Source organism: Lagopus leucura, unplaced genomic scaffold (assembly GCF_019238085.1).
Source record: "Lagopus leucura isolate 7727_CA_CO unplaced genomic scaffold, USGS_WTPT01 Super-Scaffold_100002, whole genome shotgun sequence".
NCBI lineage: Eukaryota > Metazoa > Chordata > Aves > Galliformes > Phasianidae > Lagopus > Lagopus leucura.
The window spans coordinates 50,893,642-51,037,820 of NW_024962263.1; the positions used below are offsets into that span (position 1 = coordinate 50,893,642).

The window sequence follows — 144,179 nt, forward strand, 5'->3', positions numbered from 1 at the left end:
GACACAAAAAGAAAAAAAGAATAATTGACACAATGTGCAATTGATCTCTGGGCACCAGTGTTGCAGGATATTACAAGTACGAATAGCAGACAGTTGGCTGAAAGACTGAGAAGATTGCCAGACACCAATATTAAATGAAAATGTCATCTAGGTAAGATAAAAATAAATCCATCCAGCTTTATTCAGAAGGGCACATAAAGGTAAGAAGAAAGATAGAAAGATGAGTATATTACAGGGATGGTGGGAATACAAGGGCCCATGTGTTCCTGTGGCAGACAGTCTCAGTCACCTGTTGATGTTCGTGGGAAGCTATTGGTAGGACACCGATTTCTGCTTGAGTTCAGCTGTTGGGAGCATCCATTAATAAATACTTGGGTGAAGTTCACTTCCACTGTTACTCTCCTGCACTAACAGTTTTAAAGCAGGGAATTGTAGCTTTTCATACAGATGAGAGGAGACGTTTCTCAGCAAGACAGTGACATTAAAAAATTATGGGCAGCTTTGCGCTAGCACTGCTTGTATTAGTTGTGTGTGGCTGAGTAGCAAACTCAGTGGAAGAAGTAGGTGAGCTATGACATTCCTCCACTTCAAGGTGAAAAAAGCTGTGGTGCCGCAGACGAAGCATATGAGTTCACACCAAGCAATAAAGAAAACATCTAAGGTTTTGATTTCATTTTTTTTTTTTTTCTGAGATCCTTTTTCTGTTCTGTGAAAGCCAAATAAAAGCAACAAATAACAAAAAAATCCCTAAACAAACAGTTGAGACTTTGACTTGCGAAACTGTATTTGCATGTTTGTTCTGAAGAGGTTCCCATAGCCCGGCTCTGACTTTTATCTATCCCCACAGGATGTACTCCTACACTTTTTCTTCCAGGGTCCCATGCTTCCTGTGGGTGTTCCCACAGCTGCCAATTCAGACAGCTTGGGTCTGTAATAGCCTTTGCACAATTTTGAAGATGCTTTTCTCTCACTAAGTCAAGTGACTCCACACACGCACGCACACACACATACACACACACACACAAAGGCAGATGTTTAGCATCAGGAATCAAAACAGAATTTTCGCACCACACAGCACATTCTTCTCTTCCTGATACCTTTCATTTCCTCTTTACAGGATATGGAGCAATTTTCCTCTTTTGCTGCTGCTCATGTGAACTCAGGAATCTGTGAATTATTCTAGGACATCTGAATTCCCATGTAATCTTCTCTGAGAGGTACAGGGGTTTGGTTCACTGATGTCTCATGCTTCATTTTTTTCTGCTTAAAAGATAAATACAGAGTTTGAGGAGAGATAATAGCACCGGATTACTTCTTGTCCTTGCAGACTGAGATTTTCAACACTTGAAATACAAGAGCTTCTGAATGCAATCTTTCTGAAGAAAAAGTCAGCTTTCTTTCAGAATAAATGCTGTAACTATGGGCCAGAAATTTCAGAAATGCTACCTAACTTTTCTGCAGAGGGTTCTGCAGGTCCTGGAACTAAAGAAAGCCAGACTCACTGATGCTGCAGATGAATCCTCCCAGTGGTGTCAGTGGAGAGACTCACACTAAAATTCTGGCTGTTTGTGGCTTTAGATTGTCCTGGGACATTTTCTTGAGGTGATGTATCATTACTTTAGGCACTCTGATGGTGCTCTGCATGTAGTCCTTGTACACCAGGCTGTTGGATTGCCTAGAAAAGGTGTTCTGCTGAGCCCAGCTCAAACTCTTTCTCTGAGGTCCTTCAGCGCTGTCCAGGGAAAGTGCTGCTGCCACACCGTATTGTCCAACACAGAATGCCTACAGACAACCATGCAGTTTGGTACAAAGAAAAACTTGGAAAAAAATGAGGCTACCAGTCCCAGTACCCAACAGGAAAGGAGGACCTCATTTGTTTGCAACCAGATTCTCTGTCACAGAGATCCAGGGTCCTCAGTATATCTTGGGTTTAGCAATGTAACGCATTTTGTTAAACCGTTAGGGTAGATTTAGCCTAGATGAGGGTAGATTTAGACTAGATATGAGGAAGAAATTCTTTACTGTAAGGTTGGTGAGACACTGTAACATGTTGCCCAGAGAGGCTGTGGATGCTGCCTCCATGGAAGCAATCAAGGCCAGTCTGGATGGAGCTTTGAGCAACCAGATCTAGAGGGAGCTGTCCCTATCTATAGCAGGGGGTTGGAACTAGATGATCTTAAAGGTCCTTCCAACCTAAACCATTATATGATTGTATGATTAGAGACAAAAAAGGAACACATTATATAACAAAGGATAAAAGAACTGCATGGCAAACACATATATTCTTTAAGCCATTCATTCATTAAATCACTTCATCAAAGAATTGCAAGCTTTCTTTTCTCGTGGTGGGTTTGAGACCAAAATAAATATGTGGAACATTACAAAATTATCAACACGTGAAATATCTTTCCATCAAGGCACTATGCTGCCTGTGTTGGGCAGGTCTTTAAAGGAACCTATACTTGTTTGGAAGCTGCAAAATTCACACAGAACTGCCCTCTTTAGTTTTCAGTATATTTTAGTGATAAGGATCATCTGAATGCTTTTAAACTCATCATTTTTTAACAATATAACATTTTTTTTCCGCCAGGAAAATGTCTGCTTTCCCTGAAAATGTTCATTTTTAGTTCAGAACACTAAATGTCTTCTGTAGACTATAGGATCTTAAAAGCTTTACAGAACTATTTGGTCTTTTGCCCATTTTTAAAAAGGGGTGGGGGGGACATTTTCAGACAGCTATACAAAATAAGGTCTGCTTGCACCAAACCCTTAACATAAACATATCAAGCACAAGCTTAGCAGCTGCATAGAAGTCAGCATACGAAGAGTGGAAAGGCTTTTGAACTCATGTTTCCAAATTGGATGGGTCTGCAGCGCTTGTATTGGTGGCAGATGAGGGATAGACAGGATCAAGCATACTTCACAGATCTGTAACACTGTGCTCTACGGTTTCCCCTCCAGTTTTTGGAGCTGAGGGAGAGGTGCTATACAAACCTGTGTGGCAGATTTCCTACCCAAGGCTTCCCATACTTTATAGGCAGACTAAATGGCCTTCACATTGCTTTAACCCTCCTGAGAATAATGGCTATATCAATTAAACTAACAGAAAGGGCAGCAATGCTGCGAGAAGGAAAGATTCAGTGCTTGGCCTGAATCTTGCAGATATCTCTGCATATTTTGCCAGACATTTGCTGCATTCCTTCAAGCTTCTCAGGAACTTTTTAGCAACAGTGTTCATATGGTGTGAAGAACACACGTCCTGTTTCTTACAGCTTCCTCCCCACTGCTCTGTTTCCCTTTTGCAGCTTCCTAGGAGAGAAATTTGTGAAAGATGGGCTATGCTTTAAAAAGGTGAATCACCAAACTCAAATCCCAACAGCAGCACAATCACCTTGAATGAAAATTAAGTTTTTAACATCTGAGAACCCATACAGACTGGTAGGCATGTGTGTTGAATTCTTTATAATCTGTCTATGCTCTTCCTGGCATGTGTCCACTGCTGACATTCTCCTGTTGATACTGTTTCTACATGTACTCATAACCTTCAGACATAGCATGTAAAATTTGTTATTTTCTTATTCTTTCATTCACCTGAAGAGTATCAATTTGCATAGATTTTACTACTGCTAATGATCAGTGAGTATGCAGGGACTACTTTGCCACGATAGAACTGATCTCTGTTAGAGGAAGAATAGACTCTCGTCAAGACTAGGTTACTAAGTCCAGACTGTTTAGAAATATTTTAGAAGAAACATTTCTTTCTGTAAGCCTTCTCAAGCTGACTGTTCCTTTACTTTCTGTTCAAGGTTAAAAGCAGGACTATGTGTCAGTATGGTACTCCATTCTATAAATTATTTTAATCCGTAAGTTTTCTAAGAAAGTTTTCACACTCTGTTGACAATCCATTGTACAAGAGAGGTAAGTGGGAGTTTTCCTGTCTGATTTACTTTATTCATATGCTGTGCTTCTGTATTCCAGCTCTCATCATGGACTTTCCAAGAAGGGAAGAAATACAAACTATATTCTTAAACCATCACTCCTCTCCAAGTGGTGAGTTCTCAACAGTCAGTAGGCAACACAGATTTCTCATATTAGAAGTGTAGCCACGTCATCTGGTAAACTGATTCAACTCTTCTGAACACTCATCCATTTTAATACATATGTTGAAAGAAATTATTCTAATGCTGTTCAACACTTGAGATTAGGATAAAAGTACTTTCAGTATTGGTTTGTTCATTTATTTATTATTTGATTTTGAGTCTTCTTTCTCATGTAAAATATTCTAGTTGAATCTTTTCTGCTCTTCTCTATTAAAGTTGTCACCTTTTCAAATACTGGCTCTTTCACTAGTGTTCATGGCTAATGTGACATGAGAAAGAGAATAGAATTTTATCTGGCTTAGACAACATAGCAGTTACAGTAACTTTTAGTTTCAGTAGATGGTGATATTGTGAATACATCCTCAGCAATAAACTCAGCTGGTTATTTGGTCAACAGAAGTGCTATACTGGCTGCTAATTGCAACCCTATGTTGGATATGGTTCCAAGTACATGTTCTAAGTGTTAGCCCAGAAGGCAGTTTTCAAAGGAAAAAAGCTCTTCCAGAAAATTCGGTTGTGAGGCTGGTGACTGAGACGAAAGGCACCAGAAACAACTTTAAAAAGCTGCGGTACCTCCTCTTCCTTCCTAATCATCTGGATGTCTTTTTCCTCAGGGAGCATTAGTGGGTATTGACTAACATATTCAGACAAAAAGTATGAAACAGAGACTCTGTGAACTACTCTTTGCATTTAAGTTGATCTTTGTGTAAATCAACTAGGAAGGTAATGGGGTCACACATTTTACAAGATGGGAAAAAAATATTACTAAATAGCTATGATGCCACAGAAAGGGCAAAAGGTTAAGAAAATGATTAGCTTGAGGGAAGAGTCACATATACAAAGGGATGGAAACACTTGGCTAATAAGTGTGTGGCATTCCTCTGCTGTGATTTCAGAATTCACAATACCAACAAGCTTTTCTTTTCTTTTCTGAACTCATCAGAAAGTCTACATCCCCTATAATTAAAAAGGAAGAAAATCAGTAGGAAATGATAAGGGTATGGGAACTAGGAAGAAATTTTGTACTAGTGAGCATCACCACCATTTAGTTGCATGGACACAGCCCAGTGAGCAGAGTTTAATATTGTAAGTCAGAAAACAAATCCCTGCTTTTTCTTTGCATGTTTGAATAAAGTTTTCTCAGTTATTTGATGGGACCAGATAAGAGGGACTCTATGCTGATATCAAATAAAGGAATGTGTCCTCCATGACTTTGTTTCAATCCTGTTTACTGCCAGCTATGAGTTTTATTGTGTATTATGAACCACCAAATTCCTTAATATGCTCTATTTTAGGAAAAAGATCTCATGGCTTTATTTAGTAGATCTGCCCTGGCTGGCTATGTGTCTGGTTGGATTAGTTGTGAGGCATATTTTGTACAGTGTATACTATAAAATATTCTACTTTCTCTGTCTGGCTGCTCCATATTTTGAAATACAGTTCTATGAGGACCTTGGATATTGCGACTCCCCTTGGGTTTCTTGTCTCTTCTGAAATTCAGTCCTCTTGTAGAATGCTTGCAAAGAACTGCCCTACTAGGCAGAAATAAGGGTTCTTGCAAATTGTCTTTCTTTGGCAATAGTATGCCTGTTTGAGTGAATTCACCTTGACTAGCACTATCAGTTGGTGACAACAGTGTACCTTACTCCAAGTCTTCTACGTACTGGGAAAAGATTGTAGATAAAATAACTTCAAAGATGCAGCATTTGATGTTCCATCTGTCATTGCCTGTCCTCACTTAAGCAGCTACAGAGAGAAGAATCTGCAAACGTTCAAAATATTTTTTTAATTTATTGCAGGTATGTATGGATGGAAAGTGATGCTCCATCACATGGATGGGCATGCTAGTGCTGTTTACTGTGAAGATGCTTCACATGATGGGAATTTGTCCCGTTTAATTAATGTCAGTTCTCAATATCCTAGTCACTTATTTTGGAATTTCTCAGATGTCTACCATTTCACTGCAATGCTGGTGAGCTTTGGCAAAGAAAAAAAAAGAAAGAAAAATACTTCTAGTTTTACAAAGGTTTGTATTTGGAAGTTACTTACACTAGCGTTGCTGTTACCTGCTGCCTGATGAGAACTTCCTCAGCCCCAGACCTTATGCGTTGTTGGTTCAGACAGCTGCAGTGAGAATTCCTCCTCAGTCAGCCCAGTGGTGCAGCTTGCCAAGGTTAATCTCCTGTGTGCTAACCTACAGGGCCTCTGCGTGTGAGAAACATGAAAGTACGACCACTTTCCAATGAATGATCTAAGGAAAATTACATAAATGAAAATATAGCAAAGTCCGGTCATCTGTAGTTATAAATAGCTCTGTTGTTTGGTCAGCTGGACTCACACAAACACGCTATTGTTAGAACCTGCAAATGTACACACAGATTTTGAAATAAGAATAATGTATAAAATGAAAGGAGTAATTAATCAGATAAATGCTTGGCTTTTATTTTATGCTGGCAATCTAATAGATAGTCATGTAAGAGTCACAGTGTTGTCAATATCTTGACCAGAGACCTTCAGAAGGTTCACAGTTTTGCCAGGGGAAAGTGCTGTTCTCAGTGAGTGAAGCATCAAACCAGGACTTCTGCAAAAGATGGGCACAGTTCTTCCTCTTCCTGCAGGGGAAAGAGTTGGATTAGAGTAGGGTGAGAACAGCAGTAATCATCCTTACAGGAGAAAAGGGAAACCAAGAGATCATTGTAGCTCAGGTCATTTTTCCATGATTCCCCCACCCTTCTTGTGAACAACAGGTCCATTTGCTATCTCCTGTTCCTTCCTTCTCTTTCCTTCCCTGCCATACTTGGCTTGGGAACAGGGTGAAGGAGCTGTTTGCAGCAGTACCCGCTGCAGGCATGTGGGTGGAACCCTCTGTGGCCTAGGCCAGGGCAGGTCTTGGAGGAGACCACTGAAAGCCACCACATCTCCAGCATGGCAGGTGTGGAGTCAGATTGCAAGATGGAGAGTTGTTACACAAGCTTTGGAGAGCTAAGGGATGGACCTATGGCTGTACAGCTGGGCCGTGCTGATTACTGGGAACTGAGGGAATTGCTGGGCTGAGTGATGGATGGGCGTGAGCTGCAGACTCGCTGTGGAGAATGTACAGTAATTATCCTAGATAAGAGGGTCAGCATGAAATGTGAGGTCCTGAATAAATGAGAATCAACTTTTGATCTGAAAGGTGTCACCTAATGCAATGAGTTCACACACGGGAACAGTGTGTTCAAGACTTCTCAGTTGTGCTGCAGTATGTTATTGTCACATGCTGCCCATACCTCACCTCGATGCAGCCTTACGTACCTGGAGGCAAAGAAGGCACTTCTCTCTAAAACCAGACATAGACAGAGCTTGGTGCTGAATTAAAAGCAGCTGGGAAGCTTATAGCAAGAACTGAGGAGACATGAAGGCCTTCTCAGAGAAAAGGGCAAAAGAGAGAGTGCACTGACCTCAGGCAATTTCTATTTGTTCCCTTCTGCCCTGCCTGTATTTCACTCAGCTCTCCTAATTATTGGTCTTCCTGCCTTTGCCTTGCAGACCTGCAGAGTGGGAAGTACAGCAGGCAGCCCAGAGGCACCGCAGCCAGAAGAGAAACAGGAGGAGGATGTGGAAATAATTGGAAATCTCTGGGTTCCAGAAAGTCAGCAGAGAGCATGCCAGCACCCTTAAGCTAAGGAGGGCCCTGGGAGAGGGTGCAGTTTGCATATTTGGAAGGAGAGCAGGAAGCATGTGTTGATGAGACAGTGTGAAGGTCTGTGAACTGCAGGAGAGGCATTCTAGGTGGGAACCACACCCTGGCTCTAATTCCCTCATCTCATCTGGCTGCACCAGAAGCCCACACAGGAGCTTTTCCAGTCCCTCTTGCTGCCAGTCGGCTCCACACCACTTTTGGGCTCTACAAATGGCCAAAATGTGGAGGAACATGGGTAGTTTGTGAGTGCTGTGTTTCAAGTGTCAGATTATAAGGCTTTGAAGTTGAAAACCTGTTTTTAAAGTGAAATTTCCTCATATTGTGAAGAACAAAGCAGCAAATTTGCTACCTGAAACTGCTTCCTATCAGTGAAATTATCAAATGCAAATGGCTTGTTGGAGTTATTCAGAGAAAAACAAATGCTTCAGAAGCAGGTTACACATTGAAAAGATTTATATTTTGCTCCCCGAAGAACAGTGCAGAAAAAATACAGACATCCCCTACTCTGTGGGTTGTCATGCAGCCATGGAGCTTTTATCACCTTTGCAGTGGCAGGGACACACTCTAGGCTGAGCAGAAGGGCTTCAGCTTGCTCTTACAGGCACTTTGCTGGAGAAGCTCCTTCTGAGCTCTAACAGGTTATTTCATATGGCAGTTCAACCAGTGCAAAAGGAGTGGAAATCACCCCCAAACACCCCTTCCTGGAAAGTTGTCCAAAATGAGGGACTTCCCAACTTCAGAGTACTGCCAAGACATCCAACTTCTGCATGTCCTGCCAGAAGAAATATACTGTGGGACTGTGCATGGTTACTTGGGCTACTTGTCTGTTAAAAATTAAAATCATTTCTTTAACCAGGCATTGTGATTGGAGCAGGGAAAATCAGGGAACAACATGAACCCTCTTCCAAATTTTTGTCTCCTTCCTGGCTACGTAGGATGGAGGAATCCATCCTCTAGCAGTGTGTCACTGGAAAGCACTGGAAAGCATACACTAAAGTCACTCCTTGTTTCATCTCCCACCTGGAAGCTGCTCAGCAGGGAAGAGGGAAGAGGCAGCAGCTGCTGAGAGCTCTCTCAGTTTGCATCAGGGTCTGAGGTGCAGGGAGGGGGAAAGGGTGATGTGAGGCAGCTGGGGAATGTGATGCCCTCTACATCCTTCCTGTAGTGACAGGCCTTATTCAAACACTTCAGTTTAAAAAGCTCAGAGTGCAGCTCCAGGAGAATGCTTTCAATTCATAATTAAATATGGGGCAATAGCAGATGGATAAAACAAACAAATGTGGAGGAGGATGAGGTACATACTCAAACACTCCAGAGTGTATTCTGGGAAGAAGGCATCCACTTTCCACGTGTTGCTTCCCATTCAAGGAAATCTATGGGCAGATGAACTTTGGGACCTTCTTCACTGTGCTCAGAAAAAGCATTACGTGAAGAAGCACCACTCTTTTTTTTTTTTTTTTTTTTTTTTTTTTATGGAAGCAGTTCTTATGTCAGTGTGTGCTTGAAGCTCCTCCTCTCCTTCACATGAGGAAAATGAATGAGCAGCTTGGCTTTCTGGCCAGCCCTGACACTTCACTGTCACTTTGCCAGAAGATGCAGCTCACTGAGTGGAGCCCTGGCACAGCAACCTCAGCATGCATTAATGCTCTGTGGGGCTCCGTGAGTTACACTATTCAAAGCCACTTCTCTGCATGCTTTCTATGGGGCTCTTTTCTCTGCTTGGGCACTGTGCTACCACTCTGCCTGCAGCCAACCCCATTGTTTTAGTGGTATTGATAACACATAGGTTGTTCCAGCAATAGAAGCCTCCAGGCTAGCTGAGAGGCTTCTGTAAGCCAAATGGATGGGTTGCCAGGCAAAGAGCAGAAAGCTTGAGGAGTGCTTAGCATTTATTCCTGTGTCATGTTGCAAAGAACTTCATGCAGTGTTTATAACCTGTGACAGACAGATTGCATTGATAACGCAATCGCATTGTATTGGAGAAAAAAAAATTAAGGTGAACTTCCTCTTCAATCTCATTAATCAGTACATGTTACTGGACAGAGTAGAAAAACCTGTGCAACAACAGATATCAATGAAGCAGACCTTTGTATTGAAAACTGTGTTGTAACTTCACAGGGAAATTGCACCTTTAATTTAATAGGAGAATTTTTCTTCTACTGTTTGTGCAATTACAGTTCTCTAACCTTTAGCTTGCTGTCAAAAGTGATCAGTTTCTGCCATCTGCCAGCCAGTCAGAGATGCAATATCATACCAACAGGGAGGTAGAATGCAGAACAAAGTGAAGCCAGCTTGAGGAAATGATAATATGGGTTTCATATCAACAACAATAGTTTAATTCTAGAAACCCTGACAAACCACTTTTTTTTTTTTTCCCCCAAGTTCAGTCTTGGAGCCTTGTTTTGAAAGCAGAACATTTTTTGGCATGTCTCTGCTGATTTCTTAAATGTGCCAGTGGAGGAAACATCATGCTTCTGTGTCTTCAGCTTCTTTGTAATAAGATCCAGTTAGACAACTTAAAGCATTAAAAATTCATTAGAGCATTTCAATGTTGAACTCAATGAGACCTGCTGTTTATCAAAGCATTTCCAGCCAAACAAAATGTTGTTTAGTTGTTTTTTTTTTTTTTTAGAGCATACAGTAGAACACATTTGTTCAGAATGCTTTGTATAAAATTGATTTTAAATTTATATCTAAATCATTTTCACACTTATCTAACATAGCATTAGGCAACATTAGGTAACAGGGCAGATCTGTGAGAATGCATCTCATGACTTCATCTGCCAAAGTTTCCTTAAGGTCAAAAAGCACAAATGAATTACATCACAGTACTGGGATGGTACTCAGCAAAAGAATAAGTTAATTGCAAATGTTTAATTACTGTGTTCACCAGGAAGCATTTTTAGAATATCCAAAAGTTTACAATTAAAAATACAGTGGCACAAATTCTGCTTTGATTTGCTACTGGTGTCTCAGAAAGATGAACTTGGGTGATCCATATAAACTATTATAGCAAAATTTATTCTGATACTCACCTCTGACAAAACTAGAAACATAAGAATCTGTGGATAAATTGAGATTGGATTCTCAAAGGCAAATGTGCCACAAGAAAATAACATGTAAGCTGAGCCGTAGGGTCAAGCCTCATTTTGAGTTCACTGCATCATGTTTAATATAGATTTCTGAAGCAGCAGGAGGTTCACTGATATTTAATTCCTGTTCAGCTAGATGGGAATTGAGCAAACCAGCTGCTGAAATACCTGATACACTTTCTCATCACCCAGAAACTTGCACAAGTTTAACTTTCAAAGCTGCTAGCACTGAAATAGGTCTGGAACTGTTCAGTATTGTTTCAGTTCTACCTTTCTGTGTGGTTATTGAGAATGCTACCTGGGAATCTGATGTTAACTACAGTGTTCCAGTACACTACAAATTTAGTCACTGCATTAGATTTGTACCAGCTTTCACTGAAATCTAGATTGGAGGTAACAGATAAACTAATAAATTGAATTGAGACTTACGTTGATGAAGAGAAATTGTATGAGGCTTGCCACAGCTCCTATCAATCTAAACACAGTGAGGTCAGATAGTCTAGGTTGAAGGATTATGTTATTTTTCTTAATCTACTAGAAAAGGAAATGGGCATTTAAACTTTGAAGAGCAGGGACCCATTTGAATTTTTGAGATTTCAGTATTTTAAAATTTAAATGAGAACTTAAAATGTATGCTTATCTTGTGATGTAAACTTAGGACATAATGTTTCTCCAGATGTTTCTCATACATGACCCAAACAGAGAGGACTGTCAAATAACTTGATACCCAGCGTGGGAGAAAACCTTGGTTGAAATATTTTGTGAGCTGTGAATCCTTTAAGACAAGTGATCTAAAGTCATTATTTTTCAAGGAAAGTCTGAAAAGACCCTATAGACCTATGAGGACATGCATTATATATACATATTAAATATGTCTTCTTAACCCTCCTAAGAAAGATGCATGATGACAGATTGAGTACAAGTTTCAGTAGTATGATTTATCCCCAGCAGAACATGCTCAGCACTTTACATTATTTTTTTGCTTCCAGAAAGTTATTTTCATCAAAAGTACAAAAGCTTCCAAAGCTTCCTTTTCTTAAAGGAAGATGTGCCTGACCTTCTCTTCTGTAATTGGCTCTATTTTGGCTAACATTCTATTTACATAGGAATGCAAGCATAATTAAATGCTGACAGCAAGAGGTGTCTTTGTGTGGAATCTGAAGGAAAATCTTATAGCTATGTAGTTAAAAACGCTTATAAAAATAAAAAAGAGAAGTTGCTCCCTCACACACTGGGCAGTGCTGGTAAAGGAGGGTTATAATGTCCTGAAGTGGAGGTATGTAAACAAAGAGGTGGCAGTGTTAGGTCTGTGGTGAGCTAAACTTGACAGCAACATAAACAGCGTAAAGAAGCCTTCTAAACAAAATCTCCAGCTGATCAGTGGAGCCGACCCACCACAGGCCTGCAGAGCTGCAGGGACAGAGAGATGCATTTCTAGGGGATGTGTTCCCAGCAGTAGGGAGGATGGGGCACACCTTGAGGGGTGACGTTCAGTCACAGAGCTGTGAGCAGGTGTGACCCCAAAGGTCCAGGAGCTGTGAGGGTTGGCACATCAAAGGGTTGTTAGCGGCGCCAGGGCTTTCACTGTCCCAAATGCCAGAAAAGTGGGAAGCAGATCCATTAAGAAGTTAATTTAGCAAAAGATTAGGCTTTGTCTGTTAGGCAAAAAAAAAAAGAGCAAATAGAATCCTGAACCTACTAGAAGAGTGTTGCAGCTGACTTAATGAAAGCTAAAATATTAGATTATTGACTGTGATTATTGACTGTACCTTTGGCTAGGCCTTTCTAGGCAGCGCTGTTTGTGTGGCGTTTGGGAACACAGAGAGGGACACCTTAAGCTTTGCCTTTGCTCTCATTTGAGTTCTTAGTCACTGATGCCAATGCTTTTGAGTCTTTTCATGCTGGGCATTTCAATTCATATTCCACTTTACAAAGAAAAGATCTCATTTTCCGAAGCACTAAGAGACCTGCTGACAAACAGCTGTTCAAGGATCAAGTGGTTGTTGTGTTGACATGATTGCATGCTGATAGATGTGATCTCCTCTGCTGCAAAAGGAGTTGTCCATAAAGAGGCCAGTTTGTTCCAGACTCTATTCCAGAAAGTGCATAGGTGCACTGAAGCAGTGCTGAGCTGAAGTGATGAAGATGTTTTGCTACATGTCTTTAGAGAGGAGTTCTAATGTGACATTGAGACCTGTCTACACTGAGGCGTCTGCACTGGAGAATCTAGCTTGTTTCACACATTTAAAAACATAAATCTCACTCCTGAATTAACTGTGGTGTCCTGAGAAGTAGAATGCATGCAAGTCTTCCAAGCATCGCTAAAACCTAATTGCTGTTGCTCAGCAGCAGTAGCTTATTAGATTGACACTTGGATCAAAACAGAAGACATACAAACTGTTTTCTGCAAATTCTTAGCTTATGACATTTTATATTTTTTTTTCTAGTTGCATTTATACCTACTAAATAGCAAAGTATTTAACAGCATATTTTATGTCACTGCCTTTATTTGGACTGTAGTGCCATGGAGTAAATTCAAGAGACTACACAAGTTTATCCTGTCTTTGTAGTTGACTGATGGCAGTAATTTGTCACTGTTTCCATTGCTGACCACATGATTAAGATCAGAGTCAAGAACTCGGCTGTACAGATCTCAACCACTGGGACCACTGCTGTGCGCTGAGATAACCAAAAAAGGTAGAGACTGAAAGAAGACAGAATAATTTGAAATTAATCAAGATGTAACAAGTCCCTTTTGTAGATTGTGGTTGGGAATTCTCAGCTGAGCTGAGTGTGCCAATGGCTGAATCACGGTTGCTGGCCTGTTCCCTCCGTGACCTAATGCTGCTCTCTTCTCACAGCTGCTGAGTTGTAGATAAATTCTCTGCAGCCCGAAACCTTGGGTTGCCTGAGGTTAGCAGAGCACTGACGGTTTGCACCAGTTGACAAGCTGTCCCTGGGTGCCTGAGTCCTACAGATCGTGTTCCTTTCTAATGAGCAAGCCATTTGGGGGAGCGGTGAGGGCTGTGATCTGAGGATATCAGGCTGAGACCTTGCTGCAGCCTGGCGGCGGGGAGAGCCGAGGCCCAAACGCTGGTTCCTTTGGTAGCAGCAAGCACATTTCCTGATTGCAGCACTGTGGATGTAACTTGAAAAGAATTTTGAATGAGCCTGTGGCAGAATAAGCTAGTTAGTGAGATCATGGGAGAGGATTTTTTTTCCTTGATGATCAACTGTTGTCTTGTCTGGTGGTAATATATACACGACAGCCACAAGTAGTGAAACAGCTTATCATCACCAGCATTCACTGAATCCCAGGCTCTTCCATGGGCCAACGAAGTGCAAAGGCCGTACTGCAGTTCAGCAGAATAATAGGCAAGCTGAAAGGAAACCATTGTTTCTCTCTTCCCACTTGGGTTTTGCAGTGTTTCTGAAAACATTTTAAGCTCTCTGTAGAGTATTTCAGTAAATCCCTAGAGAGCAATAAAAAAAAATCAAGGAAAAGATAAGAGTTTTTCAGTCAGGATAGCTGCTCTTGGTAGGAAGATCTGCTTCTGATTAACATGCCAAGAAAGTACTTGGGTTGAAAGAGAATTTTACTAGACACGTTTAAAGGAAACTGTTTAGAAAAATGTCATGTATTGACCTCTACGATCTGCAGAATCAGTATTTCCTTCCAGTTCATTCAGAGGTTTTCTTCCTTACTTCTGTGTCATGCACTAAGCAGCAATAATAATAATAGCAATAATTCCAGTACTGTAACACTCTCTACTTCAAAGCACTTCACAAACACTGGACTAGATTCAGTCTGGTCTTCTACTGATATAAATGTTGTGCAAAATCCTGGCTCCCTTATAGTGAATGGCAAATTTCCCACTGACTTCAATGGGGCTGAGATTTCACTCACTCCCTGTCAAAGGATCTGGGCAAAGCAAACCTTCTGAAAGAGGTGAATGTGATAGCTGAAAGGAGACGAAACCTCTCTTCATTGCAAGGGAACACATAATTTCTCAAAATGGAGGATGGGAACATCCAAATGGTAAGGGGCTGACAGAAGAAAGAAAGCCTAACCTATTCACTCCCATGATGCTTCCCTTCCATGTTTCTGTTTGCCTAGGTTACGTGCTAGTGTCTGCTTTTGTTCTGCCCTTTATAAGTTCCTCACATTCCTAAAAATATGATATAGAAAAATAGTTGCCTGACCCACTAGCTTGGCTGATAAGTCATTTTGGCGTACATGGAAAAGATTTAGTTTTGCAGTATTTCCCTAAACATTGCCACTTGTTCACATCATGTGTTTATGCCCCTTGACACAGGAGCAAAGCATCTGGAAGTGAAACTGGTTCATTTGCATGCTAAAATGTGTTTTACTTTTTAACACTTAAAGCACTGTAATTTTCTTGAATATTTTTAGTCCTTCTTTTAAATATCTGTGAGTGAAGACGTTTTTATAGTATTTGGGGGCCAAAAAAGTTGTATATTTCATTGAAGTGTATTTAGAGATTGCAAAACGTTAAGTGCTTATTTTTTATGAGTAAGCACTGCTTTTAATGATCCATAATCACAAAGAAATTACTAACCTTGAGTAAGGCTGAAAAGATGCTATAGCGCTGAATACTAAAATTGAACAATGAGGAAGATACGAAGAATATGCTTTAAAAATGAGTTGAACTATTGAGTGATGTGGGCCAAGCAATTTTCACTCTTTATGATCATGGCACTGCATCTGAAATCCCTCTTCAAGTGAGAACCTGAATCATGTGGCCATCTGCCTTTGCTTCTGACTGCCCCACCTGAGCCTTTCTACCCTCCTGGGCATACCAACCCATCTGTCTAATAGAGTCCGTTACCTGAGCCTCTCTCTTTTTTTGCTTCCACTTAGTTCCTCATAATTGTGCCAAAAAGAAGTCCTGACATCTTGGACCTGTTTTGTTGGTTTTTTTTTCTTTTTCCCTGTTCTTCAGTGTGTGTATCTTTTTACATGGAAGAATGCTGAGAGGTAGTTTACTGTGTAAAAATGTGATGAAAACTGAAGGAGGACTTCAGGTTTTGGCCAGTTTGTCTATCTTTTTGCTACGTATAAGGCTTTATGGCACAGTCAGGAAGGAATGTGGAAACAGCTGAAAATAAGCTGCTCTTCTCCTCCTAAGGACTAAATACATCATTTCTTAGTGTACTTTGGAAAAGCTGCTTTCCAAATTGGAGCTTCACAGACATTACTGTGGCCTTGTATTTGCCTTCTGTGCCTCATCACTAGGAGCAGCTGAACTAGTTTAAATTCTCAACAGCAATGAGAAATTCACCAGAGACAATAAATCATAGACATCATGAACTTCTGACTGGTGTGAAGTCATTCAGAAATATATTTCCCAGCAGATCTCTGAAGTCTGCAGAATTCCCATCAGGTGATTAATCCTCTGTCAGGGTGCAAAATGTATTGTAATACAGAAAGAGGAGGAAATACAGCAGATAAGGAATGCAACATCGACTGTGCTTTCGAAGTCTTTGGGTGATGCAAATAGATTGCAATCAGTTGCAATATCTTGCATAGGATGCCTTTTAAAAATCGTAACTTGTGACTATCTTCTTCTGAAACACCACGAGAGAGGTGATAAAATAGTCTGAAGTATAGATATGTGAACACAAGTAGGTGTGTGTAGCTGTAAAGTGTGAAGTAAAAGCCCTGAGTAGCTCTCCTGCTTGGGCTTCCCCATTACCTAAGCCTGGGCTTCTCCATTACTTGTTGCTTAAAAGGGGGCTAGAATAGATTTGAAGCTATGTCTTACAATGACTGCTATCATTGCTGCTCTCTGAGCTGGCTTGGTGTCATAGGAAAAATTGACAGCACTGGATATTACCAGATGTCTGAAGACTGCAAGTCTATGGGTGAAAGTGGAGAGGTGCACATGTGTATAAGCCTGGGAGGAGAAGACGATTCAAAAGAAGAGGATATATACAAGATATATACAAGAGAGCGTTTTGGTGGCATTGTGGTTAATGCCGCACTTTTTCTGTTATGTAGCTTGAATACATTTTGACTGAAATCAGGAATCTAAAAGAAAAGCACTGCTGCTCTTAATCTTTTTTTCCATAAGAGCTCTGATGTTGCAGTGACTACACTGTGACCTGACTTGTGGTATTGGAATGGGTAGGTGGCGGTGGTGGTAACAGTGTTCACTGGGGAAGGATGATCAAAACACTGTGTGGCTCAAAGAAGCAAGGGCCAGCTTTTGGCTTCAATCCTTATCACCTCTTGAACTGCTAAAAGAAACAGCGTGCTATGCAGTGAGTGCTGACATACTGTTAAAGGCATTGCACAGACTGGATGGCTCTCATTCACACCTGTGCAATTTTGAATTTGGTCCCATAAGTCAGACCATACTCTAGTGGAACTGAGCTTGGTTTCTCATGAATGGTCACTGAGATTGGCGGTGGTGGCGGGTGAGCTGCTATCAGGAAATGGGGCATGTGTTCCTCTCCTCTGATCTGTGGCTAAGTGCTAGTCCTGGCCTGACAGATGTTACAGTGCCTCTGAGTAAGCAGGGAAATTATATACAAAAGTTTCCTATTACGGCTGGAATAAACAATTTCTTAACTTTTGTGTATGCCTGTCTCTCAAGGAGGCACAGTGCTCTCACTCTGTAGTAACGCTGATTAATTGCCACAGTATTATGGATCCCAGCTCGCCGGGAACCCATGAGAAACTCCTCTTCATACTGCTATGCTGACTTCTCAGAAAAGGTTTAAGTGCTTCATGAGCATAAATTAATTCAGCCAAACAGTGTTTCTGTGATGTGGGAAAATCGGTGATGCTGAGCTGACATCACTCACTTGACTTGCTTAATGTTATAAACTGAATCAGTGACGGAGATAAGAACCAAACTCAGGATCCCTTTTTCTGACCCTCTTGCTCTGTATGACAAAAGCAGACAAAGCAAAGTCCCAGTGCTTAATAGAATAAGTTGCTGTTTTGTGGCTGCTGCGTAATAGTACACAATCAATTCCTTTGAATTCCTCCCACCACTTTAAAAATAGCTTTGAGGAGAGGGAAATGCTCAAAAAAAACCCCACTTTTGTAAATGTAACCCAGGTATTTTTACGATTCTAATTTTTGTTTTCCAACAGTGGTTGGCTGCATTTGTCATCCAGAATGTATATTCTGACTGAGGTGGCTGAGCTACCTGACTCCTCTTTGGGTTTGCTTCCCTCTGTTGTCAGCAGACAGGTGTGTGCCTGGGTGCTTCCTGAGGCTGATTCAGAGCTAAGTTGAAATCAGGTGCTCAGATCTGAGCTGTCTTCCTGAAGCCCTGACAAACTCTTGCTCCCTGATTGCAGCAGGTGGAGCTGGGGTTCATCTGTCAGTACCACGTAAAAGAAGCACAAAACATATGACACAGAAAAGACTGAGAGGTGATGATGCCTGTGATATGCTTGTAGGTCTGTAGGGGCTTTAAGCAGTAGGATTCCAGTAATATATGTTTGTTTTTGAGGACTGATTAAAATAATCACTTTTGCATTAATAATGGAGCAACTGGTTATCTCCTCCCCTTCCCAAACCCCAACCATAAGAAACCTGCTGTCAGACAATAAATCTGACAGTAAATTTGCCAGTCAGGGAGACTAAATGCATGTGAACATTATCTGAGGTATCTTCAAAATCTTTTCTACGTACAAGACAATGACATTTCTCTGTGCAAGTTGAAACATGACTTTCTTGTGTTGCAAAGAACTGTCAAAATGAATAACAGGTGCAGTGAAAGCACTACTTTCCCAAACTATTCAAATGAGCATCACCTTAAATAAACAGAACCTGGCTGAGGGTTACATGAAAGATTTGTCATAGCACGAAGTAATATTTGAATGATAATATCTCTAAATTTATTCATTATTTAAAGTTGCTCTTTTAAATAGAGCTAGAGAAGTCTTTCCCAGGTAACCTCTGAGATAAAATTATCAGTCTCTGGCTCTCATCTTCATTGCATCCTGCTGTAAATGGTACCTTTGCACATGGTATCTCCTACCAGTGGTGATTGCAGTAACTCTTTGGCTCCCAGCAGAAGTAGCTGGGGGTGTGGTAAAGCCAGGATGCAGCAAACATGATTCATACCAAAAACCTCAGACCTTGGACTGGTTGTATGGGATTCCCACGTTTATTATGTGGGAAAGTGTTGAACATATTGTATAAATTATACAATGGAGCTGAAAGATTGGGATTTCCCTGTGTTAGTCAGTTGGTTACTACACGAGATTTAGACCATCATTAGAAGAAAATAAAAGTCTTTGCTATTATACAGAGCAAGGCATCATTCAGAACACCTTGTAATTAAGAGAGTCTCAGAGAAATTAGAAAGTCATGCTGAAATTGGTGCAATAACTGATACGCTTTTGCAGACAACCACAAACTCTGTAATGAATTTGCTTGAGATGTATATATACACATATATTGCTTGAAAGCAAGTTCTCTTCAGTACATCAGTTATACTGATAGAAGACATGAAGATGTGATGACCTTTTTTTTTTTTTTTTAGTAGCATCCAAAGCATTTGGGGCATCTTTGTGAGGATTTTTTAGTCATTTGCTAAAGGTGCAATTTGGAGGAACCCAGATTCCTCACACTGCCAGTACAGGGGAAGCACGTGCAATTCAGAGAAGCCAAGCTAAATGCCTAAAGGAGCTTGAATGCTATAGTGTGAATATCACCTGTCTTTCCACTTTGAACCTTATTTTTCAGTAATTCATAGTTTTACTGTAAAATTTTTCTTGGATCTTAGACTTTGCACACATGAAGTCAAAGAGGCTTGTAACAGCCACCAATTTGTAACAGCTGAGGATCTGGCCCAGGATCTGTAATTTTGTTTTTAATAGCTATTTGGAAGAGATTATTTTACAACTTGTTCTAATATGTACATTCCCAGTAGACTGCTCAGGTAATTACTTGGGCTGCAGTTCAAATATTCCACAGTTTAAATATACTTGCAGAAAAAGATATTTTCCTGTGTACAGGGGTTATAAAACAGTCATTTTTGGGGGGCATGTTTAGTTGTTCCTTTGCAAACAAATCCATGGTTTTAGGTGTGCAAATAAGTGAACACACAAATATTTTCCATGTGTACTGAGGGATGCATTTGGAAAATCACACCTTTACAAAGCAGAAGTTTGGTATATGGAAACACACTACGTCATACAGAGTACGAAGAAGTGATCATGAAAAAACTATGACACTGGAGAAGGATATTATGCCATCCTGAGTGCTGGTGACTTTCTCATTAGTGCATGTGAAAGGTATTACTTGTCTACTTGTGGCTTTCTCTTGTGTTCCCAATGCATTACTTTAAACACCTGCTCTATATTTTTATATTATATACCTGCATGCTTAAAACTAAAAAAAAAACCAACGGTGAATTAAAACAATGCTTTAAACAAGGGATTCAAGGCTGATAATTTGGTGCTTTAAAGCTCCCTCCTGCATAACCTATGTGAAATTACACTGCGCAGGGCATGGCAGATGAACAGGACAGCCTCACAAGTCGGTTTTCCCAGGTTAGAGTCCTGACACACTGCCTCCATTTCTGTTGTGAAATGTATTTGCTGGGTGTATTTCTCAGCCCTGCTTCTGATTTCCCATGGAACCCTGCCCTTTATATTAGAGGTGAATAATTAGATCACTGGGTTTAATGTTATTATGCAGCTTGCCAAGGTTCTGTATGCTATCACTTGCTAGAAGGTGTTCTCGGTCACCTGAAGGATTGAGGCAGGACTGAGTCTTTATTTTCCCTTGGGAATCAACCTCAGGGTGGCGTCACTCAGTCAATGCATGACTTTCCTTTCAGCGTTTAACAAGCCTCACCAAAGCCTAAATGGCGTACTGTAAAACCAGACCTGCAAAGTCTCACACACCTTACAAACGAGTCCCACTCCTTTTTGCTTAAGGAAAAATTAAAACAAAGGAAAAAAAAAAAAAGTTCTCGCCTAAAGGGATTTCTCAGTGCTATGAGGAAAAAAATCAACTCAAACAAATGATCTTTCTCATACCAAGAGATTCGGTGACATTAGCTTTTGCTTGAACCATAGCAGCTTCGGTGGCAGTGATTAACTGGGGCTCGGCAGGCTAAGCCCTGTCTGAGAAGTTGTGTGTTTAAGAGGAAGGACTTAGTGGATAACAGATTATTGGCCAGCGAGCAGATTCAGAGGGGAAAAAAAAAAAAAAAAAAAGAGATTTTTTTTTTCCTATTTGAGAAATGAAGTGAATTTCAAAGTACAGCTTTCCTTTAATCCAGGAAACAAAATGCTTTTCTGTAAAATGCCGCTGAGACACTTAAATGGTTAAAATGTATTCATAGTTAAAAATGCTTTAAGATACCTTTTTTTTTTTTTTTTTTTTTTTTTCTGTGCACAAAATAATTGGGTAAAACAGCTCCACATTTCAACTTGTGTTTCTGCAACCCTATTCTGAGAAAGGACAATAGCAGACAAATTTTTTCTAGCTCCATTTAGAATGACCTGAATTTAATGCTGTCTAGGAGGGCAAGTTGGAAATAGATTTCTTGTATGTTTTGTGCTTCTACATGCTATAGGGCACATATGAGCGCTCTGAAGAGAAGATTAAACTGGCACTGAAGAAATTCAATGTGATATCAGGAGCATCTTTGAAGTGAATGAATGTTCCAAGTTACAATACCAGAGCTTTGTCTTTATTCCACCTGCACATTCATTTAATCTAAATATACTATAATGAATATCCTCCTGACCTGAAATATTTCACCTCTAAGAACACTTTGCAAATACAGCATTACCTTTTCATTTCACACACTTAAAACTTTTCTCTTTAATTGGGTCATCTCCTCTCCTCCCTTACCCCTACAATCTGCATGGGGGTACCCACTTTTACAATAATAGGACACATAATTAGCCATTAACATGCTGAGGGGTAATGAGTAGGTATAACCTTATTACCCTAATGGAAGTTACAGGTGTAACCTGTAAGCAGCCGTAGGCTCCCAAAGAGTGCAAGGGAGTTACTGCTATCTTTAAATAAAAGTTAAATAATGAATAAATGATTCATATCTCATTTCACTTAACTTGGCATCCCAGAAAGCTTTATGACTTTGGCTGAGATGACTCTTTGCTGCAAGCAAAAGGCCAGGAGGTTTGTCCCACCTGAAATTTCTACCAGAGCAGCTGCTGCCGTTGGTAGATTTCCTATGAGAGCTATGGACAGTGTCTTCCCTCAGATGTTGTACCTTTTTCATCTTATTTCGCTGTAATTTTATTCAAAAATAAGATTTGGAAAAATTCCTATTCCAGAATTGTGTGGAAACTTCTTGCTGTGCTTTAATGCACTAGCAAATGTAGGCAGATGTGACTTTTTGTGAAATATTATGTCTATAGTGTGCAGTACCATGCTTAGTTGTTGTGATCCCAGGGACCTCTTCTCTGTACTCTGGTTTGATTCGGAGCCAGCGCTTTCTCTGGCATTACACTGTAATTATTTATATCCACAAATGTGAGTGTTAATGAAAAGCTGTTCATTTGCAATTGCAATTGGCTAGTGTGCTTCTAAATGAGAGTGACTTCAGACACAAACAGTACATATAGAAGGTACTTAGTCATATTTGAGGATATTTTTGACAGATAACCTTTCATTCTTGCTTTAAAAGAAATTATTTGCAGATCCTGAAATAATTTGATTGCATTCATTGACCAGAATGTTTCTGTGGGATAGCCAAAGGCACAATATTTTTAAATGTTCATTAAGTTCCATTAATAAATTAAATCCATTTATTAACACATTCTTGAGTAAGATGTTTCCCTTACATTACAAAGGGATTCTTAGTCCTGCATTTCTTTTCTTAGAATGCCTCAGAGCTTTATTTTTCCTTTTTATTAAATGCTACTTCATTGGCCATTAGAATTTTTATCATGAAAGTGCTCTGCAGTTACCAGGTTTATTCAATAGCGTCTCACTTTTTCTGAAGAAGCTGTGCATAATGCAGCATGCTAGACCTTTGATGTTCTCCAGAAAATGAATAGTGACTGGAGGGCAACTCATTTAGCTATGGGTGTCGTGGGAGAAAAGTCCTCTGCCGTCTGCTACCACCTGGGAACCTGCTTCTTCCCTCTGTCTGCCTTCTCAGCATGTTTCACCTGCCTCGTTGCCAATGCCTCTCGCTCCAGAGAGCCACGGAGCAGCAGATAGGAGGTGGAGCCGAGAGCAGAGCTGGAGGCTTGCTGGCAGGGTTCTCTCAATTGCTCCAAGCTGGCAAGGGGCAAGCGTGAAGCAGGTGAAAGGGTGTAGCCACTTAAAGGGAAACAGAAGGGACGGGTGGAGAATAAGAGTGGGAGAAGGGAAGAAGACAGTTGATTTATTAGGGATGGTTAGGAGATGGTATTCAAAAGAATATTCTTCTGCCTTTGAGCTTTATTGCTTCATGATAAAGATAGCCACCCTTGATTTCCTTAGAGCTGTCTGACATCCCAGCTAAAGATTGCCAGAGATTTCTGCCCAGGCAGGGACTGATAGACTGACTCTTTCCCAGACCTACTTTGCTGTATATTTTGTTCTGTCCTCAAATGTAATGTCTCTAGGCTCTGCAAAGTGACATTTCTTTCTGTCACTCATTTATTATTAAATTATTATTTACATATATATATATTTATGAATGTACATATAACTCTGTCTCTTACTCTAGTATGTAATTGGTGTCCCTATTTTATGACTAAAGAAGCAGAAAAATTAAAAGCTGTGTTTTCAGATGTGAGCTCTATTTTTGAACAGCTGGATTTCCATTCAGATTCAGGACACATGGAGAGGTGTGAGGTACCTTGATGTCAATGGAGGTTTTGCAATTAATACAGGAATATAAGATTGAAAGATACCTGTGTGTCATCTGCTGTCACAAGCAACCACGCAATGGAACATCTTTCATGAACTCATTTGACTCCGTCTAAGAGTTATGTTCATATTTCTGTGTTTCCTTTTGAAAGGTTGTACTAGAACATTCCCCCTTTACTAGAAGTAAAGTCTTGCCTTAGTTCTAGCATGGCATTAACTTCAGAGGGATTGTAACTTTTCTTCTATGTTATCATCTTCAGAGCGGATTAGCACTTGCAGCTTCCATGATCAACGTTTACAGTGGGCTTGTTTCCGGAGCTGACAAAATCAGAATCAAATCCCACCACATTCATAATCAATGATTTGAACTGGAAAGTGTTCCAATCAAGAGTGATCCCCTGTTATAATGTTTATTGCATTACTGATGTCTCTTATGCATTTAAACGGATTTAAACCGCTAAGATTATAGTTTCAAAATGGAGAGACATCATGCATATGTAATTTTGACCAGTGAGAACTCACGCTATTGACATTATCATTCAGTAAAATTTGCTGAGCTGTGGGAGATGAATGCGTTGTGCAATGCATGAGAATTATCTCTTACTAATTAATCCCTCACACACTAATGTAGCTCTTTGTTTGAAATCTCATGAGAAATATTATTTCAAGGATGACTGGAAGGAGTACACCTGTCCTTGGGACTGCCTCAGTGTTTCAACCAGTCTTTTTTTTTTTTTTTTTAATTTAAAACCTACACCAATTTTTTCTCCTCTCCTCTCCTCTCCTCTCCTCTCCTCTTCTCTCTTCTCTTCACTTCTCTCCCTTCCCCTCCCCTGTCCCTTCCTCCCTCTCCCCTCCCCCTTCCTCCCCCTTCCTCGCCCTCCCCCTCCCGCTTCCTTTTCTCCTTCTTTTCTTTTTTGCTGTAATCTGAAATTGTTGTGACACACACAAAAAAGTCCCCCCCCCAGCTAAAAATAGAGCTAATTAACTTTTCTAGAAGCCTGGTCCTGGTTTGCCTCCCTTGGCTTTCTTTCTCTGTAGATGGAGTAAAGTGCTGTTTTTGCAGTCTCAGCAGATTTAGGCACTCCCTCAGGTTCAGCTTATTCTTTTTTACAGTTCATTTTTAATTGTATTTGTTGTTTAATATTAACAACTCCAGAAATGAGCTATTATTGGGTCTGATCAAGAAAAAAGCTTGATGCAGCTAAGTCATTTATTTCTATGCATTAGTGTTTGCAGTCACAGAATCATGGAATTGCTCAGGTTGGAAAAGACCTTAAAGATCATCAAGTCCAATCGCAACCTAACCGTACTTCCCTCTCTGCAGCAAGAACCATCAGGACAGAGAATATCTATTAAAGGAAGTTTTTATTCTCTTTCATTTAGAGTTATTTGCATATTTTTAGACAAGGTATATAGAAAAGTCAAATCTTCAGTCTATTGCCCAATTACTTATTACTACTATGATAAGGAAGCTTGTCTCCAAGCTTCAGTCAAAAGAAACTTGATCTACACTCCTTTTTCCACCAACGTTTTTCCTTACTAATAACCCTGTTTTTGTTTTTGTTTTTTTTTTTAATCCAGCCATGTCTTTGATAAATGATATGGCCCAGAACAGACAGGACTGTCTCTAAAGCCATCTAACTGCATTTCCTGTTCAGAGATTTTTCCTCAAACTTAGGATTCAGCTTTGCAAGTTCCTTCTTATCTGATGGGAACTAGGTCCTTTCCTGGAGACAGACAGTCATTCAAGGAGCTGGTCCACAATCAGAATGGTTGTCTTAGGTCCTGGTGTGTGATCATCCAAATGAGCATCACTTAGTTTTATTTTCCTGTCAAATGATCCAGCTAGCTGTAGCTTTCCCTTAAGAAAATTACCACTTTTCTCTTCAGTCTTTATTATATTTCATTATAGATGCAAAAGAGTACAGTGTTAAACAGCTGACTAGTTTTTTAATTAGTAAAGCTGACAGTGGTATGTACAGTGCAACCTATTAATAAAAGGACTCTGGAGAAGTTAATTTAGTTAAGAGCAATACGCAAAACAAAAATTAAGAAAAAACAAAGCAAACAACATATTCAGTGGGTGTAGATCTGCTTATCTTTGAGAACCTTGGGATTGTTCACCCGAGTGTCTTTCAGCATATCTATGAGATATGATTTCGTTTTTATTATCATAATTACTGAAAAGGGAAGCCAAAGTATAGAGAAGCATGGCCTCAGATTTTCAAAATGGCCTCTAGCTTTTGATCACACAGTTCACTTGCTTTGGCCATATAAGCCTTGATTATCAGTATTTCTGCATAAAGCCAGTCTAAAATATGGGGAAGAGGAAGGGAAATAACAGAGCTTTGCAAAATATTTTTTTTATTTTTTTTCTAAAAAATTACTGAATCAGCATATGAAACTTCTATCTCTCAAAAATATCAAAGTAGGACTTTAATGTATTAAGATTAGTGCAGTATGTGCAGTATCCCTAATTTTTTATTTATTTCAGTTTGTTATTTCTTCCATTGATTTTGGGAAACTTGGCTGTGGATTTTTTTTCCATCCGAAATAACTGTTTGCATCAATCTTTCTTCTACAGTAATATGTATTGTATTTTCAAGAACGTTAGCAGTTTCTCTTTGAACAATAGGAAGACTGTGTCTTAGAAAGCTCTGGAAAGGATTTAAAGGTCAAAGAAGACAAGTCACTCAACATGAGTTCCCAGTGAGATGTTCTGGGAAAAGACTGATGTGGTCCTTTGATATATAAGAAGGGGAGCTGTGAGTAGCATAAGGAGGTGTTTTACCTCTATCTGACACTGGGGAGATTAACACTGAGAATACTACATACTGTTCTTGTCTCTTAGCAATGCTGTCATAACTACGGTGGTCTAAAGATACGAGGAATATTTACAGGAATGGCTGCATTTTTTTTTTTCTTTTCAATGGATCTGCTAACATTGTTGGAAAAACCTGGAAAAAACTGCTGGGCATATGGGCCCTTCTTCACATCTGCATTAGGAAAAATTGGCAGTGATACAGAAGGAGGTAATAACAAAGATTCCAAACTGGAAAAAAAAAAAAAAAATAGGCAATAGGATAAGAAAGAAACTCGGTGAATAAATGTCTTCAGTACAGAGCAAATTCTGAGTGGAATTTTCAGAGCAAATTCTGCCAATGGTTGCAAACTGGAAAATGAAAGACATACTGAGGAGGAGAGGAAAGTGAGGAAGAGAGCAAAACATGTAAACAAAGAAGAACTAAGGAACAATTGCTTAGAAAAAAAGATACACGTAACCATGCTGTATATGTGCCTGAATGTATGTGCACAGGTGCCTCCAGTAACTTTTGAACTTGTTTCTCTGCAGCCACTCTTGGCTGTGGAGGGAAAGATCTGAAAAGCAATTATATTGCTACAGGTTTCTTGAAAGCATGTGGTCAAGAGTAAGAGAAACCTTTCAGCAGAATCCTGACAGAGACCTATAATGAGCTAGCTACCATCAGGTCTATAATGTTAGTTGTCACATTAGTGAGACGCAGAAGAACCACAAGGAGTTGGGAAAAAGACCTTAAAAATGTTCTGTATATGGGAAGAAACTTTAATCAGAGCTCACAGCTTGTTAGACATGGAAATCAATCAACCATGAAACACAAATCCATAGGGGACTAAGCTTTATTAGTCCCAAGCCTACGTTAGTTGTGTAATACTTAGGGTGATTAGCTGTTGGGATAAACTTCCAAGAGAGAAGTGGGCTTGCCATCTTTTGAAGTCTTTGGATGTCTTTTTTGGAAGACAGCGAAACACAAGTAATTGGGTTAACAACAGGAGTAAATGAATGCAATTGTATGTCCTTTATAATAGAGAAGGGGAGGCCAGATGATCTAATGATTTCTTCTGGCCATAAAAATCTATGAAGCCCCAAATTATGGATGCAAACCACCTCAGACAAGCCTTGTGAGGAATTGGCACAATGTGATCCAGCTAATTAACTATAAAGCTGCTGCCAGACTTTTGTGTCCATCCAGGTGAAAGCATCCTAGCTCGGCTACTGCATTAACATGTTCTACTCTAACATCTTTCATTGTTGTCAGTGGAATGTTAATAGATGGCGGCAGCACAACAGGGGTGAGGACGGACAACAGGGAAAAGTTTAAGATAATGTCATCAGAACTGAGTGCTGTCACAGTATAATGGTCCCCTGCTGGTACCTAAATGCAGAGGAACTCACGGAAAATTAAACATCAAGGCATGTTCAATTGCAAAGCTGGAGATACAGATCCTATGGCAATCTCCTGTTACAATGGGCTTATTTCTACTTTACTGAATGGATGTGGAATTAGTGGACCAAAATTTGTAATATTTTTCTATGTGGCCAGAAACCAAGTATAATTTATTGTTTACTTGGGTTAGATTAAAGAGCATTTCTCTACTAAATTAAAGGTTAAATAGAGCAGATTCTAGTTCCACTATTAATTCTGATCTTTCTTACAATCCTGACTAATTCCTAGGTCTGGGGCACTCTTGTTGTTGGCTGCAGAATATGCATTTTACTCTGAAAGTACCTCACAGCTTAAATACACTGGAAGCACTCCCCCAGCTGGCTACTACCACGTCCTTGATAAATGGTAGCTTATTAAGATGTGGTATCTTAGTCAGTTTGGATAATGTATCCTTACAAAGACATACTGCAATGCGGGCCCAGGTATTGTGCCAGTTGTTTAATGAAAACAAACCTGGAGTTTCTCTGCAGACTTTAAAGGTAATAAGACAATTTTCCTTTCAACAAAGGATGGGCATACTTACTGTACATAACTGTGCAAACTTGTTAGGAGATGCTAAAAGAGAAGACTGAGAAAAGTGAGATTCATAGATTCCATATATTTCTGCAGTAAGAAGTTTAAGAAGAATGACTATTTTAAGAGCAAGAGCACAAGATCATCACAAGCATTGGTAAGGCTTCTTCCCAATTGGTAATATATGACACATAACAATAACTACTTGTTATTTTTTGTTAGCTATATTACCATGTTACATTTGGATTTGGTTTTCATAAATATCTAAGCTTACAGGTATTTGGGCCTGTATTGTGGCTTGGATTCAATTATAGTTGGGATGTTATCTGACTAGGTGAAGCCTTTTAAATAAGTATCGTTTAATACAGGGCAGCCACCTAGCATAAATAGTGCTGTGTGATTGCTGGCATTTCAGTGAAGCATTATTAATCCCAAAATATTGTTCAAGACTTGCCTATACTCATCCTTTAATAGATTCATCTTAAGCCAGCAATTTCATTGCACTTTTTAAAGAGGTTTCCTAAAGTTCTTTTAATAGGTTTTTGACTTCTCATTTTTAATCAGCAATGAATGATTTAACGAAGTTGTCACATGCAGGGTCACCTCTTAGGGGTAATGCAAGATTCCTTTATCTGATGTTTATTTACTCAGTTTTTCTATAAATTTTTGTGACTGGTGAGAATGCTGTGTTATTTAAAGTACAGCTTTATGCTTTCACATTTTCCAAATTTTTTTTTTCTTTCTTTCTTTCTTTCTTTTTTTTTCTGAAGGGCTTTCTGATATTGTTTGGTGTCAGAAGTGGAACAGCTTGACAGAACAGTAGTCTTTCAGCATGACACATCATATGTAACCTTTCACTATTGTCCTTTGTCCAGCAACAACTGACAGAGAGAGTACCTGTGCAGCAGATGATGTTTTCCAGACACCAGTGAAAGCCTGATGCTATTTCTTAAGAATGCAGCAGCTATAGTACAAACTGAACCACCACAATTTTAAATCTATTTCTTGCACTAGTTTCCCACCTGCCTTGCTGCAGAAACAGTTGCCTCTGATATCCTCTAAATTAGCTACTAATAGCTGTAGCTCTTTCACTTGTATGACTGCTGAGAATAGAAAATGCAGTTCCCAATACAGAGGCAACACTAAAGAAAATGTTAGACTGATAGTGCTAATTACATGTGCAGAAGGATCAAAATGCTGGAGTTGAGCCTGATTCTGCTGAGGTGTACTCATTCATAAACATAAGAGTTAGCATCATGCATAATAATATTTCATATTGGAGGTAATGAGAATTATTATTCTGTTTCGTTATTCTGACACATACAGAATGCTGAACAAAACAGGACTGGTTTGATATCAGAGGCTAAAGGTCCTTGCAAATCACTTAAAATACTGCAGTGATTTCAGTACAAAACTCTCTCAGATTTGAGAGGTGGATTTATTACATTTCCTATATGTCTTAATTTCCTCCTATCCTGTTAATATATAGTGCTATCACACTATGTCAAGATATAAATGTCAAACAAAGTCATCTTTGTTTGATGACATCAAATGTCATCAAAGTCACCAACTGAGTTGGTATTGCATGGAAGGCAAAGCTTAAAGTGGTAACATTAGAGCTTCAAGATTCTGGATTAGTACTGTACTGAGCTCTTGGTCGTATGTTTCTTTAAGTACAGTGACATTAATCCTTTTTTCTTGGCAAGTCTGCTCGTTGAATAATTCTACTTGCCCACCTAAAATTTACTGACTTTTCATCTATGGAAAAAAAAAATCATTTTGCTTTTTCCTCTCATTATGCTAAATACTTCTATGTTCCAATCTAGAAGAAAATTGTATTTTGGTGATGGCAGAATAGTTTTGATCCAGAGATATCCTATAAGTGGCTCCTCTCTCCTATTTTGATCATGTGGTAACATCCCTTTCACTTTAGCAGGATTGTGAGCACGCATCTAAACCTAAAATATGTGAACGGTTCTCCTGAGTTTTGTTGCGGGATCTCTGCTTAAAGATAGTGCTGGGATTCTTAGAGATGAAAGAAATTCATGCTTCATTGTATCCTCTCCTTTGGATGAAAGTCACGCTACAGAAACTTAGTAACAACCACATAGAAAACCATTATTTTGTGGGGTCAGGTTAGGTAGTATAAGCTCCAACAAAACTAGAAGGTCAATGAAAATTTGGAACAATGTGGAAAGTATATTAGAGATGGGTTTGTACAATGCATAGCTGGCTTGCCAGTTCGGGAAAGCTGCATACATTTAGGAAAAATAGCAAGTGTTATTACATGTATTTCAAAATGATCATTTAACCTCTGCCAAAACAAAGGAAAGAAGAAACCACCCCTGAATCCTTTTTGAAATCGGACAAGTTATTCTAGCCATTCCCATCAAGAAAGCCGTGTTCTGTCTCTGCTTCAGCAGACAAAGTGCAGGAAGTTTAGAGCAAAAGCTGAGAGCTGAGGCTCTGTGACATGGCTCAGTGTTGCAGCTATGGCATATCAGGCACCTCAGCAAAGTGAGGGCCTTCATGAGCTGCGCCAGTATTGCATTAGCTGATACAGTCGGGCCAGGTGCCAAGCTGTGAGCAGAGATTCATCCTCAGGCCTGGGCATTTGGGCCTTTGAGGCTCCTGCCTAACCAGCCAGAAGAAAGCACGGTGCCCCAGAGTGGAGCAGGCAGTGGTGGCAGAAACCTTGCTGTGATGTGCCACGGGGGCAGGCAAAGAAAGTCATCGAAAAAGAACCTGAATATTGAATAATCCTGCGTTAGAGAGGAACATCATTACAGCAAGACTGGAAAAATACATATGAGAATTTAACCCGAAGTAGAAGAAAACAAAGCCCTGTGCTTGCACCATTTGAATGACTGAAGGAAGCTCAGAGTTGGCTTTTACCTGTCATGCACAGGGACATGCTGGAGCTGGTGGCCTTAGGCCAATTTAGAAGAGATAAGAAAGCAAACAGAGACTTAAACATGAGCAGATACGACTGGGTTAAATTAATCTCGGGCTCAGCTGCAGGTTGGAAGTGGGATCAGGCTCTGGATCACACAGGCTGCTCAGGAGGGTTAATGCTGGCAAGTGCCCAGGTGCCCGGGCTGCCCAGGCTGCGATGTTTTGCACTGACCAGAGCTGGGCTGGCAAGGCCGCGCCGCCTCGGCGCAGTTGGGCTGGATCACGCCTGACACGGGGAGAGAGGGAGCAGCCGCGGCTCCAGCCTGTCGGGCCGCTCGGCAGGTTGATGAATGTGCTGGGCTGTGAGCGCTCGCCACCCCGGCCAGGCCAGCCCGTCCACAATGAGTTACAGTTTCCCGGTCTCCCTCCCGGCACCTCCTCCCCCTTCCTCCTCGCTGCTGCCCGCTGCCCTGCTGCAAAGCCTGGGTCTCTCAGGGCCATGCCCGCTCGCAGCGTACTGCCAGCATGCTGCTGCTGACCCTCTGCCTCTTGACAGCAAAACGCTTTCCTCCCTGCTTGACAGGAGCTCTAACTGGAGATGGGCAGAGCGTGCACGGAGCTGGAGGCCAGAGCGGGCAGCAGGCAACTTTCCCATTGTGCTCCTTGCCCATCTGGGCTTGCTGGCAGGGGCTGCCATCTCCTGCTGCAAGTTGCCTGCTGGGAGCCGCCTGCCTGCGGTGCGCAGTGAGGAAGCGAGGCCGTCTCCCAGGGAAAACGCACAGCAGTCCTGCCGTGTTCCCACCGGCTTCTCTTTTCCTCTCCATGCATCTGTTTTCGCTTTCTTCTCGTTTATACTTTAAAGATGATGTTCTCCCTTCCACATCCCTTCCCCCCGCAGGAAGATGAATTTCATCTGTGCCTTGAAACAGGGCAAGAACAATAAATATTTATGGGTACCAAGGGAAGGTTGAACTGTAAAGCACCACTTATCCCTGTGTCTCTCATGAAAGGAATTAGCATTGCAAAATTTACATTAGGAAAAAAAAATAAAAAGGGAAGTGTTTCTATGATATGAAAATGCTATGCCTCACGCCCACTTAAACTGGAGCAAACTACCCCTTCTCAGGACCAAATCTGGGACATGGTTTTAAAAATGTAATGACCAAATTAAAGCAAATGGCCAAAATTAAACACTCCGGTCCTCACTGAATGTGAAAGTTCAAGTATTGAAGAAATATGCGTGTAGCAAATTGCTCTGTCTACAGATTTATTTGAATGAATTCTTAGGGTGTTTTTTGAAGCAGTTTTTAGTATATTCAGAGATACTGTACAGATAGAGACACGTAAGAACATAAAAATACCGATGTACGCAGCCAAGCACAAGCAGCTTATATGCCTCTAAATCCAGAAGGGGCCATAATAACCAAGTATTCAGTATCGGCTGTTAGAAGTCCAGGCAAAGATAAAACTCCAATAAAAGTACATTCTTTTATGTTCCGTGTTAAAGGAAAAGCAACGTAAAACAAGGATTTATGTCAATGGGAGCAGGCAGAGGAATACAGGCCCTTTAATAACCTGGTGCTGTAGGAAAGGGAGCAAGCTCCAGTAAGGTTTCTCTGGCAGCAGAAAAGGCCTGAAGGAACCTGGCTCTTTCAGAGCGGGGCTGAAAGCTTGAAGCTGGGTAAGGAGCACAAGGATGCTTGGCAGATTGCCTCATTGCTGGTAAGTCTTGGTAGAGTACCTGGGCTTAAAGACCTCATTTTTAATTTATTCAGCATCTCTGTCAAAGTCAGTTTTGGAGTGTGCTTTGAGTGACCTTTAGCCTCCGGCTTTTCTTTGAAAGGGTGATTTGCTATGGCCTTCTCGCCAAAATCAGGTTATGGTTGTCTTCAGTACAAGCAAGATCACGTTCTAAAATTCTCCATTCTATAGAGCAGCAATGGCTGGTTTAAGTGGTCTGGAATAGTTAGTACATGCAAGGGAAGTAAAAAAGGCTTTCACTTTTCATGTTGATATCCCAGCATAGTAATACAGTGCTACTAGTAAGTAAGTATTTTGTATCTTAGTGAACTTGGGCTGGTGAATCCTGACAGAAGATTGAGAGTGAAACTTGAATTTTCTCTGACTGGGACTAAAAAGTTTCTTTTTTTGATGCTTCCTCAGAGGAGGTAGAATTGGAACAAATTTCAGTTATTCAGTAAATTGTACCCTCTTTTTATTAATCATTTTCATCCATATTAAGTATTCCCAAAAGCTTTTTACTATGCTCATGTATTTTAAATGCATCTAGATGCTGTTTTCTGGCTTCTTTATAAAGCCAACTGAGTAGAAACAGACATGGAATAAGTCAAATTTCATTGTCTTAATATGAGATCAATAGCACTATTTGCAAAGCTGGATGAGTCATGAGGATTTGCTGGCAAGAATGGGAGCTCAATAACACCATTCTAAAAAATGTGGAGTGACAAGGTTTCTTTGTTTCTTAACTATTCTCCCAGAGACAATCAGAGCTGTCATTGGTTTAATGGGAATACTAAATTTGCTTTCCTCCTGAATAAAGGGACTACTGGTAACATACGCTCTTACATAGTCTGTAAATCTTCTGGAGGATGGAAGAGGATGTATTTTTGTCTTTTTCATTATTTTTGTCTTGACTTCTTCATTTTTATCCAGGTGATTTCGTTGTGTACAAGAAGGCTGTGGGGTGACCTAATTGCAGCCTTTCAGTACCTAAAGGGAGCCTACAAACAGGAGAGGAGTCAACTCTTTTAAAGGGTAAACAACAGCAGGACAAGGGAAAATGATTCTAAGTTGAAGGAGGGAAGATTTAGGCTGGATGTCAGGGGGAAGTTCTTTACAGAGAGAGTGGTGAGGTGATGGAACAGGCTGCCCAGAGAGGCTGTGGATGCCTCATCCCTGGAGATATTCAAGGCCGGGTTGGATAGGGCCCTGAGTAGCCTGGTCTAGTATTAAATGGGGAGGTTGGTGCCCCTGCCTGTGGTGGGGGGGGTTGGAGATTCATGATCCTTGAGGTCCCTTCCAACCCAGGCCATTCTGTGATTCTGTAGTTAGCTTTAATGAGGCTTATGAAGAGGAGCTTCTGGAAGTTCACTTCATGATAGGGAGATTAAGTCAATATGGATGTAAATAAGAATCATAAATGTCTAAAAACCTTCAGACTGCCTATCCTGCAAAATATATTTTTAGAGTATTATGAAGGCTGTAATCAATCCTTTATTAGTAAAAGTTTGTTCTTAGAAATCTCCTGATTGTCTGTTGGTACATTTAATTGCAGTTTTCCTAAATCCAGAGCAGGAATTTCTTAAATTTCTCTTACAAGTTTTGCTTTACTTTGTTTACCTAAATAATGTCCATATGAATTTTCAACAGCTTCAGGGTAGCTTAGGAGACAATGTATGAGACTGTTGTATGAAGAGATCAATTTCAGAGGTGATATTTCCAAATCCAGCATCAGAGTTAGGAAAGGATCTGACCAAAGCTATGGAGGTATGGTCTACCAACCTCCACCTGCCTATTGATGCTATTTAAATGCATACGTGTCATGGCAGAAGTTTTGGGTTATTCGTGTGAGTGAGAACAAACCCATTACATGATGTATCTTGTCTAAATGATTTATCTGAGCTCAGTATTAGCTGTTAGCCTGTAAATGAAATGGGACAAGGCCTTCATTTTCCTGCCACGCTTTTGCACTGTGGCTGTGTTCACCCAAGTTGCTGTGACCTTGTTCTGCATAACTAAACAAGAGATACTGGTCAGATGTTCACAAAATGGAACAGTTTATATAGCACATAGAAGCTCTTCCCAAAAGTCTTTCCTCTGGTGTAAAATGACTTTGAGGAAGAATGTAAGGAAATGCCAAGCTCTTCCTACGATATAATACCAGTTCTTCAGATAGTCTCTGTGCTGTCATTACCAATCCCAGGCTCTCCCAGACTTTGGAGGTTAGCTGTGTGTAAAAATTTAACTTTAACTATCTCCAAATATTCCAATGCTATCTTAAACAGTGTAGAACAAAAGCAATAAATGTCAGTGAATAGACTGTCACTGGGTTCAAAGAACTTCAATTCAAGACTTGAGAGTCTTGTCTTGAAGTATCCACATAGCATTGCATTTGGGGGTATTTGAAAATATAGCTCCAGGGCATATTTCTGGAGATATATGCATGTGTTATATGTTTAGTAAAAGTGAAATGGCAATTTTCCATTCATTTCTGATAAACAAAATATTGTATCTTTAGCTGTTGTGTTTTGTAGAAAACAGTAGCTTCTGGTGCATAATTGTGTTCAATATAAAGTAGAAAGGGAAATAAATGTACGACATATTTTACAATTTGAGAAAAACAAAGCAGTCTTGTGCTAGTAATAAATAATAATAAATTATAAATATAATAAACATAATAAATAAATAAAATGAATTTACACTTTACAATACTTTTGTGCAGATTAGGGATAGGCATGGAGATTAAGAGAAAACAATTGTTGAAAATGAACATTGTTTATTTATTCAAGATACAGAAAAACTGAAAGCAGCTTATGGACATAAAAGGAATGGAGTCTATTTGCAATTACATTCTTCTGCTCACATCTGAGATATTTGGAACTATGGGAGAAAGAAGTCCTGGGCAGCTTGATATGGAGAAGAGAGAGGATCTTGTGAAGCCCTCTGTGAGAGATTCTTACTGCCTGATGCCATCCGATGTTTCCTGAGGATGGGATTGTTTCTGCAGCCCTCAGCGTGCTCTGGTTCCTCTGTAGGTGTCACACCCTCATGTAAGTCAGTCTTTGTGTCTAAGTAGGAGGTAAGAAACAGTGCTGATGTGAGTAGTATTTTTTGGAAAAGATATTAAATAGCTTCTTCACAATTATTGGACTTAAGTGTTCTGTAATTGTTTCTCTAGCAATAGAGTTAATTTACTTCAAGTACCCTAATCCCTATTCCACCTGGGATCCTTCTGTTCACCTAATTCCCTCTGAACTTGCAAGTTAGCTGTGGTATTTTTCTCACTTTCTTCTCTAATCTGTTGGGTCATGTTGCTGCACACCATAACACATAAACTGCTATCCACTGCAAAGAGGTGGTGCTTCGTGAGTTCATTCTTAATTAGATTTTACAGCATGCATTTCTGGTCTTGGAAAGAAAAGTACTGGGTTATTATTATAATAATATTTACTATTTAATTACATTCCAGTGATGTCTATAATTTGTTGGGTATGTTTTAGGAGCTCAACACCTTGGGAGTTAGATCCCTGTACCTCTTAATATGATTTAGATCCTAGGAAGGTTAGTTGATCTAGGTGCAAGTCCCAGTCCTTGTTAAACATTGATCCAGCCCACTCTGTATTTGTTAAACCGTGGAATACCTTAGAGAAGTAGAGAACTCCACTATATACAATAGATGAAAGGCTGAAATATGGGCACATGCAATGTGATTTGCTCAGATTTGTCCAACAATTCAGCTCTTGCTCTATGTGTGCATCTATGTGTGGGAGGGCTGAAGTGTCCAAAAGCATTCCCAAGGTTTTTGGCCTGGCATCTCTGGGTGGCTTTGAAGAGATTCACCACAGATAACCAAAAAAAGCCACAGCACAACAGGGAATGCGTGCCTTCCCTGACAATGATTAATTTTCACAAGCAACTCATAAACGAGTTTCTAAACCAGCTAGCCTGCATACGGGCGGCACTGTTTTCACAGTGGCATGGAGCTTATAGTAGAAAATAGCTGTGGCAGGTATAGGGTTTGCTGCTAGCTTTGAACATGAAGTGCATGGTAAATGCCTGGCAAAATTGTCATCATGTCATGCTGTGGCTTTCAGTAAAAAAGCAACTTTGGAAAGCTGATTCCATGGATAAAGGAAAATTCTTTTCCAGTGTTTTTGATAAGAGTCATAACATGAAATCTGGGTGGAAGTTAGTCACATCCTCACCTGATAAGAAAGTTTTCTTCAGTGAATGAGTTGTGAAAGCCTGCTTGCAATTAGATGGAAAAACTCCAGATTCTACAAATAAATTCTATGGGCCCTGATTTGTTGTTACCAGATTTGATCAACGCCCCTCTGGACAGAGCAGCCAGGTAGGGATCGGATCCAAAGCACATGCTGAGGGCTTTTAGCTCTGGATAGCATCAAGAGGATTGGACTAAGATACTTCTGAGAAAGGGTTCAATATCAAGATAGGAGAGGTCATAAAAGTTATATGAAGGGAAAAAAGCCAGAGGACTGAGCTGGCTCACAAATGAGTTTCCAGGGTCAGGGCATTTTATTTAAAAAGCAATTACAAAACTTGTTACAAATGCTAAGGGACCTAGGAAGGGATTAAGCAATCTTGTCAGTTGTACAAACCCTCCTGTGACTGCAAATCTACCCATGAGCTAATAAGGCCAGTGTAACCATAATATCTGAGAAGAACGTAGAGTGACTCTTCCCCTGCAAACAATGATAGGAAAAATATTGCTTGGCTTTGAAGAGGGGCCCATTGTGTTCAGTCAGATGCAAAGCATCTTGTTTAGATTCTCGAAGGAAGAGTCTCAGGCTTGGAAGCTGGCTGGGAGTCTGGGCAAAAAACAGTGGGAGAGGAGACTGGGGATGCAGATAGTATGTTCATCAGTAATGATGAACGCAGAAAGAGAGAGGTGGCAAAGGAGGAAAGAGACCAAGGATGTTTGTGTTTAAAAGAATGTATTCAGGGATGCGAGTGCATGCCATATGCATGCATGTGCTGTACAGAGCTCAAAAGTGTTGTATTGCTGTTGTAATTACTCAAAGATAGGTATCTAAATCTACCTGGTTTTGAAAATCACAGCCACATATATATATCTTGTGTGCTCATACACATGGTTAAATTTGTCTTTTCTCCCCTGAGTTTTTTTCCTTGGTCATAGGCCATGATGCTACCATAATTTTTACTGACTATCCCTTTTACAGTTTCTCATTATTTTCCAAAATGCTATATTCAATTTTAGTTTTTCCACAATTGATCTTGGCTAAAAAGAGAGTACTTTTAATATTTGCAAAGTACACCACAAGACAGTATGTGTATTTTGATCTCTACATGCATTTATTTGTTAATGGGAACAGGGAGCAAAATGGTGAGAAATAAACAAAAAGAAACATGACATTGCTAATATAAATGACCAAGCCATTGCTTCAGTGTCAGAATGCAATTAGATCTGACCTGGGACTGGAATTCACTTCTCAGCAGGCCTGCTTAATGATTAGTTTTATTGTTTCTTCATCACCCCTACTGGGGGGTTCATTTTTACTGGTAATGGAAAAAGACTGTTGCCCCTGGATAAAAAGCTGGTCATGAAAGACAAAGGGCTGATTGAGGACTGCTTGGCTTTTCAGCCGCATACCACCTCTTTTGCTGTCCTGCCTGACAGCAGGAAAAACAGTGAAAGGGGTCAAATCTTAAAGGGCCTTCAGGGTAAGTAACATTGCGCTGCACACAGAAATTAGCTCGAGAGGCATTTATTGCTTAGAGCAGTTCTGATCACTGCGGTAAGACAAATTGAATGAGAACTTTTTGCAGCATGATATTTCAGGTACCAGACATTGCTATCGTGATTAATATTTTTGAGTCTGAGACAGTAAGCATAGTTAGCAACATAACTGCGGTTTGCAAACACCTGCTCACACTCCCAGTGCCAGCATGCAGGTACAAGTACATTTCCACCAACAGCTAGAAATTTCCCAACGGCTGCAACAGGTAAAGACTAGTTGAAAATCTTGGCCAAACTTGTGTGCTGGCTGCTACCTGTTCGGAAGTGTTTCTGAAGGGATTTATTATAAGTCCTGGCATAAGTAAGAAGAATACAAATCATTCCTGTTTGTTTGCTTTAGTTCGCTCGGTGCATGAAACATGCAGTGTGACTCACAAGGTTGCAGGATGAGTCTGTGATAGAATTATACTATCTGATATTATGAGATGTAACAGGTGTCTCTGAAGGCAATTTCCCCATCTGGAAGCAGTGCTTTGGGGAATTTAGGCTTCTTGTGGAGGAAAGGCTGGTTGGTTTGCACTAGTGATGATAGGTAAGCTACCAGAGGATTGGAATTGATGTTTGTTTTAGCTGAGCATCAATAGGCTGAGGTGCGTCTTGAAACCACAGTAACTAAATGTCTGAGTCTGCAAGAACTCAGCTGAAAGTTTCATGAGAACAGACTTGAAGCTGAGAGCCTTGCCAAAGAGCAATGCCATTGTCATTCCTTCCTCACCACACCAGTTCAGCCAGACTGAAATAAAGTAAATTAAGTAAAGCTTTAAAAAATCTTGATACCGCATATACAAAAGAACTTTGAAGGCCAAACTGCCCACTGGTGTAAATCAGTATTTATTCAAGGACTGCAGTGCAGCTAAGCTGATCACATCAATTGTTGAACTAATCTATAATGTTTAATATTGTAATAAATCACTTAAATAATGAACATTCATTTTTTTATAGTTTAATTCACAACAGAGCAAGTCAAGAGGGAGTTAAAATTACAGTGCGAGTGTAAAGAAATTGTGGTCCGCTGTGAACCTCAGAACTGCTCTCTTGGATGAACTGGTAATACCAGTAACTTTTAAATTTGAGTGATTTCTGAAGTGAATTTGAAGCATAGGATCTGAAATCTGAAGAAATTGGAGACACAGCAATGCCTACAGTACATGTATCCACCTAAGAGCTGTGTTTGCAAAAAAAGTTGCTCTAATGATCTATTCCAAATGAGAAATTATTCCTCAAATATTCCTGATCTGTATAGGTTCTGCTTTTATAGGTAAATATCAGTGTCAGCTGGGACACAAATCACGCATGCACTGGCACATCCAAGTGACACTCTAGGCTCTGTGAAATTCACTTCTTCACCCAGTCAGTGAGTTTCAAACAATCAGATTTTGAGTGAAACAGCTGTTGGGGCCGTAATTTGGCATGGAGCCTTGCAGCAAAATGCCAGCAGCTCATCTGCAGCTTCTTCTGGGGCCTGCAGGCAGCACTGCAGCCAATGTGATGGTTACAAGGCTCTTGAGCAAGTGAGTCCCTAGAAGACAGGCTGGAGCAATGCATTCCCTTCTCCTTCCTCTGCTGACAGGACAGAGGAAAGCAGTGTGTATCCTTGAGTGTGTTGTATGAGAATTAAGAGTCCAACACTGTTGGCACAGGGATTTGACAAGACACATGTGGAAAGCTATGGCTGCAGAGCAGGTCCCAGTGGGCTGGAAGGCCAATTCGCTTGTCCAGTGTTTCGTGTTACTTCCAGTGGCACAGAATTTTCTCCCAGTCCTTGGGATATGTACACATATGGAAGTTCTTCATTGCTCTTCCTCTCAGTCCAAGCTTTGCCCTGTGCGTGGGTGTAGGAGAGTCTCCTGCCATTTAATTGTATAGGCTTCCTACATAGAGAGGATATCCAAGCCTTTAAGAATACATTAAGGAAATGAAATAGATACCTATAGGCCTAGCTTTTGTAACCCAGTACAGAGTTTTTGGCACAGGATAATACTTCCTGATGGAGACATTAATGCACACAAAACCTATGGAGGCAAGTGTTGCCTCTTCTCTCCTATGTGAACTGTCTAGTAGGATATCATTAAGCTGAGGGAATGTTGGAAAGTGACTGACCACATTTTCCCTTGACTCATGCTGTCTCTTCATGCTCCCTGGGGCCCCTCCTGTGCTACAGGGTCTAGCTGGCATGAGGCACTACTATGCTGTGTGTTAGAGTTTATAAAGGGAGGCACAGTGCAGATGAGATAGGTAGAAAGGGATTGTCAGTGATACCATGCCTAAGGATGCCGTAGGTTATGCGGTTACGTGATCTAACAGGCTATGTTTTATGTAGCTAAATAAACTACAGACTATACTCTTTGGTATCTTGAATGCCTAAAATCTTGTCTGTCCACCATTTGTAGCAGAGTTTCCTGGAGTTCTAGTTTTATGTGGACAAAGATGGGTAGTAGCAGAAGGAGAGTAATGGATGCCATCATGGTGGAAGGAAAAAACGTTTTGCAGATCTCTAGGCTGGTGAATGCATTTAGTCTTGGTCTTACACAAAAGAGTGGAGACAGTGTGTATAAGTGTTTGTCTTCTCATCTGACTGAATTACACACTAAAGTCATTTATAACAAAGGGGAAAAAGTGTATTGTTAGTAATTGTTATGTTAAGGAGTGAACCTAACTTGCTGATTTAGCATCCATTTCCTCTTAGAAAAAAGAGGAGAAAATGACAGTAGAGGGTGGGGAGCCTTGGCAGGGAGTAATGTAGACAGTAGGAGCACTTCAGAATGATTTCAGCCAGATTTTTGCTGGGTTTAGGGGGCTATGTTAGTTCTACTTTTTTTTTTTTTTTTTTTTAATTTAAGTGGCAAACCCAGCATGTCCAACAGGAATGCCACATCAGTTCACTCCGGAGCACAGTGTCCAGCACATGGATGGAGAACAGTAAGGCCTCAATGGAGTATTTGCTGAAAAGCATGGTGGGCACTGAAGCAGCACTACAGAGGACATTAGGAAATATTTGAATACAGTATCAAAGTGGAGGACTGTAATTTCCTAAACTTGCTTACATTTGTTGCTACTTGGACACTTAATCTTGCATTTTATGATTACTGATGGCTTGCCCTCTAGGTTCATTTCCTCTGATTAGTGCATAGGCTCCAGTATCAGAATTTTTGTGACTGATTTGATGAAAATTTTGTTCAACTCTGCAACTCTAAAAATCACACGAAGGTAACCTTGTCTGCATGGCCACTTCCTCCATGGTACTGATGGCATTTCTGAGTTTATAGGCACACATGCTGGTTTTACAAGACCCTGCAAAAACCAGACAGGATTGCTGGCTATTCAGTGTGTCAGCCCCATGCTGGCCTGCCATGTAAATCTCTTGTTGACATACATGAGGACCGTCGTTCTAATAAAAGAGAGGATGCTAATAATGTGCCATTCCAGTGTCTTTTCATTAGGAAAAGAATCAGCAAGAAAGCAAGGCAAAGGTGAAGGAGTGCTTATTGCTCCAGAACAGTTTGTCTGCAACTGTCACATTGTTAATTAAATGCTAGGTCTGAGTAGTTCAGGAATCTCCCCACCAGAAGGGAAACCATCAGGCTAAGTATGCTAGAGAATACACCAAAAAGAGATGATTCAGAAGGATGACTTAGAAAACCCTCACACTGAGCAGACAGCTGTCTAGGGCAAGCCTGGAGGCAGCACTAAACTGCAGCCAGTATGTGCCTGAAGCTACAGCCATCACAGAGCCTCAGCAAGGTTTATGGGAAGATTCCTCAACCTATTCATGATTCACCGCTCAGTGTTCTCTTTAAAGTGTGCAAGAGCAAGCAGTCAACTACTCTTCTTCAGTGCAACCATGGGGAGAACTTACAGATTTAAGTGCTTGTCTGGAGAAGGAGAAAAAAGAATAAAATCATTTTCTCAGTCCCCTTCCAAAAAGATTTATTTTCTAGCAGTCAAGAGACTAGACAACCTGAACTAGTTCCTTGCCTGTGATGCTTTCACATACTTTCAAGGACCCGGAGATCATTGAACCAGAACAAGCAAAAAGGAGCATGTCTCTGTTGCTTCATGCTTAAGATGTGCTGTTGCGAAGGAGGAATCCTGTTTCCAGCTCTGTGTCTGTATATTATTGACCCAGCTTTGAATGGGAAGCACAAAGGTGTCATTGACACAAATTCCTCTCTCATTTAAAAAAGCAAAAGATCACAGCAGGCTGGCTGCGGAGACCTCAGTTTACCAGTATGTGTTGAGGCTGCTATGAAAGCACTTGTTAAGCAGGTTTCCTCAAAGAATTCAAATTGAGATACACCTTATTCCTGAATCAGGAATATTTAATAGTACAGGTGTACAACAGCCCAGATCTTGGCAATCCTGCATATTTGCGGAGTGATGTCCTGCACCATGCTGTACTTCATGTCAATTAAGACAGGTCCCAGTGACTTTAGGCACCTTCAATATTAGGCAGATTTTTTTTATTTTGTTACCATTTTGGATTTAGGTGCCTCATGTCCATCTACCTCTGACTGCAAGAACCTGTCTCCTCAGAATTATTTGCCCAGCCCATTGCATACACCAGTTTCAGTTTATGTCTTTGGCCCATGAGTGTTTTGTTGCTGCTTGATATTTTTAACATTATTATTTGTACTCCATTATAAATCTTTGATATTGTGGCTGTTTCTATCATTTTGAAAGAATCAGACCAAAAGGAGAAACACTTGTCCTACGTATGGTATATTTACTAAAAAATGCAGACATAGTCATGCTTCTGTGTTCTGAAAATGAGGCTGTGAAGTATGTTAGCCACAAAACCAGAAATGCAACAGTAACAGATCTATGTAATGTTACCTGCACTTCTAACATCAGCTAAAATATTTTCAGTCTTAAGAAAAGTACGCTGCCAGGTTTGTTAATGCCATATTTTCTCAGAATTTAAAAGGCATTTCTGCTTCTAGTTAGAATATGGACATAACTCTGTAAAAAATGTTCTTTTACTTTTTCTTGATACTGGTAGAAATGTTTGTCTTCATATTCCTTTTATATGCTTAATTAAAAAAATAAAAAAAAAATAAAAAAAAAAAAAAAAAAAAACCAAACCAAAAAATACAACACCCACGAGGTTAGATGATCCGTGCATGGAAATGTGAATAGAATGTTCTAAATGACTCTTATTTTCCACAAAATCATGTAATTCATTGACTGACTCATGTTTTACAGCAGGCTGATGGCTGTCAGGTGTCAGTTAGCTTAGAGATTGCCTCTTTAAGTAGTCCCAATCAGATGAATTGCTCACTGTGAGCAGGGATGGATTCTGGCCCTGTATTTGCCAAGACACTCTTGGGGAGGATCTTACGATACTACTGGTGTCTGGCTCTGCCTCTTGTGGTACATTTTTCCCTGCCATGGGCTGGAAAAAAGTGGTTAGAGGTAAGACTAAGAGGGGGTTCCAGAGAGTCAGTGAGTCTGAGGCCTTATCTAAACAAAAACTGTACCAATTTAACTCAATCTATTTAAAAATGGAGGTTGCTGAGCTAATGCCACCCCCTTTTAATTCTAGAATAAAGTCTGGGGAGAATCATTATTTATGCCAGTACAATTTATACTGTTTCTAATGCCTTTATTTTTTCCTTTTTACTGTCAGCAGCACTTGTTTTGTACCTCTTGTGTGCATATTCCAGGTTATTCTTGGATGGTTGAACAGCAACTGGGTCCCTCACTGCTTTTGCTTCTTCATTTCTCTGGATGTTATTTCCTAATTCTTCTAGTGATCATCTGAATATTTATCACTACTTTGTTACCATTCCTTCATAAGGATCTGCTTACATATTGTTTAGAGAAATGTTTCAAATATCTTTTCTTAATTTGTTGTGTTGTGCAGCGTTAATACAGTGGGGAAGGGAAGAGACTCTGCATATGTGGAAGCACTTTTGCTCATATTAAGATATTGCCTCGTGACTGACATTAGGAAAAGCCTTGTCGTATATTGTAGACAACTTGTGACAATATATCCTGAGTAAGTCAGAAGAGATGAAAGGAAGGACCCAGGTTGAAAACCACATCTTTTAAGTTCAGCTTTTTTGTTGCTGCCAGAAGCTTTCCCAACATCTCCAGGAAGACTTGATGATAAATATGCCCAAGAAGCATCCCTTGTGTGCAGGCTGCATGCTAGGCCACATGACTGCCAGGTCCCAGAGTAGGTGTGGCTTCAAAATGGAGAAATTACAGCAGTTAGCTGGAAGAATGACTTTTTCCCCCTTTGCAATAATAATGTCAGAGCTGTTATTACATTTGGCCTGGGGAACAAGTTGGAAGTGTTTCTCAGAAGGGAAGAGCTTCCAGCTCCATGTCTCTTTCAAGATCTCCATTCCCATGTACTTGCTGGAAACCTTTCAGGAAACCACATTCCCTTTCCCGTCCCTGTTCAGCAATGCGATCCTTCCCAGCCAGCACGACTCACAGACAGCCTTGCTTCCTGGGCCTGGGAAAGGAATGTGACGAGGGGGCAAAAGTGCTGGCGCTTCCAACCCCTTCCTATGCTGCCTTTCAGAAGAGACCTCGCCCCTACCTCATTATGAAAGGGTTTCCTACATTCATAAGCATGTTTACGAAGAGCTGCAGTCTCTAATTTTCCAGCGTGCGGTGGTGGAAGAATGTGATTTTAGCTGGAAACAGCCACATGGCCAGATCCTCAGCCTTGTGTGCATCTGTTTGATACTCCCAGGGACACATTGTGCTGTGCTCAGTTGTGATGGTGGCAAAGCAGATCCAGCAGATTACTCTCCAAGCTGCCCATTATAGCCCTAAATGATATTTGGTGTCTGACAGTAGCCACATGTGATGGAAACACCACCGCTATGCAGGACAAATGCCCTGAAACGGCGCTAGTGCCATTTCCTAGGCTATCAACATTTCAAAAAGACAGTAGGTGAAGAAATGCTGTTTATATTACAAGTTTCAATAAATAAGATAAAGGGAACAGGAAGAAGAGAGAGGATCAAGGAACTGTTAATGACTTAGAGGACAGAATCATATTAGAGAGAAATGTAAACTTGTTTTGCTATTGCTAAAAGCCCAGGAGATACACATTTAATTTTGCAAAGAAATATTCTGATCAGTGCTTTCTTTTGTCATAGCAGTAAGCAATTAAGCTTGGATCCCCACCAGCCTTTTTATCCTCTCTTTAAACAATTAATTAGAAGAGAACACAAGGCAGGACAATTTAGCCAACTCTGCTAGTTAAAACAGAATGGATTATTGGGCAATGCCACTGCAGCACAGAACAGTTGCTCTTAGCTTCTGTGCCACAGGAACAGCTAAGCTTTTCAAGATAAATTTCTAGCCACTGCTGTTAGGGTGGTTGTGCTGTTTACTTATTCTGTATTTTTATGCTGTTTCATTTGCTCGTTATTGTTACTGTTTGTATTGTGTGGTGCTTGGGTGGTAACGATTAGATAGTGATTCTCAACACAAAAGTTTCTCCCGAGACAGACATTTACCCGCCCTGAGACAATTGCTCTCTAAAACTGAGGTAGAAGGGTAGCAGAGAAGTCATACAGCCACTGAAGTCAAAAGAAATATCTTTCTTGCCTCAATGGGCAAGAGCACTGGAAGATGGAGAGCTTTTATTTTCCATGTTTTGAAAGATTAAGAATCTGTGGTTTGGTGAAGTTCGTATATGTGGGTGACCTTTGGAAACTATTTGGAAGCTGCAGGTGCACTGTAGCTATAAAAATTACAAGGCTTGCTAAGCATCAGAAATGGTTTCAGGGTGGCATGGATTCAGTAGATTTTTTTCTCCACCTAAATGACTGTGGACATTATGGTTAAATGGACAAGGGTTGGGAAACTGATTTTTTTTTTTTTTTTTCTGGTTACTAATGCTCATTTAATGTGTCCCTGTGCAGTAGCTGTTAACCCTATTGTACTTACAACTCATCTGTAAAATGAAATAATTGTGTTGCCTACTCAAGTTTTGAAGCCTGACTAAATAATGCTTGTAAGAAACTAGTGAGGCCAAAGACATTCTGGGGCTAATCAGTTGCAGAGATGGAGCTAACTCACAGGACTGTCCATAACTCGACACCATATACATTTCCTCTGCAGAAGTGGTTCCCAACCTTCACTAGCCCATGGGAAGCCCACTGAGCGAGTAACATGCTGCTTATAACATAAGCTTTGCTCTTTTTCAGTGGTCTCCATTTTAACTCTTTAATTTCTAGCAGCCACAGGCAAGAGAGAGGATTTTAGCAGCAGAATGGAGGACTACTGCTTGACCTGGATATTAGAAACATAAATATTATCCCACTTCATGTGAATTCATAAAGTCATTAAATCGAGTTTAAGAATCCTTTTTTTGTGTGTGTGTGTGTTCCCCACTGGGGATGAATTTTACACAAGAGAGTCTTTGGGGAAAAATGAAGGATTTCTTTTTGGACATGTGTAAAACACATTGTTTAAAATATCTCCTGACTTTCTGTATTTAAAAAAAAAAAAAGTGTCATCACCTTTACTTCATCTCATTAACTCAACTTGTTTTCAGCTTCAGCTGCTCAGTATTTATCACCCTCTATTGTGCTATATTACACAGCTGCATAATGGCAAGTTTTAAGCAAGCACACAAACAAACAAAAAAAATGACAGTAAAAGTCAAACCCAGACCCAGAAGTGATGCAGTATAATGAATAAAATGCCATGAAGAAGAAAGTGTTTGCTGAAGAATTGTAATGCCAAAGTTTCAAGTTGAGTTACAAGATTTCAAAGATTAAAATGAGAGAAAAAGTTTGAAATGTTCAAAGCCTGAAGTTCAGTAATGTTTATTTCCCATTAACAGTCATGAAGTTAAATGACATAGCAGATTTGTACTGAGGTGACAAAGTCAGAAGTATTAAAGTGAATTAAGTCCAGCAATTTTCTGATCCCAAGTTACTGTTTGGTGTGGTCCATTTTAAAGGTTGATGAACGGTGAGAAATGAATCCTGTATTACAACAATATTTTGTTTCCCTTCCACTCACAAAGGGCCTTCAGTTAAGCTTGAATGTTAAACATCTACCATTTCCTTCAATTTAAATGGCTAGAATTTAGCACTTATCTCACATAGTATCTGCTACACGTCTTTTCACAAAACTATCACAGCACTAATGTGTAACAGCAATCCTCATACAGTGATTTGGAACCTTCTGGCACAAATGCACTGCAGTCACAAGTGAGCCACCACCCCCAGTGATGGCCTGTGGGTCATTCCGAAACAGTGCCAAGCACTGCAGCTGCTGTTCTACTTCCAGTACTGGGATTGTGGCCTGCCATCCAAAAGAAGGGGTAGCTTCCCTGGTACTCATGTGTATATGAACAATTTCTCAAGTATGAGCATTTCATCAGCCTAAAATATTTTGCATTCACGGGCCAGAGCCATTCAGCAAAACAATGAAAAGTTGGTGCCTTTTAGTCATTTCCTATCACATGTGTTCAGAGGATGCCGAACCTCTCAGATGAGAGGCTAATACTAAACCATGTGCAACAGTGTCCACAGGGAGAGGGCATTATCAAACACATTTGCTCTGAAAATGGATTCATAGACATAATTTAAATGATTAAAATACCCTCACAGGAATAAGCTGCAAAGTCAGTGCATCTGTCCCAAGAGTAAAGCAGCATGCCACCCATACAGCACTGAGACATAAATAATCATGCCACAAGTAATGTTTTCTATTAAAGGGCCTGATATCACTCTTTTCAGCCTGTGGAGAACAGGACTGGTAGGCATCTGACGTGAAGTAAGGCCCCCTGCGTCATATTCTTTCTGCATTAGCCAACTGGTTGATTCAATCGCTTTAGCAGAAGCAGTGTTTAAATCACATTTGATTATGATTTGCAAACTTGCCTCCTGACTCAGGGCATACAGAATCTGCATGGCTGTGCGTTTCTAAAATAAATTAAATTACATTTTTCTCCTTGTGAACATTTCTGATTCTTTGACTCTTCCTTTAATAGTCTGCATATGAACAAAGACATGTTCATATGTTAGTGTCAGTGTCAGTTGTGTGTTGGATGTAAGTCAGACAAGCCCAGCATTCCTTTACTTCAGAGGTGAGCCTCCAGATCTCTTCATCTCCCGTTCCCATTAAACAAAATCCCAGAAAGTTGTGCTCTGTTGCTGCCTTCTAGTATGAGGAAGTGGTGCACTGGATGACGCACAAAGTGGCCTCCAGGGGAGCTGAGTAGTGTTCCCAGCTCTGCCATTTGCTGGGTAATATCCTGCAGTTCATTTAACGTTTTTGTATCTCAGTTTCTCCAACTGTGAAAATGAGGCTAGTGGGCCAGGATTTCCCACTGAAATCAATAATAGATTCCTGCTGAGTTCAGTGGCACTTCACTGCTTACAGATCTGTGGGGGAAAAAAAAGGGAATTGTTGCTTTTAATGTTTTAGTCAGTTGTCATTCACTAGTTCTGCTTCACATGAGCACTATTCAGATTTATCCTAGCCTCCTCCTTTTCCATTATGAAGTGCAGCCATTTATACAAAGGTTTATCAGCATTTTCATAATCCTTAGTTCTGCTCAGTCCTTTTCTTATGTTTTGTCAGAGCTTTTCCCCTTAAATTTCTACAGGATAATGAAAAAATACTTCCTTACTCTCATGTAATCTAATACAAATGGAAGGGACAAGACAGTATTATTCAAAAATTCTCAGCTTATGAAATAATATGTATTAGTTGACGTGCCCCAGAGAGATACAGCGGACCAGCTGCTCTGGGTGAAACAAATAAAAAGAAAAGTCCTTAATTGCTGATGTACTCTGTGGTAGATTGTATCTTGGGAATTCTGTAGAAAATGATTCTTTCTTTCCTACAAATGAAATAAGGAGAAAACTGAGTCCTTACATGTTTAGTAGTCACATATGCAGTGTATAAATACCCAAGGAATGGTCATATTCAAGGAGTATTGTGTCTTTAGTAGCCACTACATCTTGCATTTTCTTTGGCTTCCTTTAGCCAGCTAAAGACTGTGGGTGAGATTTTCCAAATATAGTCAACCGAAATTCTGACCAAAAAATACACACAGGAGTAGATTAAGGCAGGATTCATGGTTCTGGGTCCTGGGTTTGGAGAAAACTTGTATAACCACATTGTTTGGATTGAAGTATCAGGCAGTTGGGCTTTAGTGTTAGATAGGGCTGTGGGTGGGAGGTACAGCTGACAGGCTATAGAGGCAGTTGAGTCATGGGAATTTTTACTGTATGTTTGGATGGATTTGGTCAGTTTATTGCACTGCTCTGGCTTGCTTGAGGCATGCTGGTTGCCTCAACTCCAGCTCTTCTTTAGTCTTACTCTGTCCCAGCAGTGGGCCACTTTGTACCACAAATTGTAAACTTGCAGAGATTGCACTGTCTCTGTTTTTGACATAAGACGGAAGACAGGGTAACAGTGAAAACAGATGAACTTTTGTGTGCTAGTCTAAACTCCTTGAATATTTTAGGTTGGAGGGTCCCTTTGGAGCTCCTCCATTGTGCTTGCCTGCTTGAAGTATTGCTAACATCAAAGTTGGATCATGTTGCTCAGGACCTTTCCTGTCAAGTTTTGAATATCTCTGAAGATGAAGATGCCATGGCCTCTCTGGGCACTCTTTTCCAATCTTTTTTGCCAATCTTACTGTGAATTTTTTTTTTCCAGTCCTCTATGAATATTTTTTTCCTTGCACTTATTTGGAAGCTCCCTGGCTGAGACATGCATTCACTGCTGCCACTTTTGATGTGCACTTTCCAGAACAGTCTCTCTGTGACCACACATTAGGTAGGTGCTGATGGTAATGTGGTCCTTCTCTTTAGCTCTCTTTTCTAGGCCAAACAAATCCAGTTCACTCAACTGTCCTCACATGTCACATTTTCCAGCCCTTTGTCCACCTTGGTGGCCCTCAGCTTGACTTGCCCCACTTTGTCAGTGTCCCAGAATTCGATACAGTACTCCAGATGTGGCCTCACAAGTGCTGAATAGAGGGGAATAATCACTTCCTTTCAGTTGCTGGCTATTTTTTTAATAAACCAGCCCAGTGTGAGGCTGGATTTTATTGCTGCAAAGACATACTGCTGACTCATGTTCAGTTTCTCCTCCAGGAGTCTAGGTCCCTTTTTGCAAAACCGCTTCTAATCAGTTGGCATTCAGGCTATTCCAAATGTAGGACTCAGTATTTGCCTTTGTTGAGCATCATGACTTCAGGTATGCCTCTAGATACAGATGCTCGTTTCACACACACAGTACATAACTGCAAATACAATTACCTGTTTGTAACTGGTATCCACCAGGTTTATAGACATGTTCTGCTTGCATTTTGTGCACAATTTTACTTTTTTTTTTTTTTTTTTTTTTTTTCTGGAGAAAAATAACACAGTAAAATTTCAAAACTTCATATATACGCGAGGAGATTTCTTTAGATGCATTTTGAACTCTTCTAATGATAAACTTCTCCTTTGGGTAGGGTTCTGTTTTGTTTTTCCTTGCTCTCCTTGACTTTTCCCATTCCTAGATAAGGGCAGCGAGAACTGCACGAGGTATATTGGCATAATCAGTAACACAGACTTGTCTGGACCTCAGGAGATACGTCTGCACTGTATCAGCAGACGGCACCTAAGAATGATTTTCAAAGAAAAAAGTTCCCGCTATCTTTCAAAGGGAGCTTCCTTCTGTTGTCTTTATTGGAGGTCAGATTGCTGATTGGCCTCCTCCAGAGGTACAGAAATTCCTCTGAAGACCCCTTCAATTGCATTTCAATTATACATGAGGCTGCGCTGGCAGGCCTATTTTACTTCCAAGCTGCCCCATGGCTTCTGAGAGGTGATGTGCTTTCAGAGCCCTTGTAGCAGGTACAAAACAAAACTCCTCTGAAACAGAAAATGTTCCTGAAAAAACACATCTAATTGATTTAGAGAGCATCAAACGCTCCCTGCAAATAGTGTTTGCACAATGTAAATCTCACACAAATTAGGCACCCAGAGGAATGTGATAATCTGCAAGGATTTACAGGGGAGCGTCAATCTGTAGAGGCCAGTAACTATGAAAGACAAAAATTCAGAATTATTTGATGTTTATAGATTTACAATGTCCAAAATTTTATTTCATGATTTACAATGCAAAATACACATTCTGATTTTCAGATGTGCTGGTAGATGTGAGGGATTTGAAAATCAGATGATACAGGAGAGACCGAAGTGCGATCTTTTAAGCTTAACCTGCTTTAAAAAATAAAGCATTTACTAAGATAGAATGAGATGGATTGAAAATACTCCAGGATTACTCAAATGCCAGACTTCAGTCTGGGTTTGGGCTGTGTGTAAATTTTGTTCGGCCTTTCCCAGGTCCATGAGGTGAAGTTTCTAGCATTCTTGTGGGAGATCCTGTATTTCATACTGTTGTGTCATTCCTTCAGAGATCTGGAGTTTGTCCACTATTTCCTGCAGAGGAACGTTAGTAAAAAGCATCCAGAGGATCCCAGTAAAGGAAACTGCATTTCGGTAAAAATTAATTAGGAAGTTTTGTTCCCATGAGTTAATAAAGGCAACGAGATATATCTATCTTTATTGATTCTGGTTCACTTCCTCCATATAAAATTGGACTTTTTGCTGCCTTTGATAATAAAACATTTACCAGTCTCTTTTACAATTGTTATTGAGAGGAGACATTGTGATATATAACTGGTAGTGCAAAACTAGAAGTACTGGGCAGAAAATTTAAGAGAAAGGTATGCGTGGAAGTTAACCTTTGTTAAGTGCAACTAGCATATATGAAAACACAGAATGTTTGTTTTTCAGTTTCCTATCACATTTTCCATCTGTTCTCTGCAGGTTTCTTAAACTTCCACTTCCTCCGTGTAGTTTTGTAATATTCCTGTTCACAGGAAGTAAGAGGAAGAGCTTTATGAGGGATATGTTACAAATAGACTGTATGTAGGTGTTGGGATAAAATAACTGGGCTCTGATATAAACTGAAGGCTCTCTAATGGAAGAGTGAAATTCAGCTTGTTTCTGATCTGGAGCTTCATCTTCAAGTACTAACGTTATTTTTGGTACAAGTTACTGTTATTCTTTCATAGTAATTTTTTTGTCAGCAATAATCAAGCACCTTATTAAACAATAATGAAAGTCTTTACATTATTTAAACTGATAACTATAAATGCAGTCTGTGCCTAGGAAATGCTTATGTGATAAATGCCAGGAGCTGGCTGCAGAATTCACTGATGTTCTGTGTCAAGTCAGTTTATTCCCAGACCAACATATCATCAATACGTTGCTTCATGATCAAACTGAGTTTCACAAACAGAATAAGTAGCAGCAAAGCTCTCATCAGACTGTGAAAATAAGAATGAAGTGATCAGTTATAGCTTTGGGTCTTGATTGCAAAGAGATTAGTCATAGGACTCATGAATGTGACGAGGACACAAGGGCACTGGTGGATTGCATTGTTCTGCTCGAATTTCCTTCAATAACAATATGAACCCCAGATCCCAACAAGCAGAGGGCTTATTGTTCTCATACTTTTGTAACAGCTAGCTCTGAGCACTGAGATTATTATTACAATGTATGTGTTATGTAGGAAGGATCTAGGCACCTATCTGTAGTCACAGAAAGTAAATTTTTTTTCTTACAGCACTGAATCCATCTGGAGTCATCTGGTGTGAAATTTGACAGGAAAGCCAAACTTCCTTTACTTTAAATATTTCAAAAGATTGATGAGATCAAATTCTGCATCAGGATTGACATCCAAGTTTTGCAAATGGCATCTGTCTTACTCATTAGCGGATCCCTGTCTCCAAATCCCAAAATACAATTATAATTATTCAGCTACAGGATGCTAATTATGCTACTCACTTCATACAAGTTTTACTTTTCAGAAAAGACAACTAATTGTCATAAAAGCAGAGTGTGAAGAGATTTCATGTTGTCATGAAAGCTTGAAACCACCCATTCACAAAGCTTTCCTATATCCTGTGCTGTCTCCTGCTTCTCCTCCAGCCCACAGGTATAACAAAGCAACCATGCAAGATGAGCCTTACAGAGTCTATGAACACAAGCTTGTAAATCTGGCGCTTAAACAAGCCTTATTATTTTTAACTGCTTTTGTGTAAGATAAGAGGCTATGTAAAGAACAGGATGTTTTGAACGCTGAACTCTGGTGCATTACCTAATACTACTGCTACAGATTTGACGTAATTTCTCTGCAGGTGTTGAAGGCATCATAAAAAGATGGTACTGAGCATGGTACATTTAGCATATTAGAACCTTGTAGACTTTCTGATAATTCTATTATGAACAGAAATGATAAGTTTACAGTTTATCCTGCTGGCAGTGAAGCTGGTGAAGGGACTAGAAAACGAGTTATGAGGAGAGTCTGAGGGAACTGGGTTTGTTTAGTCTGGAGCAAAGAAGACTGAGGGGAGACCTCATCCCCCTCTACAACTACCTGACAATTTTGGTTGAAATATGGCGTATTCTGTACTCTAAAATCTGGCCTATTAGACTTCATTTCATTTTTAAACAACAGTAGAAAGAGTGCTTAAAAAACTTCTGTTAATCTCCACTTCTGTTAGGAGATGTGTGAAGAGAGCCCCATTGTCTTCCCTGGAAATGGGGCTACTGCATCTTCCTTAAGTAGGGAAGGGCAGTTGCATCGCACTATATTCTGCGGGACTGATCTGCAGCCAGGTTCTTGGTTGTTCATCTTGTCTCAGCCCCGAGGGGAAGTTCACTGATACAGAAAGCAATCCTTCCAAATAGTGCAGGTGTCAGAGATCTGTGTAAGAGAGATCTTGGCAGAATACTCTGTGGAAATGTACACAACATCTGCCTGCACAATGGCTGGCCAGTACTGTCCTTCCTTCACTTTTCAGGTGCATGGAATATGTATAAAAGAAAACCCAAAGAAATAAACAGATTCAGGATTCTATTGCAAGGTTTAAAGGTGCTTATCATTGGAAATATAAAAAAACTTTGTTGAACTTTTGTCAGGGAAACTGTTCTTTCTGACCATGTGTGTGATAAACCCGAGGTTAAGTGGCCTAGCTTATGATACACATATAAACAAGGACTTAATTTCACATTTCAAAGGCATGACTGAAACTAAAGTGGAAGAGCACCATTGTTGAGTGTTTGGATCATAAGAGAAGGAATTCTGTGAAGTGAGACTGCAATTTGCTCAGCATTTCTAGCTTTTTCAATGATTCATTTTCAACACCCTCTTCATGCTTGACTCATTTTGTGTCCTGGCCTCTAGATACATTCTTCCATGGTCGCTTAGCATTGTCTGATATCATCTTACCATCATACACGGTTCTTTACAGACAGCTATTATCAGCTTTATGCTCACTTATTCTCAAATTAGTGCCATTATTGTGGTGGATGAGCTAAGAACTGTGCTGTTCTTGGTGTCCTCTGAGTATCATGTTTCCGCTAGGTCAATCATTCAACATTGGGTGTGGAAAGTCACATTCCTTCCTAAACTCAGCTACTGTCTAAGGAGACTTATCTGTATTGCTTCTCTGCATGGAAATGAAAACACCTGTTTGATTACCCAGCTCACGTTTCTGCCAGTGTAAGGGAAAGAAGTCCCTGTTGTCCATTTACAGGTGCTTTGGCCAGCCTCATTTTTGAGGTCTTTTTGATCTTACTTGTGCCATTCTGACTTCCTACATTTCTTTTAAGTCCATTTTGTCCAGCTGCAATGACTTGAAGTAGAAACGAGAGAAAGAAGTGGGAGATGGCGTGCCTCTTTCTGGCTGACAGAGAAGGGAAAACAATGTGACACTGTGCATGGACTTCTCTGCAGCGGTATACCACCTTACTTGCTGTGCTTCCCTGTTGGCCTGCATCTAAGGCAATGCTCTCAGGTTTGTGCCTCAGATGTCTGAAAATCCAGTATGAAATGTAAACAGAAGAATAATTAAATTAATTGTATGTATTATGCATGTTCTTCTTAGTCAAGTTTGGAGCATCTTGTGCTTTGCAGGATTTCCTCTAGAGGGAAGAGAGCAGAGTATCCTGTCAATGGAGTGCTAAAGAAAATCAAGTCCTATATATAACTGTTTGTTGTATTGCCAAGTCTTATGGCTGTATTTCAAATCTACAGGTATTTGATGTTTTTAAGCCTCCACTTCTAAGATTACAGGACACTGCAAAAAACAGAATATTTCTGTATTAAAAGTAGCATTCATACTTGCACAGTGAATTGAGAAGGTTTAAAAAAGCTCACAGACTAGGAGACAAGAAAGGACACTGCATATACCCTTTGGAAAATCTTGTGACATTTTTTCCTGCGGCCTCGTGATTTTCTACAGCTTTCATTCCCAATTTTTGAGAAATTGGAACCGCTGAATATTTCTGTCTATTTAAGGTGATGCCATTTAACCCAGACGATACCTAAAGGATAACCTCTGTAACAATGAAGAGACTCCAAAAAGCATAGCACATCTTTTACAGTGCGTGGCATAATGAGATTGGGAGCCTCTACCGAGGATTTTAGGCACAACCACAATAAAAATAATAAATAAATGAGGCATCTCATTCTACCCGGAGATGCTGTATGGTGCTGCTGTTAAAGTGCAAATAAAAGCAGCCTAAATTTAACTATGACTCAATTACACTAAATCTGACCCATTTTTGTTCTGTGTTTCAATTTAACACTTATTTACATTCTTAGACTTGGCAGTGTTAGAAGAGTAGGGAGGGAGAGAAGGCATTTGGGTCCTCAGAGTTGCTATAAAAATTGATGATTAGGAAAACACAGCTACAGTCAGCTCAAAACTGGGTAGCTCATTTGAACCTACTATAAAAGAAAAGATCATTTTCTCATTCTATTAAAACTCAGTTAGCAGCGCTGTGTAGGCGGCAGGAGATCAGAAGCAAACGTCCAACTTGGAGTTTGTACAACTGGGGTCAGGTCCAAAGCAAACTGCCTGATTAGCGAAACAATTTGTATTTTACAATGACAGCAAATAGGTAAATCTTGTGAGAGTCAGGAAATCCTAGAGGGCTGCAGATCGGAGCGCTGCAGGTTGCGTGTTGATTAGGAGGCGTCACTGCCTCTGCTGTTTTGTGCTCCTCTTCCTGGGACATAAACAAGAGGGACTCAATTCGCTAAGGGTACTTTCTGTCTCCTTCTGCCTCTTGTTTTTACAATCTACATATAATGACTAATTGGCTCTGTTTTTCCCAGCTATTTTATGTTTCTCTTGCTCTGGTTACAAGTCGTACTAAGCCAGTATATCCGTGGGGACCTATAGACAGCCATCATTTCCAAATGACATGCAGCATTCCCCTTTCTTTTTAAGTGTAAAACATTTACAAGTAAATTTACAAATGCATTAAGAACATTTCCCTGTCCGCCTGTTAGTGTTTATTTCTTCCCCTTCTCCTCCTGGGAGCCAACACCTCCCAGCCCTCACCTTTCACACGCTGCTCTCCCTTCCTCGCCTCCATCCCTCCCGTCGCCCCTCTCCCTCCTCCTCCTCCTTTCCCAGCTCAGCTGCGGAGATTTCTGTTTGTGCCAGTGGGGCGGCCTGGTGAGACCGCAATTGCTCTACCCCACAGATTGACGAGCCCTCAGATGCCGATTTACTGTACATGGCAGCCACGCTGGAGCCGAGGCACATCTGGAGTGGAGTAAGCTTACTCAGAAACAGGGGCCAGCTCCAGCCGGAGCCAGCGGAGCCGAGCGCGGCACTTGAAGGCAGCCCTCCTGCCTCCCTTCCCTCTCCCCGGGTACATTTCCTAATGTAAACAGAGGCCAGGGGGGAAGGACACAGTAACTCTTTGCTGCGTGTTTGTCATGTCGCGTTCTTTATCTGCTTGAGGTCAAGCTGGAGCTCTGGAAAAACAGAAGCTTTGCTTTTATTCTAAATAGCTGAAAGCCAGCGCTGCTGAAGGGGGAAAAAAAAAGAGTTTGCTTTTGTGTTTATTTGTTCCACTTTATGGTAATTTGGGGGATAATTTCATTATCTGCAGCCAAATTGAAAACAAGCTGTTGTCTATGCTAATGATACCAGCGTATTATTTTATGTACAGTAGGCGTGGAGCTCTTTAAACCACAAATGGACTGGATTTTTGCTTACAGCTGTACTTCTTTAACTTTTTTTTTTTTTTATAGTTGCAAAATGAGACTTTCCTTTTATTATCTGGAAAAGAAGAAGATTATAGCTGGCTGCTTTGTTTTACAAAACGACGAATACCTTTCCGGCCCAGTGCCAGCCTGCTGCCCAGCGCATGCATTATAGCCCCAGTACCATAAAGAAAAGGCATGCTCCTTTCGGGGCAGATATGCTGATTTTATAAAACTGATTTGCTGGACTGCTAAAGTCCAGTCTCTGTAAGTGGAAGAGATTTCTGAGGCATTTACTGACTGTCAGCAATCTGGATGAGTACTCTGTGACTGAGGCTTAATAGATTTTTTTTTTTTTTTTTTTTTTTTAATAAAAGCAAAATGATGAAGTATGTAGTTTAGTTGTTCAGGATGATGCTCAAGTGACAAGCATGCAATTTAAAAGGGGTTTTCCCATACACTGTTCCTCACAATCCAAAAGACGTTGCAGTGCATAAAGGGGAGAAAATAAACCTTAGAAGACATTGCCATGGATCATACATTGATGCACGCAGTGTTGATTTATCTGTCATTGAATAGTTTTTCTAAGGATGTTACTTCTTCGTCTCCCCTCAGTTCACAGGCCATGCTCTTTGATTTAAATCTTCATTTTGGTGGATCAAATGGTGACCTCCCAGACAAGTAGGTGGCTCCCACGGCTCCCAATGGAGCCTGGCCTGGCTGGCGTGTAGAACTTGGCCTGGGCCATGAGCGAGGGAATGCAGCATGGCTGGGCAGCAGCTCTTGTAACACAGCAGGGCAGAGCCTCAGGGGTAGCCCCAAGGGGTTCCTACAATTGCTGTTTTAGGATCTGTCTTGATAGGCCATAATACATGCATAGGAGATAGCAACAGAGGTTGCATACTTCTGCAGTGTCATTTTTAATGAATACTGTTTTAGTTGATTTTAATAATTTCTTCACAATTACATCTTTTCTTACTTTCTTGATGATCCAGATCCTAGTAGGAGAGGGCCAACATTTATCTTGAACCACCTTATCTAAGTCTTGACCTTCCCAGTCAGGGAACTACGGGGCATTAATTCCCTATGGCTTCTTGAAACCCAAATTCTGTAGTAAACCTTATACGCCCGAATCCTGGACCAAAGACAAATTCAGGGAGGGTACACCTCTTTTTATAAGACTTTTGTGATCCATGTGATTACTGAGGTAGATCAAAGGATTTATTTGGGGTGAAATGATTTATTTGAAACAAACAAACAAATATTTCTGCAGAGAAAATCTGATGGAACCAGTCTGCTTGGCAGACTTCAGAGAGATCTTGGCAATTGACTGAAATCTAAACTTTTTTTCACAACGGCAGTTGGATTTTGGCTGAGATCTTCTAGATGCCTGCAGGGCTCCAGAGGTCTGGCTGGCAGACCATTGCTCAACTACCCTACTGCGAGGACAGTGGATTGATGGCCTGTCATTGCAGGATGGCCCACCAAGTTGTCTACCTTTGAACTAGAGACCTCAAGGCTTCCAGGTTTCGAAACTGGGACATCATTTGTTTTGAAACTTTGTTGATATGTTTTGATATGCATTAGAAATACTTTGATTTCAATGAATTACTGAATCCTGACCCCTGAAAATGTTCTGTAGGAGTTTTTTGAACAGCTCTGCTCCAGCCTAAGTTTAATGACCCTGAGGGAAAAATGGTTTATCCATAAATAAAGCAGAAATAAAACAAAATCCAGTGAATGACTCTGAAGCGGGGTTTCTCTGACTGCACTTACAGGCCTGCCCTGCTTATTATCCCACCAGTGTTCTTGGAGATCCAGTAGAATAGTCTGGGCAGTTTTACAGTTCTTATCTTAATTTCAAATGCGATATCCTAATAGTGATTGTTAGAGTTTTTGTTTGTTTTTTTTTCTCAATAAGCGCAAGTATGAAATTGATTCAAGTCCTTGTTTTGTGCTAATGCCAGAAGTGTCCATGAAGTCTCAAAATGAAATCTTCTTGGTAGATAACTATGTATCCTCCTGGTTATGCTATTGTGATTGTATTCATAGTGTGTTCTCCAACTTAAGCAATGTGCAGGTGCAAAAGTCTCATTCTGCAGTACATAATTCTTTCATCTGCCATTTCTTGCCAGTAGATTTCCTGCCCATATGAATGTTTCTTGTGAAATTTCTGGAGAATAGATGCTGGGTTTTAGCCAGTCATAAGAAAACAAATACACAAACAACCCTCTTCCAAAACTCTACAACTTCCCCTCTCCCTAATCCTCTCTTTTGGAAACCTTTGCTATTCATAGTAGATGCTCTGTATCCAGCAAAAAAGACCAGTCGTAAAAAATAAACATTGTGGATTAAGGTAAAAGTAAAAATACTGTTAGACTTCAGTGATGTCAACAAGGTCCCCAGAACCTTCTTGTATACTGGCACGTCTCTGGCTCAAGTGGGTGCCTCCCTTTAAATGTGTGCCCATGCCTTTCCTAACTGTGCATCAGTTCTTTTGACTCCTATCCAGTTACTCTAGATTTGAAAGAAAACTGGCTGTGATAAATAATAATGATTTTTTTTCTAAAAAGGTCTCAACACAGTATTTTCTTTAACCCTACGTGACTTTAGGACCTACACATGTGCTCAGGTAACAGAAAAATCCATGGAGCTTGCATTTACAAACTGTATTTGGACTTCATGCTCTATGACTGTTATCCAGAAATGAAGACAGAAGAGCACTTCGAAAATTGGAATTCATGGGGTTGAAAAGTGTGCCTGTAGGCGTTAGTCTGCAAAAACATGTATGTGAGAAAAGAGCAGTAACACAAAGCCAGCTATTAATACTTTACTTTGAAGGGCAGTAGATGCCTCTAATATCTAAGTAAGCGGAGAAATCTACCTAACAGTTTCAAGTGTTTCATTTTCTTTCAATATGATTAATTACATTATATGTTCTATGCCTTTTTCGAAGTATGTTACTGACATCTGAGTGTCAATAACATATGCAACACAGTCAAGACCAACATTTGCAATATTTTTGACCCCAGGATAAACTGTCGCACTTTAAAAAATTACCCATTGTACTTCCTTTGCCTGCTCTCAGTGTTTTGTTTTGTTAAAACAGTGGAGGATGCATTGATCTGTAGCCTGTCATTTATTATGTGTATTTCTCAGAAGAACAAGAACAGTTGTCTGTTATATATTTCTCCAACAAAAACATATACTCGGTATATAAATGTTCAGATGATTATAATTTCATCCCAAATATACATGTATCCTAAAAATAAGCCACAATAAATGTTAGGCTAAGCAAAAATGAAGTACAGCAAAAGAATGAACAAAGGAAAAAGGGGGAGAACAGAGGAAAAAAAAAGTGGAAAGAAAACCACAAGAATAAAAATGCAAGCATTAAGTAAAATAATAGATGTGAAGAAAGAGCTTAAATATGAATTTAAGGGAGAGAAAGGAAACTACCCACAAAATCGTTGCAAAACCAGGAGTTACTGTTACCGGACAGGTGAAATTCTGATCACAGTCAAGTCAGGCGTCCTGAAACACAACAAATACAAACCAAACACTTCTAAATGCCCAAGATTGAAGAAAGATTCAAACAAATCATCAAATCATCAAATCATTATTTCTTAATTATATCATGCTGGTCTTTCACAGAATCACAGAATTGCAGGAGTTTGAATTGACCTCTAGAGATCAAGTCCAACCCTCCTGCTAAAGCAGGTTCCTTACGATAGACCACACAGGTAAGTATCCAGTTAGGTCTTGAATATCTCCATAGAAGGAGAGTCCACAACCTCTCTGGGCAAGCTGTTCCAGTACTCTATGAAGTTTAAATGAAGTTATATGAATAAGATTTTTAATTTTCTAAATAATTTGATGTCTTCTCTTAGATTTTTCTAATGGAATAAATGAGGCTTGGATGCTCAGTTTGGTGAGGCAGAAACTAAGTAGTTCAGGGTCAGGTTTGTGTTTTGAATTCTTACAAAATGAAGATGCATTTTGGTTTGGGCTCCAAGCCCTAAATTGTCCACCAACGGAAATACAGTGGACTTCTTATGCAGAGCATGACTGACATCCTTAAGTGAGATGAACAACTTAAAGATCTTCAGTAGAATCAGTGCAGCCAGAGGACTCAGTTGTATCTTCCGGTCTTAATTGCAACAGATTGTGCACATCCAACAGAGGACAGAGCTGTACATGCTATTTTTCATTAATCTTTTAAAGCAAAGTCCAGGCATGGAATGAATATGTTCCTCATTAGTAATAGCACATTAGTAATAGCAATACTATATTACTTTTCCAACAAAACTTGCAAAATATTACATTACTTCTTGGTCTGCTGAACTACTGAACTGCCACTTTCTAACAGAAAAAAGCTGTAACTGAGTCACTAGTAAAAGGGGCAGGAAATTAGATAAAAGGGGAACACTGGTTTTACATGCCTAAATGAAAAGGTGTTAGTTTTAAATATATAGCCTTGCAATATATATTCCAAACCTTCAAAAGTCTCTGACTTTCATTACAGAAATGCTGCACTGAACTGACAGCTGCCCCACTCATGCGTGTTGTAAGTCATGCTATGAAAAAAAACAAAACAAAACAAAACAAGACAAGATGAAAACTCCTTATGTCCTGATAGGCACCATGGTATTAAAAAATAAAAATATTATGACTTGCATGATTGCAACATGCTTATTGGATAGACAAAGATACATTGTTTGATAATCATTTAATAAGAAATTGTTTGGAGGAAGACAACACTGTAACCAAATGAATCTCCTTGCTCATGCTGCCTGGAACACTGCGGTAGGATGAGTTTTTATGAACAGCGCAACAAACAGTGTGAGAAGAACTTTTTGATCCTTTACTTCTAATAGGGAGGAGGAGCTGTAAAAGCACAGGAAGGTATACATCATTTTGGTGGCAAATGCCCTACCTACATTTAGCCACCTGTCTTCAGAGTGTACTTATTTTCCATTTCCTTTACAATCAGCGGAGAGGATGAGACATCTCCCGAAGGTGAGTCATACTTGGAAATCTCAGTTGCTCAGGTGTCCCACACTTGAGGCACATAGGGCATTTATGGATCCTAAAGCCCATGGGTAGCTGCCCCTGTTCGATCTTGATATTTGAGCGGGATTGTGGTATGACTTCCAGTATGTGTTTTAAATGAAGGATGTGCAATACAAACCTATGTAGCAAGTGGAGTTCTTAGTTCAGTCTAGGAAACCCTAAGTTAAACTTCTCTCATTTAACACTAATTAAAACTCCACTGCTAGGAGGGGAAGAGAAGAGGAAAGAGAATGTACACTGTGTGAAGAAATAAGACATTTTCTCAGATGCTTACTCAATAATATTGTGCTTCAGGCTCAGGATGTTGCTTCATTGTCAAATGGCTGATCTTTCCTTGCCATGCTTTCCTATTGTTCTCCATTCCTTAAATAATCCTGGCTTTCAATTGCATTTTTTATCCATTTCATTCATTTTCAAACCCCTTAAAAACAGAGATTAGTTTAGCAGATCAGGAATGAACTACAAAAAAAGTTACATAATGGACCTATTTAAATTACACAGTTGCTACTTGCCTTTAGAGTAATAAAGATGCAGTTAATAGCTTCCACTTTATTTAGCTGCTAAATTCTGATTATGTTTCTGCTGCTTTGTTTTGGAGATGAACTCCACTGCAATAACTTCATTGTTCTTTGCTCATTAATCACTTTTATTTGGTCTCCTTTGAATTGCTGTGAAGTTTCAGAACATGGGCAGTCCTCTGGCAGACAGATGAATGTTTTGATCTATTAGACCTTTTAGGCTCGAGGATTTAGACAAAGTATTGCCATTATAATGGTTTACAGACATTAGTCCTCATCTTGGGGTTTCACTGCCCCTTGATACCACAGCAGCTCTTAGGTAGAACTCCATTGATGGTAGTTTGCTCTACACAAAAAGATAAAACAGTAACCTACTGCTAGTTATTATACAGTCAGTATTTGTCAACAGTTTCAAGACCAGTACACTTGCAGAAAAATCAGAACAGCAGCACCGTTTAAGATGCTCTCCCTTTTGCTCAAGTGTATTTGCTGTGCTCACTGTATTTTCCTTAGGGTGGTTAAGAAACAGAAAAAAACAGCCTGAGCTGACTCAAGTGAGATCCTACATAGAAAACATATGAGAGAAACATATTAATTAATCTTGTATACATTAGCAGCACTCCTCACAATGAAATTACTTAGAACATTTATTCAAAACAGAAAATTGGGGCTGGTGCTAGACCTGCTGCACCTAAAGAGTAGATCTCAGTCCACATGGTACAGACTGTGGTGTCCCACTGAACCTGCGCTGTGCTTCTTTGAAGAGAGAATTCAGACTCTGGAAAGCAGAAGTCCAGAAATCCAATAGTTGTAGCCCCAAGTTGTAATTTGCTTTTCAGAGTAATTGCCATCAGACACCATGAAATGAAAGTATCTTACTCACCAGTCTGGTTATCTCATCTTCTGTGTGTTTATTTGAATTTCTAAGGAGCTTCCTGAAAAAAAAAACCCAAAATACTTTTAGAAGGAGTCTGCATATGTTGAGCTATTTGGAGGCCTTGCAACAGTCCCCTTACAGAGCCATGCTCTCTTTCTGTGAACACTCATGACAGTACATCCAAATCCATTAATATATGTAAGTGAACTTTTAAACAAACATGAGTTCCAATTTAATTTGAAAATTTACAGGAGTATTTATGAGCAGTATTTGCATGCTCTCCCATCTACAGTTGCAGTCTGCCTATACCATTGGTTTTGAGTAGCAGTTCAAACTAGGGTAATAAATAATCCACAGTCACTGAGTTTGAGTTGCCACTGTGGACAGTTTACTTGGGTTTGCTCAGCATTTAGAAATAGTATTTCTCACCTCCTCTATACAAGTCCTTTCACTATTCTGTCCCCTTCTTGATGGGAAAAATAACTTCGTTCTTGTTTGAGGTGCTTCAAAAGTTATGTGAGGAGAAGCTGAGGGTGGTAGTGTTGTTTTCTTTTTTTCCTCAGGTATGCATCTCACTTCTAAATAGACTACATTTCAGGAAGCATTTATTTAATCTCTCTACAGCAGGAATGTTCAGAAACATTCACAGTTGAAAATGTCACTGCACCAGAAGGTCTCAATGTCTAAGTAGGTCTGTGTGAAGAGTGTAATCATTCACCATGTCCAAAAAGTTATTGCCATGCTTAGAGTAGAATTTATTTTAGCATGTAGAAGTTATTTGCTTAGCTATTTTAGTTTTCTGGAGTTCTTCTACGGTCAACAATGTGCAAGTGAGATATTCTTTTCACTGAGGTGCCTGTGGAGATGTCTGTCTTTGCTGATTACAGCAGGCGCACCTCCAATCTAAGCATCTTCCATTAGATGCTTAACTTAAAGACCTACCAAGTTGGGTATCCTTCTGCTTACATTTACATAGAAATCATAGCTGAAATGTGGGTTTGAGGACTCGACCTTTCAAGCTTGACTTGATATCCAAGCTGGTGGCTGAAGCCACACTCACTGGCATTTCCCACTGCGCTTCTTAGGTGTGTAAAGGTGCAAGGACTCACATCCAGGACAAGAACACCTACATCATGTTGTGTTTGCGTGGAAATCAACACTTCAAATCAGCATTACGCAAACAAGCTCTTTTCCTAGAAAAAAAAATCACTTGTGCTACTAATTGGATGTAGGTCTGCCTTTCTTCAGCTTTCCACCTATTGAAAACCTTTATTTTTTTGGCAAATATTTTTTGCCTTATTTCCATGGACAGGACCTCAAGTGGCAGCCTTTGTCACAGTCAGTGAGCTGCTTAAAGAGAAACCATGACAGAAGATAAGCATCTCTAAATCAGCATCAGATGAATACTTTCACTACAGAAACTTAAGAGTTCTGTGCATAGCAAAGTCTAGAGCTGACTTAGCATTGATTTGATATGTCAGTGGTGAGTAATTCAATTCAGGAGAAACAAAGATATTGTAAACCATGAATGAATCAAACAATGAGCAAAACTGCTTTTGAAAAAATTGGTCTTCTACAATTAACAAAAAAAAAAAAAAAAAGAGAAAAGAGCAACGGTAAAGGGCCAAGTGTTTTGAGTTATACAGACAATAGCATTGTGTCAAAAGCAGTAATGCAGTGGCACATGAAGAATGATCAATCTTCAATCTCAGTAACATTCCACAGAAAAATGGGAAACTTTATGCATGTGCAAAATTTTGGAAGTCATTTGAGCATAAAATTAAACGTATTTGATCAGATCCTTGAGCCACCATCCCTGGACGTGTTCAAGAAACATTCAGATGTACTAAGGGACATGGTTTAGTGGAGAAATATTGGTGGTAGGTGGATGTTTGGACTAGACAATCTTGGAGGTCTTTCCCAACCTTGGTGATTCTATGATTCTAACATTCTACTCTTTGTCCTTGTTATTCTACTTGCCTTTCAATTACAACAAGAATTTGCTGTCAAATCAAAACCCTCTAGACTAAAAGACATTCTCTGCCCCAAAGAATTTACAGTCTAACACGGTGAGAATCTCCAAACTGTCAGAGTTTACACTACTGCCATAAAATGAACTATCTTAAAAGTTCAGTCTGGCAAAATATCCTAAGCATCTACTTAAGAGGTGCTGAGTGACCTCATTTAAACCAATCCCTGGGATTAGGCGCAATGTTTGTTTAAAGTATTTTGAGATCCTGAGATATAAGATGCTTTAGAAGTGTAAAGATTTTTTTTTTAACTGGCTTAATGTGTTTTTGTGTTTATTTGTAGATGTAGAACTTACACAGCGTAAAATTTGACAGCTGAGACTAGTCGTGAAATTTCTCTAGGAAAATTAAAACCTGTTAACAATTTGCTGACATTTGTGAAAACCCCTAAATACTTCCAAATCTGCTTCCAGGTATTCATATGCGAGAATGTGAAATCTTTTGCAATGCAAATATTAGCAAATACATTTTAAATGTTCACTTTTCACACACCATTCATATAAGAGCTTTCTGAGTAGCAGCAAATTGTATTCCTATTAAATTTCATCTCACATTCATGCTGTCACTTATGCCAAAAAATATGTTTTTCTGAGGAGGGTGTGAGTGGGTGGGTTGCTGTGTGTTTTATAGACAACTCATGAGTACATGTCAACCATTAATGACCTGAATATAGAGTTACAAATAGGAAAATATGCTACTAATAATGCATGGAGCAAGTCCTGTGCTTTGCTCATGTGAGCAATTCACTTTTCCAATCACTTTATTTGAACAGAAAAAACCGGGCATGCCATTTCACTGCCTTTTCAATTTCTCTGTTTACATGTGAGGAGTGCAGCAAATAGAAAGAAAATAAACAATTCATTTTGGAGTCTTGGGTTAATTACCAATGGTCACTTTGGATAACGTTCTGTTTAAGTCAGCCATTGAACTTTTAAGGAATATATTTTTTAGGACAGCAGCTTTTAATTTTTCAATCCTAATTCTTCTCTATGGGTTTATTTCTAGGGTATTCATCCTAGTTTAAATTTAGCCATCTGGAGAGTGTAAGCACAAATAGGAAATGGGGAGAAAATGTTACCCTTCTTTCTTTCTCTGGTGGATAACAAGTTTGTCAAGCCTATCCTGGTGAGTCATATCCAGCAGTTTTAATAATTTAGTCTCATTACTCATTAATTCACTTGAGATTATAATGTTTTTTGATAATTTACAGTTTTGCTTCTTAAGAGTTCTGGGCCAGGGAAATAGGAACATTTGCAGTTAGGTAATACAAAATGAATTCAACTGGAAGAATGACTGTTTCTCTTTATTCCTACTCATTAGTACCCCATTGCTCCCTTTTCCCTATCCTCTCCCACTGGTCTAAAGCTGGGCTTCCAGTAGTATGGATTTCTGAAATGTTTGCATCCCTGGGAGGTTCACTGAAGAAGTGGAGCAGCACTGGCACCCCAACATACAGAATCACAGAATCACAGAATCACAGAATCACCCGGGTTGGAAGGGACCTCAAGGATCATGTAGTTCCAACCCCCCTGCCTAGCAGGGCCACCAAACATACACATTCAGATCAGGTTGCCCAGGACCCCGTCCAACCTGGCCTTAAACACGTCCAAGGACGGGGCATCCACAACCTCCCTGGGCAGCCCGTTCCAGGGCCTAACCACTCTCCTAGTAAAGAACTTCCCCCTAACATCCAACCTAAATCTTCCCTCCTTCAATTTGGATCCATTTCCCCTAGTCCCCTAGTCCCCAACATACTGCTGGGACTGGATCCAGCTCATACATTCCATTGGTCCCCTGGGACAGAGGAGATGGCATCATAGACACCAGAACCAAAATGTACCATTGGATATTCCTTCTGATGGCCTGTCCTTCACTCCTGTCTTTCTCTTTCATCCACTCTCAGGATCTGCCTTCACTAGGGATTTTCAGGAAGAATTTGGTAGTAGGGTTTGCCTGTACCTCATGAAAACGCTTGAAATGTCCCTTCATGTTACCTCAGGTGCAAAATCAAGGGTGCTGCCTGCTTTTTCCTTCAGCTGGGCTGAGGTTTGTCCTCTGAACCTACTCTATGGTCACTTTTCATCCTCCTCTAAAACCCAACAAATAGAAGCAATATAGTTCAGTCAAACAACTCCCCCAGATGCACAGGGAAGACCAAGAAAATAAAAAGAAAAGCACCTCTGCTACTGCCTCGCAGAGCCTCTTTTCCCTGCCCTTGTCATTCCTATAAACAACTTTTGATGAGGAAAGTGGGAATTTGCTGGGGTGAGTGGGAAAAACACATCAGCTTGGAGGAGGTAAAGGAGACAGGCAAGCAGGAGCCTGGGAGGGGGGTAGCAAACTGGAGCCTGGGGAAGAACAGCTCTGTCTGGAAAAATAGAGAGTACAGAACTCCCTGGGATGAGGATGTGTGGTTGCTGCCAGTGGGTCTGGTGGCCCAGGCTGCTGTGCCAGAAACTGAGAGCATGCTGTTTCCTACTGAGCATTGTTAAATCAATCTTATCATTTTCTCTGTTTGTCCAACGTATCTTTCTTATTCTCTATATTTCGTCTCTGAAGGTCTCCTCCATGAGCAGCAGGGGGTTGAAGGACACCTTAATTAACAGCAGCAGTAACGGATGGCAGCGAGGTAGCCGCACGCATCGCCTTTCCTGCCCTGCCATTTCTCCGGTCAAGGAAATCACTTGCTCTTTCTTTCATCATTTCCTCCCTCCCTCTCTCCCCCGTGTCCTGACTCCCTGCCCTGATTCAGAGCTGGAAGGTCTGCTGGTGGTAGCTGTGGTGGCTGCAGGGAGGAGGGAATGGGGGAAAAAGCAGAGGGAGTAAAATAAGTGTCAAGGAATTCATTGTCTGTTCTCCACCTGTTGTTATTCTGGTCCCAATCAACCTGCTAGCCAGGCTGGAGCCAGTGGCCATCTGGAAACACTGCTCTGTTTATAAACTTGGCATGAAGCAGCACTCCCGGGCCCTGACCTCCCACACAAATCTGGAAACAATTAGAGCGAGATGATAGGCAGGCAGGCAGGCAGGGAGAGGAGGGGACAGAAAAGGAGCGTGTGAGAAAGAAGGCTGCAGAGAAGGGGAAAAACAGACAGGGAGAAGGTGGCAAATGTTTCTGAGATGCAAATATTTATGCCCACCATCAGTGACGACTGGCTCGTTAATTGTTGCCATTGCCAAAACAGCTTTTCCACGAAGGCTGTGGCATGCTTCTTCGCCTTCCCCAGCAACACAGCTTTTCCAAATTATATTTTATGTTTTAGGCTACTAAAAGTTTGCCTTTTCTGCTCCTAGGAAATTAAGATGGGTCTGTTAGATCTGCATACTCAGGCCCATATGCATTCTATACACCATGTCCAAGCACTGCAGCTCCCACCCATCTTTATTAGGAGTAATGCCTTGCTCTGCTCCTCACATAGGCTAGCACAATGCTTTCCAGAAAGGACGGCTCCCAGTCTCTAGCTCTTCGGAGTGTGGGAGTCATTTGGGTTCAATTCTCTCAAGCCTTCTCTTGCTCCACCCTACCCACCCACTCGTATTGCAACTCATCATCATCTTGACTGTGAAGCCTGAACTTCTCCTAGTCAAACCAGACCTCCAGTCGCTGGGTAACTCCCTAGCTCAGCTCCTCTTTGGATTTTAGAGCCTCTCCCAGCCCTGCTCTTTGCTGCACAGGTAGGCAGGCCTGCCCATTGTCAACCTGTTCCAGTGGAGCCTTAAGGAAAGCAGGGAAGAGCCACAGCTCATTGAGACACAAAACCATGCATTTCCCTTCCGGGATACATGGTATGTGCAATTCTGTCTGTGCTTCGGGTGATTTTAATGTAGTTCATACAGATGCCAGCATGTTACTTCATTTCTCACAATGTGCCCTTTCAGCATTAAAGCTGCCGGAGCAAGACTGACCTTCACTTCTGCTGCTAAGGGAAGGATCTCTTCTGGCTCGCCTGACAAATCTGTTGCTTGTACATCTTGAGAAGTCAGGCACTGTGTGTCAGGTGCAAACACAATTGTTCTTAGTGAAAGCAGCTGCTGATTGAGATGTATTTTCTCTCAGAATGCAAGCTGGCGTGGCCCTGGATGGTCACACTGAGTCTGCTGGGACAGCTGGGCTTGAGCTGGAGTAGCTGAGCATGTAGCATTGCCCGCACCATCTTGTTTCCACCATTTTCTTCATCCACCAGCCTTAGGCCAGGACTAGTGCGCCTTGCTCCTGAGGTGCATTAAAACTTTATCTGCCCTGGGATTTTGCTGTAAAGCTGTAGCTCAAAATGGCCACAGTCAGTTCTGTTCCTGACACAGATGTCGGTGGACTTGCCCCTGGTGCATATGACAAGGCAGTGTCTGGCGCATCAGTTCTGAAGCTAGAGGATTGTCCCTGCTATCTTCTGCTAACCACGGTGTGGGCATGGCCCAAGTAAGACCAAGACAACAGGTGATGGTCATACAGCCAACAGCTGTAAAGAGAAGGAACGTTCCATTAGGAACCAAGGGGCTGCTTGAGATTTACAACTTCTAAGGAGATATGTATTATGCAGCAGTAGCTGTGGTTGGTTGGGAGAAAGACTATGCCTGCAAAGAGGTGTGCGGCTCCAACCTGTGCCATGCTGTGTAACAAAGTCTCAGTTATCCAGAACTCATTCTCTCAAATGGGGAGAGCTATCACCGTAGGACACATGCTTGTAACATCTATGGTTCAGTTCTTTGTGCGCTGAATTCTTCTGAAAAGTGCTTAGAAGGATTATTTCTCTCTGAGGGAGATCAGTGATTCAGACTTGTTTAACTGAATGAAATATTTCTATCATAATTAGTGCTAATTGGAGCTTTGTATGCAGCCTCAAGAGCCAGTGATTAGCTAAACAGAAAGGGGAGGCTGTAAATGTGTGTCTATTCCATAGATAAATAAAGGTCAATTACTGCTAAACCAGCACTTTTCAAAACACTGTGCTCATGTGCTGCCTCCTTCCCTTACCAGAAATTTGTGTTTCACAACAGCTGGTTACTTTTCTCAGATTTGCAGTAAGCATCAAGTTATTACGTTGATGTCTGGTGTGGCTATTCCTATGCTGACCCACTCAGGAATGCATTTTGTTTTGACACGACCTTAGAAACTTGAAGGAATACAAAACGCACAACATGTAGGCGTGTAAAAATAAATACAGGGAACCCACCAGACATGTGAATAGCAAGGAGACTAGGAGCAATTCAGCCATAGGGCTAAGAAACAAATGGTTTCTTTATGTGGCTCTGGCTGTTCAGTAGCTGTACTTCAGAGCAATGTAATGGGTTTTAATGTTCATAAAAATGTTCAATCTGGTAAACCAATTTTTAGACTCTTACTCAGTCTTGTTGAAATTGGATTCATTTGAACTGTAATATAAAATATTATGTTTACTTAACCCTTGTAAACTGATCTCCTTTGTCTTCACAAACTTGCTGGGCAATTAAGGACCTAACATTCCTTCCACAGTTAATAAAATCTTGCATTTTTCTCTCTATTCATAAATTTAATTATACTCAGGCCCGGTTAATCAACATCAAACTTTTTAATGCTGATTTTTTTTTAAGATAGCTTTTGGTTGAAAATAAATATGAAGGTCATGCATCGAGGCTTTGTTAAGCTCCTAAAATCAGCTTGCATTTTTCCTGTGTGCAGTCCTGCAGATAGTGCAGCACGAATTGACTGAGGCCTGATTGTACCTTTGATGCAGGCTTTAAATCATGTCAGAGACTTTGCTCTTTGTAAAAGGTGATAATCCATTTCTGTCCTCATTTTTGACTAAAAGTCCCACTGATGTGAATGGCAGTCCAACATTCAAAGCTGCTCCTCTGTTCCTCTCTCTACCTATTTCCTGAATTTTCATCTGTCTAGCACCAGGCCCCTGGAGATATTTCATACAGGCATTTCTATGTTACTTGCAAGTGGGCAAGAAAAAACGACATTCCATATGGCCATTAGGTAGTCTTTTCACTACATGCACATTGCATTTCCCAAGGCTCTCAGGATTTACAGAAATCCTTGAATGGTACAGTTGATGTTGATCAAAGAGTCCCAGATTCAAGAATTTATGAAGAAGGATTTTGAGGTTTTCTGTCTGAAATTTTGTAGTGAATACAGTGGCTGGTATAGTGTTTAAAAATCCTAAAGCTTTTTCTGGAAGTAGCTGGTAGGTCTGAGTGTAATCTTTTAAGGGCCTTAAAACGTGATATAATTTTGTGTGCATTTTTATTAATTAAATTAATAATGAATGAATGACTCTTGATTTGCTATTCTTAGGTTGTTGAACTCCTCGGGACCATTTCACCCCAGTCTCACTGTGGAATATTAAACAAAGTGTTGGGTGAGAATTTTAACTAGAACTGAACAGTGAAAGGACACACCATGTTGGAACTTCAGCTTTCACCTCAAAACTGATTAAGGACTACAGAAGATAAATGTAAAAGGTCAAACCTATCAATTTTAAAACAAGGAGCAATAACTGGGCTGCCATTCCTTAAGTTCAGGCTTCATGCTACTTGGGGTCCTGCTTCCCTGCCTTATGCTCAGCGCTCATAGGCTTATGATGGCACTTTGCTTAAAGCTGAGTTTTATCACATTGAGTTTTCAGCTGTGAATCAGATATGCCTTTGGGCAACTACAGATTTTAAGTGTATAAATTTAATATTCTGGTGCTACTGGAACAGACGTGAAGCCATGCAGAGTTTTGTCAAAGCAGCTACTGAAATGAGGCAAGAAAGTTTGAGACCCTTATGTGTGTGTGTGTGTGTGATTTAAGATAGTTTCACTCCTGATAAAGCATCTGTGTTTCGCTAGGGTGCTGCTTTTAACCCAATACATCTGACATGACTGATGGAAGCATCAGCAGCTCGAGTGCCTTCTTCAAGGTTGTGGGTTGATTCAGTGGCTCCGTCTCAAACCTGGATTTCAGCACAACTCTGACATTTTGATAACAGTACCTCTGTGCTTCAGACCTAAAGGCAATACAAATGGCTGCATACAGTGTAACCAGTACAGTGTTGCTTTTTTTTTTTTTTTTTTTTTTTTAATGTTCTTTTTTAAAGCAGCATGTAGAGAGAGAGGATGTGGTGAGAGGCTGGAAAGAGAGAAAGTAAAGTAAAGCACTGTTTTCTGTATTCACAGAATGGTAACAGGGACCTGTACAGGCTGCATTCATACCCAGACTGTGAATACACAGCTTGCACATTTCAAAGTCTTTCCACAGAGTGCCTTGTAATCACTATCCTCAGCATCCTGTTTAAGAGGAGCTATTAACTACTTGCAGTACTTTCCTTCTATTTTTCGGTAAGATAATATGAGGCAAAGGCCAAGAGCTAACGTCAGGATCTGTCCAAAGCACTTTTTTTTGAAAGAGCTCTGTTAGTCGATATTTTTGAAGTGGCAGAAAGGAAGCACCGGGGCAGTGTCCTTCCTGGCTCTGCACAGCTTCCTGCACGCTCCCCTGCTGGAGCGCTAGTCAGAGCCCTGCAACAATTCGTGCTCAGCCTCCCACGCTATCGTCTGCCTGGCTTTGATTTTCTGAACTCGCGCTATCGGCCAGCCGGGCTGCTCTGAGCAAGCAGTGAGTGTGCAGGTGGCAGCGCAGAGAGCCAGCGGTGCGGCGGAGACGTCGCCGTGATTCAGAGATTGCAAAGGATCCACGTGTGCGTCTCTGAGTGCACCTGCCTTAGTGCTGCAGGAGACAGCATTGTGCAAGGACCCAGATTAAAGTCTGCAGGGCTCTTGGATAAACCTCTTGTGGTTTAAAAAAAAAAAAAAAAAAAAAAGTTGGAGGTGACTGATTGCTGACTGAACTCTTTTCACGCACTCATTTCTCACATCCTTGGTGATGAACTCTCTCCAAACTTCTTCCCACCTGTTTACGGCTTGGCTCTCCAGGCCAGGTACTGTTCCCATTGGCACAAATGCAATTCCAGTTACCTGATGTAAATTAAAACCAGTTGGGCTGCTCAGGCTTCCCATCATTGTAGTCACTGTGGAGCCACAATTTGTGAACAGAGTGATGTCTAGCACTGTAATTTCCTGCAAATGGTGACAGAGATGCTGATTTTGCCTCTAGCAACAGCTGCTAAGAAGGGCAGAGAGAAACCATCCCAAGAGCAGGAGGAGATAACGAAAGCTGTGTACAAGGAAAAGTCAATCAAAGAACCTTGGTTATCTCTAGGTGTTTATTCACTTAGAGAAGCTGGGATTTGCAGGCTTTCTGGTTTTCAGCCCTTTGTCAATGTGCTTTTTATCACATTTCCTTTTTAAAATACATAATCAACTTTTTCTCTCTTTTACCTATTGTAATATCTTAATTGTTAGCAGCATCATCTTAAGAACCAGAGTAACACAAATCTTTGCCTGTTCCCTCTCTTAAAAAAAAAAAAAAAAAAAAAAAAAAAAAAATTGAGATACTCCTTTGTCAAAAAACAAGCTATCTCCTCAACAGGAGCAATGCTGCTTTGCTTCCTATTGCCACTGCAGCAAGAAACTTGCTTTTTCCTCCCTTTGGTAGCTAGGAAAGTCAAATAGGTTCACAAGAACTTATTTCAGGGGAAACGATTGGTGAGAAACAAGATATGGAAGCGGGAGGGATGAAGAAAAAATGTTACCAGAAACACTTGGCTTCTCAGCCAGGTTCAAAGAAACATCTGTGTTCTTCTTTCCACTTACATATAGATGTATGGAGTATAATTTGAATAAAAAGACTCAGCAGCTCGTAAGAGATCAGAGCTTTTGGCACCTTCTCCCTTATCCTTTTATGATCTCCCCTTGTTGTTTGCAAGTCAGCCTTTATGTGTGTCACTGTAAAGGGTTTTGCAACAGTTTGTATTTGATTCTTGTAGTTTTGTGAGAATTAGCCATTATGTGCCAAAACAAAAACAAAAACAAAAACAAAAAAAAAAACACAAAAAAAAATATCTCAAAAACATTCAGGGAAGAGTGGATGAATGGATGCATTCTGTTTTTATGTTATTGATATATTTGCTGAGCAGCTGTCTAACCAAATTCATTGCTGCTTGTTGGGTCAATACCTTATTTTCTTGTTAGTTTTGATACAGCCAGAAACTGCCCACATTGCTTTTGCACTGGGATTAGTTTGCCATACATTTAGTGTATTCCCAACACAGCCTAAATGTTGGTATTATTATGGTAGCTTGGACATGTTTGGAAATAAGATTAGCTGGATTTTGATGAGCGACTGCTGTTGAAGTAATGCAAACAGTCCATATTAAAAAAAAGTTTTTTCCAGAAGTAAGACTTCTTTGGTACATCAGCTTACTTATCAGCTTACTTTTGTGCTCATCATCTGCTTCAACAGCATTAACATTAAGCCATGTAAACTGCAGTGATGGTACGTTTTTTTGCTTCTCAGGCTGGACCTGAAGGTTCACATGATGTCCCCCAGATTCCTTCCAGGTGACCTCAGCCACTCTTGTTCTGCTTCTTCCTTGAAGATGCTTGGCATTTTGCGGAATGTTTGAGATGTGTGACTGCTGAGTTACATTTGCTGTTAATTCAGAAGAAATCCATGAGTTTTGTGAAAAAAATGTTGCAGAGAGAACTTGTGGTGTATGGTATCTCTTCTGCTGCCATGCTCACAACTCTGCCATGTTCCTTCAGACAGTCGATGGTAACTGTCAAGAAATCAAAGCTGTGTTTTTGTCATTGTGTATGTTCATTTTTCACTATTTAATGATCAAATTCTTCAGTACCCCAAGCTACTGACAACATATAACACTTTTGATGAGTGCGTTTGTCTTTTATATTACCATTTCATAACACTAAAAATGTTAACATGAGGCTTCTTTGCTTATTTATATATAAAAATAGCCACTCCAGACTGTGTATGTGACTGCGTTTAGTGGTGGGGCAGAATTTCCCTGTATCCTAATGAAAAAGAATGGCAGAAAAACAGAACTAGGAAGGAATTTACTAGCTTTAGCTCCCTGGCCCAAAGCTTTTATGTTGAACAATTCATAGAATCACAGAATCATAGAATGGCCTGGGTTGAAAAGGACCACAGTGATCATCTGTTTTCAACCCCCCTGCTATGTACAGGGACACCAACCACCAGACCAGGGTGTCCAGAGCCACATACAGGGATGAGGCATCCACAATCTCCTTGGGCAGCCTGTTCCAGTGCATCACCACCCTCTGTGTGAAAAGCTTCCTCCTAATATCTAACCTAAACCTCCCCTGTCTTAGTTTAAAACCAGTCCCCCTTGTCCTATCACTATCCACCCTACTAAACAGCCATTCTCCCTCCTGTTTATAAGATTCTTTCAAATATTGGAAGGCCACAGTGAGGTCTCCCCAGAGCCTTCTTTCTCCAAACTAAACAAGCCTAATTCCCTCAACCTTTCCTCATAGGAGAGGTGCTCCAGGCCTGATTAAGCTGCATTTTGCTTGTCAAGAGCCAGTGCGAAGGCTTAGTCTGGAGATTGCAAGCTGTGGCTCAGGTGTGTTGCACTACAGCAAGCTGCTGCCTGCCACGGCTGCTTTATTAACACTTATTAACACAAACTAACATTTCTCTGAGACTCTCCTTAGCAGCAGGACCTGCCTGCCTGTGTCATGGCACACAGTGGTGTGTGTCAGTTCTAGAGGAACTTCTCTGAGGTTGGCCATGGCAAGAAGTTCACTGCTTGGCCATAGTGTACCCTCCAGCAGCTTTGGTTTTTCAGAAACAGGTATAAAGGGTTTCTTTTTGTTTTTTTTCCCCTAAACAACTCTAATTTTCTTTGTTGCAGAATGGCAAAACTTTGTTTTATGTTTCCTTGGCATTTGCCAGTTTTTGCAGTGATGTAAATGTGATGTTTTTACAAAGAGTAATACCTGTCATGCTTGAAAATCCAAATAATAAATCATGAAGCTTTTTTCCTTTTTTTTTTTTTTTTTTCTGGTAGGCTATTTCTGCCTAAGTGTCGCGTTCTCTGTGCACTTGAAAGAACATGTTTCCTGATCACTAAACACCTTTTCCGCTTCATGTAAGTTGACACTTGTGTTTGCAGCACCAAAAAAAGTGAAATCAACCAAAAGAAGGCAGGTTTTGTTTTTTAAATGGTTGGTTGTAGGGTACAGACAATTTATGCATCATCGTCATTGGGTTACATAGAGTTTTCTTTCTTTAAGTGCAAACTAATTTCTTGAATTCCAAAATAAAATCCATGTTTCCAGCAATAGCCAGATCTTTTCATTCTGAATGTACTGCCTCAGGAGATCCTCCTTTATGGAACTCTGATTGCAGGAAACACTCATTTTTCCATGGATTTTCTGCTGCCTTTTAGTGCTTTCATCTACTCTCCTTAAACACACATTAATAGATATTTGAATCATACAATCATAGAATGGTCTGGGTTGAAAAGGACCACAATGATAGCTAGTTTCAACTTCCCCGCTATGTGAAGAGTCACCAACCAGCAGACCAGGCTGCCCAGAGCCAGATAAAGCCTGGCCTTGAATGCCTTTAGGGATGGGGCACCCACAGCCTCCTTGGGCAATCTGTTCCAGTGCATCAACACCCTCTGTGTGAAAAATATTTGGTTTAATTATTTAGTTCCCAAGCCATTAAAGATCTTCCTATAGGTCAGTTTCTGCAGCAGGAATCTCAGATATAGAAAGGGTTGTGTTTTGTATCATTATTTCACCCATTAACATGAGAATTACAAAACAGTTGCCTGAAGGTAGGCATCATTCCCTTTCTGTTGCCTGTTTTGCTGTCCCCATGGTGATTGACCATCGACCACCTCTTCTCATGACCACTGAAGGCATAACAGTGGTGGCTGTGGGCATTAATCCTGGAGCTCGGCTGGATGTGGGGAGCAGCAGCATTTTAAGAAAAAGAAATGACTTAACTGATACACTATTTGTGAGCTTTTAAACTGTTTGTGCTCTGGTCAGAGCTTGCGTATTCGTGATCCAGCTTCTCTGGCTTAGTGCTAGAGTGAAATCATAACTCTGTGCTCTTGACACTGTAGGCTGTTGCCAGCACAGAAATGATTGTGATATCACAAATCCACTAGGGATGGGCAAACTACTACAATAAAAATAGCAACTGCCGTGAACCTGAGCCCAAATTTTGAACTCTCTCTTTCCCCCCTCTTCCTAAAGCTAGCATGATTTCAATAAGTACGTCCCTGAAATTAATCTTGTGGACTCTGCAGTCTTGGCTGTCTTTGCTGATCCAGCTGCTGTCCTCAAGTCTGACAATTTCCAATTCTTCCCTTGGGCTAGAGGCAGTGAGTACATTTTGGGGTATACTTTTGACCTGCGGAATGCATGGGATGGGAAGACATCAGCCAGCTGAGCCCAGACGCAAACATGCCAAAACTGAGGCTCCCCTGATAAAACAGCGCTTGGACAGGGGATCTCTTGGAAGTCAGAGGGAAGGAACTGTTTTAGGTTGGGGGGTGGGCTAAAAAGACTCTGTTTATGTTGGGAAGAAGACAGAACAGAAGAACGAGATTTTAGAAGATTTCCATAAGCCCTGGATCATCCAGATTGTCTCAGATGGAAGCGTGAGTCCTTAGAGTGAGAGCAAACAGCATTTCCCCATCGCCTTGCACACTGTGCACAAGTGAAAGGAAATAGCACTGTGGATTGCACAGACGGTTTATCTTCTGTGTACCTCTGTGGTGGGAAATTGTCTCAGAGCATGCATAGGATGAATGAGAACAGCATGACTGATCCCATGAGAGCTGTGGTGCTGGGGGCACTTCAACATACCAAAGGGATATATATATATATTTACATACATACAAATATATATGCAGGCAGGGAACTTGAGATCCCCTCTGCATCTACTCAGGACATACGACAGGAGCTGTAAGCTGTACCCCAAGCTGGTCAGGTACGGAGCCACACAGCGCTTGTGGAGCCATGTGGCTCATGGATGCAATGCAGCCACTGCTCCTGCAGCTGTCTGCAAAAGCTCAGCTGCAGAGGGAAAATGGGTGTGCAAGAGAAAGCAGCTTGTTTTTGGATGCCACTGGAGTGAGTAATTAGCACCTCTGCAGAGACTAATGAAGAATGGTATGGGAAAGGTGGAGGAAATTCATAGCTGATTCCGGTGCACTTGTGAGCTTTGCAGAGCATGGAAGTTTCTCTTTAAGCCACGTACATGCTGCGGAGCAGGCGTGTGGGAAAGGTTACAGTGAATTTGCCCTCACATAAGGATCACTTTGGAGCAAATAACAGTCCCAACATGAGAAAATGATTTCAAGCTATGAGAAGCTGAAACATTGTTCAAGGACTTGTCAGCTCCGCTTTCTGCATTTCTTTCTTCATATGTTTAGCTTAGGTAGTATTTACAGTTTTAAGCATTTGGTTTATTGGCCACGGTGTTCACTTTAATCAAACGATCGCATGCTGTATGTGCCTGGCTGCTGTCGGCATTGCATGTAATTAGGGGGTAGCTGTACAAGGCTCTCCCAGCATGAAATGTGCTGGCCTTTAGGAGCCACGCTTCTTCATCACTCTGGTGTTTAATTGCATGCCAAGTGTGAAAATGAGTCTGTTCCATATAAAAAATAACGGTATAAACACAGTGCCATTGATCTCGCCTTTCAAAATATGGTTACAAGCAATGCTGAATAAATCCATAGCAAGTACTCCTGAATGTTTTTCCTATGACTAATGGAGGGTTTGCTTGTGCCTGACAGCAAGGAAAGGGGCTGCCAAGACGGGGGGAGAGGAAGGAGGCAGGATCCCAGGGTGATTCCCATGGGTCTGGCAAGAAAAGGAGACTAAACTCCTCTTTTTTAATTTTTTTTTTTTTTTTTTTGCCTTGGCAGTCTCCTGTTTGGTGCCAGCACTCAGCAATGCCTGGGGAAACATTGTCCCCTCCCTCACAGCTCTCTCTGACAGTTTGCAGCAGTCACAGCTCACAGAGGGGTTTTGCTTAAGTGGTGATGGAGGGCAGTGAAAAAGGGTATTGCTGGGGCAAGAGGGTGGATATTTTCTTAGCCTTGGAGCCACTCCCATGGAGGCTCTCTGGACCACCTCTGCTGAAAAGGATATAGCTGGTGTGAGAAACACCTACATTGCCAGAGTCCTTGTTCCCTTGGGTCCCCATCACAGTGCTGAGATGGTTGTGTGAAAAGCTGGGGCGATGGCACTTCCCTTCTCACTGCCAACATCATCCACAGAGAAATGGTTGCTAGCATGGGCAACCTTCAGAGAGCTTGGGTGGGTCTCACAGAAAGATACAACAAGCATTTGTTCATGCACGTGTTTCCTCAGTTATTAACCATCTATTTTTGATTCTGAAGGATGTCTTTTTCTTAAATAGGTATGCATTCCCCCAACACCAAAAAAGAGAATTTATTCCTGACTATGAAACTAAAGACTCTCCCAGATTTACTGACATGTTTCTCTTTCCTTCTTCATGCCATAATACTGTAAGGAAGGTTCAGGTGCTCGGTAACAATTTTTCAAGTAGTGGAGAGACGCCAGCGCATTTCAGTGCTGTTGGCTGTGTGTGTGAAATTCATGGATGCTAACCCATTAGAAGTAAACTGTGAAGCCAGTTGTTTGTACCTGCAGAGGACAAGTTTGATGTTTTAATAATAATTCAGCACTATGTCAGAAGCTTGGATGTTAGGCTATTGTTCTGCATGGGGTAAGTTCAGGTGGGGGCCATAGAAGGATCACTTCCATCAGGATGCTCTTTTCCATGTTCAAATGCTATCTCAGTAAACCAATGTGGATACTAATTATGGTTGTACAAGTATGCTGCCATTGTAGACGTATAAACTGGGGAAGCTAAAACTCAGGTATGTGTTCCTTTGCCAAATTTTGGGCTCTACCATCTCAAGCATTGACCAGGCACTCCATATACTTTGACCTTCTGTGTCCTGAATTCAGAATATTTTCCACAAAACAACATGTGTTTGTTCCTCCAATGTAGGGAAGACTGAAATTAAGCATCAGGAATTATAATGGACTGTGTGTGTAGCACGTGGTTTCTAACACGGCATTTTTGGGGGGAAATTAGAGGTAAATCAGAATATTCTGGGCTGCTAAACTAAATATCTTGCCATAAAATGTTTATCTCGTCATGAACTCTTTATGATTTTTTTAAAATGCCTATTTTAAAAATAACAGAAATTTTTCCTTCTCCTTAATGCTTATTCATCTCTATTGATATCTGTATCATGTATGATCTGTAGGTGAGACCATCCAGTCCTGGGTGTGGAGCTTGATTCTCCTCAGATGTCTGTGTGACCACATCCCTCTCCTCTTTTCCAAAGGTCTGTAACTCATCTGAACGAGTTCAACACTCCATTATTTATTCTGTTCACATCTCTCTTCTGCATTTTTTCTTATATACTGGACTTTCTCTACAGTGAATTATTTATTTCTGAGACGAGAGGTGCAGATTTTGAAATCATTCTTTTTTGTGTATTTCTTTTACTGGTGTTGAGAGCTTGAGTGCATTACCAAGATGTCTGAATTGCTGAGTGGCTTTGGCACCTGGATCCCTTCATAAATACAATTAACATCAACATTTCTCAGGGGTAGGGTGGAGAGATTGGGGAAGTAAAAAGTATAAGAGATTGAATAAATGTGCATACAGTGTCAGCTTCCAGGTTCTGGCTAATCTGCTCATCATGAAGTTTAAAAGGGATAGTTAAAACTCACCTCTTCCAGTCCTAAGACTCCTTTGTAACAGCCTGATGTCTTGGAGTAAGGCTGCTGGACTTGTGCTAGTTACCAGTATGCTCAGGAAACAAAGACAGTGGCTGGATGCAGAGGACACACTGCTACTCCCTGATTCCTTGCAAAAGTAATGTCACATCTCCTAACAGCTTGACCATATGCATGTAAGCCATCACTGGCCAAATCTACCTCAAACGGTGAAGAAAAATCTGTTGGGAAAGCAGTCGTGCCTGAGATGCAATGCAGAGTCTGCCACTGAATGCTTTTTTTCCCCCTTGACTCCAGGAGAACTCTTGGCACAATTTGGATCAGTGATATTTGTATACCCAGAAAAGTGAGTAAGTTTAGTGGTGTGATGAACCAGGCTGGACTCTGATTCTGTGACTCTAGTGATTATTGCCAGAAAGAAAAGTAGATAAACTGTATTTGTCTGAGTTTCTCTTTTGGATACCTTGTTCACTGGATCAGATTGTTTTATAGCTGAAGTATTGTTACATGAAGTGGTACAGTCTGAAGAATAAATCATTGGCGTTGCATAAATGAAGTGGGCAAAATTGAGTACAGAGTGAGGCAAAAGACACTGTCAATAGAGTACAACTATAAATCTCACCCATGGCTAGTGTCCCTATTTTGAGTCTTCTCCATCTTTTCTCTCATTTACAACTGATTGCCAGTAATGTTATCTGATTTTTTTAGGTCTGTTATTATTTTATCTGGACATTGCACATTTTGTAAAACATTAAATTAGTCTTCTTCAGCCATTCAAATTACCCACTGGAAGTTTGAGAGCGGTTAATATAAAAACATTTCAGAATGTTGAAAAAGAGAAAACTGGTAGGAAGGACATCCAGATCACCCTTCCTTGGTCAAAACAAGAATCTCCAGCCAGAGTCCAAATCCTTAGAAGTTCAAGAGCTGATCTGACACTTGGACTTAGACTTCAGGTTAAAGGGTCCCTTGCATGGAATGGAGATGTTAGTGTTCTGGTCTTTGTAAAACTTAGCTGCTAGTAAATTCAGTCCCATCCATCTATAACTCTTTCTTTGGCCCTGAATAAAAATTAATAGAATGAATAAATATTAATGGAATATAGTGAAACTTGTGTAAGCTTGTTTGAGCTGGGAAAACATAGCACAGAAATTATTAATAAGATAGACTGACACAAAACTAACGTGTCACATGTGAAATAGATGAAGTATTTGTTGAGTAACGTGGCTCAAATATAAATTGAAATGGGAAATCATCACTGTGCGACTGTGTTCTGATGGATGTTCATTAACATTAACTGTGTCATCAATGGCTTGGAAAAAAACCCTATGAATTAATTGTGAAGAATGATAGTAAAAAAAAAAAAGATTGAAATAATGAATTATAAGAATAGGTCATATTTTTTAGTATAAGCGTGTTTAAAGTTATACATCAAAAAACATATATCACCCTTCAGAAAGGCCCTGAGGCTGAATTTTGGGAAGCTTGGGAAGAAAAGAATTTGTGAATCTGTACAGGAATTTGTAAAGGATAGCAAAATATACGTAAAAAAAAAAACCCAACACATATATTTACTCATCTGAATTAAGGAAAGGAAATATATTGTCCCTATATAAGTTCCTGGAAAGTGCAACAGATGTGAAAAACAGAAAATACCACAATAGATGAAGTTTCACACTTTTCAGAAGTGTAATATCTGATGAGATTATCTAAGCGACTTTCTTATGATCAGGTTTACTAAACAGACATTTTTATTAATAAATATTAATAATTGTAATATAATTTAATATAAATAATATTAATAATTTATGGAAAACATTTCTTGAATATTTAGTTTTCTCCCCTAATCTAAAAATATCCTCTTCAGAGAAATAAAGGAATTAAATGATTAAATAAATTGAATAAATGAATAAATTGAATAAATAAATGATTAAATTAAATAAAGTGATTAAATGATCACTAGTTCCTTTTGAGCAGACTGTGGAAATGCCTGTGCTATTGTCCTCTTGTGAATTGATAAATGCTTTTTTGAGAACACATTATAGTAATTTAATCCCTTTAGTACTTTCTAATACTCCATGGCAGTGATTCTTACAGAATATATAAAAAGCAAAATTATTTTTAGATATTATGAATTTTAAAATATCCTCAACTTCTCTGTGGGTTTTAGCATCCAAAAACTTGTTCAGTCTTTCAGTGTTGGAAGATGACATCGTTCTGGCAGAGAAGTCAGTGTAGTCAAGTTGAGGATGTGACCCACTACGTGCATTTACTTTAAATGAAACATTTTCTTCTACATACACAGGATATAGCAGCATGTGTGTAAAATATTTATATTATCCTAGGCCTTTCCAGTGGCATCAGTAGAAGTTCTGTGTATGAATGTAGGAATGTAGGGGATCTTGCATTTCTGCCAGCCTCCAGACTTCTACACGTAGAAAATGCTGTGTTTGAATCAGATTCAGTGGATGTGAGTCTTAATTGAGTTTCTTGATGTTTTAGTTATGTATAGCCATAAAATATTTGATCTCATTAATACATGTTCTATTATTTAGAATATGGTAGCATCGTTCAGTAGATTGATTTGATAAAGCAAGTAGTTTGATAAACACACAAAGTAATTGAGTCCACTTTCTAAAGGATTTGTAACTTGCTGTTGACTTTAATGGATGTAACTGAAGGCTGAAGCATAAATTTCTCCTATATGAAAGACCAGAGAAATGGCACAGGAAAGAGACATATGAATTCCCTCAGCATGTGAAAATCTTGACCCAGAATCTGAGACGAGGATTGACTGACCCAGATAGCATGCTTAGCAACTTAAAAAAGTCTACTTCCTTCATTTATAAATTGCAGGGGATTTTCCCATGCAAGTTATTAGTATAGAAGCTTGTATCGTTGTTGTTCTTGAGACTGTCTTGTATCATCACTGTATTGAAGACTGCCCCACAAAAAACAGAGAGAGGTGGAGAAAGAGGCACAGATAGGCAAGATTTTGTTAATGGCTTACCCAGGACACGTAGAAGGCTTTTAGCAGAGTGGAGAGTTCAATAGCGACTTCTGATCCCAGGCTGCTGAGTGAGCCTTTCTTTCTGAGGTTCAAGTAGGGTAAAGTGACAGAGTACGTTCATCATCATTTCAAGCATGCAAAATGCATGACCATGCTCAGAGTATTATGCCTGCTGAATCCTTCCATACTGTTGAATTTAGTCTGGAGAAAAGGAGGCTGAGAGAAAATCTATCTGAAAGGAGGTTGTGTGGAGATGGATGTCGTCTCTTTCCTCAGTGAACAAGTGCTAGGACTTGAGGAAATGGCTTCAGGTTTACATGGCATACCAGGAAGAACATCTTCTCAAAAAGCCCACTAGAATGGTCTGCTCAGGAAAGTGAAGAAGTCACCATCCCTGGAGGTAAGAGATGTGCGGATGTGACACTTCAGGACATGGTTTAGTAGTGGACTTGTCAGTGTTAGATTGGTGGTTGGACTTGACAACCTTAAGAGGTTTTTCCATCCTAAATGATTCTATGATTCAATAATTACAGGGTCTACCTTGACTGCTACTGAAAGGCAACAACTCCTTGAACTACCTCCCATTTGTAACAAGCTGTATGGGCGCCCTACTCTGCTTCAGGCCAAAGTCAAAAAGGAAAACTTAAATTCTTTGTAAAGTATGACCATGTAATGTGGTGACTTACTGTGTGCATACCTATAGACTCTTTTCCTATGACTTCATCACAGGATGAAGATGTGCACGAGTCCTCTCTAAATAGGTCGAATACAGACTGGGGCATGCATGGAGTGAGTCCAGGCTCTTCAGCACCCTGGTGAATAAACAGCTTAATTTGTTCTCTAAAATAATTTGTAAACGTATAAATTGCTTTACCATCTCCACAAGTTTCACTGGCTGTTGTCGTAGTCTCAGCATTGTAGACCAGAACGTCCTGGATACTCTGTTCATACATTCAGCAAAGCAAGGTAAGAAATAGATGTATATGTCAAAGCTAAATTTCATTTGTAACTATTAGAATTAGTCAGCTTGGAGCTAAAACCTACATACTGTGCTATTATGACCGGAACTCAGTGGAAGAGGGCCTGGGGTCATTTATTTTCTAATTAACTGTTGTCATAGAGTGGACTATGCCAACTGTATATTGCCACATCACCATTCTTGAAAGTCACACAGAGGAGAGCATGTGAAAGTGATCTTTATTAAAAAACACAACAACATTATTTCCAAACCTGCTAAACTGGCACTATATTCTCGACATTATTATGTTTGGCTACTGTTTATGGATGGAAGAGTCAAGAACCTATAATTTAAGACCTTGTAGAATACTGTGGTATAAAAACTTTTAACTCATTTAGAGGTTTTATTCCATTTTGGAAAAGTGTTAGACAAAGAGAATATTTTTTTTCCTATGAAAACTATATTAGGCTAAAATGATATTCAAAGTGAAAAATCTTCACAGCTTCTGGGAACCCCCAAGTTTCTCCTGCTTTCCCTTCCAACTTATAAAATTATCAGTTTTACTACATAGCAGAAATTAATCCCTTTCCAGAGGGTCCTCCTTGTGCAAGGCATAGATATGATGTACATAGCCCTTTGCAGGATCAAGACTGAAATTCAATTCGTCTTCCAAATAAAAATTATAGGAGTGCCTTTGATGATTAATAATATCAGATACAAGAGCTGACGTCAGGCTCTGGCTAATAGAAGATATTCATTGCAAAAGACAAATTTGTTCTGTATAGAACTACTAACATGCAGTTGAAGGCTCTGATTTTCAAAAATTACCAGCTTTTCTACAATATTTGTAAGAAAATGGAGTTGAGCAAACGCTAAGAACTTTTGAAAACCTTACTGTAGTTGTGCTAGCCTCACTCACCAAGACCCATACTTCATTGTGAAGTACGCAAAATTCATTTTGGTGGTATTTGAAAGAAATCTTCTACCCCATCTTTCTTCTCTCAAGGCCTCAGCTGGAGTTTCATGACCATTTGGGATATTATATACCAAGAAAGATATGAAACAGTTGAGAAGGGTCCAGACTAGTCTAGGAAATCTGAGATATGGAGAAGACTGGAAATATTGAATTTATTTAGCTGGAAGATGAGACTGAGAAGAGACTCAGTAGCAGTATTTAAACGCATGAAAGATATCTAGAAGCGGAAAAGAATAAACTGTACCCCAGGGTGATTTAAATAATACATTCAGAAAATCCTCCTGATTGTAAAGATAACAGAGCTCTCAAATATAATATTTAAGAAGGCTGCAGAACTGCTATACTGGAGATGTTAAGGAATAGGTTGTACGCACATCAAGATTAGCTTGAACTAAATAGAATCCATCTTGTGTTGGGGAGAAAAGTTTTTTTTTTTTTAAATATATGTTTCTTCAAATCATCTTTTGACATCTTTTCCAACATATTTTCTCCCATGCTACATGGCAGAACAGGGTCTTCAGTATCAAATGGAGAATGATTTCCAGGAATACTATTCTTGCTGAATATGGTATTTGAGTAAAAATTTGATCCTAACAGCAAAGGAGTTCCATATATGCTCCGTGTTTTCTAATGCTTCCTGTTTGACCTGTAGCCACATGCTATCGTGTCATGCCGAGAGCTGGGCTGTGAAGCAACTGAGACAGATACCCAACTTAGGCAAGTATGCTGAGTGAAAGGAACAAGGAGAGGACAACCTAGAGTCAGTGACCTGTATGTCTCATTCAAATACTAGCAATGATGAGAGGGAAGGAGCTTAATCCAGAGTATCTGATGGAAGGTTGGTAACAGAGATATCAGAGGATGGAAGACTCCATAGAATTCAATGGAGAGCTGAGAAGAGCCTCCAAGGGACAGATGAAGATTCATAAAAAATAGATATCAATTGTTATACGTATGTGAACATTTCAGGAAAGAAATTTGTGTTACATACACTTCTCTGGCCATCATCTGCATCTTTCCTTTCCTATTAAGTCTGCCCTCACTGTTAAATCACATTGTCTTGCTTTTTCTTTCTTGCCAGCCCTTGTGTGCTATAAGCTGTGTTTAAATCAAGACTTCAAAATGCATGAAAAATATAGCGCTCCAATTCAGCATGTATCTTAGTACTCAGGAAGAGAGCCTGCTGCTCATGTTCCTGTCTACAAGATGGATTGTGCTGATGTTCCTTCAGGCTGTGATTGGAGAGAGAGAAAAACGGTCGTGCACATACAGGTAAAAAACATGAGCGTGTAGCACAAGAAACCAGAGTCCAGTTTCACACTGCTTGCTGCAATGCTTTTAGTAGGGGTGGAGAATGGACAGCCTGTTGCCCTGTGAGCCTACTTCCATTTCTGCCCAAATCCTTGATCGCAGCTAGGGGACATAAGGCAACCGACTCAGATTTGCCAATCCAGTGGATTATTAATCCACTGATACCAAAAGTTAGCTGTATGAAAAGGAAGAGTCATTATACCTACACTTATCTGTGGATTTAGCCTCACATTGCTAACTGTAAATAGCTAGCTTGCTAATGCATGGGCTACTGATTGGTTGGCTTAGTATGTTAATGATAAGATATGAACATACTGTCTTTTCATTCCTTTACACGACTGTGTTTGTGAATGATTACTGATAACTAGAATATATTCTCTTTTTCTTCTGAACTCTAGTTAAAATTTAATAAAACTTTCACCTTTCTGAAAATCCAGACTAAGCAGATAACTAGCTCAGCATTTTGTTTCATATAATTGTTCTTCATCTCAAATTCTGTGAAGCACCCTAAGTATTTTAAAATATTATGGCTAAATCGTTCCTACTCTTTTTTCTCATCCCAGAGATGTATGCTACATCATATTCTACTCTTTGACTCTCAAACTCACAAATGACTATTATGAAAGTAATAGTATATCTTCATGGTAGTATGAAATATTTTGGGTGGTCCTGGAGGGTATAAGTACTGCACTGGGGAAGAAACATTTTTTTGTGGTGAGGGTTATTATTAGAATAATTAAACTTAGTACCTGACTCTGTAGAAGCAAATTAAACAAAACCTATTGTGTATCATTTTATGCCCTGAAATACACAACTGATACGGGAATAAAATGCTCTAGCAATCAAATTGGGAACAATGATAATTTGGCAATTTCAACTAACCCAAAAATTAACAACTGATTTACTGAGAACCAAATGCATTATGAAACCTTTTCAACCCACATCCTGTTCAAAGTACTGTGTGACATGAAACTTGGAATACACCAAAGCTATGTGTCTTTAAGAAGTCCCTGGTGTAGCTATATTAATAGGCTTTTTGTTGTGCTACTTCTGGTTTAATTTGTTCTGGACTTTATTAAACTTCTTTAAAACATAAGCTTTATTAATCTCCATTTATAACAGACACCCGAGCGTATGCCAAACTATTCCTGGAAGACTGAAATGCAGGGTAAGTAGAAAAAGTCATTTATTAAACAAGAGGTACAAGAAGTATTTTTTTTTTCTTCTGGGTAGATCTGAAGAAATATCAACATGAATTTTATTTTAGAAAAACAGATATTGGTGTCATTAATGAGGATTTTAAGATAATACATACTTAGTTACATAGTCATACTTCTCGAACACTGATTATTAAAAAAAAAAAAAAAATCCTCTTAGTAACTTTTCCTTTTTAGATGAGAGATGTAATCCTCCAAGAACTTTCAGGATTCTGTGAAGAAGCTGTTGAAGGAGGTAAGCCAAGAGACTTGGGTGCCTAATCCTGCCATCTTTTGTACTTAAGTTCTTTCATCCAAGGTCTGTTGCAGAGTAGTTGCAGAGTAGCTTCATTCCCTTGACACAGCAAGAAGTCTTCCACGAAATTGAGAATGACAAGGTTGCTGAGATACTGAAAGCTAACTGTTTATGGATTTTCAAGTCTCATGTTGCCTATTGCTTGCAGCATGCGGAAAATTATCTGAAGTGAAACCATCTTTTTATCAATTATCTGAAATGAAATCATGCTTTAATGACACGACATGCTAATTCACCACCAATTATCTCAATGGGAAAGCAAATACTAGACCTACTGGTTACAAGTGACTATTTTCTGTAGTTTTAAAAATTGTTTTTTTTTCTGATAAACAGGTACCATTAATGTCCTAACAGCACCCATAATGCAACTGTGCATAGTTCTGCTGTGTTTTTATGTTTGTCCGATTTAGACTGTGAACCATATGTAAGATTTGGAAAGAAAAATTCCCCTTCCTCCATGAGAAGCCCTGACATGTGGCACTCATTTAGGCAAAGAATTCATGCAGAGACATGGAGAGGTCCTTATGATTTTTCATTTCAGTTATGAAATATGCCATTTTTGTTAAGCAATCTCATGCCTGGAGAATCTCCTTCTTATTTGTCTTAGTCCTTTCCAAAGTGAAGACATCTTTCTTCAGTGTACGTGAAGAAAGGAGACATTCATGGCTGAATGAGGTGTAAGGAACATGGGACAAATGTATTTTACTCAGTGAAGAAATTAAAAAAATCATATTCCATTCTGTAAAAATGACCCACCCTATCAGGTATTAAGTGTGAAGTTATTTTTCCTCTCTCCCATTTCCTTCACCTCCACCCCCTGAAATTTCTAGTTCCAGACCATAAAAAAAAAAAACCAAAAAAACAGTGCATGCTTCACGGAAATCCAGAGGAAAAAAAGAAAGCAAAAAAAAGGAAATGTTAGGGAGGTCACCAAAATAACTCACTTATATACAAGAATGTAAACACAAAAAAAGAAACATTTTGCTCCCCAAAGCAATCTTTGCAGTCACTTTTTCAGAGAGAATTGTGATTTTAAAAAAATATATTCTTTTTCTAAACGAAAGAAAGGTTTTAAACCAAATGCTTATTAGACTGGCATGGTTGCTCAGCTCATTAAGAGCTATACCAAAAATAACAGAAGACAACCTCATCACAGAGTAATGAAATCCAATTGAAACTGTTACTTTTGGCATATTGCTTAATCTCTTATGCATACATGTGATGTCAAAGTTTCTGGATTTGAGAAAAAATGTATTTTTTTCCTACCTTTTTGGGTACAACCTTTACGTTCTAACGTGCGTGTTTATGCATCATGTCCTTAAGTCTTTCCGATGTAATATTGGGAACAAGTGTTGCATGTGGGTTACTAATTGGAAAAGCATGAAACTGGATTTTGCAACATTATGAATTGAGGAAAAGACTATCCCACAGATTAAAAAACCTTCTGCCATTTCTTCTTTTCCCAGCTTAGAGCCTTATGGCTTGGAGCCTCCCTTCCTAATTATCAGTAGGTCTTCTGGCATGCCAGAAGAGCCAGGTTGTCACGGGTGCCAAGGGGCAGCTGGATCTGGGTCTGGGAGTTCACAGTCTTCCTGCAGATGTCTTGAATTTGGCTAATGGGTGCTGTTTGCTTTCTGGCTGGTGGTACCACAGTTTTTAGAAATGTTGAAACCTAAGCGTGTCATTTTAAGTTGGTGTTTCCAAGATGAGGGAGTCTTGTGCCTGCCACAATCTGACTACTCCCTACTACTGTGTGCAGGAACCAGCTGCTCACTTGCAAGGCAGAGACAGTGCATGCAGCATCAAAAAATGAGCTACATTCATGGCTATGGCTACTTATTTACTTATTTCTTCACAGTTCTCTGTTGTTAGCAATGTTTGGCCTCTTAGCCTTCTGAATGTTGTTAATCAACCTATGGATCATGGTTCTAGGATGTGTTGTAGAAATGCCAAAGTCCAAATCTATGCTGTCCTTAATTTGGGGTCTTTTTGTCACTTTATGGCATTACAGCACATTCTTTTCTTTTCTTTTTTTTTTTTTTCTTTCTTAAGTGAGGAAGAATGTGATCCTCAACTGAGAACAGACAATCTAGCTCTAACTATGTGTTAGTTTAGCTTTCTGGTATAATAGCAAATTGCTAAAGACAGCTTTATAAAAGTATAGTATAATCTCAGGACTACTAACTGATTAGGTTTCATGAAATCAGTTGTTTATGCAAACCCAGCAAATGCTGTGTTATCTACAGATTCTTCTTAAAAGATTTTTGAATACAGCTTTGATCTCAGCATTGCAGCTTCACTAGCAAGCCTTAAGAGAGCCATTGTATATGGTGAATTTATATGTAAAATACCTGATAAGAACTTGCCTTATTTTCTATCTTAAGGAGGATTATATGAACTATGACCCTGTCCCGTAGTTTGTCATACAGACTTTGTAAATTGTGCAAGTGAAAGAAATAATCTTTATCTAATATTTTGTTTTAAAATGTCTGAGACAAAGAAAGATACAGTTTTCCAAGTCTTCTGCCAATTTCTGTAACTTTTAAAGTTATGTTTTTTGAGAAGCTGGGAAATACGCAACAAGAAAAATTCTGATAAACTGAAATAGCATCTAAAAATTGTAATTTACCAACTCTGAATAATGACAACTTTAATTTAATGGCCTGGGAGTAATGACAGAATGTGGGCAAATGTGACGAGGAATTGTTGCTTGTGTCCATCTGTACAAATGCACTCTGTGCAAGTACAGTCTGTGAACATGCTTGCTATAGGTACTGGAAGGTTCCCAAACTCTGCCCATGTGTAAGACTATTCATGTAAAAATCCTTGGGGATTTGTGTGTCTGGGTAGTGTTTGCAGATGAAGAAGTAGTTCCCTAAGTTCCTGGGATCAGATGTGGGACAGGGCTCAGTGAAGCTATAAGAAGCATAGCCCTGTTGATGTCCTTGGTCCTGTGCAAGACGCAGCTGAGTGCTCCCAGCATACTTTTAAGCAGTAGAATTCAGACCAAATGCCAAAAAGGATTTGGCACCAGGGTGCTCTAAAAGGAGACAGTACAGATGTGTTAGAGGTGTGTAACAACAAAACTGAATGGATGGTTTCTGTTGCACTAATGATCTAGATTTGGCTTCTCAGGACCAACCTCTGTCCTGATCCCCGATCACCCTCTTCCACAACACCTCACAGATGGAGCTGGATGACGAATTTCATTCCTGATGCAGAATGTATTTTGCTGGCATAATCCTTGTGATCCCTAGCTGTTTTCTGTCAGGTGCACATCACAGAATGCATGTGTGCAGGTGTGAATATGCATGTTGAGTCCTGATTTCTTAAAACAGATCTACTTGCATAAAAATTCTTGTGCATCCAGTATATCATCCAGGCATGTGACATAATGCTATATATCTGAATATACATCCATTAAATATCAGGGGAAGGCATGGCATGTTTTCAGTAAAATGCAATGTTTCCCTTTTCCCTTTCTCTCCCTGCCTTTTCTCCTAAAAACAACAACAACAAAACAACAAACAAAAAAGCACACCTTTTTTTTCATTTTCTTCTTTCTTTTTCTTTTCCTTTTTTCTTCTTCTCCCCCCCAACCCTTTCTCCTTTTTTTTTTCTTTTTCTTTTTTTTTTTTCTTTCCTCTCTTTTCTCCCCCTCCTACCTCCCTTCTTTCTTTCACTTTCTCAGTATAGCTCATATTGACTCTACATATCCCTTCTGTGTGCACCAGGAGCTATAACTGCTGAGCTGGCTTAGCACAGTCAAGAATTCAGCACACTGATGGAAGCCCTGACAGATCTTCCAGGGGGGCTTATCTGCTAAACAGCATTTGCTTAGATATACAGCTGTGAAAGAACTATCTGCACTTCCTGTCTTTGCAAAAGCAGAACAAGTTAATGTGCTCAAAAGACTTTTTGTTTGTTTTTCAATTTTTCCTTCCAGCAGAATTTTTTTTTCATTTTAAGGAAACTCACAGTCCACTTTTGTGTGTGTTTTTTTTTGTTTTTGTTTTAATAATTTAAGAAAATTTAGAAGCAGGTTTGGTTAGGCCTTTGTATGGGAACTGCTGAGTCACAGCCTGAACCTCTGATTGATCACCTGAGGCAAGCCATGAGTCAGCCAGAGGAGCACAGCTGAAGGCAATTCACCTGTGCTGCCGGAAGGGGTGGAGCCAGGCTGCACCCCTCCTAGACCTATTTAAGAGCTGGCTACCAGTGGGGAAGGATCTTGTCTAGAGATCCCTCCTTCTGGTGTTTTGTGGTGAGCCCAGCATAAGGATAAGCCTTCCATTTATTCTCTTGTTATCATAGTCCACTTTGCCTAACTCTCTTGTTTATTTTGTGATTGTGCCATCTCAATATCCATTGATTATACAGGCCTTTGAATCAAGATTTGAATGGTTTATGTGCAGATCTTACTTAGGATGCAGCAAAATGACACTATAATTCTAGTGACTATAATTCTGGTTCAGTGGATATTTGCAGGAAAAAAATCTGTGTTTAAATAAAGTGAAGGTTGTGACACAGGCTGAAAAATTCAGGAAATCCACACTTAAGTCTGACACTAATGCTTGTGTGGAAAATAGAAGGCACAGGGACTCGAGTTCAGCAGGGTATGCCAATGATAACTCTGAATTTCCAGGCTTTGTGTCAGGTTCTGTCAATATAGCATTATTTAAATGGAGTTTTATGCCTGTGAATTCACTTGCAGGATTATTTTATGAGGAATAATAATAATAGAAAAAAATCTTCTTAGGAAAGGTTGCTTGTAAAGTGTCTGTCCTTACACATGATTGATCGGGATGCATAAACTTGTACCAAAGTCATCTGTGGGTAGCAGACTGCAGCTGGCATCAATTCCTGGCCTTGCCACATGTATTCTGAGTGATCTGACTCAAGTCCCTTCATTTACCTGTGCCCCTGTTGCCTAGTCTGTGAAATACAAGGAATAGCAAGGAATTCTCTTTTGTGAAGTGCTTCATAAACCTGCTTTATAAAAGAACCGTGTTCGACCCATGTTTTAGCAGGCCAGCACAGTCTGTATGCGTCTGCTTGCCTTTGGGAATACCGTATCCCTCACACCTCCAATGAGACATATCTCATCCATCTTCACCTGCTGCGTGCATCTGTACTGTGCTCCTGCAGCCTTGCAGGCCCCCATGTCAGTGGGGCTTCCACCTGGAGATCAGCGCCAGTGCAGGCCACAGCATGTGATCTGTCACTGGGCAATCAGCCTCCAGCCACGGCGCACACAGCACCTGTGCAGACTCCTAGGAGAGCGCTGCAGGCAGCCAGCACAGCCTCCCCAGTGCAGTTAGATGCTGCTTCTTTCTCCAGCTGTTCTTACAGAGGGCCTCCTCCTTTCCTTTTTGTTCACAGTCTCCTCTTTCACACCTCTGCAATGCCTTGTGCCTTTCAGGAGCAGTCTGTGAGACCTGGAGGTAATAACAATATCATGTTATCTCCCTGTTTCCAGGTAACGTGGCAGAGATAGCTGTCTTCTCAGCTTGTAGTAGAAGTCCCCACGTAGCCCTATGAGTTCAACTTTTGTAATACTTCAGCATGAAGGAATTAATTGATTTGACAATTCGGAAAAAGAAATTGCTCAAGTGCTTTTTATTCATGTAGAAACACCGTCACTCTTTTCTAGTAGTAAGGAAATTTGATAGGAAAGCATAATCATTTTGTGTTGATCTAAGTATTTTTAAGAAGATCCACAGAAATAGATGATAGGAAATTAAGCACCAATGAACATAAATCCCTTTATGATACAGTAGGAAGTGCATCAGAGGAGCCACAGAGAATGCAGAACAATCTTGACACTACAGAGCAAGTAAAAGGAGAACTCAAGAGAGACAATAGGGCTCTTGATTCTCGCTCTGTGAACCATGGCTGCTATAAGGAAAATACCTTAAGAACGACATAGCAACTCCCTTAGGAAAAGAAGAATAGTAAATATCATGTGTTAAGCTGTTACTTTGGAGATTTTCACAATCATCTACAGAATAGTTATGAAAAAGGGGCCATAACTCAAATTTTCAGCAAAACTAGCTTTTGTAGCAGCATGAAGCAGCTGTCCATGCTCAAGTAGTAACACTTTTGCTCTTTATAGCTTGGCAAAGTTTCTACCCTCTTAATAAGCAGAGCAAACAAGCTCCTTTTTATGTATTTCATAGCTGCATCAGGACTTTCCCCTAGGAATCACTTTAGGTGAGTTGCTCCTCCTAAGCACGCTAAAATTAAGAAGGAAGAGGATATAGGAAAGCAGAAGCCAACTGTGGGGGGAAAAAAAAAAAAGAGGAATTGGAGGAGTTGGTCTTACAGCCTGTGAAGGGAATTTGATTTGGGAATAAGTAAACAATAGGAAAGGTAAGCAAATAAATCCAGTTCCTCAGTGCTGCCTTTCAATCAGCTGCCTTCACATGCATTCACCTGAAAGATGTTTTTGCCTAAACAACCATTTGCACTCTCCCTTATGAAATGCATCTGGGAAACTGAGGGCTCCTGGGGAGAGGGTATAAAAATGAGTCATGTGCTCCTACTGAGACTGTAGTGGGGGAGGGAGAGATCTCTGCATTTAGGGACAATATAGGCTATTGAATAATGAGGTAGGGAGAGCTCTATAATGAGAAAGAGCTGTCAAGGAAGCACAGAACTCAGGGAAATCATTATATGAAGAGGGAGCAATCAGAAAGCTGTTGGATTGAGATGCTGTTACAGCTCTCACTAGAATTTCAAGCTTTGGGGAAATAAAAATACGTTAGGAGGGAGTGGCACTATGTCAAGTCAACAAGAATTATAGGGAGAGAAATATACATTATAGATTCCATCCTCTTAGCTATTAGAATCATGTGAATCTGATACTGAATCCTCTAGTCTCAGCTAAATATAGGGGAATTTGGTTTGTGTTGAAGACCTAAGTTGGCTTTCGCTGGCATAAACTTTGCTGCAGTAACAAACATCTTGTTGAAACCTGCTTATTAAAGTCTTTATTAAAGTCTCACTGAGGGTTTTGTTGCTTTCTAAATTTTAAGTACTTGATTTACCTGGACTGTCAAAGAGGAGACAGAAGTATGCAAAAAACAAAAAAACAAAACAAAAACACCCCCAAACACTTGTGACAAGGTCTGGCCTCTGTATTTTCCATAGCTAAAGTACTTCAAGCCCGTGTCCCTTTTGTCAAGCTCCACAATGTTCACTGACTTTGATAGCAACACTGACTTGTTCCAACTTAATCAGACTTCACTTGACAACAAAAAAATGGTTTGTCTGTATTACTTTAATATGGAAGGCTAAAGTGATTTAGAGTTGTGGACAGCAATTCTGTTCTTTTCCTCTGGTAGAAAGCAATGTTGAATTTTTTAGGTTTTTTTCTTTTCTTTTTCCTAGATTGAAAGCTTTCTAAAATGTCACGTTTTCTGGATTAACTATATTTTTAACTGTCTAAGACTGTAATGGCTGTATCCTTCTCAGTCCACTTTGTGTATTCCTCCATAGTTCTACCAATACCTATTTAAGTCTACCAGACCTCTTTTCTAATACTGATGCCACTGAGATCCATGTGTCCTAAAACAATGTAGCTTCATCTGGGACAACTTGGTTTAAACGTCTAACATCTACCAGGTGGTTTTACATTCGGAAGTCTGCAGTCTCCAGCCTTTTCCTTACTGTGTGGCCCCAGATGGGCTTAGGTCCTTGGAGTACGCCTGAGCAAACTTAGCAACACATGAAGTGATGTGCCTCACGAGTCTCACTTCATTACATCAAAATGAAGTTTACACGGAGTGTGCTGTATATCCTGTCTACTGAGACTTCTTTGTGGTCTGTAGGAAGGCCTTTTTTCTCCCATGAGACAAACGTCCCCTGCCAGACAATGCAAAGCAGCCTCTCACCTTCCCCTCCAGTTGGAGAAAGGAAGCAGGAGAGTTGCCAGCTAGAGTACAGGAGGATAAACACATCACATTATTTTGACCTTAATGATTCAAAAAAAAAAAAAAAAAAAAAAAAAAAAAAAGATGGCTGCAATATAGTTTGGGTGTAATCTCATGATTTTACAAGAAAGTTGATGCCACCGTCAGTGTGCTGAATTATAAATGAATTCAATAGATTGAATAGACAAAATTTCCATTCAGTCTAAATGTCAGATATTTTTGCATTTTAACTGAAGTTTTAAACAAAAAATAGCAAGTATGGGAGACCAGCAACGCAAATGCTTTTGTGATAATGAATTTCCCTTCCCACTTTTAATCAAGGTAAAGGCTGCTGCTGGTACTCAATCTTTATTCTGCATCTCTTTCTTCTCTAGTGCTGAGATATTGTTTAGCACTACTTTATTTTAATTTCATATGAAATTAGTGTTGTCAAAAGAAGTAGAACATCAATGAAGAGAGATAAATTTCCAGTGATTGTTTGCATCCATCTTGTGCCTTGTCGATTATTAGGATGTTCTATGTTTCATTAAAAAGGATTTATGTTAATCCTTGAGATAGACTGTGTCCTTGGATCTAGTTTGGCTTTTCCTATTCCATCATGTTACAGAGATAGAAGCAAGGTGGAATATGAATATGCAACTGGATCTAGGCATCCTTCACATTTAGTTTGGGCCAACAACTTGATCTAAACTTCCTCCAGGTGCATCCTATCCCAAATTAATTTACTTCTTATTTTCCTGAAATAAAGAAATTTGTGCCCCAGGCTTTTGGAGTTAAGAGGATTTTGTGAGTATTTATTAGCTACAATTAGAACATGCTTGTTTGATAGTTCAGTAAAAATCTCTGTTCCTCACAATGGTTATATAAAGCAGGCAATCTGTCCCTTTTTAAGATTGTATTGTGAGGCACTAAAAATATCTCTGCAGTAGCAGAACAGGTTAGCCATCTCCAAAACTGGAAGTTTATAGCTCAATAACGCACGTGTATTGAGTGACCAGGTGATTTCTGGTGTTTCTTCATTTCCTCTCCAAATGCAGTTGTTTTATTGTCGTAATTAGCAGTACAAGGAAATGTTATTGTGTGTTTTGGAAGAGTATTAACTCCATATTAGGAGTTAATCAATTTCTGCTCAGAATCACAGAGAATATTCCATGAGCTAGGTTTTCTTTAATTGTCCTCAGACAGACCAATTCAGTTTCACGTACTGCTGTTCGTAGGCTTTTTCTCTCTTATCTTCAGTATCAGACCCTTATACTGAATACTTAAAAGGGAAGCCCTGACAAAGAAAAGGTCAATCCAAGTTAAAGGAAACCACTCTAGCTAATCTTTGATAAAGCCAGGAAACAGAAAGGGTTAAAATATGAATATGAGAACAAGGTATCCTGATCCAAGCAATGAGGTATTTTATATGGAATTTCTTGTAACTAATTGTAAGCAGGTGCATCTGGACTGCCAGATGCCAACCTGCCAGAATGTGTCATGGCTCTAAAACCTAGCCAGATCCTAATGCGTGGTGAGGTCTGTCTGGTACTGGTGAGCTGGAGCCTTTCTGAGCTATTACTCAGAGCGTCTCCATCAGACTTGTGAAGGTGTTAGAGACAACTGCAACTCCTGCCTGCCTGATGGGGCTGCAGCAGGATTATCCAGTCACTTTTTGCCTTTTCTTTGAGTATGGCTGCAGTTTGATTGACACCCAGTGTCAATCAACAGTAAGTGCTGAAGCAGTATAAGGATTCTTTCTCTGTCAGCAGAAATGATCATTTGCAGTGGTTTTTTTTTTTGTGTATGTAATCTTCTGTTTCAGCAGTGCTGCTATAAAGAAGCTCCTGAAATCAATACCAAAGCTGTGTAGGAAAATGCCGTGTCTTCAAGTTCTCAGAGTTAGCCTCACCATGCCACACAGACTTCTTCTGTGTACAACAGACTGGCTGACAAATCAACTGGACTACCTAAAAATACACAATCATAACATTTGTTTTATTGGTAATAAGTACTTAGGAGCATAGAATGGCTTGTGAGTGCTGAGCTCACTTGGAGCTGTTGGATTGGCTGCCCTTGATGTCATAGCCTTGCCGATAATGTCCAGTAAATCTGTGCGGGTAACTGTTTCCTTACTGTGTATAAATTCCATTTCATGACAGCAATAATACGTTCCAGGCAGTGCATTTCAGGGTGATAATTATACATCTTGGGTGGTTAAAGTTACTCCACCTTAGTTTTGTGAAAAAAAAGTTGTACCGCTGGCAAAAATGGGAGAATTTCCTGGTTTCCATGAGTTTAAAAAAAGAAAAAGAGGGGGAGAAAGTTTCTTTTGCCATATTTCACTGAGATCTTGGCTGAATTAAGGTGGGATGTAAAATGGGTTCAGACATCAAGGTAGGGCCTACGCCAGTATCTCCAGGCTTTTTCAGTTAACCGACCACTGCCAAACCTCAAATTTTTTTGTGGACCACTGTCTGCCCTTACCATTAAAAACCATATTACAGAGATGCACTGTTTCATAAGGGTCTAGAGATCATGACAGTGGTTGCAAGCTTTCTATGTGCTGTGGTTTCATAGAATCACAGGAATAATGAGGACTTTGAAATGATGGACAAGGAAGGACACTATCAGCCACATCAGTATCAAGTCACACATATTTGACTCATCATTTTTAAAAGCCTCCTGTGACAAACAGTCCACAGCCTCCTCACTTGTTTGCTCCAAACCTTCACCACTGATATCATGGAGAAGCCTTTGCTAGCATATAATTTAAATATTTCCATTAATCTAGTCCTATACACCAAGGAGACAGAAAACATTCTTTCTCTTTGCAGCTTTCTTCTATACGTTTTAAGATATCTACCATGTCCCTTACATCCTCTCTTCAGACCAAACAAATCAGTCTTTAAGGTATATTTTCTAGACCTTTATTCTGTAGTTCTCTTACGGAGTCTACAACACTCAACATTTTTACTAAAACTGCAGTAACTGAGGCCTTGTGGGCTCTGAAGAGGGAATAAGGAGAATCTTCTTTCTTGCATACTGTGTTTTGTAGGCAACAATTTCTTCTCATCATAACATTGTTCCCCCTCAATTCACCACATAACCTCAGCTTCTTTTCTACCTAAATACTCATTTGGCAGCAGTTTGCTATTTGTTCATGCGGCAGTTTATTCCACTGTAAACAATCCTTACCCTTGTGAGCAGAATCCTATGGCTTTCTGACTGTTAACAGTGTGTAGGAGGATCTTGTTTTAGTGGATTAAGAGTCCAGCTCACTCTTCAAAACTGATGAATACCTTGTTTTTGTTATTTGAGAAGTACTTTTTTTGTCTTCCTCAATTGTTAGTGAAAAAGACCGAGTAATACTTGATGTAGGAACGGCTCTGTTAGCTATTGATTGTTCCCCTCTGAAAACAGAATTGTATTTTCTTTTCACCCGGTCCACACCGCACAATTTTCTCTGGCGCACATCATGTCATGTCTATAACACTCCTAAAGAACAGCTACATAAAAACTATGACTTCTTTATCCGCAAGTTCTGTTATGTGGTTGTAGGAATTACTTTGGTTTAGCACAGTTTGTTCTGGCAAATGTAAGCTGGCTCATGCTTATCACATTGTTTATTTTCTAGGTATTTACAGATGGTTTGTTGATTATTTGTTCTAACATTTCTCTGGCGACCTGGAGCTGCAGTGTAAAAACTTGCTCTGTTTCTTTTCTACTTCCTTCCTAAAGATGGACAACATGGTTGTCCTTTCTGAGTCTTTTATCTCACCTCCTAAACATCTTTCCAATGACATATGTCACTGGTTCCAAGATTTAATTAAAAATTAGTGATCTGTTTTAAGCTTTGTTCATCATAGTCTATGTGGTCTAGCATTTCAGTGTGTTAGGCCCAACAATTTTAAAATGGAAAATATCCAAACCTTTGCTAATCCATTCCTGTTTTACTTCAAACTCATGCCTCATACTGTTGTAGAAATCATTATGCTGATTTTTCTGAGAAAAAATGTTTGCCTACAGATGTCTAGATAGAATGTTTGTAGATTTCTAAGAAAACCGGTATTGCTATATTGCTATACAACCATCTTTATATTAGATCTCACCTAGTAGAGGGAGAGCGCTACGAAGGAGCAGTGTGGGTGAGAAGTAAAAACAAATCCCAACTGCTCTGCAGTTGGTTTTTTTTTTTTTTTTTCTCCAATATGTGACTGAACTAAAGTAAGAATCAAATATGTTGGCTGCTTTTATATTTTATTTCCTACATGCCCTAAACATTGTTCGGAACACGAGGAAGCTGGGATGTAAAACATTCACTTTTTAAAGATATATAAATGTAATCAGAAGCTTATTTATCAACACTGTATTTCTAAGAAGTCCTCTTAGACCTTGCTAATTGAGTAAAGAGCTCTCCTTAGTTGGATTATGGCAAAATTCAGAATATGTGGTGGACTTTGCAAACCTGTGGGATCTTCCTCTGTATATACACCAGGAGAGATATCCCTTGCTACTTTTTCCATTGATTTTGCAGAATGATCTTATCCATACATTCACAAAGACTTCTGTTTGATGGATCACCCTTCAAAAACCAAAAGTATACTAAATAAAAAGAAAAAAAACCCTACAACCTTCAAGCTGAAAATAACACCAACAGATGAAATCTTTAATGCAACTAGAAACTGCGGGGTACTCTTCTAATACAGTGCATTTTGTATTCTCCAAATTACTATCGTATCATGAAAATTACGTTATTTCATATTACCTAAAAATCTTACATTTTCTTCTTGTTTCATTCATTCATGCTGCAGACTCTGAAGAGAGCTGTTATACACAATTCCTTGAGCTTAAAATACTGCATTTTAGAGTTCTCTCAAAGTTAGTGGTATCTGAGAAATTGTTTGGTGGCACTGGTTACTTTCTAGTCTCCTCCTGCTGGGTTTCAGCCTGTGAAAGGGCACAGTTCTTTGATCCAAATTCAAGAGCTCTGTTGTTTCAGCTTGGGCCTCATGGCCAATCTTGTCAGGAGTCACATATTCCCAGTGGATGGGGAAGTCTTTTTGGTAACAACACTATTAATAAGTGTGTATCAGCTTTCTCATATGCATTTACTTCCAACATCAGTGGTTTAATGCAGCAGTACTCATAGTAGCTATGGTTAGAAAACATTTCTCCTGAAGAGCTTTACTAGAATTCGGCATTTTCCCAAAAAGTTTGTTAGCAAGGAATTTCAGAAAGCTGTTGCCAAAAATATATTTTCTAATCTTGTAGAGCCAAATTTGGATTGAATAGCCACCAGGGAATCGTGCATCAAAACAGGAAGCTGGGTGCGAGTTGACAAGGAGGGCACTGCTCTGCTGACTTTGGACAGGCACAATGTATGAAGAAGTTTTCATTTGCTGCTTTCCCCACCATGCAGAGCTGCTAAAAGCATCATGAGGCTGTGGTGTCACTGACCACTCACTGGCCAGAGGCCATCCTACCTTTCCTCCCAGCACTAACTCAGAGGCAGGGTTATATCCACAGACAGTTGGCCCCATGCCTTCACCTACATCCTTGCTACAGCCAGACCTACATCTGTGGAGTAGGGACTTCTAAGAAGAAAAAACAAATGATGAAGGATTAGCAGCAGAAACTTCTTCTGACACAGAGTTCAAGGAACGCAAGAGAAGGTAGTTGAGGAAATAGGACAATGTGGAAAGAAGCCAGGGTGAGAAATGCAATGTGAGAGGAGCTAACAGGCCATCATTTGAGTTGCTGATAAACCACACCACGTTAGTATCATTGGGAACATCAGACAGAATGCCATGGACTTTAAAAGAAGGTTGGAGAGGGAAGGCATGTACCTCTCTGACTTCTGTAGCTACTCCTGTAAATACATCTTTTTGGACACTGAGATAAAGTGAACAAGTCAGTCCTTACATATCAGCTACATAGTGAACTCCATTGTTATCTGTAGCTTAGAAAAGTCTACAGTCTGATACTGGGATCCATTGCTGACTTACAGCAGGCTGGGAATCAGGCCCATCTGCTGATGCTGTTGACTCTAATGATTTTATTCACAGGATACTAATGATTTTCAAGATCTGCTTATGTCCAGGCTGAGGCTATAAAGAGGGACAGGGTTTGTCTTGCACTGTGTCAGCTAATTTATCTAGAAGCGGTTTGATTCTTTAATCAATTCAATGTGCAAACTTAGTTGCATAGCTCTTTCTGTCACTTAGGGTCATAATCTACCTTAAAATTCAAATTTTACCTTATATAAGAACAATGAGTGTGACAGGTTGTTTAGTTTTCCTGTTCCTGGGAAAACAAGGGTTCAGAAGCTATACTGTGCAGGTGGAGATTTTTTTTTTTAAATTATTATTTTTTAATCTACAAGTCAGTAATTAACACCTTTGCTTCATGTTGGACATCAGCATGTGGACCTTATAGTTTTATCAAATATATGTGGGCCCAGTTGTTTTTTGTCTGCTAAATAACGCTATTTGACAATGAGGAAAAAAAGCAAGCTTTGCTAACAGCAATAATCTTTTCTTGCCCTTCCCTCTCTTTCCCTCCTCAACCTCTCTAGCAGCCATCACTCTTCCCAAATAAGAGAATGTGGCTGACTCCATTAACTTTTATATAAAACTAGAACATTTTAGTGTCACAGGAGAATAACAAGAATAATATATGTTGACAAGAGAGTATCTCAGCTTTTCCATCTGGACTTGTCACTATAGATGAGAGACTTATTTTAGGAGAAATAAGTGCTCTACTTGAAAAATTAATTAGTGAGCTCTTTATACTTATCCAACCTCCCTTGAGGCCTTTTGAAATGATTATGTTCCCTAAATTCTTCTACATCTTAATGCAGAAACTGTCTTTCTTAGGAGTTGGATTACATTTTTATTGTTTGATAAATGGGAACGGACTCTGAACAGCTAGTACAAAGCTAGAAATGTTGTACTGCTCTGTGCAATCTTCTCATAAAGGATTTTGGGGCTTTTAGCCAGTACCTACAAATGTCCTCCATGTTCTTGTTTAACAGTCCTGTCAGACACTGGGTCTGTCTCCTCACAAGATCAGTACTCCCCACCTTCAGAAGATCGGGCCCATCCTGTACCCCACATTTGAGCAAGTAGTTCTCAGCCAGTTTGAACAGAGGCTACAAGTTTTTTCTGCCCTCCTCTCCTGTTCCCTCACTCCCCTTTTAGGGAAGGTCAAACATTGCGTGTGATTGATGATGACAGAGATCCCTGTGAGCATAAAGTTCAAGAGTGGAGCTGTTTATTTGTGTAAGAATTATTTGTGTAAGAAAGTTGTTTTCTGAGTGCTTCTCTATATATTCTAGCCACATGCTCAGACTGAAATACCCAAGCACAGCCACTGATTTATAAGAATATTTTTTGACAGCAAAGATACTTGTAAACATCTAGGATGAGGGGAAATATTCAGTGTCTTAGGACTAGATCCATTTTCATGTGATTTGTTCCTGTATCCATGGCATGGGAGGAAAAACCTGTTAAATTCTGTGAGTGAAGGCACACTGTTTCTGGTTTGCAACACCAGAAAATGGGTGGGAGCTTGGAGGATTCTGTCCCTTGTCTTCTGCAAATAAGCGTTAAAGGTAAACCACTATTCAGAGCTTTCAGTTATAGGACCCAAATTGGGTTATCTCATCCCAAAACATGTTAGGGTATGGCAGTATCCCTTCTCTGTGATCCCTGAAACTCTGCTTAATGTCATCGTTGGCAAGCCAAGTCATGGGTTTACATAGCTGCCTCCAGACATCCCTCATCCTATATCTTAAAAGGGGTGAGCTCGGTTTCTCAGGAGCGAGATTTGCCAGAACTTTGCTTCTAACACCTCACACCAAATTTATTTATTAGCCATGCATCTTATATTTCCACTCACCTTTCATTTACTGTCGTGTCAGGATTTGACTTACCGACTTAGAAGCAGAGCTCTGGGGCACTGGAAAGGCAAAGCGAGACTCCCTTCAGCCCAGTTTTCCCCTGGCTGGCGACTCTCATTTCTCAAGTCTGACTTAACTGCTTAGATCTGTGTGTAACTGAAATACATATTGGATGTTAATCAAAAGAAATAAACAAAATGAGTCAAAACAAAATCTGCCCAAAAAGACTTTCAGGTGAATCTAACTGCTTGTTTTCCAAGCACCTCTGCACTTGATTTTTTTGCAGCAAAGGTTCTGGGAAAGGGGATGGTGTTTAAATTATTGTTTCCTTTAAAATGTTATCCCCATGACACATGCTTCAAATTTTATGAGAACAGTTTCTTTGAAAATTATCTTCTTATGTTTTCTTTCTTTCACAATTTATTCTAACTGAGAATAAACTGATTTTTCATCATGACACTCTTTTCTCCAGAGAATAGCATTGTTTTTCTTTTATTATTTTCTGGTTCAGTCCGTTTAGGTCATGCTCCTCCTCCACTTCCTTACCACACTAAGTAGAGTCAGGGGTTAGTTAAGGAAATATTTGTTTGAGTCCTTCCAATTTTAAGCTCATGACTCAAAAAGAAAAAGAAAAAAAAAAAAAAAAAAAAAAAAAAAAAACCACCCTTGATTTCTTGCTCTTAATTGGTTGATTGCCAGATCATTTCTTTAAAATTATAGCACTTGTTTCCTGTTTTCAAAGGCTAAAATCATCCATTTAAGCACGACTGAAAAAAAACAACCCCAAATGGATGCCTAAATTAGTTTGTGTAGTCAGAGCAATAACAGCTCTATCAGACTGCAGGTGTCACAATACCCCTACACACATAGAGAAAACTTAAAAACAGGCGGCAGTCTTACTGAACCCAAAAGAATATTTTTCAGCAGAGTTCATGCTGCTTTGCTCATGAGGTCAGGCTATAGAAAAGCAGCTGACACTATGATATTGAAGGCTCCAGTGGTTTTCCTGCAGGAATAGATGGATGACCTGGTTGCTTTATATTGCTGACTTTGTCCATTAAAATGGCAAAATAAAAACTGGTTTTCCTCATGTGGGTTTCTTCTTAATGAGATTTGTTCCTTGTCATCAAACTTACTTGTATGCTTTTTTTTCCCTCAGTCTCTTTCTCTTAATACTTTTTGAATTTCCTGACTTCCCAGTTTTGATCGTCAGGATGCAGTTCATCCAAGGCTAAAGTGCTCTGACACAATCCATGCCAAAAATAAGGGGAAAATAGCAAGATTTATTAGATTTTATACATACACCTTATGATTTCAATGCAGTGTTTAACTCCTGTTCAGAAGGATCGGGACTGTTCAGGAGTATTTTCAGATAATAAAATTCAGACCTATGATCAATGCCAGGTTTCAGCTCCAGGGGCTGAAGTTCTTAAGTGTTTTGCTGGAGGTTCTGCTCAGGTCAATCCCTAGAACTTAATCCAAATATTTGGAGAGAGGAATCATGTCTCATATACCAGAACAGCTTTAATACAATTTCTCTCATTTACAGGTTATATTTGGTCTTTCATAATATACATGTATAACATATTTGTGATTTCAATTTTTCTTTTTTTTTTCCCCTCACAGGTAACTTTGTCTTCATGTCCCCAGAATTATTACAATTAAAAACATACACGCTCATTCAACATCCCATTGTTTTCTCAGTGCTATGATCAAATCAGTCATTCAAACAGCTCATCATATAATTTAAGGATAGCTTGATCCTGCTATTTCCCCACTCTTCCTGCAGCTATATCATGTTATACATGTGTAGACTGAAGAGTTCACTTATCAAAGACTAAATCCCATATTTCAGAATATGAAAGCCAAGAAAGAATAAAGTTCAACAAGAAAGAATAGTTTGAAAGCTCTTATATGTGATAGTAGCTGCTTCTTTGAAGAAGTTGTTTCACTTTTTTTTATGGGCTGTTTATGACTGCAGAAGATATGTGAAGTAAAATGCTGACCAGACCAGTATACTTTTCTCCTGTTCTGCCTCCTGATAAGAGAAGCTACATCAAGAACAGACAGAGTAGAGATGCATTTTTCTATAAAGTCTCATGCAGAAGTCAGTTTATTGTACATTCTTGCATAAGTCATGCTCTAGGTATTACTCCCTTACTTAAAAGACTTTTTTTTTCTGCCTCAAACCCTCCTTTTTACTGGCTATATAAATTCCATAATTCCAAGTGGTTTAACTTCTGAATTATAATAGTATCGAAATTGATACAGCTGCTTAAAACAGCAGAACAAAGAAAATAAAAACACTTTTTTAGCCAGGTAAAAGGAAACTAAAGTGAAAAAAAATCTGCAGCACTCCCAGCTGGAATCAAGCCAGAAATCTGCATCTTTACATGTTTGATTTCCTACTGTTTTCAAATTGGAAGAAGCCTATCTGAACTTGCTTCAGCAGCACATATACTAAAATCAGAACAATACAGAGAAGATCAGCATGGGACCTGCATGAGGATGACACAAAATTTTGTTAAGCGTTCCATTGAGCTGTTAGAGCAGGTCCAGAGGAGAGCCACGAAGATGATCAGAGGGATGGAGCACCCTGTGAGAACAGGCTGAGAGAGATGGGGCTCTTCAGCATGGAGAAGAGAAAGCCTCAGGGAGACCTTACAGCAGTGTTCCGATACCTGAAGGAGCCCTGCTGGAAAGCTGGGGAGGGACTTTTTATAAGGGCACACAGTGACAGGACAAGGGGAAATGGTTATAAACTGGAAGAGGGTAGATTTAGACTAGATATTAAAAGAAATTCTTTACTGTGAGGTTGGTGGAACAGGTTGCACAGAGAGGCTGTGGATGCCCCCACCCAGGAGGCATTCAAGGCCAGGCTGGATGGGGCTTTGAGCAACCTGGCCTAGAGAGAGGTGTCCCTGCCTATAGGAGGGGGTTGGAACTAGATGATCTTAAGGGCTCCTTCCAACCCAAACCATTCTATGATTCTATGATATGATTCTACAATATTTTTGTTTGCCCAGAGAAGCTGTGGATTCCCCATCCCTGGAGCTGTTCAAGGCTAGGTTGGATGGGGCCCTTGCCAGCTGAGCTGGTGGGTGGCAGCCCTGCTCTCAGTAGAGAGGTGAAACTGGATGATCTCTAAGATCCCTCCCAACCTAAGCCATTCTACGATTTTATCTTAAGTACTGTTTGACACGTGTTTGAATTCTCATGAGAAAGTTAATAGTCAGTTGGTTTCAGTAAATTTCTACAATTTCTACTATTCTACTACTTCAGATTCAAACCCTATTTCATTTTGCTTAAGCTCACTTGAAGACACTTTGGTACAGTTCCTCGGTTTGACTTTTATTTCCAAACCTCAACCCCTGATAAAAACCATCTCTCAAACCAGCTAAGAACAGCCCAGCCTAGGTTCACTGGGAGCTCTGGTGACTCTGAATCTGACAAACTTTGTGCGGAGGATAGTGTGCTGCTTTCAGTTAGCAACTTTCCAGCAGTTTCTCACCTGCAGGCCACATCTGTCTAACTCATCAACAGAAATGGGCAAATCTGGGCCTAGGACAGAACTGTTTTGTGGAAAAGCTAGGAAATCCCTGTCACTCCCTATTACGATTAAGCAATCACTTTCCCTGGGAACCTGCTTCTGCTGGAGCAGATGAGCCCTCAGCCCTGCAAGTGGTCTTTTTGTTTGTGTATCTTTCCTGCTCCTCTGTTTACTTAAAGGGACAGAATTGTCAGATCTTATAAGGCCAGGCTGAGTAACTGATGGCCCGTCCACCTCAGACTTGCATTTTTTAGATTTACTTTTTCATTATTTTTTTTTTTTTAAAGAGGAATCTTATCCAAACATCCAAACATGAGTGAAATGGGAAGATTTATGGAAGCAAAGAAGAGAAAAGTGGAAAAGGAAGTTTATGCTTTTTTTTTTTTTTTTAGAGACACACTGCTGTGTAAATGCACTGAAAGAATCTTTCGGCTATTTGGGCTTTTGCATAACAGCTAGAGACACAGAGCAATTAGATTTTCTAAGTATAAGCAAGAGAATCTGTTTTGTTTATACAGAAAAGTTCCCCAGAAGAGAGGCAGAAGCGGAGACATAAGTAATAAGCACATATGTTTGGAAAGAGTATAATGTACTTATAAATATTATAGTGGCGTCGCTATAGTTAAGGGTCTGGCAAGAATTCTGTTGTAAACCCTTCTTGTCAGAGGTTCAGAATGGAGCTGTAAAAATTCCAGGCTGCAACTTGGCATGTGAGGGCTCCAGGCAGGAGTGCAGGTTTCCCTCCTGCCACCTCAGCAGCTTGGCATGAGCCTGATTGCCCACGGGGAATGATGCTAGTCAGAGCCCTCACCTTTCTCTCCAAAAAGCAGATGGTTTGTATTCTTGCCTTGCCAGAAAAGCTGGAATATTGGAAATGTAGTGGGACATGTATTTGTGCTGCAGAAAGCAACACTAGTGTATGGATGTGTGGTAGATAGAAACAAACTTTGCAAATGAGTGAATCCTTTCAGATTTAGCCCCAGTCTACATGTCTCTAGATGCCTGGTTTCACAAAGGGAAAATCGTGCAACTCTTTAGGAAGTTGACTTCATAAGCAAAACCACAGAGAAATGCAAACCAATTAATGATTTTAGAACTGAACTTTTCTTGAGTTTATTCATGGTTTACTGGTTGCACTTTGTTAGCTGTTGAACTTAATGACAAAAAGAAGCATCAGGGTCTGTTCTTGATCCACAGACTATAAGGCTGTGATGTTTTTGTGTATTAACTGGCAAATCTGGCACTGGTAACAAAGGGGAAACTTAACCAGGAGTAAAAAGGAATTCAGCTGCAAGAAATTTAGGCTATCCAGACAAGAAGAGAGAGAAAGAATATTTTACATTTGGTCAGTGTATATGCTCTTTTAATTAAACAGACTAACATCAGAGAAAGCTCATTGTATTCTGCTAAGCCAAACACCTTAGGGTTCCTGCACCCAGTATCTGAGGTTTGTTTTTACCAAACAGGAGCTGCAAATCAGCACGCAAAGGATCAAAGGGGACACTGGAAGTTTTTTATTTAGGAGACAGTGGATACATATGTACTAAGCATATAGAGATCTGAAATTGCGCAGGGACTTAGGGACCTGGTTTTGGGGCTTACTTTTCATGTGCATGTCACCTGATCTGGTCTGCATGGCTTAGGTATGCATTACTAGCTATTAAATTATCATTGATGTTGAATTTTGGTAGTGACTAGAGGGGAATGAATTCTCCTCAGGTATCAGGTTGACAAGAGATGTACCACAAGAGACAACTCAAGCTGCTAAGGCAAAAGGAAAGATCATCAAAATAATAAATCAGTAAGCTAAGCAAAATATATCAGCTCTCCCAGAAAAAAAAAATTGTAGGCTACAAAACATTTGTTTTCATCATGATGATTGAGAATTTAAGCTGAAAAATGAAATGCCATTCCTTAATTTTACTATAAAGGTTACCCAGGTAGAAACGTAATTCACTAAAGGCACTGTCCCTTCTACTTCCTCACCCACGGTGTAAGTTCAGTGCCTGCAGGCCAAGTTTTGAACTGATGTACATCCTGTGCAATCCCACTGAATGGAGTGATACAGACCATCAGGCAGCACTGCAGTCATCCCCTAGGATTCAGCCTGGCTCCAAGTAAATGTCACCTGGAGAAGCTACTAAATCCTGTGGGTTAGTGGTGAGTATTTCAGAATACTCAGAAAGTTGAGAGCAACTGCTGCTGACCTAAAAGTCCCCCTAGAATGGGAATCTGATTTAAATGCAGGAACTTTGGAACCAAAAATCACTGTGCAGTCTACACCAAACCTGTTTTGCAAAATGGTGGGAGATATAAAGTGCGAAGCAGTACATAATAAAGCTGTTGATTTTAATATAGATCCTCATGGATTACATGTCTTGTTTCCAAGTGTTCAAGTGAAATCACTTGAGAGAAAAGTCTAACCTTTCCTGTTTCACAGTAATTCCACTCAGAATTTACTCCTGCTTTATGATGGAAAAGGGAAGCTGCTGAGTCAAAGGTGAGAAAGAGGCTTAATTTTTTGGTCTCTTTAAGGAAGTACATACCACTGTCTGCAATCACCTGTGTAGAACAGTACTTTTTACTTCTGGAAGATAAAGGAAAAAAACAGAGATCTAGTGTCTGGAAGCTGAAGTAATATTAACACAGGAAATAAGGAACATATTTTTAACAGTGAAGGTACTTATCCATTGGAACAAATTACCACGGGTATGTGATGGATTCTCCATCCCTTGAAATGTTTAAATCAAACCTGGACATCTTTCGTAAACTATGATCGAAGTCAGTTTGGAGTTCTGGGTTTGCAAGAATTACCAGGTGAAATTCAAAGACTGGCGTTATGCAGGAGGTCAGACTGAAGGCTCATAACTGTCTGCCTTCTGGCCTTAATAGCTGCTATTGCTAGTGAGAGAAGAGATATTCATGCTTTTAATTTTGTACCAATAGACAGAAATGGCTACAGTCCCATGTCTGCATTTCAAAAATAAAAAACAGAATTTCAGAATAGTAGTGGGCTTCACTTTGAAATGTCTCTGAGGAGCTCAGTATGTAACATCTTCATTCACACCATTGGAAGAAAACATCAATGGCCTCCGGCCCATGTTTTCCATGAGATAACAAAGTTAAGTAGACTGAATGATTTTTAATTGTTATTACTATTGTTGTTTAAATCACAGAATCTCCTTGGAACTGCCTGTTTTGGCTCCCTGCTTTAGTGACAGTTATAATTCCAGTGGTAACTATTCATTCCTTTCACCTAGTATGCTTTGAAGTAGACACTGGCTGTATGTAATATTTAAGTTGAAAGTAGCTATTGCAGTATAGCTAAAACAGAAATTATACTCTCAAAAATATATATTAAGGTGTGAAAATTAATGTTCTCCCCTGTAACTAAACTACAGCTAGATCATATATCGATCCTTATTCCATCTAAGAGCACTTTGTGTGTGTGTGTATACATTTGTATGTGCGCATGGGATGCACGCATGTAGTAATTTTGGTAAAACAGAGAGGGAAACCATGGAAAATCCGATCCAGTACTACAGAATTCCTGAACAGGTAGTCCATGCATCAATCTCTCCTCACTTCACATTCTCAGGACAGTTCAATGTGCCTGAGGCCTCAAAGGAATTTTTCTCATATGCCTCCAATGTTTTTGTAAGGCTGCCTTGGCAGGAAATACATATGTTCTTAATAATGATTAAAAAGAATAAATTCACCTTTCAAAATCAAAGTGCAAATGGCATAGCAGGTGTAATTGAGGCAAATGATTATAGTGCATATCTGTCTTTGCAGAAAAAGCTCAAGGGAATTTACTATCTCCACAAGGATATAGTATTTTCAGTAGATATTGAGTATGTGGTTTGCCAAGAATTTGAGGCTAAGTATAAAACATGCCATTCAAACAATGAATGTGAGCATTCAACTGGGGCAAAGAACAAGTTTTAAAAAGAGAAAAACAATAAACATAATTTGAAATAACCCAGATATAAACTCCATATGTGGAATCTAAGAGGATAACATGGGATGAAAATGAACATTCAACTTGGGATCTCTGCACTGCAAATACAGTACAGAAAGGATTTTTATGATCAGATGGATAGCCCAAACTCAACTTGATGACATGCATTCTCCTGTGATTAAATGAACAAGATAAGGAATACATGCTTTGCATACAAGTCTTTAAGCATCTTTAGTTAGGATGTAGGCCACTCAAAGCATAATTCTTCTGAGTGAGGAACTATTTCTCTATAAGCCTGATGTATATTTCCATCATGCTTTGAGAAATCCTGGCTCCTAGCATTCTCTAAAAGGACTTTTGAGATCTGACATTCACTGTGCATCAACCCTCCCCTTCCAGCTGGCACTGTGCAGCAGGACCGTTGCAAAGCAAATAGGAGAGGAGTGGATGAGCTTCAGCTCTGAATACAGTTGACCAGATCTTTCCTCCAAACCAGAATAAAGAGGATGGAAGAGAAAATAACATGTTGTTCACAGATTTCACAACTTGGATTCAAGGAATGTTTGTTATAATTATTTATTTTATTTGCCTATCACCATGGTAGCTGAGTTCTTCACTTATAAAAAAAAAAATTAGAAACACATTGGGGCCACATTTCAAGAGATCTTGAATGTTATTTTCTGCTGTGTAATTGTTTCTCCTTCATTGACTAGTAATTAAGCTGCAGTATGCCTAGGTTTGCAAATCCTGCAGACTTGGAAAATTCCTCTAATTTTTAAAGTTTGTTTGTTTGCCAGGTGTTTTTTTTTTTTTTTTTTTCCCTCCAGGCTTGTCCAACTCTGAAAATTACAACTTAAGTAAAACCAAAACCATAAGTGTCATGTATCACTGAGGGATTACCTTACCACATTAATATTCAATAATGCCAGCTACCCTTGTTCAGCACACGAGGGCCTCGATTCCACTGAGTGATGAAATGGGGCCCAAAATTTTAGTGGAGAGAGAGCAAGGGCTTTCTCGCAAAGTTGGTCAACATTTTCAAGGGTAGATTTTTTTCTGTGCACACAGACTGCTTACAGCAGCGTCTGGTAAGCAAAATACTTTGATAATCTTCTCCTAAAATGTTATAATTTTAAAAGTTGGGAAGAAAATCCAACAACATCCATAATTTTCACTCGTGTCCAAATGAAACTGGGCTCTTTCAGAACTGTTCTATCTTCTTTATTTTTGCCTCTTTCCTAGCTTCCACTGACCAAGCTCTGCCTTTGTGATGTGTGCATTCTGTACATTGGTGAGGCATATGCAGATGAAAGGAAGAAGTAAGGCTGTAACTGGAGCACCTCACTATTATGCAAAAGGTTTTTTAGGCCAGGCACTATTTTGTAACATATACATTTGTCAGATCATACTCTGGTGACAGACCCTTGGCATGAAATGTGTTGCTTAATTGGGAGATTAAGGTTGCTGAAGATGAGAACAAATTTTGCTGGACCTAGCAGAATAGCTCTGAGGTGCCAAGCAAGCTGGGTAGTACTCATTTCTGAAGAAAATGAGCTACAGCTCCTGTGCTACTTTAAATCTAAGACTGGATAGTAATCCTGTTAACACAGTAACATGCAAAAGGGATGATCTGCTTGGGGGAGGCAGTGCAGGGCTGTCGATTGCTCCCTCCTGAAGTCTCTCCTCACTTTCCAGGGTGATTGCTCCTGATCTCATTAGTGATCAACCCCAAAGATTGGATCCCTTGTGTTTCCTCACAGAAAAACCAGCGGAACACAGGGTGAAAGCTGTCATGAAAGATCACATGATCTTTCCATTTTTCAGGAAATGAAGTTTTAGCACCTTGGAACTGCAGCTGGATGGGAATGATCTATTTTGCCAGGAGAGATGGGAATGGGGACTCTGGCCTATCTACCAACTCCGGAGCCTTGGCATCAGGGTATCCCACCATGGGGACATCCGTGCAGTGAGGCAGGAGCTGTGCCTGTGGCCATCCAGCCAGCCAGTTCACCATGGCCCTCACTCCTTAGCTTCTTGTGCTTGAGACCTCAGTGCTCCCGCAGCACAAAAATGTTTCCAGATGAATGGATCTTGTCCAAGTGTTTGCCTTTTGGCTATTAGTGCTGCAATAGCAAACAAGTTTTGTCATGGTGAGTGAACTTCCTTTGGTTCCTTCCCCCCACAAAGTCGCATCTTGTTTGTTGTGCCATGACAGCATCTTTGAGCTATCCTGAGTGAGTGTGTTAATCCTAGAAGGGATGAATTGAGGGGTTTGGCTGGCAATTTTTAAACTCCAGATGGCCATCCTCCAACTACCTGCCGGGCTTGAATAGGAAATATGTCTCCTGACAGGCTCACTTCCTTCCATTTGCATTGTTTTCAGCAAAAATAGATTTTTAATAACTCCCATAATAACAGTCTTGCAAGGTGCGGCCTGCAAACATTAGCTCAAAACAGGACAAACATATTGCAATGTCTGTTGACTTTTCACCTATCAGTGGCCCATAGCCAGTGGGCTGTGGCTGGTGATTAACAGAAGAATAGGAAGCGACCTAAGATTAAATATTGTTAAGAAGTGCCTGATATCCAAAATTAGAGTCCAGAACTTCAGCTGCTGCAAATTAGCTGAGGATCTGCTCAGAATGTTTAAGGATGCTGGTGAAAGGAATTTTGTCACTGATCTTTTCTAACTCATCAAATCCTTCTCATACTGTATTTCTTTTCAGACATTTTACTATTTGCTGTGTATTAATGTGTCACAGCTGAGAATGTGTGGAGCCATAGTTGGCCTTGTTTAGTTAACTTTTAAGCTAACTGCAACTTTTCTTCAAAGACTGCTGTTTCACAGCACTTGTGTTTTCTCCTACCATGCATATACCTTCTTACCTTGTGCCAAACTTTAGCAACATTTCTAAGGATTCACAGTTATGAGGCAGTGGTACTGGATTTTGAAATCTGCACTTCAAAGGGCACTTCAAAGCTCTTCTGACTTTTTGTACTGTCTGTCTCTCATACCTCCATCACTTTTGCCAAGAGTTTGATTAGAGCCAGTGTAGTTAGACACCCATCCCAGTGCTCCTAGGAGATTATCATTCTCCTCTCCTCTCCTCTCCTCTCCTCTCCTCTCCTCTCCTCTCCTCTCTCCTCATTAAATGACAATGTGTATGATATAATCATATGTATTTTCTAAACCGTTTGCAATAGAAATGACTTTTAAAGCAACTATTTTGTATAGACAAAAAAATTCAGATCTGTTTCCCTACAGAAAATGGAAGATCCTGTTTTCAAGCTATCAGTCTAAGTATTCCTGTACATTAAATTTGAGTACACTTGACATACTAATTTAAACAGAAGCACTTAAAAAAATATAGATTTACCATTCCTCCTTTTTGTCCTTAATAACTTTTTGCATATATATATGTATATATATATATATATATATGTATGTAAAAATTTCCAAATTCTAGGTTTCTGAATCAGAGTATAGTCATCTAGAAGTCCAGATTAGATCCAGTAACAGAACTTGGTAGAGATCAGTCCTTCATGATACAGTAGCCTTCCTGTGAGTTAATTACACTTTCCAATTGTTATTTGTTTCTTTCTAAAGTCTATGAAGGGTTCCATATGTTCTCACTAGTTCACACTGTAGCTAGGGATTTTATTGTGGTCTAAATATAGCAAATAAATAGTCCAGATATGCTCAGATTTATTTTGAAAACTTTAGTCTGGATAAAATGAAGGATATGACATTCAGAAGTAAATTTATGAGACTAGGAACAACAACAAGGAGCAGCTGGGAAGCGAGTCAGGAACAGAAGCGTTATCTCTTAACAACCTTCACTTGTACAGAGTGCTGATTACTTCAGAAAAAAATCTCAGCTGCTCTGACCACGTCTGTTTTTTTGAGGAGTCCTCTGTTATTCCCTCTTTCTAAATGACAAGCCCCCCTGACATTTCTAGATTTGCCTCTAGGGTGATGAAAGCCTCAAAGCAAATTAATAAATAAATATAAAGCTAGTAGAAAGGATCTGATAAGAGTAAGTTAATTAGAGAAACTTTAGCTGATGTTTCTTATCATAATTAAAACTCCAAATTGTTTTTTGTTTGACTTATTTTGGGGGGGTTTAACTACGTGAAATGCAAAGTGAGTTTATAAAATTCATGGATGACTACTTTTTAACTTGCAATTGTACTGAGTCTGAAGAAAACTTTATATGGCACAAGAAGAGTTTTAAAATATGCACTGCAATTGGAGTAATTTTATTCTTTAAAACCACCACAGCTGTGTACAAAGTGATAGCTCATCACAGTGTTAGCATATGGTTGCTATCACGTACACCACAATGTCATACTCTGGCTCCAGACCTGGGCTTACCTGTCTACAGATGCCCTCAAGTTCAGTGCTATCCTCTCATATCTATCCTATATAGACATTAACTATAGATCTGGTTTTGCACCTACCTAACATTATCAAGATGCATGGAGTTGCTTCTGGTACCTTTCAAAGAAGCAGCCAGATTTAAGCTTTACTGTCTTTCCCTGGAGAGACTTTAAAAAAAATCGATATTCAGTGGCTGGTCTTGGAATTTATGTAAATATCTTTTAGTTTTTGTTTTGTGGCAATTTAAAACCATAAATAGTTGGCATTGCAAAGATTTATAATGATATTTTAAATGATCTTTGAATGTAAGAGTTCATGAAATATTTTTTAAAGGAAGTTTATAATATAATAGTGTTACTGCAGCTACAGTAAAGTGAACTGCTTCTAAAAACTTAGTTGTTTTGTTTTTTAAATATATTTTGAACTTTCTGTTTTCAACTGGTATCAAACTCTCTTCTCTTGCCTTGCCCATGGCAATTTTTGTCAGGAGAAAGACCTTCTTTCCAACAATTCCCAGTTGTACAGTGTCAGAACTTGATCATCATTACCTTTTAAGTCTCCATAGAAATCTGAAAGTTTGCAGTAATTATACATGCACGTATGGACAGAAGACTAATTTGACTTATGGGGGACTCTCAATGTCTTAGTGGCAGTTTGGTCTGGATGTAGTTGAATGTAGCAAGCAACATTTGAAAAAGGATTTTAAGAAATTATATATATATGTATAGTAATGAAGTGTAAGCAAACAGCCAAAACCTCAATTAGTTGAAACTTTGTACAGCTGTCAAACAACCCATCCCTTTGAGCTCAAGTAGGCAAGTCTTTCGAGGTATAACACAATGGGAAATGAAGTAAGATTTCTTAATATTATACTAGTGACATAAAAACTTGGTCTGTGCCATTCCTTCCATTTGAAACACTTCATTTCTCTTGAGCTCCACATTACTGCTATTTCACTTAGCTGTCTTTTAACCATATACTATCTCCGTGCAGTCATTCCAGTGGGCTGGAAATTGGTTGTACAATGTATATGTATGCATATATATGTGCAAATATTAAGTGTCCATATGTGTGCATACATATGCATCTGTACAAAGGACAGAGGCTGAATCATTCAGACTAGAACAACAGCAGAGGAGGGGGCTGTGAGCTGTGATTTCAACATGTCATAAGCAGTGAGGCTGAACTGCACAGTGCTGGGAGGAAATAGAAGCCCTCAATAAATGTACACACGTAGATGTGCACATACAATTCTTACATTGAGTACTTGGTAAGTACTCAATGTTAGGAAGAGTAAATAACAGAAAATGGAGTTGTAGCAGAAGAGATTTTTGTATTCTGAGAATGGTTAAAATACTGTATGAAAATTCAAATATACTGTAGATTACTACCATAAATTCTGCATTCAGAATTCTTCTGGACAGGAAGAAGAAATATGCTCTTGTCTTTTCTTCTCTACGTGACACATTCCATTGATTTTCACCTACTAATTCCTACAATGTATAATATAAATAAAAACTTTCAGCATCCCATTCTGTGGGGTTCTATGGGGGCAGTTAAGAGTGTTGTCTTTGCTTGACAATTATTAGTTTTGGCGTTGTCTTTATCCTTTGTTATGGAGTCTATTTGCATTTCATTTCATAGATAACAAAGACTACCATATAATTAAAGTAATTTGAATATAACCAAGAATTCAGAAAAGGTGAGTGATGAGGAATGTATGATTAATGAAAAAGCAGTCCTACTCTTTCCCTCTCTTATCAGCTTTTAATCCCTCTGACGTACTTAACTGGCTCCAGTTGATGTCACTGGCAGTTTTATGTGGCCTCCACAAATTTTTCAAGGAGCAGCTTCGAATTCCCTTTAGCTGGAAAGAGAGAAAGGAACAGAACTGCCCTGCAATAAAAATGCTGTCTTGAGAATAATAATAAAAAAGAGTGTATAATGCCTAATGTTATCAACAGCAGTATTTTATACAGGCAGAAGATCTGAGAGCCATGAGATGGGAAACAGATTTTCTTACGAAGTTAGTCAGAAATATGCCCATGGAAGGATACAACTAATTATGATACTGTGAAGCATAAATGGTTGATGTACTAACAAAGAGCTGGAGAGCAAAGAGATAGAGAGAGAACTCATGAAAGAAAGGTGACATCTCTCACCCGACTGAATATGCAATACTGCAACATCACTTCATAGAATCATAGAATCTTTTGATTTGGAAGACTCTTCTGGTCTAACTCCCCTGCAATAAACAGGGACATCTACAGCTACATCAGGTTGCTCAGAATACTGTCCTGTCTGACCTTGAACATCTCCAGGAACGGGAATCCACTACCTCTCTGGACAACCTGTGCCAGTGCCTCACTACCTTTATTGTAAAAAACTTTATCCTTATGTCCAATGTAAATCTCCTGTCTCCTTTAGTTTGAAACCATTTCCCTTTGTCCTGTCACAATGGGCCCTGGTAAAGAGTCTGTCTCCTTCCTTCTTATAGCTCCTCTTTAGATACTGAAAGGTCACTATCAGATTCCCCTGGAACTTTCTCCAGGCTGAACAGCCTCAGTTCTCTCAGCTTGTCCACACGGAGTTATTCCATCCCTTGCATCATTTGTGTGGCTCTCCTCTGGACACACTCCAACAGGTCTATGTCTCTCCTGTACTGAGGACTCCACATCTGGATGCAGTAATCCAAGTGAGACCTCGCCAGCACAGAGCAGAGAGGCAGGATCATCCCCTTGACCCGCTGGCCATGCTTTAGATGCAGCCCAAGATATGGTTGGCTTTCTGGGCTGCAAGGACACACTGCTGGCTCATGTCTAGCTTCCCATCCACCAGTACTCCCCGGTCCTTTTTGACAAGGCTGTGCTCCAGCCTTACACCTCCCTGCTTGTACTGATATTGCGGGTTGATATGACCCCGGTGCAAAACCTTGAAGTCAAATTTGTTAAAACTCATTAGATTCATCTGGGCCCATTGCTCGAGGCTGTCTAGGTCCCTCTTGGTGTCATCTGAAACTTGCTGAAGGTGCACTCAATCCTACCATCAAAGTCACTGAAGAAGATATTAAAGTGCAATGGTCCCAGTACTGATTCCTGAGTGACACCACTTGTCACTGATCTTCATCTGGACATTGAGGCACTGATCACCACTCTCTGGGTATGATCTTGCAACCAGTTCTTCATCCATTGAACAGTCTACCCATCATATCCATATCTTTCCAATTTGGAGGGAAGGGTGTTATGGGGAACTGTGTCAAAGGCCTTACTGAAATCCAGTTAGATGGCATTGACTTTTCACTTGTCCATCGATGCAGTTAGGCCATCACAAAATGTGACATGGTCGGTCAGTCAGGATCTGCCCTTGGTGAAGCCATGCTGGTTATCCTATATGAATTCCCACTCTTCCATGTGCTTAGTATAGCTTTCAGGACAATCTGCTCCATTAATATTCATTTATACCTTCCTCCAAAGAATGAAAGGGAAAAAATGACTTCATACATTCTATATTATACTTCTGAGAGATTTTCATGGGTCTTGGGGAAAGTGCCAAGTACACTGGAAGTGGAGGATTGTTAGCTGTCTCTAAAGAACCAAAAGGAAATGGAGAAAAGGGATGAATTGACCCAAACAAGCAGGCAAAATTACAATTTTGTAGCAGGTCACTCTAGGTCTTTTTGACCTTGGCAGTAACACAACGGTCATTTTTTATATGAGTGAACTGTCCTTGAATAATTTCTCCAACATCTACAAACAAACTTTTATTCCATATCAGACATGTTTGTCATGTTCTCTTTTCCAAAAAAATGACAAAAATAGAGTATTTTTTCATTTGTAACTTGGGAAAATCTAGCTTTTAGCTATCATTCTTTTACTTAGCCCTCCTTAAAATTTATCTGAGCACTAAAATATTATGTCTGTGCTTCTATTTTCTCTCTTATAGAAAAAGATACGGTTGGGGAACAGACTGTGTTCAAACACTTCACAAGAAAGTTTTAACTTCATGTTAAGAGGAGAAAGGAGAATATAACATTTGAGATGACTAAAATAGGAGCACTGTACATTTAGTGCAAATGCTGAATAAGGCCTTTCACAAAAATCTGAGGAGACAGTTACTTCTTCATTTGCTTTCTACACCAAATCCCAGAATTTTCGGAGTGGAGGTGTACCTTTCAGGTAGTCTGACTGCATTCTGCATTCTGGAAGTCTCTCTCTACTTTAATTTTTCAGGAAGCTAATCTTCCAAATTAAACACCTACATATGTGGCAAAAGATGACAATACCTGCTGATTTTCAAAGGAGGAAGTGGCCAACTAATTTCCTTTCTTTTCTTTGAAAGTTTCCCTTTGAATATATGTGTACATTTGGTAATCTCCGGGACAGGAGAGTTGTGTGATCTCTCCTCCTGCATGTAATACTTACTGCCTTAATTTGGGGATCTTGTAGATAATGTCTACTACCTATTACACTCTGAGCAGTATGAAGGGCTGAAATTCCAGCTCCATGATGATCTTCATCTCTGAACTCAGAAGGACCAAGATACTGTGTAGGGATCAAAGTGTCTGCTGAGTGGCAATGCTTTACCATGTAAACAACTGTGGTTCCCAGATGTGGGAACCACAACGTGGGAACCATGGCATAGGAAAGGCTGAAATACTCAACACCTTTTGTTGCCTTCATCATTCAAAGGCAGAGCTCACTCTTCTATGTATGCTGGTAGAGATTGGAATGAGAGAGTCTATTAAATGGGGACAAGGGGAAGTTAAGTATTATTCAGAGAAGCTGGTAGGATGCATCTGAAGATTTTGAGAATGCCTAAATGTCTGACATGATTACAAGGCTGCTATCTTAATGAAAAACATGGTGACTGGGGAAGGTCCCTGATAGCTGAAAAAAGATTAACATTAAATACATCATCTCAAAGGCAAGAGGAGGATTCAGAGAACTAATTCGCCTGCCCCACTTTCATATCTGGAACACACCACTTTGACTCCATTTATAAGCATATGAAGGACAAAAATGTAATCGGGAGTTGGAGATCTAGAAAGGCCAAGGCATCAAGCTTCACCAACCCGATTCCTTTCTATGATGAAATGATCATGTGAAAGAGATGAGAATAATAAATGCAATACATCTTGCAAGGCTTTTGATGTCACTTCCCACAGCATTTTCAGTAATATGTTGAGGCACTGTGGGATGGATGAATTATTACAAGACCTGAAATTCAGCAGGATTGGCAGGCTTGTAGTTGATGGCTTGAGGTCAGGTTGTTGGCAAGCAACAGGTGCAGGTCCTTGTTTAAAATCTTAATCAGTGACCTGAATGACATAACAAAACACATCAACCAGAGGTTTGTGGATGATGGGTAGGTTGAAGAAGTGATACACATTCAATATGGCAGAACTAGAAGAGGAACTATAGATCTGGGCCAAGAAAAGCTGTATGAAGTGCAAAGTTGTACACCTGGGATGTGGTAACCCTCTGCATCATTGTAGGCTGAGCAGTGAGCTGAGAAACTTCAGAAAAAGACCTGGAAGGATTTGACAGATGCCAAATTGCATATAGCCAATAATGTGCTCTCAGTTAAAAAAAAAATAAATAAATAATAAAAAAAAAAGGGAAAACACATACTATATTTAGGAAAAGCTTGGACAGTAGATTGATGGAATTTTATCTTCACTTGTCATTGCTGAGCCTGCATCTGAAACCAGTCTAGTCATCAGTGAGGCAGAAAGAGGGTTTCAGTGTTTTGCTGGGACTCAGCAAAACCTCGGTCTGTTCTCTGGGCAAGCTGCTTCTATTCAGATCTGAAAGAGCACTCAAACTCCTTGTTTTCACAGAGTTCTATTGCATTGTATTGTGCCCTGAAAAGTGTCAGCCAATTTATCTTTTTACAGGGAGATATCCTCAGTCTTGTTTTTCATATAATAGATTGTGTCTAAAGACATTAAAAAATGGAATGTTCTAGTATTATAACTTTAATATACATATAAGTACAAATGATTTAAAAATTGAGGTAAGCTCACTTGCCATTCTCGAATCCTAAAACAGGAGAAATATAGTTCTCCTATCCTATCCTGTCCTGTACGCTCCTCTCTTTTCTCTCCTTCTACCCTTTTTTGTTTTTTGTTTTTGAAACCCTCAGCAGCAAAACATTACTCTGTACTCACTCATTCGCTACTTCTAAAACTCAATATTTGACTGGTTTGATTTTTTTTTCCTCTTTAGAATACCAAAAGGGATTAAAACATAAACTGGATTAACTACTTGTCAAATGCAATTTTTTATGTGAAACTCTATTTATGGGGGTGGAATGCCCCAGTGGATTGATGATGAGATACTATTCTAGGTCACTTATTCAAATCGGTGCTAGTCTGGTGGTGACTGAAATTGCTTCCTATCTGGGAGCCAGTAAGAAGCTGGATGCAGCCAAATCCTGAGGGGGTATCCTTACACTAATACATGCCCTAAAATGACCAGTAACTGCCTCTCTCTTTGAGAGGCTTAATGGAAAGATAAAGTGCTAAATAGGGGTTGAGAGACATCCAATGCAATAGGCAACTGTTTTAAAGCAACCACTACAAATTTTGCTTCAGATACTTTGGTAAGACAATGTCAGGGCACTTGTTCTATGGAGTTTATGATACAAACTTATTAGTCTAGCATTTCCTTAGCGTGTTTGGATGCTTTTTACAAAGGCTGAGAATAGAGAATGAAATACCTTTTGAATGGAAAATAGAGTAGGCTTTTAAAGTCATCTGACTGTCAAGAAAAATCATCCAAAAAGCAAGGCTATTAGGCTGAGTAATTTCCAGAGAAAGGTAGTGGACATGTCATTACTTGAATCATGTAGAAGAAAGATGAACTCCTCCCATCACTGTTATCTAATTACAAGGATGAGTAAATAGGTATGGGCAACATTTTCAAAATTGAGTTCTGAAAGTTTGACACAATATCCAAAGAAAGATCTTAAAAAGGCGGGGTGCAGACTGTCACTGAGATTAGTGAGAGCTCAAGGTCTCAGCCCTGGTTTCTCAGGGAAGAACTGAGATGAAAAATTAAACTGACTGAAAGCATAGGCTAAACAAAGAACCCTGTTACTTAGTGCACTGTACTAAACAACAGTAGAAAAACGTAACCAAATGATTGTCAAAGCAAGAGAAAATGGAGTACTTGCATGGTTGGCTGAGAACATCACCGAATCACAGAAACACAGAATGGCTGAAGTTGGAAGGGACCTCTGGAAAAGTCATCTGGTCAGACCTCCTCCTCTGGCTGGAACACCCAGGACCATGTCCATCCAGAAATTTCTTTTCCGTTTGTTAGCATTCTTAAGTAAAAAGACTGTTGAGTAGGAAAGAAAAGGTCAGCAGCTGAACAAGTGACAGGAGAAATACTGTCACTAAGAGGTCCCATAAAGAGAACAGAAATGGTCGTTCCCCTGCAGCTTTGCACAGATTAAACAGGAACTTGGAGCCACCCTCAAGAAAAATTGGTGGATAGACTGGAAGAGGAAAGCATTGCTCCAGTTTTGAGCAATTTTGGTCTTCTAAAAGAATGGGAACTTAGTACCCTGCTTTCCAAAATAAGTGGAAGAACAGAAGAAAGGGCAAAATGTCATAGCCATGCCTTGCGAGGGTTCAAGCTTCTTCCCTTCCTTCTCCAGTAAGCCTCCGGCGAAGGACTCTGGTAAGATTTGAGTCTTGAGGCAGTTTTCCTTTGGAGAAGACCGTGTTGTGGCTTCCCACCACACTAGGGAAAGTGGTGTCCAAACATACAGTCCAGTTCTCCTCTGCTCCATTCAAGACTACTCCAACTGCTATTGCATGCAGTTAGAAAAACATCTACAGGATTGTCCAAGTCTAATTCAGAGTATCTGGTCAGTTGGTGAATTCTGCTGCTTAGAAGCCATTTTCACACTTGGGTTAGGCTTCCCTGTCATTCAGTGTTGGAGAGCACAGCTTTGCTGAAAACATAAGTGAATAGCAGAGGTAACTCTCACTCAGGTGCTGCCATTCACACAGTGAGCTCCTCTGCCTCACAGGCCTGGCTAGGCAATGCTAACAATAAACAAACCATAATAACTCACAACTGCGGCTCAACCCAGCCCTTAATGACATTATTCAATACAGCTTCAGCACTGTGAAGAACTTCATCTCTTTGTTCCCATGCTCCTCGGAGCATTTCCAGGTTGGCTTTACCAACAGTGATTCCAACAGCCCATTCTAATTGTTTTGCTAGTACAGCACAGGGAAGTTAACCTGCCGTGAAACCTGATGCTTTCTGCAGGAACAGGTTATTGCAGGGTAACAAGTGGCTTTTCTTTCCTGAGCCTAAACTGGCAGTACAGTACCACAGGGGGGCACTCACATGAGCACGTACACCTCCCAGCAGGTGTGTGCAGCTGGGCGCAGGGCTGGGCAGGGCTGGCGGGGAGCCGTGCTTGGAAAGGTGGGTGAAAGACGGGTGAGCCCCTCGGACATGCTGTTGGGGTTGGGCTATGCTTTGCGTTTTGGATAAAAAACAAGTTGGGAGAGGAGGGGGGAAGATGAAGCTCTGAATAAAAGGCAGTGTCTTGCAATTTGTATAATATTTATTTATTTATTTATTTATTTATTTATTGGTGTGCTTGTGATCAAGAGTTTTGACACTGGGGGAAAAGGTATTGAGAAAATCTGAGGTGAGAGTGGTGAAAGCATCATTTCTGATTTCCATCGATAAGAAAGCCATTAATAGAAACCCCTCTTTGAACATACAAAAGGAAAGTGCGATGCAGACAGATATTGCTGGTAAGAGTCGAATAATCACTGTTTGCAAGGGCTTATCTGCCAGCAGCTCCCAAAGTGTCTGAGAACACTATGACTGATTCAGAAGGCTGTTTTCTGGCAAATCTGTGGCTGTTTCAAAGGAAGGGCTGAGCTTACAATCAAGTTGTTTCTCATTGTTTCTACAGAGTGTGTGATCAAATGAAAGCATGCACCGCAATGCACACATAAGAGCTAGAGGAGTCAGAACTTTGAAGTTTGCCAGAATATTTTAATTCTGTTTAAGAAGTGTTTTTGGATTACTAAATGATACAGACAAAGCAAATGCAAAATGCAAGATACATAGTTTTTTCCTGAACTTTTAAACTCAAAGCTGGTGTCTCATAATGGTGCTACCAGCTTCTCGGATGTGAATGAATGAAGGATTAGAGCATGAAGGTTCCACCTGAAAATCTGTCAGAGATCAACAGGCAACAACCCTTTCACCTTTCTCTTTCCCTACCCCTTTCCCTTTTCCTCTCCCTCCACTTCACTCTCTCCCTCTCCCTTTCCCTTTTCCTTTCATTCAGTCATCCCCTCCTAGACAAACCACTAGCCCCAGTCTTATTCCTGAAAGTACATTTTTTCCCTGAAAGTCCACTTTTTCTTAGGGTGCATCAAGTCCAAAACAGAAACCTGGGAACAAAGAGATTTTGTTAGGATTTTGCCAACCACTTTGCTTCAACTTCACTCCGGTTCCACTGTGGAAGCTGTGTTGGCCTAAAAATAGTCTCTTCTGAAAATTTCGCCTCTGGAGCCAAGCAGCACTGAAATTATAAATGAAGAGGGAATGTGACAGAGATCAAAATCTGCCTCACTGGCCCAGACAGATAAATATCAGGCTAGCTTGAAGGTTTTCACCTCTTTGCTGCCGGGAGTCATATATTTTTTTTTTTTTAATGGCAGAGCACTGTGGGCTAATTTTGTAGCTGGTATAAATCAACATTACACAATATACATCGGTGCAATGATGCTGATCTATGCCAGTTAAGAATCTGGCTGCTCCTACTAGCAGTGCTCTGACTTATAAATCTTCCTCTTAAAAACGCGTGGATGAATCAGAGAAACTGTTGCAGAGAGCTGCATGTTTTAAAATTGGCCTCAAGAAGATAGGATAGCCCCAGTTTCAAGCCATAATAAAAAAAAACATAGGCACGGATGTGGGCTTTTTCCCAGAGGTGACAGTTTAAGCTCTGCAGAAGCCAGAATCCCCACAGCACCTGTGAAACCTTGGGTCAGGATGAAGAATTCAGCTGTTCAGATGTGCTCATCTTGTATTCCTGTAGAGTTTTGAAATGATTCACCTTTTTCCCCATTAAATATCTACACGCATATATTTTTAAGTCATCCTATTGCTTAACCGCTGCTCCTTCCTTCTTTGCTTTCTTTCTTTTCTTTTTTTATGTACGCATGTATACCTGACTCCTTGGAGATCACTTTGTCTGCCTCTGTGATTACTGGAGTCAGCCAGCAACACGACAGGACTTGCTTGTTTACATAGCTCTGAGGGTTATGACAACACATCAGAATGTACAGGTGCCATGTAGAGATGCAGCTTGCAATTAAGATCAGTAAAGCTGACTATTTAAAAAAGAATTCCTTCATTTTATAACAACCTGATCTCATTAGTATTCAAAAAGCAAATCAGCTCCATAGAACTCTTGAAAATTTTGTTCTGCTTTGGTAAGAAATATTGAAGATAAACTTAAGAATTAACAATTTCATAACAATTGCATTAATTGAACAGAAAATTAAACCCATAAAACGTGGTTAATTGCAATTTCCTTGTAATTGTAGTAAATGTACTGCCAAGATAATTACAAAACAGTTTTTAAAGTGTTTTTTTTTTTAGTCCATTTGGTGGCATTTCATCCCTGTAATGTAGCAGGCAGAGATGAAACAGACTGGGGAGGTCCTTTCAGATTCTGCCTTTATTTGGGCCTTTCAGTGTGGCTTCAGGGACTAAAAGTGCCCGCTCACTCAGAGAGCACAGTAGAAAAGACTTCCTGGAAAAACCTTCCCCAGTGTTTTGACACTAAGCAGAGGAAGCTTCAAGGGCAATCTGCAACTTTCAGTAGCTCGTCAGAGCAGCTCTTCATAGAAAAGCTTGGTCCCCCCAGATTGCTTTTGAACAATAGCTTGAAAAACTCTCCACCTATCTCCTTTTATATTTAGCTCAGAATAACAGCCACTTCCTACTACCCCAGGATCCAGATGATCTGATTGTCTGTAACTTACGTGGGGAATTTTTTGCTTCTTGTCATTCTTTTTTTCTCCTGGCATTTCCCTCTCACCATTTTATAGGAACATGTGGCTGCTGGCTTTATTTATCTATTTATTTTAATTAATGCAGTTGTTCCAGAATCACTGTTTCTGCTAAATATGCTATCAAATACTATGTTTTCACCGACAGTGAAGTGGAATGTAGATATCTCTGTACTGTCAGTCCTTTTCTGAAGGATAGGAGACTCGTGATGTGTGGTATGCCTTGTATCCCAGAGGAAAGGAACAAGGTAGCATCTTTATCCCTTCATTTCAGGGAATTGCAGAGTACACTGATGACACATCGAAGGAAGCAGTCCACTTTTGAGTTTATTCTTTTGGAATCAGCTTTTCCTTTCACCTTGTTTTTGTTCTTTTTACCTTCTGCTATTTGCTTGGGTTACCTCTCCTACAGTGTAATTAGGTTGATTTTCTCTGGAGCTGTTCTTCTCATATATCAGCCAATGAACTGGATGATTTTGCTGTTCTCTGGAAAAGACCTGAGTTTATTGACATAAGTAATCCTTGGCCCAAGTGACTGAGTGCGGACAGGCAGGCTAGGAACCTGGACAGAGATCCTGCTCTGAGAACTTGGATCACACTGTAATTCTGAGTCCAGTGTTTTCTCTCGTCTCCTCTGCCAAGCTATCTTCTCTTGTGCTGGAAAAATCCCCTGCTATCAGTGAAGGTTCACATCTTCCTTACTTGGCCAGGCCTCCCTGATGTATCATCTTAGTTATGCTGTAGTGAGTTCTGTACAAAGGTGATCAGAGACCTTTGCAGTTAGGGGTGCATTTGTCTCTCATGGTCTGCAAACAGGGCATTTTCTAATGTCCTGTTCTCAGTCAGTTTGTTTCCATAATTTCTAAGTCCTTATGCCATTCTCAGTAGATTTCTTTTGTGTCTTTATTTATATTTTCATTTTTGGTTGTCTATTATTACTTTTTTTTTTTTTTTTTTTCATAGCGCTTATCAGCTTCTGTGAAGATAGCCACAAATACGAATTTTTCGGCATTTTCTAATTTCAAGTGCTTACTTCAGTAAGGTTGTCCAAATAAAGATATATTCTCCTGGAAGCGTGACTGAATTTGAATATGAAGATGCTGGAATCCGAAACTTGGTATACATTGAAAGCTGTATTTACCTGCCTTTAGCAGCACTGAGTCTTGAAGGAGTAGCCCTACAGCAATGCAGTGACTGCTAACACACATAGACACAACTGTAGGCTGTGCAAGCTTATTATTATTATTTTTTTTTCCTGAGCTCTTTCCATCTGCTGGCTTCTTGCACAGCTGAAGCTCCACTCTCAGCTGCAGCCCTTGGCTTGTGACAGGTGGCCTGAGTCCAGGCAGCCACCACAATTGCCTTCCACCCAGCTGGTAGCTACAGGCTTGCAGGCTGCAGAGCTCTGCCAAGAGCAACGTGGTATTTTTTGATCTCTTCATCCCTTAGCCCTATGGCTTATCTGGCTTACAAAGGGAGACTCTGATCGGAGAGCTATTTCAAAACACACACCTGAAGCTGAGAGGAACTTGGGATGGGAAATGAGGGGAAGAGGACGGCAAGGGAGGTCCTGGAGTCAAGGAGTGCTTGGGTTTGATGTGGAAAGATCAAGTGAGCTGTGGCCTGCCTTGCAAGGAAAGGAGCGTGCCCGGGAGGCGGGTGAACGGCAGCCTGACAGGAAACCACTGCACAGCCGTGCTACGACCTCTCCACAGCACACTGCCTACCTGTAGGCACCGAAATTCCTCTCTCTGGGGAAGCACGCAGCAATGCATTTGCTTCAGCAGCTGCCAGGGAGTGTGAGGGCCTGCTGGGACGGGAGGAGCTGCCGACCCGAGGGCTCTCCTACACAACGCTGCCGCTGGCTGCGTGCAGGAGGGAGGGAAGAAGGGAGAGACAGGTGTGTGTTTGTGTGTGTGGGCACCGGGCAGACAAACAAACAAACACGGCACCACATCCACCAGGGAATTTTCTTCCTGGCAAAACTGTCTCTGCCATCTGCTAATGAGGAAGTTGGCTAGATTGTATAGACCTCTCTGCACCGCAGCTTCAGGTGAAGATGGCTCAGGGACCCATGTCCTTTGGGCTTGTGTTTTTTTCAAAGCTTCCTCTGTTTTCCTGTCTCTTACTCATATCACGAAGGGCTGGGATTGGAAAAATGCGTGCAGGTCAGTGCCTGCTTCTGAGTCTTCCAGGTACTGCCGAGCTTGAGCAATAAGGTAGAACATAAATTTGGCTACTTCCATTTTTTTCTCCAATGATAGTGAGAAGCTTGTTTTTAAGTACCTTTAATTTCCAGCCCAGATTAGTAATTTCCTTTAAACTCAATCCCCATTGCGTCTTACTTTTCATAGGAGTCTTTAACCATTTGCAGAAAGAGGCAGCCAGTAGAACAATGTGCTGTCACGTTGTGATAACTTTGGCCAAACAAATTGCCATCTCTGGACTACTCTGATATCAGTTGAAGTCCTTTGTCTGTTTTGTATTTTTTTTGGCAGCTTTGGGAGGTTCTTAACTTCATTAATCATCAGATCTAAAGAAATTTGCTTTGCAAGAGCTTCCTTTACTTTCAGGGTGTCCTTTCTGTCTTGCTTTACAGACACTGATCTGAACAAGTACTTCTCTGATGTTGGCTGTGGTCTCTGCTGTGAACACAAGAGTTTTACCATCCAGAGTGTGAACAACACACCATGTGGTGACACTCGCACTCAAACAGCGGTCCCTTTTTGGGACAGCCTGCGAGGTGAGAGGGGCCTCTTGGGTTTGAGAGCCCATTGGTCCCCAAGGGAGCTGTACTGTACTGAGCCCTCAGCAAGGATATGCTGCATCCCCACTGCATAGTACAGCCCAGTGTGTAGACAGAGCAAGAAAATCTGCTTGCAGGAAGAACTGGTGCAAACCAGGGCACGCTCTGAAATGGTGATATTGATACACACAGAAAGCAACTTGGGCCAAGCTTGTCTCAAAAGCAGCAGGACCTGAACACATAACAGAGATGGGAAACCAAGGAAACCAAACACTTAGAGGCCGCAAGCAGCAGCTGAGGTGAAGCTGATATTTTTCCTTCAATCCATGTGCAGAGTCAGACAGACGTGAGTCAGCCTCAAATATTGTCCTTTCTCTGGCTTACAGCAGACACATACTTTAAAACTCTGCCATATCATCCCTGTCATAAAAAGAAATCTCCTGATTCAGAGACTTCTCTAAACCACGCAAGATTTTTGTGTGTGCTGTGTCTCCCCAATAGCTTGGAGCCCTGAAAACCACAGCCTTTTCTGGCAGACAATAAAGATACGACCTAAACTATTTCAACAAGGGAGGAAAAAAAAAAAAAAAGGAAAAAAAAAAAAAAGAAAAAGAAGAAGGTCTGTTGAGGAGGCTTAGAACATGTCCCAACATTTTCTGCAGGTTTTTTCCTTTCTTGAGGCAATCAGAGCACTGCCTAAGTTTTGCACCTGCCATGGGCAAGTGCCTCTGTCTTTTAGTGAAATAACTTTATGCATTTTTAGTGCAAGCCCTGGCCTGCTTCGTATCCTGCTTTACCTGAATGATTATATCTTCTTTACTTCATTAACTTTTCAATAGGCTATGAAAACAAAAGCTGTCACTCTGATACTTGCCATTTGATATCCAACAATGCCTACAATACAAAAAGAGCCCCTCTATCTCCCAGCCCCCACCACCAAACATCACATGGCATGATCCTGCTTGTAGCTTTCATCGTATCAATATGTAAAACCTATCTGTGTTAATGTTTCTCTGAAAAAAGCCTGATCTTACATCTGCAAGTGTAAGCTTTACACTGATAAGGTGAGTTTGATAGAGAAATCAAAATCTAGTGCCCAGTAAAGTATCAGTTTGCTAGGATTGTCAGGACAGCTCAGGAAAGAGCTCATTTGCAGACACACAGCCCCAAGCCGTGAGGTGTGTTCCCTGCACACACAAACACTATGATGTAGTTTGGTGTGGTTGGAGTTAAGGATTCTTAGGATTCCCAGAACTGTATTTTGTATTTGCTGAGACCGTGAAAACTAGTTACGGGCTTAGCTCATGTTCTGTGGCAAGAAATAAGACATTTAAGTCGATAAGTCCGGTTTTATTTGCCTTTACATCTAATTTATTAATGTATTTAGAAACCTCTACATCTAGTCATGTTAATAAAGGAATCCCATTAGACCTTTTCAGTCCAAGTCCAAGCTCTTGGCTCTCTGTAAAGGCTAGCTCTCAGAAGACAGATAGGGGGCTTAGGGTGGGTGGGCTACATCATCCTCATTTATTCAAATAACCTTCACTTAAGAGATTCTTTAGATGAGGAAAATCTGCCTGGAAAACACAGAGACCACATAATAGAGCAGTGTACAGCTAAGCAGGCAGGAGGGTTGGTAAAAATAAACAAAAGGATGTGTGTTTTGGGGGAGGAATATTTTTTTGGATGGATTCAAGCTGGAGGTGCAGAGGTACACAGAAAGCCACAAATTGCTGAGGACAGAGCAGTTTGCAGATCAAACAAAACTAATGTTGCTCTGGGATGTAATGGCCCAGATGAAATGATTTTCCAGCACCTTCTCCTGAGAAGAGACAAGAGAATGACTCTGAATGTGTTTATGGTGGGCTCCAGTCTACCAATCCTGGGAGTAGCTTCTCCAGCCACTGACTCGTTTGTAGTCTAGGTTCTAACCTGAGTGCAGAGACTAGGGAACAGAAAGTCTGGGCTTTCAAGTGAAATGAATATTTCTAGGTATCCCAGTTCAGAATGAGTAGCTTTAACCCCAGGAATTAAGAGAGCTGGGGCTTGAGAGAGTGTTGAGACAGTGTCCTCTGAACTTTCATGTCCTCTCAGGTTGGGCATTACAACAAAAGAACGGAAGGTTTTGATAACCTGTATTCTGGTGCCAAGATAAGACAGTTGTGGAAATGTAAATTCAGATGTTTTGAATGCATCAAGTTCCCAGGGATGTGAATGGGAACTAATAGGCCTTCGAGTTCTCAGCACTTCTTCATATCAGGCCATTTCTACTTTCAGGTTTAATCCAACTCACAGCATTCCTCCTTCTGTTTCAGGTGGTTCTCTCTAAAATCCATTTTTCTAGCATCTGTCAAATAAGATTGCAGTGACAATAACAGTAATAAACACCTTAAAACACAGGACACATGAACTCGTTTTGTATTTGGTAATGCAAAAGCATTTTGTCTTTTAATTCTCTCCTGAGGGAGCTGGATGATCTCTCTGGAGATACTTGACTTTTCCTTTGGGATGTTGATTGTTCTCAGCCTACTCAGCACCCACTGGGGACCCTCTACATAAGCACAATACATGTCTAAAGGAATCAGGTACTATCATAATACAGGGTATGGTGATTTCATTTGTTTTTAGGAAGCAGTGATTGCAGCTACATACACTGGGAAGGCTGCACAACTTTGAAACGGGTCTGAAACTAAGGTAATATTTGTTCCTTGCAAAGAAACCTCTTAAAATATTAAAATTGTTGTTGATCTTATTCCACTGAAGTTAGTACACAGTAAATGGTTCAGACATGAATCAAGCACCTTTTCTCCTTGGCTTTGAATCTCTTCATGAAATTTGACTGGATCTGTACAACCAGTGCTGTTAACTCCCAGTATGGTTTTACTTAGGGTATTTTGTGTGAAAATCCTGGCAGCTGGACAGTGAATAATAATTTCAGATCAAGAAATATGCTCTTAATTATTTCACAGTCTCAGTGTATTTAGGGAAGGCATTGAGCAGGCTCAATGATTCTTTGATTCCAAAAAAATCTTGAATTAATTTCTGAGCTTTTGATAGATTGCAGGTACTCTGTTATTTAAGGTGTCAAATACGTGTTTTTTTGACAAAATCTGAACTGAAGCCCACGGAGTAATCCAATGCAATGCTCAATTTGCTAGAACAGTGTGGGCATCTAATATCTCTTCTTAAAATGTAGAAAATAGGGCATTTTTCAGGTGCTTCCACTTGAATTTTGAAGATCAGCTCATGGCATATGTTTTTGAAAGCATGACTCAATTTAAAAACTGGATTTGCTGTTAAAACCTGTTGCAAACTGGTGGTAAAACTCCTCTTTTGGCCTCCCAAATAGTGGCCCTACCTACAGTACAAAACATTCCTAGTTCTATCATCTTGGCATTAATTATCCTAATCTCTTTTCTAATGTTCAGGCTGTTAATTTAACCACGTTGTCTAAACTTGCATTGGAAGTGGGGCTGGATTTGTTTCCTTGCATGTGCAGGCAGAAAAGCTGAAGGTAACTTATCAAAATGAATGTAAGATAACAGAACTCAGGGTTGGTGGAAAGAAAAAGGGAAGAAAAAAAAAAAAAAGAAAGAAAAAGAAGAAAGAAGACATTTGTGAGATACTTTCCGAAATTGCAGAATTCTGTGTTTATCCAAAGCTGGATTTAAAAACAGGTGGAGCTGCAAGAAATCTGCCCTGCTGAATATTTTCTGTAAAAGATGTGAGGGTAATTTCTCAGCTGCATCTGTGGGTAATTAAACACAGAGCACTGAGCTATGAGCAGGAGCTATGAATGTCAGCTTCTGCATCTTACACTGCCTTTTATGGACCGTGAAGAATTGTTCCTGTTCAAATTGAGTATTCCTACTAATCTCAGTTTGCTCACAGACATTCTGTAAGCATCAGTGAGGCAATTTAGACTCCTAGCTGTCTGGCTAAGGGGTCCAATGCAATGCAGACAGGATAGCTTTGTCTTCAAGAAATTTGTAAAAGTCCATAAAATCCCATTGAACAGGTGATTGCTGCAAGACTCAGTACAATAAAACTGTAAGGCCACCTTAGTAGAAGTGGCAGTGATTGTGTGGGATGTGAAGTGATTTATCATCTCCCTTCAGAAGGTGACAGTTTATTCATGATATAGCTGTCCTACAGCTACGGTATTGACTTCACTTTTCAGTGCTGACAGTTCAAAACCTTGCAGAAGCACTGCCCTAAAGCAGTGCTGGCTTCTGGGGGGACAGGGACTTCAGAGTTATTATGGGTATAACTGGAAAAATCTGTGTGTGGGAGTGCAGGAGATCAGACGGGACAGTGGCATCTTCTGGTCTGAAATGGTGTAAACCATAAGGAGAATATGGGCTCTTTGCTTGTACCTAAAACAGTATGTACAACTATACTTCTATAAGAATTATAATTGGCTCTACTAATTATACATAAAATACATGTTCACATGGAAAGTATTATACCATATATATAAAGGCTTGTACCAATAATTAAATATAAAATATACATTCATGTGGAACTACCTGTTGATATATTATACAGAACATATTTTCTACCAGCAATGTTGGCCAAAAGTACAGGATGGGAAGGAAATTTTAGTGTTAAAAAAACCCCATATCATTCTCTTCTTTTTACTACTACGTCCCCTGTTCAAGACTGAGGTCATGGGGTCTGTCATAACGGTGTCCCAGCAGGGCTTTTTGAATGTGGCTTTTTGCTTCTTCTTCATACTCCACACTTGGCTGCCATTCCCTCTGACTACAAATGAAGCAAGTAGAAATTAAAGAAAGAATGCAGCCCTAACGCCTACACCCAGAAGCTTTCAAAACAGAAGGCTGCTACACCTGTGGGGATAGAACAAGTGTATCAGTGTCCTGGGCTCTGCCCTGGCTCGTCTGCCTTTGTTAGCTGGAATGTGCCGATGAAACAATCAGGTGCAGTAGGCGCGTGGCAGCCTGCTTAAAAACCGATTCTTTGGAGACAGGGAGTGGGCTGTGAATCATGCATCCACATAATCTGATGATAACAATTTAAAATGTGGTGATTAGTGTATAATGGAAAGTATTGTGCTATTTGGTATGGTTTGTCTGCCACTGTACTACCCAGTATTCAAAGGGTTCCACTTCTCTGCACATTGTCATACATTCTAGTAGCAAATGCATAGGGCAACCTTAGGATCATTTAGGTACTTGCCACTTTCTCGCATGTATATATGCACACAGTTACTTTTTGGGTCACGGTACTGAAATCATGAATGTGTGGCAGTATTCTGATGGTGCTGGGCAGCACACAAAGCCATATTCCTTTTACTGGAGCTTGCAGGCTTGACTGTGAACTGTAGGTCCAGGCTACCCTGGCATTCTACCAGCAAGAGTGCATCTAATGGTATGTAAGAGTAGTTAAGAAAACCAGCCTAGAAAGCAAGATGCTTTAGCTGTTCAGCTTAGTGAGTGTGGCCAGCAAGGTGCACTTATCTGGCTGGTCTTTTGCTTGAGTTACGTCCACCAGGCTGCACCTTCAAGTATTCTGCTCCCTGTGAAGACCAGGAAAGCATGAGGAACTGTTGGTGCAGCTGAGGGACATCAGCATTAAAAGCATTGAAAGGAAACCTTGCTTGTTTTTGGTGTGAAAAGTGTGAGGTAGCGAGGCAATGTTCTAATTGTGACAATGGTTAAAAAGTGCAATAAAGTTCTCTCACATCAGGACTGGAGAAGTATTGTGATTGCTTGTGTTGAGAATAATTTTGGTTGTATCTTGTAGCATCAACTTTCCATTTCAGGTTTTAGCTTACTAGGCATTTATAATCCAAACAGATTCGGTGCAAATATCTGTTGACAGGGGAGAAAAACAAAGGAAGCAAACAAAAGCAGAGAAGAAAAGCTATGGCAAAGCCAGGTGCCCTTGTGGAGAAGTCCTCTGACAGGATGAATCATGATCTGGGAGAATTAATAGCTGTAGACGGCGTCAGATTGGTAAGTTTTTCCTTTTCTTAATCACTGAATCTCCATGTGTCCTTGCCATGAATACATAACAAATAGGATCAGGAAATGGATTAATAGATCACTTGCTTCTATTTACTCATATAAAACAGTCCAAACAGAATAGCTATTTTTCACATAGCTTTAGTGCCAGAACTAGTTCTTTTTTGGTCCAAATTATCCATCATGTATGACATTTGTTGGAAACCTGAAAGTGAAATTATTTTTGTTATAATGAAAACATAAATATAATACGTGAATGTGATTTATGCTTATAAATCACAATTTATGCTTATAAATATATTTATGCTTATATTTATGCTTATAAGTTGCAACTTATGTTTATAATTTGCATCTCAGTTTTAATTCTGAACATTGCAAGCTCAGATGCATGATCTCCATCCAACACTGGCATCCTGCTTGTATCTCACTGACTGATAGCCCACTGAACTGGCTGGCTACACAACTCATCTGAATCTGTTTAAAACTCTAACCAGATTAGAAATGCCAATGGCCAATTCTTATACAAGCCACTTGGATTGTGGACAGAAGAGTTACTTTCCTGGAAATGTTCGTCATAAAGAAAAGAAAAAAAAAAAAAAAAAAAAAAGAGGAGAAAAAAGGGAGAGACTGTGTAAAAAGGGCAGCTGTTGCTAAGTGATGGAAAGGCCTTCGAGGCTCCACCTGCCTTGCTCGTGCCAGTATCTTTAAGTACCACCTCCCCTGACATGCTGAATACACATTACCGTCAAATGTGAGTATTGGGTGGATAGATGTGCAAGCCCACACTAGCAGCCAGCACATTCAGGGGAAGTGTCAACAATTTTCTTCAAACATTGTACGTGGTATCTTGCTGGGAGTTTGCTCAGGAGCACATGCACAGTGTGAAGTAATGTGCTCTTGTTTTACAAGCTGCAAGTTGAGCGCCAATCAGCTACACTGCCCAGCCATGGAAAAAGTGATACAGATGGGGGATCTCTGACAGCTGAGGATCAGACTGTCGAGTCTGATGCCAAACAAAAATAAATGTGCATGTTGAGAAATCTCTCTGGGTAACAGAGGTTACACTCTGACCTAAATGATAGAAAAGTAAGGGAATAAACTCTTCTGCACAGTAATTTCTAAATCCTCAGACATTATAATAAACCTGACTTGGTAATATCAGTACTGCTGGAGATTTTGCTTCCTATTAAACACAGGGTTGCAGTTGAACCAAGACTTCAAGCAAGCCAAGGCCAACACTTCTGCTGGAAGGTGTGATCCTGGAGCTCCTTGGAAGCACCTCAGGGCAGGGGCTGGCACATGAACCCCATTGAAGGAGCCCTGTGAGCACTAGGTAGAGGTTAGAACATATGGCTCTGTCCTGTTTACTGGGCTCTGGGCTCCTATGTAAAGTAAAGTAAAGTAAAGGCTCCTATGTTTCAGGAGGTGCGTCTTGACCAGAAACTTTGCTTGTGAACGTAAATGGCAAGAGCACAAAGCCCAGTGCTGCAAAGTGAGGTGGGAGTTAACCAAGGCTCAGGACCCAGCAAGAGAGGTTGGGTGGGGCGAAGTGATGGGCTTTGAAGACAAGGCCAAGAAATTTGTTCCGGATAGAGTGAAAAAGGAGACGGGCTTGCACTGAAGTTAACACATATATAGGAGCAGGAAAGATGAGGTTAAAGCATTTTGAGTTAACTGGAGGGGATCCAGTGGTGGCTGTCGATATCAGAGCAGAGCAGACGCAATATCTGATGTCAACTGTCCAAGGCATGGATGAGTTCTGCCCTTAGATCTGGGCCTGGAAATCCTCGTCAGTTATGCTCAGCAGGCATGGTAAACATGCAGGGGTAGACTTGTTTCGTAGCCTGGGGAGCTTAAGCAGATACACAAAAACCCCAACAGCTTTCAAGTGTGGCTCTTCTGTTTGCACTAATCGTTGCAGCCCACTCTCACTGTTTCAAACCTAATAAAATGAGGAAATGAAAATGAAAACTATCTCTGGTCTATGACTACCTTATCTGCTGTAGACTACAAGGGTAATCTGGCTTTTTAAAACAATAGATACTAGCTTACAAAGCCCCTTTTAATTAATGGAACAGGAGAACATCTCCCAGAGCACAGATGTTAACCCCTTCAAAGTAATGTCAGTACATTCAGCTTCTTGTGATGATGCACAGCTCTCCCAGAAAGCGTTAGACAGAATCATATCTGCTAAATACCAGGGCTCAGTTAAGCCTAAAGTATGGAAATAAATCCACATCTGTTTCAAACACTTCTCTGGTTACTGTTTTTTTGTTGTCCTTTAAAGCAGAAAATTGTCCATAGGACGTAGGCAATGGTTTTTGTTGAGCAACAGTGGTGCTAATAATAATATTTTTCTTCCATTGCATAAAATAACTGTCACAAAGGAAATCAAGATGATAATTCTTTTTCCATTTGGAAGCAATGGATTTTAATTCCGTTGAAAGAATTGAAGTAATCACAATCTTCTCTTCACAGAGGCTACAACAAAACTGAGATGGGGTCTATTATGTTGCAATCTTAATGCATTGCTTAGATGAAGCCGTAGAAGTATCACTAGCAACAAATACAAAAATTTTACACACTCTTTTGCAAAGTATTATCTCAGAGATAAGAATTATCTAATATTCTCATCATTATACAGGGAATGTAGTAAACTGACAGCGTCCAAAAAGCTATAAATATATTTTTCTTGAGTTAGTTTTGATGTTAAAAACTACAACTGGTGGGAGATCAGTGGACAGAAGTATCTACGCATTATACAGTGTAATACTCCATGCTTACATGCCTTGCCCCTAGAGTGAAACCTGGACACCTACATTAGTTGCTGAAGTCTCAGAAGGGAGATAAAAATTATTTGTGATGGGCAGGGGGTAGCTCTTTCTGGATGTCTCAGGAAGGAATTCCAAAACCATGATTTCCCTGCCTGCCTGGAGATTCAGTGCCCAAGTCAACGCATTGATATCAATTTGAGCCTATCGATCATCTTCTTTCATGACTAGTTTTCAGTTGCACAGTTTGTTGTTTTTTCTGTTTTTTTTTTTTTTTTGTTGTTGTTTTTTTTGGTGTTTGTTTTTTTTCTTGTGAACATTGTCAGACAGTTTCTTTTCCAAAGAATGATGTAGGACTTCTGTATTTCAAATGTGTCTTTTAGTATTTGTCCCCAATTCTGCATTTTTTTTGCCTGCTTTACATTAAAAAAATCATTAAAAATAAAAATAAAAAGGAATAACATGGGGAGCAGAGGCTGTGAATTGGGAATCATTTCTAGCTACCATCAAAGTGCCTTAATTAATAGATCAATATATTTATAAATATATAAATATATATATATATAGCACATTAGGGTCTTCTGAAAAAGACCAGCTCCTGCTCTGTGCTGGGACTGTGTCAAGGTGGTAGTTGAGGTGTAATAGGAGGCAGATGCAGACCCTTGGTCCTGCCCCTGGCTCTCTCAAAAGGAGGCAGAACTTTACCTCTGGATGAAAAGTGGCATCTGAGATGGATGGGCCCAAGTGTTGGGGACTTCGGGAAGCTATTCAAACCACCTGCTGCAAAGTGTTCTTCATTTTAATGTAAATTCTACTGCTTTGCCACCTTTAAAGTCCACCCATGTTATTCTGTAGAAGAAAATGTTTAGATGTCTCAATAGGAGTATTATTTACAGGTGACTACATAATTCAGGGACCCAAGGAAGAACTGCACCATTGCTCATCTGTAATTGAAGACAGACCTAATGCCCACTAAAAAGGAATTTAAAATTAAAATAAATTCTCCCCTCCTCTCGTGCCAGCCTATTGGTACAGCAGTGTGACCGTAACAGTCAGGAGGGGCACTTTTGAATCGCTTACTGCTTGTATATTACTACACTCTATGGTATTTCTTTTGTTTGGCATGTCATGTCAAAATGCCATGTTTTCCTCCTCAAAAGCTTTTATAATTTTTTTGATTTCTTTTTTCTTTATTTATTTTTTTTGCTTTGAATATTTTCCTCTGGGTCTTTATGAAAGAAAAAAAGAAAAAAAAAAAAAAAAAAAAAAAAAAAAAAAAAAAGGAAAAACTAGTATTCCTAAAAAGAAGTTGCAAGCACAACAACTCAAGCACTCATGTAATATTTCATTACACATGGGCATAACCCTTTGTTCTGCTTATCTTTACATTCATTCCGCATATATCTTGTTCTGATGTTTTATTTTCTTCACACAAAACCATTTGCTCTAAGAAACAAGGTGTTCGATGTATTGTGTTCTACTGAGAGCTGTCTAATTTTGGGTTTGCCGTTTTACCAATTTAGTGCCCTTAGGAAGTATGATACATATCCATTAATTCGTCATCTGTAAAAACTTGTGGAGGTACATCCTAGCCTTTCATTAGCGTTAATGATGCCCAACCCCTGAATGTACACTATGTCTCAGCACTACACAAGTTAACTGAGTTCATGCCATAAACATCTTGTTTTCATGTCTGTAACACAGGCTAGTTCTCTTGGTGGATAGAAGCGGAGCACAGAATTGCAGATCTCTGATCACATTGTATACCTGAGAAGCTATTTCTAGTTCTTAAACTGAAGAGCTTTCTGAGGGTGCAGCATCTGCTGTTCTGCAAAGGAAAATGCAATAGAGATTGCTCCCTTTCCAAGCATGCCCCTACAATCTTGTTAATTTAACTGGTAGCAAGCACACTAGACTTGTTATTTTATTTGCTATACTACTGTCCTGAGATGAATATTCAGCATATTTTGCAGAGGGCTGTTAGTATGAGGCCAGGATTCTCTTTCCAACTGAAATAGTATCTTGAAATTGTATGTGAAGATTGTTATTTCAAACATCCAGGGTAGACGAGACCTTCAGAAATTTTGAGTTGTGTGATATATTAAATCTGTAGATGTGTTTTCCATTCCCTTCCCTTCACCTCATCTCCTTTTGTCTCTTCTTTTCTTACCCTTCAGCTACTTCCTCTTCCCCTACCCCTTTCCCTTCCCTTTTCCTTCAACCAAAGAGAAAATTTCTTCTACTTATTACCAATCATATAGAGTCTCCCCTGATGAAGTAAAAAATGTGCTGTAGGGTGAGTTCAGCACAGACGTAACCAGTTGCAGTATCCCCTATAACAGTGGGCAGGAATTTGATGTGACCAAATCACCGAGAGCTTATTTGGCACAACATTTGGTTGCATAATTCAGAACTTCTGCCTAGGGATTCTTTAATAAAATATTGATTCAGCGGCAACAAAACTTCTTCAGCTTGGTAAACATTGGCCTGATGAGAATTCAGAATACATTTTTCCTAATCCTCCTTCATCTCTGCAGAAATCACTTTCTGATTGAGGTTGAACTTGTGCTTTGGCAAGGCATGCAGTCTCTCATTAGGATCTGATTGCATGTGTATGATTGTCCAAAACGCACAGTAGGTGAAAGGTCAAGGATACAAAGGCTGCTGTTGTTTTTATTTCTTTCCCCCAGTGCACCCAGCATGTGGAAAATATTTATCAACCTTTTGTCTGTGTCCCTGAAGCATCACTCCTGATACATTTTTTTAGAGACCCGCAAGGAGTCCTCTTTAATTTGGGCCCATGCACCTTGGCAAGATGGCAGTGGCTCATGAAAGCTAAATGTCCATACTCCATTAGGTTTATGCTATGAGATGAGTGTAGCACATAACCTGAAATTCATTTAATTGCTTCAAATAGGGACGCTCTTTGGACAGAAGCTGCTGTTACTGAGGAGTAAAGATGCTGACTGACAGTCCCAGTGGCTAGTTTGGAACAGAACCCTGTGTAGCTAAAGGGTAAGAAAAGAAAATAAGAACGCTTGATAGTTTGTGTGTCCGTGGTATCTACTTTGTTACTTGAACATCTATGGTTGCTTAGTAGACATGTTGAAGCCTCAGATGAAGCTGAGAAGCCACAGGAGCATTTGGCTTGATTTGGTGTTGTCCTATGAGCTACCTGAGGAACAGGAGCATCTGTGTGGGAGCAAATCTAGGAGATATTTCTGTCTAAGGAAATGTACGTTCTGCAGATACAGATGCATGTTCTACAATGTGTCCACACTGAATGCATTAAGAAGAAAGCCATCACCTTACTCTAACTAGGCTTGACCAAGGAGCTATATGTTAACTTATTCATCATACATGTAATTGTAACCAGATAGGCTTTATCTGTTTAACTGAAGTTCATTCATTTTCCAAATGGCAATTGTTCTTTTTAATATTATTTTTAGTTTCCATTTTTTCTTCTTTTTTCTTTTTGAGGAGGTAAAATGTCACTTTTCATAGCAGTTCTCTGGTGAACTGGCAAACTCAATACAGGCCTTCAGTGCCAAAAAAAAAAATTCCTTCTGTGTGCCAGTGAAAAAAACATTACTGCAACAATGCTTCCTTTTTGGGGGGATGTTTTAGGTGTTGTATCAAAAAGAGAGGCCGACATTTTGTAATCATAAATACAAATAATTCAAAATGAACAGAAATACTTTCAAAGACTTTTTTTTTTTCTTTCTGGTTTGTGTTCTCTGAACAGTTCCTGAAAATTGACTTTTAATAAGAAGACTCCAATGAGAAATCTGAACTACAGCTTTTTTTTTCCATGAAGAAAATATCCATTCCAGTTGGCTTTTCTGTGACGGCTGCCATTTTTCTTTTTCTTCTTTATTTCCTTCCTTCCTTTATATATATGTTTTAAAGAATGAAATGGGTTTTTATTTCATCTTAAAAAAATAATGGCAAAAAAAATCACTGTTGCTTTGTTATTTATAATTATCTTTAGTCCTTCATTTCTGTTATGGATGCTT

General features: G+C 40.0%; 1 non-coding gene across 1 annotated transcript; it reads left to right on the top strand.

Moving 5' to 3' along the window:
- The first annotated feature begins 108,139 nt into the window (after positions 1-108,139).
- Positions 108,140-108,242, top strand: LOC122179477. The gene has a single exon (XR_006178708.1). It is a non-coding gene; the product is annotated as a U6 spliceosomal RNA (small nuclear RNA).
- Positions 108,243-144,179: the final 35,937 nt, after the last annotated feature.